General features: G+C 40.3%; 7 protein-coding genes, 1 long non-coding RNA gene and 1 other non-coding gene across 13 annotated transcripts in view; 6 read left to right on the top strand and 3 right to left on the bottom strand.

Moving 5' to 3' along the window:
* Positions 1–3,837, top strand: part of hivep2b (HIVEP zinc finger 2b) — a 13,001-nt gene extending 9,164 nt beyond the window's left edge. The window contains exons 5-6 of one of the 2 annotated variants that reach the window (XM_038729178.1): positions 1–128; positions 1,193–3,837. The exon at positions 1–128 is cut by the window's left edge and continues 624 nt beyond it. In XM_038729178.1, the coding sequence (XP_038585106.1) occupies positions 1–128; positions 1,193–1,612 (548 nt within the window). In that variant the 3' untranslated portion in view covers positions 1,613–3,837. The remainder of the gene's footprint in view (positions 129–1,192) is intronic. The other variant, XM_038729177.1, reaches the window with a different exon arrangement.
* Positions 3,838–4,610: 773 nt separating this feature from the next.
* txlnbb (taxilin beta b) lies at positions 4,611–10,360 on the top strand. The gene is made up of 10 exons (XM_038729179.1): positions 4,611–4,748; positions 6,665–6,914; positions 7,255–7,346; positions 7,450–7,620; positions 8,321–8,515; positions 8,812–8,931; positions 9,040–9,114; positions 9,204–9,296; positions 9,533–9,628; positions 9,778–10,360. Exons 2-10 carry the CDS (start codon positions 6,680–6,682, stop codon positions 10,276–10,278), a joined length of 1,578 nt encoding a protein of 525 aa, XP_038585107.1. The 5' UTR covers positions 4,611–4,748; positions 6,665–6,679; the 3' UTR covers positions 10,279–10,360.
* Positions 10,361–11,061: 701 nt separating this feature from the next.
* Positions 11,062–15,963, top strand: LOC119910525. Its single transcript, XM_038729181.1, has 9 exons — positions 11,062–11,217; positions 12,115–12,208; positions 12,409–12,462; positions 13,023–13,068; positions 13,161–13,288; positions 13,437–13,551; positions 14,972–15,094; positions 15,190–15,327; positions 15,515–15,963. The coding sequence occupies exons 1-9, from the start codon at positions 11,109–11,111 to the stop codon at positions 15,620–15,622; spliced, it is 915 nt and encodes a 304-aa protein (XP_038585109.1). The 5' UTR covers positions 11,062–11,108; the 3' UTR covers positions 15,623–15,963.
* A 6,629-nt stretch (positions 15,964–22,592) lies between these two features.
* On the top strand, positions 22,593–36,709 carry LOC119910799 (afadin-like). The gene is made up of 23 exons (XM_038729605.1): positions 22,593–22,870; positions 25,163–25,355; positions 25,902–26,008; positions 26,108–26,235; positions 26,334–26,416; positions 26,584–26,664; positions 26,794–26,999; positions 27,134–27,279; positions 27,618–27,712; positions 27,850–28,121; positions 28,293–28,436; positions 30,616–30,814; positions 30,953–31,059; positions 31,155–31,241; positions 31,361–31,426; positions 31,553–31,626; positions 32,467–32,585; positions 32,668–32,826; positions 32,954–33,048; positions 33,921–34,046; positions 34,383–35,258; positions 35,987–36,102; positions 36,604–36,709. The coding sequence occupies exons 1-23, from the start codon at positions 22,775–22,777 to the stop codon at positions 36,695–36,697; spliced, it is 3,669 nt and encodes a 1,222-aa protein (XP_038585533.1). The 5' UTR covers positions 22,593–22,774; the 3' UTR covers positions 36,698–36,709.
* On the bottom strand, positions 36,120–42,565 carry dusp23b (dual specificity phosphatase 23b). 2 transcript variants are annotated; one of them, XM_038729184.1, is made up of 3 exons: positions 42,368–42,565; positions 39,770–40,049; positions 36,120–37,254 (listed from the first exon to the last, which is right to left on the bottom strand). In XM_038729184.1, exons 1-3 carry the CDS (start codon positions 42,406–42,408, stop codon positions 37,069–37,071), a joined length of 507 nt encoding a protein of 168 aa, XP_038585112.1. In that variant the 5' UTR covers positions 42,409–42,565; the 3' UTR covers positions 36,120–37,068. The 2 variants fall into 2 exon arrangements, with proteins under 2 accessions (XP_038585112.1, XP_038585114.1); XM_038729186.1 differs by lacking the exon at positions 42,368–42,565 and adding an exon at positions 40,820–40,976.
* Positions 41,266–41,348, top strand: trnal-cag. Its single transcript has one exon. It is a non-coding gene; the product is annotated as a tRNA-Leu (tRNA).
* Positions 42,566–44,329: 1,764 nt separating the features above from the next.
* Positions 44,330–62,154, bottom strand: gng2 (guanine nucleotide binding protein (G protein), gamma 2). 2 transcript variants are annotated; one of them, XM_038729187.1, is made up of 4 exons: positions 61,986–62,154; positions 50,380–50,456; positions 46,572–46,690; positions 44,330–45,312 (listed from the first exon to the last, which is right to left on the bottom strand). In XM_038729187.1, exons 3-4 carry the CDS (start codon positions 46,656–46,658, stop codon positions 45,184–45,186), a joined length of 216 nt encoding a protein of 71 aa, XP_038585115.1. In that variant the 5' UTR covers positions 46,659–46,690; positions 50,380–50,456; positions 61,986–62,154; the 3' UTR covers positions 44,330–45,183. The 2 variants fall into 2 exon arrangements, with proteins under 2 accessions (XP_038585115.1, XP_038585116.1); XM_038729188.1 differs by lacking the exon at positions 61,986–62,154 and having other exon boundaries at positions 50,380–50,603.
* On the top strand, positions 52,335–56,711 carry LOC119910530. The gene is made up of 2 exons (XR_005445638.1): positions 52,335–52,406; positions 54,120–56,711. It is a non-coding gene; the product is annotated as an uncharacterized LOC119910530 (long non-coding RNA).
* An 8,993-nt stretch (positions 62,155–71,147) lies between the features above and the next one.
* On the bottom strand, positions 71,148–137,901 carry frmd6 (FERM domain containing 6). Of its 2 annotated transcripts, none has more exons than XM_038728662.1 (14): positions 101,275–101,470; positions 89,211–89,532; positions 88,157–88,247; positions 85,866–85,945; positions 84,140–84,216; positions 83,809–83,995; positions 82,525–82,680; positions 82,240–82,305; positions 81,619–81,687; positions 77,224–77,398; positions 76,091–76,399; positions 75,386–75,517; positions 75,117–75,208; positions 71,148–74,495 (listed from the first exon to the last, which is right to left on the bottom strand). In XM_038728662.1, the coding sequence occupies exons 2-14, from the start codon at positions 89,307–89,309 to the stop codon at positions 74,202–74,204; spliced, it is 1,827 nt and encodes a 608-aa protein (XP_038584590.1). In that variant the 5' UTR covers positions 89,310–89,532; positions 101,275–101,470; the 3' UTR covers positions 71,148–74,201. The 2 variants fall into 2 exon arrangements, with proteins under 2 accessions (XP_038584590.1, XP_038584591.1); XM_038728663.1 differs by lacking the exon at positions 101,275–101,470 and adding an exon at positions 137,603–137,901 and having other exon boundaries at positions 74,202–74,495.
* Between the last annotated feature and the right edge of the window lie 6,278 nt (positions 137,902–144,179).

The following is a 144,179-nucleotide window of genomic DNA, read 5'->3' as shown; positions in this document are numbered from 1 at the left end:
AGAGAGTTGTGCTGAGGGCGGTTTCACCACGCAGAGGCTCGCATCAACACAAAGGCAGCAGTGATAAAACCAGACACCAGGCAAAGATGGACATGGCTCAACAACAAGGAGCCTTTGGAATGGAAATGGTATGTAGCAAGATGCGTTTTGCACCCACTTCAACTATACCTCTGCCAAATAGGGTTTTAGTAGTGTTTGTCAATTAACAACATATCTTTAAAACATGCTTAGATTTGGATGACATTTGGTGGAAAGTAAAGCATTGGGCAAAGGAACAGGTGATTAGGTTAAGTAAAGGTTCTGAATTTTTAAAGGACTTCTGAACACTTTAAGATCAGTTTGGAACATTTTTCTTGTGAACTCTCACACATATGTTGATGCATGTTTATAAACTTGTGTGTATATATATATAACTAACACATTTTGAAGGATAAGCCTTGTGATATTCTATAATTTACTTATTGTGAACAAAGCCTGTGTAGCTGAAGTCTGATAAAGCTTATACGCCAGCGAACTCCATTGTTGTCCAAAATCTATTAAAACACATCAGTGAGCCACACAATTGCACTGGTTACACCAAATGTGTATTAATCCCGAGCTGTAAGTAGTCCCCAACATATACACTATTCAACATTTTAGTTAAATTAGCTAAAAGCTATGTGCCCTACCTGTTTTACAAAGTTATTGAAAGTATATATTTATGACCCACTCTTTAAGAGTAGTGTCTGAAGTAGGAAACGAATTGGAGCGGAGTAATGCCTTTTTGGTTCTGGTCTTTTCATTGGATTTGTAGACTGTGACAACAAAATAGTCTTTTTGTTCAAAGCTGGGGTAGGCAATTTATTTCAGAAGCATTTTTTGTTATATTTGTTGAGAACATCCCAACAACAATCAATAAATCAAATCTTGTGACACAAAAAAAGTGCCATCTGTGGCTGTCGCAGGACTGTAATAAGCACAACCAATCATTAGCCCACCTGCCTGTCTACCTGTGCACACTCTGCCTGTGCATTCACTATGAAAAAAGGGATGACTTGAAGGGAGGGGGGTGGATTTTTTTTCAGTTGGATACTTCCAAAATCTAGCTGTTTCTCACATTTCTGCATTTTTGCTAACTGGAATATATTTTCACATGAGAAATGATCTTGGAAACGTCGAAACTGCTCCTAATGCTGCCAATATGTCATTTCAGGATCAAAGGAGCAGCTTGGCTTCCACTCTGCCCGGTGCTGCCAGTTCTCATCACCAGAACATCCTCAGCCACCTCCCTCTTCACTCCCAGCAGCAGACCCACAGTTTGCTCCCCGTTGTTCCTGTCGGAGGCCTCCAGATGTTATACTCTCCGCCTTCCTCCAGCACTGATGTCACCTTTTCCTCAGCGCCAAGCCCCCAGAGCAGTGAGGGCCAGCATTGCAGCAGCAGGGAGGGATCTGTCCACGGGCTCGAGACAGAAGGAGAGGACATCAGAGGCCAGAACCAGCTGTCCTCCCATCACACCGCTCAGGAGAAAAGCCTCGACCCCGGAGTCACGGAAAGTAGACAGGAGGAGTACGTCCAGACCTGCTTGAAAGCCATCGCCTCATTGAAGATTACTACAGAGGACCCTCATTGAAACCCGCATTTTCTGTCTTCTTGATTTGATTCAGGAACGATTGCCTCCTTGCCACACCTGCAACTTTGCTGTCCATAGCCCTTTAGGCACATAACCTCCTCTTTATCCCATTAGAGGCAATATAACAACACTTCCTCTGGTCTTGCACATACTCTAGACAACTCCTTTTAAAATCTGAGTGTAGATCAGACCTTCAGAGTGAAGAAGAAACACACCCTGTCTAATGTGCTCTTCTCTTCAGAGACCTGAGAGATCTGAAATGATTGGATGAGCCGCAGGAAATCTTGCAAGGTGGAGAATCATTATTGGGTGCAGGTGCAATATGGAAAGATATTATGCTAATATGCCTTTGTTTGACATAGTAGTTTGCGTACAATTGCACATAAATTATATTTATGGATTCTGTACAAATGTCCTTAACATATACTCCTTCTTAGATGCATACAAACAGTGTATTTTACTGTATGTGTACTTTGAAAATAGACTGTTGTTTAATGTAATCATATCAAGGTGTGATGCAGTAGTGCAGTAAATAAAGACTATTTATAAGGGGAAAAGTGTGTGTATTATGAAACAGTCTGACCAAATTTTAAGTAGACGCTTCTTGTGCAGTTTGGTGCTTCTGATCAAGCGGCAAGGGTCTGTGCCTTTATTTTGCTTTTCATCATTTTGTTTTCTGAAGGTTGTTAATTAAGGAAAAATGTCGAGGTACTCTTTATTCAGAAGTGTCAGCGCTGTCAGAGAGTATGTTCAAAGGAAAGCTTTTTCTTCTGTTTTTCCCGTCAGTTCCTCTGACAGACGGATGCAGCTTGATTTATGTGAAACAATCTTAAAAAATGTTTCTTATGTTGCATTTTTCTTAATGTTGTGGTTTGTATCTTGGTAAAAATGCATGGGATTTGCTATTGCACAAAAATAGAGGAAGTTAATATGTAATTATGAATACTGTAAGATGTATTTATATATTAGAACTTGAGCACTTATTGATACTGGTAAATATTTGACTACTATTTATATGGTATATCTGTACTTATGCAGCAGTGATGCAGTTATGCAGTGAGCCACGCTGGCATTGCTTTTAATCTCATGTCTTTGCTATGATTAAACAGTATTTTTTCTCTCTCTTATACAGATGACCATAAGCATTTTATGAGTTTTGACGATGCACTTTCATCCTTTCATCTTTGATGTTTAACTGACTTGGTCAGTGAAAATGGGGGAGTAAAACATGTTATGTTCTGTTGTGGTTTTGAAACATTCCAGTCGTATTTTCACGTTGCTCATTTTGTGAAACATGTTGCACACAGATTCAAGGGGCTATGATGATCAGTCAATAGTGTGTTTTATTGCATTTCAAGTATAACTGGATAAATCAATATCACTTACTGTAAGTAATACTAAAGTAATGATTAACATCGTGAGTTGGTTGACTATTACTGTGCTTCAGCTCAAAATGTAAGTAATCACTCACCAAATGCATTACTTCTTCTGTATATATACGTGTATTTTTATGATTTAAACTATTTTTGCAGTGTTGAATTCTGAAAACTTTTTATGCGGATTGTTTGCATCTCTTTAAGAGGTAAAATATCTGCAGTTGACGTAACGGAAGTTTAATGAGAGTGAATAGCACAGTGTTGATTGCTAACACCGTGTGTCTCATCTTTAAAAAAGAAAAGTGTATTCATATCTTGAAGTGGTTATGTTACCAGTTTGAGAATGGATTTCAAAATCAGAAAACACTTTGTTCACTCATGTTTACATAAAAGAATTTTTAAAGGTGCACTGCTTTAAGTTTCCCTTTCTGAAGATGTATGTAGCTTTGATTTCATGGTTATGTCATTTTATTTGTCGTGGTAACGGTGCAAAATGCTCATAACATGTGAAGGGAAAGTGAAGCCTTCTATTTGCTTTTGCATAGAGTATGTATTCAGATTGTGTTTGTGTTTTGTTTTTATTGTGTATTCATATTTACTGAACTGCATTGTGCCTCTCATGTCTATGAAATTCCCTGTAAAACACACAGAGGACAAATCATTTTACCTCTCAGCTAAGATTTTTTGAGGAAAAAACCTCAGTAGCCAATCCGTTGTTAAGCTATTTGCATCAAAACTGGTTAGTCAGGACGGAGTGCCTCTTTTATGCTATGGGGACTTTATTGTTTGGTGCTCTACTTTTTCAGATTAAATTCAAAATTGTTTTAAAAGAATATACTTCTAACCCAAGGATGTGTGTTGCAGCTTATTTCATGTTTTTAACTTTATTATTGAAAATGGCTTCCATGACTTTCCACCTGCATAACTCACGATTGTTCAAATTAGAGCACACAAGGACGCGTTTTCAGATGAAGTCATTCACATTTTATCTTGAGGGGGGAGTGAGGAAAAAAATTGGAGAGACTCCTACCAGCGACATCCCCTGGTGAAAAATTATTACTGCAGTCATAACATGGAACAAGAAAAATAAATGCTTCCAAATATAGTTCTCACCTTGTGGATAATATTGAGCCATTTTAACGTTGAGTCAAATTCAACAAATCCCCACTGTGTAACTGCAGAACATACAGTGTACTGCACTGTAAGGAAATACTGCATGTGTTAAGCATATATTAGGCAAGGAAATGACTGTGATCTTAGAGCGCATTATCTACTCTGGGTTGGGGTGGAGGTCTGTTCTAATTCTGGCCAATCAGAGAGACAGTTAAAATTTTTTCCCTCTCCTGCTCAGTGACTAGGTCTGTCAGGCCCATTTGTTAGAATAATTATATGGCTGTTAACAGCAACCCAGCTTAAAATAAAATGAGTACGGCATTTGTTTAAAGCAGCAGAGCCTCACATAAAATGGCTGCTGAAGATCTTAACAGAAAAAAAAATGAAAATGATGAAGCATTTTCATTGTACTCATACAGGCAGCTACTGTATGTCACGCTCTGAGGTAAATCCCTGCTTAGATTACAATCACAGGACCATGGTTTGTTTTTGTAAGTGGGGAGGACAGTACCTCTGTCCTCCCTCTCTCTGCTCAGAGCTGTGCTCCTCTGGTTTATTTTGAGGTGGTCGCAGCTGTTGTGTTTGTGGTAGTAGACTGTCCAAGCCCCTCGACACTCTTCTTTTTCCCACTCTGGCCCTTGGTCCTGGTAAGACCCCGTTTGTTCATTACCCTGCTTCTTCAGGGATATTTACATTAAAATAGCATAGCAATTATCTTAAACTGTGTGCTTGAGATAGTTTCCAAACCTCTTCTTACCCTTAAAGGTACTAATAACTGTTTGTTTGAATTTGATGGCTTTCTGAAGCTTGCCAAGTTTGTTGAAAAACGAGGAGTTAAGTCAGTTGAGACTTGCCTGTGTCACATGTTAACAGAATAGGGAGAGATTAATTTTGTTAAGATAACACTTTTTATGTATTTATGTATTTCTCTGATTGTGCAGGACCACTGTTCCTTGGACAGTGAATAAATCAATAATGCATTTTCCTACAGTAATTTCCATTTGGATATCTGCCACCTATAAAAATGCTGAACAGAAATGGGGTCACTTATGTAATACCAATATTTTTTAGTTACCAATATATTTATAGTTGGAAATGCATCTTTTGTACACACAACCACGGACACTGACATCAATAAGAGTGGATTAGAAATAAATAAATAACTTGCCCATATTAAGAAGTTCCTAAAATAGCCTGTGGGGTCTGGAACAGGTGCCATGTGCTCTGCTTGTGAAAGTACAGGCAGAGTGAAGGGTGCACTAATTTTATGCACGTAAACAGGCTCTGGCTGTGAGCCTGTACAAAACAAGACAGATGAAAACAGGCACTAAATACACTGTATTACTTAATTTCAGTCACTGTGGTACACTAATAAGATTTGTTGCCACCTTAATTGACTGGGGTTGAATCACTTTTTAGTCAAAAAGCGACATTTACCTATATATGCCTGTCTGAAGAGGAAAGCACAATATGTTGTCAAGACCAAGAAAATACTGTAACACATACAATTATTTTTTAAAAAAAGCATCTGTTTGTCACTGAGCTCCTTCTAGCTGTTAAGTGCCTTGCTCCATGGTGGTACCTGCTGAGGGAGGTGGTGATTTAACTTTTCATTATAGATTAATCTGCAGATTATTTTCTCGATTAATCGTTTGGTCTAAAATATGTAATGTGAAATCCTGAAAAATACCCATGATAAAAGTCTTTAAATGTGTTGTTTTGCCAGACCAATAGTCCAAAACCCAAGGATAGTCAGTATGTCACAAATAAAAGCAATAAAAGTGAATCCTCACATCTGAGAAGCTGGACCAGCAAATGTTTTGCATCTTTGCTTGAACATGTCCGTCTTTTGACTGATCGCTGCAGCTCTAATCTTTAATTTATCAGTCTTGCTCTATAGGTTGTTACAGTAGGAAAAGCACAGGTGTAACAAATAAAATTAATGATGGTGGAATTCCATTTAGCTGCTTCAGTTTCAGGGTCCTCGTGTTGTGCATGCTGGCTCACTGTCAAGGCTTACTGGGATACTGAAATAGAACAGAATCATTGTTAATGTTATTAGTAACACCTGGGCTTTCCATTCTAGGACATATGATGCCTGCTGTGGAAACGGTCTATTGTAATGCTTTTTCATGTATCCTGAACTTAGCAAATCTACTTTTAGTAAAACAGAAGTTGATTGAGGTTCAGTACTATCACATTACATTTATTTAGGGTTAGGGTTGTGGACGCTTATGGATTAAATCCAAAAACTAAACAGAAAGCAAGAAGGAAGTAACTAAGACACGTTAGTAACTTCTATGTAGATGACATTGATTTGATACTGATTGGACTCAGGTATATTCATATTAAAATTCAGTCAGGATGATTCTCAGTGGAGATAGGTGATTGTTATTCAGAAATGTTTCCTCCTCTTAATGCTCAGTGAACTCACAAAATGGGATGAACATGTGAAAATGTCAGAGTTTATTATGGGAGACTAATTCTTTGGATAACAATGTCAGGATGAGATGAATGAGACGTTTATTCATCAGGTTCATCACATCAACTATTTCCCTCTCAGTACTAGCTCAGAATAATGGAGGCTTGCCAGGAGAGCAGCCCTGCACCCCTGGGTCCAGAGGCGTCGCCAGCTGAGGGTCAGCACATTGACCTGACAGAGGACCTGGCCCAGCAGCTGGAGGACATCATTAGCACCTACCAGGCGGCAGAGATTCCCGCTGAGCCAGAGGACGCAGAGGAGGTCACAGCCATCAAAGAGGCAGACACCCGCAAGGACCAGAAACTGGAGAAGAAGATGCTGAAAAATCTAGGTGTTTTGTTTTTTTCCCAAAATGTTTTATTGATTTTTAACTGAGGTGGGTTTCATTCAGCTCAGTCTGCAAAAGTCCAAGTACTGAAACTGATAGGTATGTAAGAGGAGCTGTAAAGTGTGTAAGTGCATCCATCTGCAGCAGCAGATGAAATAGTATTTCAACACGCCTTACATAACTCGCAATCCCGGACAGGTTTTCCAAAATAAGTTATTTAATGAATAACTTCCGATTTATATATCAGAGTGCAATATATCTGATTCAACTCGTGCTCTGGGGTAATTAAAAAAATTAAGCCTGACTTGACTGACATGTAATGTTTAACTCTGTGGCTGTTTAGGGAAGGAAGCCATGCTGCTGATGCAAAGTTTGAACAAACTCAACACTCCTGAACAGAAACTGGAAGCCATCATCAAGAAGCATGCTGAGCTGGTGAGTGGATGAATATAAACAAAATTGGAGAGTAAGAACATACCAGTGATAAGCATCTTTCCCCTTATAGGCATGTGGTGGACTTTTCTGTGTATTTTTGCAGTTGGAGGAGCATCGGAGTGATCAGAAGCAGCTGAAGGTTCTGCAGAAGAAGTTGCTCCAAGTGATGAAGGAGAAGGACCAGCTGCAGAGCGAGCACAGCCGGGCCGTGCTGGCTCGTAGTAAACTGGAGGGGCTCTGCCGAGAGCTGCAGCGGCACAACAAGACCTTAAAGGTACTTCAGCTCCTGTCATGTCTGCTCAGTGAAGTTTAGCTGGTATTATTTAAGAATAACTAAACACTTAAAACAGATTCCTTAGAAAGATTGTGTCTAATCTGAGCTACTGAAATTGTAATTTGATGTTAGGTGTTGATTTTTGGTGACGGGTGTTGTAACCATCTGTTGTAGCCTGCTGTGACGTCAGCTGGCATCAAAGATCAACTATTATGTCAAAGCTTCAGGATTTGACCTCTTAAACTGCCACACCCACAACTCATGTTGTGAAGCTTATTCTAACCAGAATATTTCCTTTTTAATTCTAGTGGAGCTCCTACAGTTTACAAATATATCGAATACAGCTCATCATGCTGATTTGTGTGATAACATAAATTAAATAATTAATCTAGAATACATTTACATTGGATGTACAGGAGCAGTCTTGGTGATTTTTAATATTTCTTCAATAACTTGTTGAAAGTGTTAGAACAAACATAATGAAATATTCAGCTATATGTGATACTGCATTTTAATATAAAATAAAATGTAATGGCAAAGTCAAAGGTTTTATGTGGCATTATGCTTTATAGATTGACGTGTGAAGTAACAACAGTATCTGATGCAACAACCTAAAGACACCCCTAACTCTACGTTACAGTGCTAATTGCAAATGTATACAAGCTTGTTTTGAGCTTTAACATCCGTCCCTGAAATGCAGGAAGAGACCCTGCAGAGGTGCAGAGAGGACGACCTAAAGAGGAAAGAGATCACCACCCATTTCCAGGGGACACTAAGTGAGATTCAGGCTCAAATCGAGGAACACAGCGGCCGCAACACCAAGCTGTGCCAGGAGAACAGCGCCCTGGCAGAAAAACTGAAGGGGCTCATTGCACAATACGACCAGCGAGAGGCGGTATTAATCCTGCCACATACTGAGCACACATGGGTTCAAAACACAACTTTGAAAGTGAATTTGTAAACCTCAACCTCAAGTGCAAACTTCCCTGACACTAGCTGAACTTATGTAAAAACCTTCCACATCTGGGCCTCCGTTCCAGTTTAAAACACATGAATTATTTGCACATTTCACCCAGGTCGTACATTTATTAGCTGCACTATTTTAGTTTTATGTAGCCAAGCTCCCTGAACAAGAAATGAAACAGATTTCTGTGTGAAAATGACTCATAAATTCACCTGAATGTCTTCCAGAACCTGGAAAAGGTCTTCAAACACAGAGACCTGAAAGAAAAGCTGCTGGAAACCAAGCTCACGCAGGCAAACATGATACTGAAGGAGGCAGAGGAGAAGCACAAGCTGGAAAAAGAGCGCGTACGTTTTGTGTATTAGATTTATCGAGTGCTACAAGCATTTGAATAACATATTTGCTATTCTAATCCCCTAATGCTCATTTTCATGAAACATTTTAATATTCCACAGCTGATAAAACAGGCAGCAGAGTATAAATTGCAAGTGAAGGTCATGAAGGAGCAAGAAAATGATATGAAGACCCAGGTACAGTAACAGGACATCATGGGCAAAAAAAAGTCTTTTTCAACCACTCTTGAGGCACGTATCATGTTTTTCTCACCATTTGTCCTCAGCTTGATATGTACTCCAGGAAGTTTGATGAATTCCAAGGCACGGTATCAAAGAGTAACACTGTCTACAGCGGCTTCAAACAGGACATGGACAAAGTAAGAAGTGTTTCACACAATATCTGAAGTCAGCTTCATGATATTTGTTATATGATTTAGTTTATCTGTGAATAGAAATATGTTAAAAACAGGAATTAAGAGATAAAAATCCCACGAGATTTATACTAACACTTAAAATCTGACAACCTGAATAATCCTACACTCTGTTGTGGTAGTTATTTTTAGAAGAGGCTTTGATTGTGTACTGTGAAACATGATTGTTCTTTGTGGTGTAGATGGCCAAGAAAATGAAAAAGCTGGATAAAGAGTGCCAATCATGGAAGAGTCGCTTTGATGGCTGCAACAAGAGTCTCATTGACATGGTGGCAGATGTAAGAAACATTTTTCTTCAGTCATTTATAGCCCAATACAAGGATGTGGTTGTTAGCCATAAATGTAACAAAAACACACCAGAAGGCATCTTTATACTAGAAAAGACAAATATTTCTCAATTTTACCAATATTTTTTAATCTTTTACAGAAAGCAATCAAGGAAAAGGAGTTTGAACTTATCACAATCAAGAACCAGAAGCTGGAGAATCTGTGCAGGGCTTTGCAAGAGGAGAGGAAGAGTCTTTATGAGAAGTTGCAAGGAGCTGGAAGCCAACCAGACAGCAACACTACTGAACCAACAGAGAAGGTGGTCCCTGAGGTGCGGGAGACCCCTCAAGTCCCTAAAGATGATCAGCCTGTGCAGAATACTGCAGCCCCTGCCGTTATTCCAACACTCGAATCTCCAATGACCAAGGAACTGGCTAAACTGAAGAGTGAGCAGGCCCGTCTAAAGGAGATCGCCAGTTCTTTCACAATCTCTCACATTATTCCCACAGAAACAGGCACTAGCCAATCACAAGGACTCTCTGAGGGCGTCCAGGAGCCAGAAGAGAGCCACATAGAGGAGAGTAACGGCGAACACCTCCAGGAAGTTGCGGAGGACGGATGCCAAGAACAGAGAGATTTGGAAATGGAGTCAGTTGATTAATGCTGCAACTACTGTGAAAAAGAAATCTGGTTCATGTGAGATTCATAGCAAAAAAATAATAAAAATGCTAGTTTTGTGTTCAGTATCCGATTCTGATTTTAGGTCCTGCCACATACACAGCTACAACTAAGCAGTTTTATGTCTTTTCTAACTCACAGATTAAACAGTAAAGAACATTTTGACACCCTTCCCTTATTTCCTACATACAGACCTTTAGATTTGCAAGGTGGAAACAGCTACAAACTGATGGACAAAACTAATGAAATAGTAATAGTCACTGATGAAATGATTATAATAATGCATAGTTAATTATATATATATATATATATATATATATATATATATATTCCTGGAAGAATTAAAATGAGATTCAAATTAGATTTAAAGTTGTTATCGATTACTTGGCTGATTGGAATTCTAGTCAGGTTGAGCCCAAATATTTCTACTGCTGTCTCCTAAATCCATATTAGATCCTACTTTAAGTTGTTATGAGTTTGAGTTTTGAGTTGACAAAGGACAAAAGACTTACTACATACACATTTTACAGTATATACTAATCATCCTTATTTATTTTATCCACCAATATAGATTCACAGACTTGACAAAGCTCGTTCCAAAATCCCTTAAGACACTATACAACCATTCTTCCAAGCTGAGTACTTACCCTTGTGACTAAACTGATCTTGGCGTGTGAAATCAGTGGAGTGTACCTTTAAACTGAACTTTACCCCCCCCCATTAGCCCGGAGTGGACTTTTACTTTCATGTCGGTGTACTGATAAGAAATTGCATATCTTATCAAACTATTGCAGAACCACACTCAAACAGAAAATGTCTGAAAGAGCAGAACAGACTGCAGTCTCTTGTGTAAAAGCTCTCAAGGCTTTTGTTGAAAATGGAAAAGCTCTGCTGGACCTCGCCGAGAAAGAGAGCAGGGAAGGTAGGCAGCATTTTGTGCAGCCAGACAAGTGGACATAAAAATAGACATGCAGACACAGTGTTCTGCAGTTGGCAGGCGATATATGGTCGCAGCATGAGTGGGGGCAGCAGGAGGCCTGTCAATTATTAGACTTACAGATCCTATATTATGTTCATTTTCAGGTGCATACTTTTATTTTGGGTAACTTCCAATAGAAATTGTTTACATGCTTGAAAGTTCAAAAAACACATTATTTTTTTCATACTGTCCATTGCTTCAGTACCTCTTTTCACCCTCTGTCTGAACACTCTGTTTTAGTGCATGTCTCTTTCAGCCCACCCTCCCTAAAAGCCCACTGATTTGTTAACCAGCTGATGTAGGCCTATGTTATTACTCCAACGTACGTCATACAAAGAGATGGACAGGCATCATTATTTAGTAACATCACTATCCATGAGCAAAATGTATATCTGATCATCAGACTTGATTGGAATTTAATAAAAGAATATATGCTTGACAACTAAAAATAGCTTTTTTGTGTGCGAGTATAATGAAAAGACAGATTCAAGTTCATAACAAATTTAATAACAAATTGGATGAAGCTGTCAAGTTCTTAAAAGAACTCCAGCACAGAGAAAGAAGCAAAACTCCTGTAAAAAAAGAGTTACTGTTTTCTTAATGAAGAAAACAATAACTCTGGAGTTAAGCTAAATACTGGGAGCTTAACTGCCATCAGCTGTTAGCTGAAAACACCCCGCAGCTTCACACTGGCTTTTTTTCCCTCATAGTTTGGGGGTCATCAGACACATTGAGGACAAATATTTAAGTTAAAAAGACATGATGAAGTAGATATGGGACCTTTGAAGAATGACCCCAAACAGACATACACACTAACTTCTTTTACTTTATTCCACACAGGCTCTGTCCAGGAATTCATCAGGCAGAAAATCCGCATAGAGCAAAAACAGTCACTGCTGGGTCTGATTGAAGCTGGTGCAGCTTTGTACAGAAGGTTATGAGCAGTACCCACAGTATATAAACAGCCTATGACTGCAAAGCTTTAAATACTTTTACTGCTATTGTAATATATACATATCCATTTTTTGAAAAAGTAAATAGATACATGAGCTTCATAACACCACAGATACAGCTTTTCACAGTCATGCAGAGATAAGTTGTTTTTTTTTCTCAAATATTTTTCTAATTTCACAGTTTGTCTGTTAAGAGGAAAAAGGAGGCAGAGGATCTCTGGAGAAAAAACAATCAGTAAGTGCTAGAGCTGAAATCATTTTTCTGTTAATCGATTAGTTGAAATATTAGTTGATTTTTTAAAATTTTATTTCCAGCTTCATAATTGTGACTATTTGCTGTTTTTCTGTGATAGTAAAACAATAATTTGGTTTGGGTTTTGGACAGTTGATTAGATATAACAAGCTCATTGGCATTTTTTAAAAATATTCTGCCATTTCAGACCATACCGTATCGGACCATACGATTAATTAATAAAAGCAGATAAATCAATAATGAAAATAATTGTTGCAGAAGAAAATGATTGATCATCTCTGAGCATTTGCACCCAAAACATTTCTTGGTCAGGTGGTCAAAAAATCAAAAATATATAACTTAAACTTTTATTTAATGTCTTTGAAATATATTTTGGTATATTTTGAATTATAATTCACTCAGGCCACTGATGCAACCTGACATCTACTGATTGTGCAATTGCAAACCTACCTGTGCATTTATTGATTTCATTCAGAAAATAACTTACAGTCCTTATAAACACTATAAAGACTAGTAAAAACTTTGTGGCATGACTTCTCCAGCTGTGTTGCTTTACGGGACGCAGTGCAGGACTTTCAGGAACTAGCAGTGAGTTACTGAAATAAAAAATATTTTGGAAAACATTCCAATCATCAATGTCAGATCATTTTGTTTTACTGACTGTGGATGATGTAACACAGGTGCAGTGGGATGCCTTTCTGCTGCGTTTGGATGATGAGTTACAACTGAGTGCTAAAATACTGGATGGGGACCATCAGTCAAATTATATTTCACCAGATACGTCTCTCATCGATGCCAGAACAGGAGAGTAAGTTTGATTTGTTTGTTTTTACGAACCCATACTTGTTAAGAAATCAAACTAAACACTGTGCTAGTTAAACATACATTATCTGTTAAAACCTTTGTGTTGGTTTGGCCTATTTAGCACTTCATTACGGTCTCTATGTGTTTTGCAGAACAGTGACATTAGAGAAATATCTTGGGAAAGGTAAAAAGGTCCTGCTGGTGTTAATCCGTCAGTTCTCCTGTCTGCTCTGCCGTCTCCATCTTAAAGATCTGGAGAAGAGTCAGGTAAACACAAGAAAGTTAATGTTTAGTACAGTACTTGTGTTTTTTTCACAAGATGTCTCTGTCAATGACGCTATATGAAAGGTTTTCATTACACAATATCTTATAATTAATAGATTTTACTTTTGTTCTCAGCACTCAAAAACAGATATTTAATCCTTTAAAATTTTACTATACCAATAACTTTCCATAGGAAGCAGTTTTTTAAACTTAATACAGAATATTCCAGAGGTTCTGGAATAAAGCCATGAAGATATTGAATCATTTTCTACACCTTGGTAAAAATATGTGTACATGGCTTTGGCTACCTACTTTGAATGTAATTCTGAAAAGTCACAGGAAGGGCAGAGACTATGTCTGATGTGTACAATGGTCATGTCTGTAATTATGTTCATATGTAGTTCAAACATTATGATACGCACATGCACATTTAACATGTAGCTAACCTCCTCTTAACTCTGTTTTTATTTGATTTGGTTTCAGTTTTTTTCTTTTTCTCCTAAAAAATATATTTGTGTCATAATGACATAATATGCAGTTTGGAGCATTGTCTTCTGTTACATGCTATAGGTTCATGGATATGTGAATTCTGAGTAAATTATTTTTAAGTTTAAAGTTCAGCATGGGTCAGCGGTTAGCACTGTCACCCCACAGCAAGAACCTTGGTTGTCCCAGGCCTTTCTGTGTGGGGTTTGTCTGCATGGGTTTCTCTGTGTGCTCTGACTCCCTCCCACTGTCCAAAGACATGCAGGTTATAGGTTAATTGTATGACTGACTCTAAAGGGCAGCTAAGGGCAATTAGGTGTGAATGTGAGTGTGTGCCCTGTGATGCACTGGAGACATGTCCGGGGTGTACCCTGCCTCTCGCCCCAATGTCAGCTAGGATTGGCTCCAGCCCTCCGCGACCCTGCATGGATAAGCGGGTATAAATAACAGACGAATGGAGGAGTTCAACATAATCAGAGAGCAGCGTACTCCTTCGGCAGCCAGAAAACTTATCAGAAAATTAGATTACAGACTCATTGAGCTGACGCTTTTATCCAAAGCGACTCACAATTGCTATACATGTCAGAGGTCGCACGCCTCTGGAGCAACTAGGGGTTAAGTGTCTTGCTCAAGGACACAATGGTGGATAGGTCTCTCAAACCAAAGGCATAGTCTTATCCATTGCGCCATCGCCACCCCAAAATAAGCAAATCTTTTCTGCAATAACCATATTCTGCTTGAAATATTTTGCACAGCTACCTTTGGATGTTATAATTCTCCTTTGAAACTGTGCATGTTCTTTTCCAGATATGAGGTTGCCATCACATCTATGAATCTAGACCGGATCTTTTATCATCCTAATTATCATCTTTTATCACAGTTTTTAAAGTCATATATCACATTTAACTTTGTCTCTATATATGACATTGTTTTTCAGAGGTCCCTGGATGCAAACTCAATTGAAGTGGTGGTCGTTTCATTTGGCTGTCAGGAGGGAGCTTCACACTGGCTGCAGGAGACTGGCTGTCAGTACGACATGCTTTTGGATCGTGATAGGAAGGTCAGAGGTCGACAATAGGCGACGATAAATCAAGAGTTCACACTCATACTTTTCCTCATGGTAAGCTTACAGTTGGGTTTTGTTGGGTGTTGCAGATATACGCAGAATTCGGCCTGGGAGCGTCTCTGAAGAAAGTATTAAGCTTCAGTAACATGCTGCTCTATGCTGAATATGTGGTTGACAATATGGAGTTTCCCCGAGGGCTTCCATCGATTGAAGATGACATGTTTCAGGTGAAATGATGCTCGCAGCTGCAAAGACATTTGAGGCGGCAGTAACTTGATCATCTAAAGTCCTTATTCTCCAGTGAAACATGAACGTATCTCTTCCACAAACATTTTAGTTTTATAATATACACAGAAAGATTATTAACTTTCATACATAATTATTTACTGATTTTATTTGCTCTGTATTTTTTAGCTGGGAGGGGACTTTGTTTTGGATGAACATGGGAGGGTGCTGTTCTCTCACTGCTGCCAGAGTCCCATAGACAGACCCTCAGTGGAGGACATTTTATCTGCACAGTAAAGATGCAGCTCCTTCGTGCACTAAACAGGTTAATTAAAGAAGAACTGAAACAGGTGATGTCAGCTGATAAACCTCTTGTATCAGTTTAAAATAGGAGTGATTGCTAGGCCAAGCTGTGAGCTGATACATAACAAATCTGAAGGTTTACGGTTGATATGAGAAATATGAAAATAGAAATGGAACATGTATTTTGTTCTTTTAGTGGATTTAAGTCGAAAATTATAGATATTTACATCCAATAAAATGTTACTGTACAATTATCTGACTCTTACTTTTATAATGAAACGGACAGATTACTTTGTTTTGAATATCTAATTAAAAACATGAATCTCTTAAATAAATATGTATATAGCATTGGTTCCTATCAATAGGCTTATACGTTTGAGTTTTACATTTCCTGTATTTTTTGTTAACCCTTCCTCTTGTGTCTGTTTTCACTTCACTTCCTGTTCTTTTGGTTCTCCCACTTGTGTGATTATTTCCACCTTTGTCTCGTGATAACGTATATTTATGTTGGTGTTCTTCCATTGTTGGTTGTCGTTCATTTTCGTGAGTTTGTTAAAGATCCCTGAACTGAATTTGTTCTGCTGTATTTTAAGCTTATAGGAATAATTCAAAATTATGGAAAATACGCATATTCACTTTGTTTTTAAGAGTTTTGCTCAGATGATCGTCTCATGTCTGTGCTATAGGTGTAGTCCTGGAGCCAAGAGGCAATAAGCTGAGCTCAGCATATAGAGGTGCATCTCAAAAAATTAGAATATCATGAAAAAGTTCATTCTCTTCCGTAATAAAGTGAAACTGTCATATATTCTAGATTTATTACAGATAAAGTGACATATTTCAGGCTTTTTTGTCTTAATCTTGATTATTATAGCTTACAGCTCATGGAAATCAAAAATCCATGTCTCAGAATATAATAATATAGAATGTATATTACAAAAATGTTGACCCGAGAAGAGCCTTCAATCTCTTTCCGGTTCAGTACACACAACCACAATCATGGGGAAGACACTCAATGACCCACCACAAAGAGGATAAGCCACAGAAGGTCATTGCTGAAAGGGTTGGCTGTTCACAGAGTGCTGTATCAAAGCATATTCATGGAAAGTTGACCGGAAGGTTAAAGTGGTAGGAAAAGGTGCACAAGCAACAGGGATGGCCGCAGCCTTGAGAGGATTGTCAAGAAAAGCCGATTCAAGAATTTGGTGGAGCTTCCCAAGGAGTGGACTGAGGCCGGAGTCAGAGCATCAAGAGCCACCAGGCACAGACGTGCCCAGGAAATGAGCTACAAGTGTCCCGGTGCTCGTATCAAGCCACTCTTGAACCAGAGACAGCGTCAGAAGCGTCTTAGCAGCTAAGGACAAAAACTGGACCGTTGCTCAGTGGTCTAATCTTCTTTTCAGATGAAAGTAAATTCTGTATTTCATTTGGAAATCAAGATCCCAGAGTCTGGAGAGGCTCAGAATCAAAGTTGTTTGACATTCAGTGGAGTTTCCACAGTCTGTGATGGTTGGGGGTGCCATGTCATCTGCTGGTGTTGATCCACTGGGTTTTTTCAAGAACAAGAGTTTTTTCAAGAGTCAAAGCAGCGTCTACTAGGAGATTTTAGAGCCCTTCATGCTGACAAGCTTTGGGTATATAGAAAAGCGCTATATAAATTTATTATTATTTTGAGAGATGGACTTTCGATTTTCATGAGCTGTAAGCCGTAATCACCAAGATTAAAACAAAAAAAGGCCTGACATTTAACTTTGTGTGATGAATTTAGGATATATGAAAGTTTCGCTTTTTGAATTAAATTACGGGGAAAAATGAACTTTTCCACAATATTCTAATTTTCTGAGATGCACCAGTAAACTGGAAGTAGGACCAAACAGCTTGCCTGGCTATCATAAAGCTAAACTTGCGGAATCCTCCTCCCCTCGTCCCCGATCGGGAGTCTGTTTCTCGGCTTCTCCCACTCGAGGTATGAGTCCGGAGAGGCTTGCACGATCTGGCTCTGAAGAGCTAGATGTGCTTAGCATCGTGGAGTCATCAGCCCTCGCCAGGATATGAGGAGTTGTTGGAAGTGGTGACGAGGGCTGTGGCCAAGGTGCATATTGATTGGCCACAGGCGGTGCAGCAGCCTTCGGCTGGCAGTAAACTAGACGAGCGGTTTCTGCAACACCGAGCGCCACCCCCGCGTCTGCCCTTACCATTTTTTCCGGATCTACACAACGAGTTGTGTCTACGTCCCCCTGGCTGGACTACGGCAACATGACGGATGTCAGACAGCACGTCTACGGAGCGATACGACGGGTGGAGGAAGCGCTGGCTAGCTACCTCTCTCCCAACCTCGCCTCATCCCTCCGGACGCCGGCGCTCCCCACCAAGCCGTGTCGGATGACATCCTATTTGGTGGGCAAGGCCTACATGGCAGCGGATTGAGCTGGTGCTAGCCTGCACACGATTGCTGTCTTGCAGGCATACCAGGCCGATCTCCCTCGGGACTGTGACTTAGGGGGAGGTCCCTCTGAGGAGGTCCTGACTGAGCTCCGTAGAGCGACTGACTTAGCTCTCCGTGTGACCAAAGAAACGGCCCGTTCCATCGGCCGATCCATGGCGGCTTTGGTGGCTACGGAGCGCCATCTATGGCTCAATCTCTCGGGCATCCAGGGGAAGGAGAAGGCTTTTCTCCTGGATGTGCCCCTCTTGCCAACTGGCTTGTTTGGCGAAGCAGTGGATGCTGTCATCAACAGTTTCCAGCACGCCAAAACTCAGGGAGAGGCGTTTGAGCGATAGGAGTGACGATCTGAGGACCGTCATTCAGTCTCGGCGGGTCCGGGGGGAAGAGGTCCTGAGACTTTGAGTAGGGGGCTGCAGTTCCAGGTTCGCCCCAAAAGATTCTGCGGGATGGTCGGGACTGCAGTACACGCAGAACAGAGCCAGGTGTTGGGACAGGAAGTCCGCTCTCTGCTAGGGAAAGGGGCCAGGTTCTACAGCCGATACTTCCTAGTTCCCAAGATGGACAGAGGGTTGCGTCCGATTTTGGGTCTGCGGTCCCTGACCGAGATTCAGGTTCAGGATGCTCACCATCCCCGCCATCATCAGTCACATCCAATCCGAGGATTGGTTTGTCACGATAGATCTGCAAGACGCTTATTTCCACATCTCCATCCGTCCTTCTCACAGGAAGTTCCTGAGGTTCGCCTTCGGGGGCACGGCTTACCAGTATCGGGTTCTTCCGTTCGGCCTAGCACTCTCTCCCCGCACGTTCACCATATGCATGGATGCAGCTCTGGCCCCGTTGAGGCTCCAGGGCATCCGCATACTGAACTACATCGACGACGGACTCGTCCTGGCCCAGTCTTGAGAGTTAGCGGTTCGGCATCGAGATGTCGTCCTTGCCCACCTTCAGTGTTTGGGGCTGACCGAAGAGCGTGTTGTCGCCCGCCCAACGGACTACGTTCCTAGGGGTGGTATGGAACTCAATGATGATGCGGGCCCACTTGTCTCCCGCACGTGTCGAGTCCATTTTATCCTCAGTGACCAGAGTGCAGTTAGGCCATGCCATCACTGTAAAACACTTTCAGAGGGTGTTGGGTCTCCTGGCAGCAGTGTCCAGTATTATACCTTCCGGACTACTGCACATGAGAGCCCTGCAGTGGTGGCTAAAATCCAAGGGATTCTCCCCAAGGGGAAATCCGCTCCGTCTGATACGGGTTATGAGCAGGTGCCTTCGTTCCCTCACTGTATGGAGGAAATCTTGGTTCCTGTCCCAAGGTCCCGTGTTGGGAGCGATCTGTTGCTGAACAATTATTTCAACAGACGCCTCACTCACAGGATGGGGCGCGGTCATGGACGGCCGCTTTGCGAGAGGCTCCTGGGAGGAGCATCATTTCTCCTGGCACATAAATTGCCTGGAAATGTTGGCGGTATTCAGAGCTCTGAGGAGTTTTTTGCCCGCTCTCCGCGGTCGCCACATCCTCTGTGCTCGTGCCCGTTATGCAAACTGGTACATCAGATCCTCCTGTGGTCCCAGCAGAGACTGCTGTCCCTCAGAGCGATGTACGTCCCTGGGACCCAGAATCAGGGAGTAGACCTGCTGTCGAGACAGGGTCTTGAGGCTCGGGGAATGGAGACTCCACCCCGAGGTGGTGGATTTATAATGCGAAGAGTTCGTCCCCATAGACGTGGACTTGTTTGCGTCCAGAGAGACGGCGCACAGTCCCCTGTGGTTCTCCCTCTCACCCCCAGCCCCGCTAGGGCTGGATGCCATGGTGCAGACGCGGCCGAGGCATTCTGGAGCAGGTCCGTCAGGACGGCGTCAGTCTACTACTAGTAGCCCCATTTTGGCTGGCACGAGTGTGGTTCTCAGATTTAATATCGCTCCTCGAGGGCCCGCCCTGGCAGGTCCCTCTGAGGAGAGACCTGCTGTCCCAGGCGGAGGGCCGGATCTTTCACCCGCACCCCGCCCTGTGGCAGCTATGGGTCTGGTCCCTGAGGGGGCACAGTTCCTAGAGGCGGGCCTGATGACAGGAGCAGTCGAGACGCTGCTCAGCTCCAGAGCCCCGTCCACGAGAAGGATGTACGGCCTAAAGTGGAATGTGTTCACCACCTGGTGCAGAGAACGGGCGGTGGACCCAGTTACCTGCTCGGTTATTGTGATACTGGAGTTCCTCCAGCACCGTTTCTTCGCGGGCCTCTCACCGTCCACACTGTTTATGTGGTAAGTGTATGTGGCTGCCATTGGAGCATTCCACACCCCTCTGAGTGATGGGCCCTTGGGGAGGCTTCCACTGGTCGTGCGCTTCCTCCGCGGAGCCCGGAGGATGAGACCCGTGAATCGTTCCAGGGTTCCCACCTGGGACCTGGCAGTTGTTCTCGAAGCGCTGGCTGAGGCCCCCTTTGAACCCCTGGAGTCGGCTGAGGCCAAGCACCTGGCCCTTAAGATGACCTTTCTCCTCGCTATCACCTCTCTGAGGAGGGTGGGGGATCTACAGGCACTTTCAATTTCTCCCCGATGCCTGGAGTTTGCCCCGGGGAGGGTCAGGGCCATCCTGCACCCTTGTCCAGGTTATGTCCCTAAGGTTCCGGCCAGACTGGCAGGGTCCACGGTGCTGCAGGCGTTTCATCCCCCACCTCATGTGACGGCGAAGGACAGGAGACTTCATTTGCTCTGCCCTGTCAGAGCACTGAGTATTTACACTCTGAGGTCTTCCAGGTGGAGGAAAGCAGACCAGTTGCTGGTGTGTTTCGGGTTCCCCAAGGCTGGGCTCCCCGCTTCTAAACACACCATCAGCAACTGGATCGTTCAGACTATTTCCTTGGCCTATCAGGTGCGCGGTTTGCCTTCACCTATGCCCGTAAGGGCGCACTCTACTCGAGGCATGGCGGCTTCTAGGGCCCTCCTTGCAGGGGCATCACTCCTGGATTTGTATTACGCGGCTGGCTGGGCCACCCCTCACACTTTCATCCGGTTTTACAGTCTGGACCTTCCTTCTGCACCCGGCACCCGTGCGCTCTCCTCCTAGTCGTGCCGTAAGGTTCTGCACGCTGGGGCAGGCGGGGTTTCTGCGTGGCCTTTGTGGGTATCTTGTTCCCATAGTGTCATCACCGACGCAGTAAGAGTTCCCTCGAAGGGGAACGTCTCGGGTTATGTATGTAACCCTTGTTCCCCGAGAAGGGAAACGAGACACTGCGTCAGTCTTCCACACCTCACCCCTCCTGGAATGCCTTGCTTCATAGAAAAGGGCTAGTGTGTCCGGCGTGCTTATATACCCCTCCGGTTACGCTGTCACACCTTACCGTTCTAGCAACACCAATAGGATTGGAGTAGTTTCATTCATAGTCCAGCCCTGCCACGCCCAGAGGTGTTCCCCTAGTGTCGTCACCGACACAGTGTCTCATTCCCCTTCTCGGGGAACAAGGGTTACATACGTAACCCGAGACGTTTCTTCAATAAGATGAACATAGGAACTGTATTCTATTTTCAGTCAAGCCCACAAACTGCCGGAATTACTCACTAGCACACCAAATCTGGGGCTGAAAATAGTCAAACTGTACACTTTGGTAGAATGGCGCTACAGCAACATGCTGAAAATAACGCCATAACTCAGTGGTCCCAGGAAGGATTTAGGGATCCTGCAGAATTCATGGCCAAGACAGTCAGTTTAATGCAGCTGCAGATCCAGATGCAATTTTAAAATTCTGAATTTATTTTATAAAAGAGTGTACATGTTGAACATATATTCTTTGATGGGCCTTTTGCCTGTTTCTCAAATGGATCATTAAGGCAGAAACTATAGATATTTATACTGAAAGGCGTCTTCTCTAGATTTTTCAACATCCAGACAACAATACCCTTGATTGTTCAGTTTTTAAAAAATGCTAAACTGTATATCTAATTGAGGGTTGGTTTTGTTAAAGCTTTTGTTCCATTGTAGGTTTACCCAGAAAGCTTCAGAGCAGCCAACAAAAGCTGCCCTACATACATACTGCTGATTGAATGGGAAGACCATAAATAGTGTTGTAAATCTTTTGGTATGCATGAGAACTGGGATTCCCTCGAGCGTAAATATCCGTGTCGGTGCGAAAAGGAGGATGGAAATCTCTCATGGTAACAGTGAAAATGTCTCTGTGACTCCTGCACAATGTCAGCATCCTATAATGACTTCGGCAGCATGGTTAAAATGTATAGTAAATAGTTGAATACATGTAAGTAGTTGCACCAGCAAATCCTAGTGAGAAATAAAAATCTGCACTATTTGCTCATGGAAATGATTAAAGAGAAAATGACAAATTAAATTTGGTGGTGGACTGTAAAGACTGGGATCATTTTCCTGTGACAGATATATGAGTAGGAAACAGTTTGCCTCACATAACAAAGCTCCACTGACCCGTTAAATGAGGGGAGAGGGGTGTGGGGGCTTGGAGAGGGGACGTGGATGTGGGGAGTAAGTAGGCAATTATGTTAAAGAACTTACTGCGCAGTACAATGAGTTTATAACTAATGGGGAATGGATTGAAGAAGGGCTGGGGTCCTAACAGATACAATACCTAGGACAGATGAGAGCTTTTCTGTCACAGGATATTCCTCTCGTCTTTTTCTGGAGGAAATCTACAGCAGCCAGTCAGATAGAAACAAAGAAAGAGGTTAATTGGTGAAAAATGCCGGAGGAGGAAGAACGAGAGAAATTAGCCGAAGTCATCAGACAGTGGAACAACAACAGATTGGATTTGTTTGAAATAAGCCAACCTGATGAGGTGAGTCGTCTGCAGACATCAGACAGGGTTCATACACCATGCATATGTTTTAATGTTTAGGTTAACCTTTATTCTCTGTACGACTGTCACTGTTTTTCACAGTTTTAGATGTGCCTTATAGGTGTAAAGTTTATTACCACCTACTCACCCAAGTACATTTAAATACTGTTCTATACAGTAGTGTAGTCCTTAAGTGATTTAATATTGCATTTTATTTCTTTTCTGATATACATTTTATAATTGTATAACAATCAAGTGCCTTTTTGATTCATATACTTTTATATTCTGTACTATGAAAAGACACTTTTTTTTACATGCTGTTAAATGTATTGCAGGTGAGCAGCTATCTTGCCTTGTTGATTTCTGTAGGGTTGCAACTAAGCATTATTTTTTTTAGCATTGATTAATCTATATAATAAAAATTCTCAATTCAAGAAATGTTGAAAAATACCAGTTGTAATTTCTCACAGCCAAAGGACAGGTTTTGGACAGTTGTTTAGAACTGTCCAAAACCTAAATATTTTCAGTTAACTACAATGGACAACAAAGCGTCAAAAACTGACATTTGAGTAGCAGAACCAGCAAACATTCAACATTGTTGCTTTAAAAAATGACTTAAAAGATTAATTAACTATTCCGTTAACTGTCTTGTTGCAGCAGCATTAGATTTCTGTATTTTTACATCAGGGGTTTGGTGGGTAAGTGGGCCAATCACAGCCTGCTACACAACACAACAGCCACAGACATTACACAAGAACCCACATTTGCAACTCACAAATACGAACACGCGTCCTGAATGAGCCACCAAACAAACATTCACTGTTCAAAAGTCCTCTGCTACAGTATGGAGTTGTAATTATGCAAAGACATTGACAGACTGGAAATGTGCATCCGAGAGCAGTAATATAACTATACTACTACTCCAAACTAGGGCTGCAACGATTAGTCGACGTAATCGACGACGCCGACTATAAAAATTGGTCGACGTGAGATTTCATTGTTGACGCATCGTTACATAGATGCCGTTTAAGGGAGAGATAGCAAACTTCATATTATGAACATTTCTGGCTGTTTATTTCTAACTGCAAAGCACTACAGGAAGTGCTGGGGGCAGTATGCTTCCACTGTCTACCATGACTGCTTGACTGTGAGACTACTCAAGATGAAGAAGCATTCATGCGAGGAGCGGAAAGAAGCGGAGGCAAACACCAGAGCGGCTTTTGTGTTTAAAAGTTTTGGACACAATTTGTCATACACTTTTCAGTGGCTTTGAGTCGACAAATCAACTGTTTAGAAATTGAATATTGGCAGTTTTACCAAAGTTGATGGCGAATCGAAAATGTGCCCAAACGTTTTCAGGGTTGAGAAGCTCCACAAGTACCCGCGATGTTAGCGGCGCCAGCCGGCTGGTACTAGTCACGCCCACACAGCGCCCTGGTCACAGTTACACAGGCCACTGCAGCAGCAAAAACACAGCAATGGCAGTGTTTCCTATTCGTTCATTTATTTGTGGCGGCCCACCACAATATCAACGCTGACCGCCACATAGGCTGGTGATTTTAGTTTTTTTTTTTTTTTTTTTAAATAGGCCTATTTAAAATCTTATTTGATTGCAGATCAGTGACGTAGTGCATTTCTCGCAGCACATCCTCTCGCTCGTGTCTCTCTCTCTCTCTCAGAAACACCGCAGCACAAATCTGTCCAACACAACGATGGCAAAAATCGTATATACAAATAATCGTGACTAGTCGACTAATCAAATAAATAATTAACAGATTAGTCGACTACGAAAATAGTCATTAGTTTCAGCCCTACTCCAAACACTGATTAAGCTAGTAGTTCACAGCGTTGTCATCTCATTGTTACAGTGTTAGGTGCAATTTATATCTTCCTTACCACTCTGATTGTGTTGTGACCATACATTTTTACAGTGTTTATATGTGTTGCGAGTTGGTGTTGGTACATAAGGCCCTAAAAATATTGAAGCTGCCCCTGGAAATAAAACCTTCATTAAGCTTTGGCTTTTTATGTATTTTGGTCACATCTCTCAGGGACATCTTGAAAGATTTTGCAATTTCTACATCCAAAGCAGAATTTTAGGATATTGACCTTTTCATTCTCAAAGCTGATTCATAAATATAGTTTCAGTACACTTTACGTAAGGTAAATTGAAAGGAAAATTGTCATTTTTTGAGAGAAAAAAAGGAACAGAAAACAATGGACTGGACAATGGAGAAAAGTCTAAAGAAAAGTTTAGAAAATAAACTTGAACAGCTTTCTGTTTTCTGGCAGAACTTGGAGTTTCATGGTGTGATGCGCTTCTACTTTGAGGACCATGTTGGAGGAAATGTGGCCACAAAGTGCCTGCATGTTTGCAGCAACTCTTCAACTCAAGAGGTTATCGAAACTCTTTCCGAGAAATTCAGACCCGATATGAAAATGCTGACCACTAGTTATTCCCTATATGAGATCCATGGCAATAAAGGTAATCACTCAACTCGGATGACTCAAGGTGAAAAAAAGTCTGGTTTCTTTGCTTCTTTGATGGGACATAGGGTTATTAAATTAGGCTAATCACACTCTAAATTGTTAACAAAGACAAGTCATTATTGTATTTCTAGAGCTGAAACAACAAGTCAATTAGTCAACAGAAAATTGATCAATTAATCATTTAAGTTATTTTTTTATCCAAAAATGTGCTGTTTCAGTCTTTTAAATATGAAGATGTCCTGCTTTACCATGACATTTGATATTAAAATTAAGATTTGGGGAATTTTGAACTAGACCAAACAATGAATATTCTGAAGATAAAATGTTAGTTGCATCCCTTGTTTGTTTCTTTAAAACAATGTGTGTAACATAAAGCAGTATAGCCACACATAATTAAGTGTACCTATAACGGTTTATGTGATTTCATTTAGTCCAGCTGTTCTATTTACTATTCAGTGTTCAGAGCTACAATGCATGGTGTTGTAGTTCGGTAGATTTAAGAATATGCTCTGATTTTCCTGTGTTTTGTATGTGGAATAAGAACGTAAACTGGATCTGGATGAGAGACCTGTGGTTGTACAATTAAAGTGGAACACAGACAACAGAGAAGGTCGTTTTGTGCTCAAGAAAGACAAGGAGAGCGTGAAGGTACTATACAAACCAACAATTTAATCTGCAGTTTCACTCTATCTTTGCTCACACATAATCTCATATCTATATTCTTTCTGTGTTTATTGAACAATAAAGGGAAACAGTCACGAGAAAGAAAAAGGAGGTGTGATACAAAGCTTCAAGAGGACACTGTCAAGAAAAGATAAGAAGAAAGAGAATGACCAAACTAAAGCAACGGACAAAGTTTCAGAGAATGAAAATGGGTAAAATGTTTTTTTGTTCACTATCAATTTTCCACACTGTTAGCTTCAGGCCTCCCTAATTGTCAGAATAACATCCACCCTTTTAAACAAATATGCAGGTCAACTGAAAAGCTACTGAACAACAACAGCATTTGTGTGTCTAACCATGAGACAGAAAAACAACAGAGGCAGGCTGCCCCGGGTGAGAAATCTGCACACTGTAGAAAAACAGAGATGATAATGAACAGTCTAGTGAGTAAGCAACACCATCCATGCATTCAGCACAGGTAGATTTAACTTGCAATCAATAAGGACTGTGTTATCTAATATAAAGAGGATGGCTGATGACTTCTCTTTGCTAAAATACAGGAGTAAAACACACAGGAAGTCTGTATCCTGACTTTTCAGATCAACCTGGATTACCAATTGGAATTAAATTCAGTGATAACTGTGAGTATGAATCAAAAAAGGTTTTTGTCTACAGTGTTATTTTGTAGTTTGATACTTGACAGTTTTAAGCTCTGTGCCTTCCTTCTCATGATGTCCTCCTGCCCCCTGTCGGTGGCTTTTACATTTCAGCTGAGGAAGCCCTCCTGTCTGCAGTCATAAATTACACCAACAGCTCCACAGTTCATTTCAAGCTCTCACCTGCATACATCCTCTATGCTGTGGGACGCTTTGCTCTGCAACGCCATTACAGGCGAGGCTCTCCACCCTCGGGGCAGACGCACATTGTAACCTCAATTGCAAACAAAATGGTGGCCATGACAGGGAAGGTCATCCAGGCAAGTCCTACTTTTGTTACATTTACACACATTGAATAAATGACAGTTTATGAGCAAACTGAGAAACCAAAGTCACGTTTGCCAGATGTATTGAGAGTTTACATGACACTGCTGCTGCTATGTTTGCCATGCAGAGGCAGCAGGCCATCGCTGGGGCTCTCGCCTTCTGGATGGCCAACTCCTCTGAGCTGCTAAACTTCCTCAAGCATGACAAAGACCTCAGCTCGCTCACACGGCAAAGTCAGCTGGATCTGTCCCGCCTGGTACACAAAGCTTACAGGTATAGACGTGCCCTTAGAGGTTCAGTGGTTTTGAACGCGAACTGAAACTGCAGTACATATTATTCAAGCCTTTGCCCTCTCAGAGGAACTTTAAATCTCTGGCCACCAAAACAAACCACTCTCATAATAGGTTCGTTCCCACTGCAATGGCAACCCTGAACTCCCACAGATGTTTAAAGGATATATAATGGATCATTATTATAATGTTATTTATGTAAAAATAAAATGAATAGAATTATGTAGCTTATCAGCTAAAGGCATCCAGGCATGAAATACTTGTGCTGATGCATATTATAGATAATAAATCATGGTTTTATGTGTGTTTTATTCCCCAAAGTTGTCTGCTACAGTGTCTACAGAATGAGTTAAGGAAGTACTTGCCAACGTTTCTGATTGATCCGGAGCAACATGGCCCACTGCCCGCTGGTATAGGTAAATGTTTGTTTACTTCTACAAGCGTAATTACCTTACTCATTACACCATATAATTTAAGACTCTTGGATGTACAGTGATGTTGCCCGACATTTGGCTCACTGTTCAAATACAAACTTTTGTCTTGCCTGTCACAGAGATGGTGCTGAACACCTTGATGAACACCATGTCTCTTTTACGCCGCTGTCGGGCCAACCCTGCCTTCACCATCCAGCTCTTCTCCCAACTCTTCCATTTCATCAGTGTCTGGCTCTTCAACCAGCTGATGAGGCCAGAGGCCGACACCCCAGGCCTACGCTCCCACTACTGGGGAGCAGCTCTCCGCCAGAGGCTCACGGCCATGGAAGCCTGGGCGGAGAGGCAGGGCCTGGAGCTGGCTGCTGACTGCCACCTCGGACACATTATCCAGGTCGGTCCCTCCCTGCGCTACATACTTGAATATTGGTATTTATTATATGTTTTTTTGTAAGACAACACGTGAATGTGTTAATGCTTTGCAGTTTTCATTTACATGTCAGAGACAGAGCACATATTTCAGTTGGTACAAGATGTTAAAATAGCATTGCCCGGCTGTTTCTAGGCAACGATGCTTCTGACCATGAATAAATACTCAAAGCAAGACGCGAAGGACATCCAGAAAACGTGTTTCAAGTTGAACTCACTGCAGTTGCAGACGTTGCTAACAGGCTACCTCTATGCAACCAATGAGCCTCACATACCCCCTGTGAGTACTTTTCGTATTTTCTTCCAGTCCTCTCATGCTTCTCTTGTTCTTCCTGTTTGAAACTTCACCACTGATGCAGCTTTTTGGGACAAATCCTTGTCAGAAATGTTTAATATCAAGAGGAATATCCTAGCTTTTTTATGTACAGAGTTGATATTTGGGATATTTAGCATTGATGACACAGAGATATAGGATTAAGGTTTGCAGTGAGTGTGGTTGAATGTAGCCTCAACCACAGAACAGGAGCTCAGCAGTATAGATTTAATAATATAAATAATTAACAATGATGAATATGATGATGAATTATATATGAAGAATAGTAAAGCGAGTTGTCACATAAGCCCATTGCTTTTGAGTGAAATATTTCTCTAATATCTTGCTGAATATGAGGTGTGTGAAAAAAAATATGAATGTGACAATGTCACATTCATACGTCAAGTTTTCCATTAAGCCAATATTAAAGTGGAAATAATTTAGTGAATGTGAAGTCACATACAGTATTGGCCTCTTTTGCAAGTTTTCCATCTGAACAACCAAATCTAGTAGGAGATATTCCACAAACCCAATTTAGCCAACATTTATACTCAAACAAACATCTGAATTTATAGTTCACAACTATGAACATTCACTGAATGAGAGCATTATTGTGCACATGCCAAATTAGCCCCAGTTTGTGCCTCTCAAACTATATATTATATTCATTTTTCTTTCATACACAATAATGGTTTGTATTTTTCTTGAATTATACAAAGCGAACAAGAAGATCTTAGCTGTTTTATTTTCCACTCCCTACTTGTGTTAGGTGTTTGGGAAACAGGTCAAAAAACATGATTCTTTTAAAAGAAATTAAATTATAAAAGTATTTCTATTGCAGATGTGCCAAGAATGAAAAGTGCTGCACGTGTTCCAGCAGCACATACCATTTTCAAATGGTATAATAATGTGACATAAATTAAGTTAAATAATTTTTATGTCTTTATTGACAATGTAGCTCAACATAGCACCGTAAATAATGGAATATCAGAGACTGTATATAAAAAGGGGAATATATACGTTTCTATTCCATTCTGTTGTTGGGATATGTGCGACGCTTCTGAAATGACACTAAAGCAATTTAATATATCCTTGTCTATATACTCAAAATATAATATTATTTTAGCTAGCCTTAGGTGACATGGTTATTGTTAGTCTACCCAACATGACTTCAGTCTGAATAATCCAGCAGAGAAATTTAGAGCAACTAACCAAAGAATAACTTACTATTAAAAAAAACTGTGTAATGCCGCTGGATCAGGAGTGGTATGCCCGTAGAAAACGACTTATGCCACGATGATAGCAATCAGTATTTATTCAAAGTATTTATTGTGTAATTATGTAAGTATTACATTACATTTGCAAATCAGGGGGTGGTAGTGGTGTGACAGTCTGACAGTGGCCAGCCACTTTTAAGCACTTTAGAACACAAGTGGCATAAAGTTAGCGCTCTAGGGATCTTTATATGCCGTAGAACCACTAGTGGCATACCATCAGCCACTTTTTAACCTCTATGTCACTCTATTATATACAGTCAGTTGAAAGAGTTTCAGAGGACTTGAGAAATAAGTAAGTAAGTAAGTAAAAATAAAGATTGCCAGATGCTACGTCTGACTTGCATTGTCAGATCCATGCTTATGTAATGCTAAAGAAACAACCAAACAAACATTAGAACTGTAGATGAAGGAGCCAGCGAAGGTCAAACAGAATGTTTAAATATCATTATTATATTAGGGATCATTTTAGCTAGCAGCCTTATAATGTTAGCTTAGCAAAACAACTGAACATATCATGTTACGTAATGTTTAGTGGTGGAACATTTAACTACATTAAATAATTTTCATAATATGTTTAAATAATTTATATTATATATTAATGTTATGGTCTTTCATAACAATGCATTATATTCCATGAGATGGGTTTGTATGCCCAACGACCCTGTACGCAACATTACTTTAATGTTGTACTTTTCTACCTCTCCAGGGAGATCAGCGGTCAGGGTCACCTGCAGGAAGGTCTTCAGTATTTTGATCAGGATCACAGCAGGCAGATTGGATGTCCACTGAATGATAAATGCTAATCTATAAACTAGAACAACCATTTCCTGAAATATTTCTGCTGCATTATCCACTTGTCACACTCGCAGGATTTGATTGATGCTGTAGTGATGGCTGCGGAGGCCTCGGCAGATAACCTAATTCGGAGTGAAGGACGGGACATCCAGCTGGAGGAGAGCCTTGACCTCCACCTGCCCTTCCTGCTGCCGGAGGGAGGATACTCCTGTGACACTGTGAGAGGAATCCCTCCAGGGTTTAGGGAATTTTTAGAGCCAATTTGCCAAAAAGGTATGAGATTCTGAAGATAGTCAGATTTGCAAAAAGTCAAAAATGTGAAGCTAAAATACTAGGAATGTATTGTATCTAAGATAAAAACACCTAAAATGGTTTTGTTTGATGTTTATATTGTATGACCTTCTCTTCCAGGTCTCTGCTCTTTAACATCCCAGCCGAACTCCAAATGTGACTGGACAGTGTACTTCAGCAAACCTTCCTCTACTTCCTCAGCAGAGCAAGGACCAAACACATATTTGGTAAGCAAAATAAGATGTTGATTAAGAAGATATATAATTTAATTTTGCCATAAAAAAGTATTTATGGTCTGTTTTACTTCCATTCTCTTCAATAGACAGTACACAGAGAGCCAGATATTGTGACGATCACACTGAACAAACCTCTGAACAGCGGGATGGGGGTCAGCATTGTGGCTGCCAAGGTGACTGTCTCTGTTCTGCCAAAATGGTTTTGGCAGAACTAATGATATGAAGCTATAAAAATACCAAAACTATCTGCTAAACTTCACAACTAATTAACTTCCCTCTCATTTTGCCACAGGGAGCAGGGCAAGAAAACCTCGGAATTTATATCAAATCTATTGTTAAGGGTGGGCCGGCTGAAAGGGTGAGATCACACACATTTTGGACACAGCTGAACTTGAGATGTGTAGGGTAAAGAATAATTTTACAGGAATTACACAAGGAAAAAATTTAATAATAAATACATCTTGTGTGCCTCTACTCTATGCAGAATGGCAGGCTAACAGCTGGGGATCAGCTGCTGAGTGTGGATGGTCAAAGCCTGGTCGGCTTCAGCCAAGAAAGGTAGCCACATAACAGCCTGTTATACAACTGGCTAGAGAAATTTTATGTGTTTTTATGTTGTTGTTTTTAAGGTTTAGCAATGGTAGCAGCGGCATTGTCACTTTGTTGGTCAGACTCTCCACCACTTTAGTTCAGCCTGAAATATTTCACAGATAGGTTGCCATGAAAGTTTGTACAGCCGGGGCGGCCGTGGGTCAGGAGGGAGTGCGGGTTGCTTGTTAATTGAAAGCACGGTGGTTCAATCCCCCGGCCTTTGGCAAGATACTGAACCCCGAATTTCCCCTGGTGGCTGATCCACCAGTGTGTGAATGTTAGTTTCTGTTTGAGCACTTAGGCTCAGTGTATGAATGCTATGTGGTGTAAAAACACTTTGAGTGGTCGCAAAGATTAGAAAGGCGCTATACAAATACAAAGCATTTGCATGTGTTCATTGCCCCCTGAGGATGTTGTCTACTGACGTTCATGACTTTTCTTGGTTTCGAAATGTCTTAACTTTTGTATGAATTGTTATGAAATTTGGTACAGACACTCCCTCTCAGGATGACCTGATAAGTAATAACTTTGGTGACCCCTTAACTTTTCATCTTTGTATAGCACTTTGGTTTATGAAAAGATAATGTAATGTATGAATCAACTCTTAAAAGGTTAACAAAGAGACAAAGATTACTCATTCTACATGAAAGACTTATGTGTTTTACTCTCACATCAAGAGGTAGGTAATCTAATAAAAAGTATGAAACATAGACAATCTTCTCACTGTTTCAAAATTAATGACAAGTTAGCTTTAGAGTTTAATGAGGCAATGAAATGGAGAAATAACTGTATTAAATCTTGATTTAGGGCAGCAGCTATCATGATGCAAACTGGCCCCGTTGTGACCTTACAGGTTGCAAAGTTTGGAGCGAGCTACCATGGCCTGGGGGCTCTGCTGAGCGAACCACCCTCAAAAAGGACTGCAGGTGAACACACACAATAAAAGTTAACTCAATTATGTTTCACTTCCTGCACTTCAGGACCTAAGACATTTTCTTGCTTCACAAGGTGATAAAATCCATGCTAAGCCAAACGGTAACGCAGCCATGCTGTACTGCGTTGTGGATCCTGGTCCCTCACAACAGCTCCATGGAAGCAGCAGGAGAAAGAAAGACCAGATAATGCAGAGAAACAGGCAGCTTTATCGCTCCAACCCCAACATGATCAGTAGGTGCACTTATATTTGGATCACTTACAGCTGCTGTGCGCATAGAGTGAATGCCTTATTGTGCAATATGCTTTATGCTTCAGTCATAAGAACATGTCCAGCATATTTATTTTCTTCTTATTTCAGCAGATTTTTCCCCTGAGGATGTGGATGAACCTGTTGACCCTGTTCTGAGAAGGAACAACATCGCGGCTGTCTCAAGTATCAGTCTTTGCGCTGATGTGAGATTTTTCTAAAGGGCTCCATCTAATTCCTTGTCACATTTGTAAAATGTTCAGTCACTACAGGGAATGTGAAGTTGACGTCACATTGTGTTAAAATTATGGGTAACATTTTGTTTACACTGCCATGTTGTGAGGTTCCTGCTGCCTGCTTTTTATGCACACAAGTCCCTATATTATAGCAAATCTTTTTATTAATAATGTGGTCGATCAAACCAACTGCCTATGACTCAATAAAATAGCATAGCTGAATGTTTTTGAAAGGTTTGCCTCGTGTTTAGTTTAATAATTGGGTCAAAAAGAGGAGTGTCACCTTACCTTTGTGAGTATGTCTGTGCTCTCGCAGTTTGCAAATGAGCAGATTTTGCACCCAGCTACTGCAAAACTGTGAGCTTCTAGTGATTTATAACTTTTAAACCCAAGCAAAGTGCACACACTCAGTCAAAAACAAGGTAATTCACAATTACCAAGTATTTGAGTGGAGGCAGAGCATCTGGGTCTGTAAATCAGTCTTGGATCTACATTGTTTATGGTTATTAGTATATCCAAATATAATTTCTAGGCAGTGACATTAAATTCCTCACAGTAAGGTCTTTTTCTTCTCCATTAGATTTTACCAATTTAAACAACTAAACAAAAGGTAATCAGGTAATTGACAGAACAACCGGGAGGCTCACAGGTAAACAGAGCGCGTTCTTCACAAGATTGCGCCCCTTTCCCAATAGGCAACACAGCATGATGTACCTTCACATTCCCTATAAAGAAGAGAATCGCTAAATACCCAAACTGGAAGGAAATGCTATATATTTACACATATGTACAGTTTTTAACTTAATTTATGTCACAATATTTCTTCTTATGTCTGTATTCAGACATTTCATAGGCAATACTTGACACTTCCGACTCCTAAATCCCAGGACAAAAGCCCATCTGAATCTAGTCCACAGCAAACATTCAAAGTGTCTTTGAGGCCTTTAGATGGACAGAGGGCCTTCATGGTAAGTCTTTTTAAAATGCTAGACAATGTTGTCCATCTGGCACAAAAAAAAACTAATTATTTACTATTTAGTAAGCAGTAAACAAAGGACAAGGTGACATATAAGATACTCCGATAAAGATTTTACATTTTTAAAAAAATCATCAAACTACTTAACTGTTGTAGTACTTTTGATACTTTAAGGACATTTTACAGATTGTACTTTTGCTTAATTAAGTTTTTAGGTAGAAGACTTTTGCTTGTAACAGAGTACATTGTTCTGCTTTTATTTTTAGTAAAAGATGTGAGTACTGACAAGTGCAAATGCTACAAAAATCTCTGCATTTCCTCCTTCTAGCGTCAAGCCCTGTCGCAGGAGAATTTGTGTGTGGACAGTGGAGGCCCCCTGCTGGACAAAAGGCAGACTTTGTGGCAGCAGAAGGACCAGCGTGCCAAGCAAACCATGAGCCACTATTCATCTTTCCCAATTCGCTCAAGTGTTTCTACTCATGACATCTTCTCAGATTATTGTTCTCCTACAGACAGACAGCAGGGCAGCTGTACAAGTGGCGCTGGTGTCTGGAGAACTCCTTTTTCACAACATCCAACACCTACGCCTTCCATCCAGCCAATACGTATAGACATCCCTGTAACCAGGGCAGTGAACACACAGACACATGCTCCGCTCACCACCTTCCAGAGCTCCTCTTTGTTGGCAGTGAAAATGAGCCAAACCCTTAAAGTAAATGGAAGTCCTCAAAACCAAGCAAATCAGATTTATGCGTGTCCCATTCCTCCAACCAAGAAGCTACCTCAGCCCTCACTTCTACCACAGCAGCAAAGATCCACCACACACAGGGATCAAGCAGCAAAACCCCAAGTGAGCATCACTCCAACAAAACACGTCTCCTTCCAAGAACCTCCCACTCAGCAGAAGCAGGGTGCAGGTCCTATAAGGGTCCAAAAAGACCCTCAGGAGCTGTCTGATCCGAGGAGGGAGGTGCTGGAGAAGCAGCAGAAGCTTCATGTAGTGGAGCTCCTGGAGCAGGAGGTGCAGGAGCTCCAGGCTAAAGCGAAGCGCACAGCAGAGGAAAACAACCGGCTCCGAAAGCTCAGCCTGGAGTGGCAGTTTCAGAAGAGGCTGCAGGAGATTCAGCAGAGAGGAGAGGATGAGGAGGAAGATGAGGATTTGGACATGATGGTGACGATACAACAGCTAGAGATGAGAACACAGGTGAAGCCCGACACAGGCGTCAGTTAAAAGGAAGATCCACCCTAAAATACTAGAAGTTCTGACGCTATCAAAAGGCAGTCTGGGGAATGTAGGAAGCCACTAATTAAAGTAGATTAAGTGGGTTGAAGGAAAGAGAGTACTGCAAGGTACACCATCACATATTAATGACATATAACAGAATCAAAGTACACAAAAGATGAGAATTTTCTTTTTAACATTTCTACCACTTATTAAATAATGATATGATTATGGGACATTATGACCTTACCTAAAACATACAATAAAACATGTTTATAATGTATTGGGACACTGATAATGGTTCATATCATACGAGTTATACTAAAACAGTTCTTAAATTATCACTCCATGGGTGTATTAGTGTTTTACTAATATATATTTTTACTAGTAAATATATTTAGATTTACTAGCAAAACACAATAATACACACAATGGTAACGTGAAACAGTTACACGGTCGAAGTTTGTCTGCTTAAAATTAAGTGATAAATGAGAAGCTTTCCCCAACCTAAATGAGGTGTACTGTTTTATAAACATATTACACAAGTTTACATTGGATGAAAATACTGAAAATATATCAGAAATATACCCAAATCATGTTTTAATTGTTTAAAGTTTTATCAACAAATGAATTCTTCTGTGTTAAATATAGAGGGATTTGAATAATAAAGCCACAATATCCTCAATCTAATTAATTTTTCCCACCTTAAGAACAAGAGAAGCTCTGCTGGGAACATCACTGATTACACAGAGTTGGAAAAGCAGACAGGTACTCATTCCTCCCAAAAGGAAGTCAAGGCAAACACAGGTAATTGTTTGTTAATACATTAAAGAAAATGCAATGTTTTATGCCAGTTTCATTTATTTAAAAGTCTGTGCTCATCAGACATCTTATTGTATTATACATTTCAACATTTCCATGTTTCTGGCAGATCAAAGACCAAGCGGACAGAGTCGAGACATTAACATGGCATCAAAAGAGTGAGTTTAAACTTTTTGGCTGTTGAATCAAAACAATGAAATTCAACCAGATTTAACAAGCAGCTATTTAAGCAGCAGTTCTACTCATGATGACTTAATGACACAGAAATGTTCATGCGTTGTGTACTATCACAAAAAGCTTTGTTTAGTCAGATTGTACTCATAAAACAGTTATTGCAATTTAATTCTTTCAAAAACTGTTTAAGAGAGATCCCTGAGAAAAATAAATCTGCAGACTACATTCTATAAATACATTTTAAAAATAGCACAGGCTGCTGTTTGTGTCCCCATACAGTAAGTAATAAAATTCAAGTATTCCTACTAATATTGTTGTTGTTTATTCACAGAAACCAAGAGGAAAAAATCAACGGAGTGCGGGCTCCTGAAAAGCTCACATTTAAGGAGCGCCAGCGTCTCTTTTCATTGGCTTCCAGTGCATGAATGAAGGTTGAAACCTCGTAAACAGAGACCTCAGAGAAGGAGCATGTCTATATAAACAAATGTAAAGATGTGCAATAAAAATGACAGTTTACAGTACCATTGAAAAGGCAGTGTGCGTAAGTAACTAAGTATTTACTGTAGAAATGTTTGCCTTAGTGAAATGTCCATGGGCATACTGTGGGTAATGTCAATATTGGGTTTAATGTTGTCATCCAGGACATTCAATCTTTTGATTTTTCACCTCTTTAAACATAAATTGTTGTATTTTTCAATTCCTAGATAATAAAGTATTCATTTAGCAATATAACCAAGGCACTTCTTCCACTTTTTTATGCTTATTAATTAATTAAAAACTGTTCCTCCTATAAAAGCTACTTTGTGCGCTGATAAAACTGTACCACGGCTTTCTCTTGTTCGTGAGTTTCGATAGAGCCTCGCCGCAGTCTGCGAATCTCATTGATGGCGTCGATCCCCGACATCTGCCTCGTCTTCACCAGGTAGCAGGCCAGCATGGTCCCTGTTCTCCCATGACCGTGCATGCAGTGAACTCCCACACCCTGAAGAGGAATAATGCAATCTTTATTTTGTTCAATCGTCCGTAACACAGCACACACCCTGCATTAGTCATTGTATTGAGACAGGAATTGGCAATTAAATGCTAACTATTTTGATTATTAATCACTCTTTGAGGTAGTGTTTGTGGCAAACAATGTCAAACATTCATTTGTTTTAGCTTCTCAATTGTGAGGACTTGCTGCGCTTCTTTCTCTTACGTGATGTTACATATTAGGGATGCACCGAATGTTCGGCCACCGAAATTAATTGGCCAAAAATAGCCAAAAAAAGCACTTTCGGTGTTCAGCCTAATAAGTCAAAAGACCGATTAAATTGTTTTCTACAATGGAAGTCGTTTGCAGACACTGTTCTGTGGCTGACTTCTTAGAAAAGGCAACAAACGGTCTGACCGACTTTGAATGTGATTAAGCTAGCCGCACCTAAATTAGGAGTGACATGTATTCAAGCCTTTATGGTAAATCTATTGAAATGGATCTGTGCGAGCTGACTGGCAGCATTAGCGACTTTATCCTGTCATTTTCTCTCTTTACAAAGACAAGTGCTGCAGTACCTGAACAGAGGCTATCGAATCTTCATGTTGTACGCTATGAGAACCACATACACTGCTCAAAAAAAATAAAGGGAACACTTAAATAAAACAATATCACACCAAGTCAATCACACTCCTGTGAAATCAAACTGTCCACTTAGGAAGCAACACTGATTGACAATCAATTTCACATGCTGTTGTGCAAATGGAAAAGACAACAGGTGGAAATTATAGGCAATTAGCAAGACACCCCCAACAAAGGAGTGGTTCTGCAGGTGGTGACCACAGACCATTTCTCAGTTCCTGTACTTCCTGGCTGATGTTTTGGTCACTTTTGAATGCTGGCGGTGCTTTCACTCTAGTGGTAGCATGAGACGGAGTCTACAACCCACATAAGTGGATCAGGTAGTGCAGCTCACCAAGATAAGATCCTCAGACCCCTTGTGACACCATATGCTGGTGCGGTTGGCCCTGGGTTCCTCCTAACGCAAGACAATGCTAGACCTCATGTGGCTGGAGTGTGTCAGCAGTTCCTGCAAGAGGAAGGCATTGATGCTATGGACTGGCCCGCCCGTTCCCCAGACCTGAATCCAACTGAGCACATCTGGGACATCATGTCTCGCTCCATCCACCAACGCCACGTTGTACCACAGACTGTCCAGGAGTTGGCGGATGCTTTAGTCCAGGTCTGGGAGGAGATCCCTCAGGAGACCATCCGCCACCTCATCAGGAGCATGCCGTGTTGTAGGGAGGTCATACAGGCACGTGGAGGCCACACACACTACTGAGCCTCATTTTTACTTGTTTTAAGGACATTACATCAAAGTTGGATCGGCCTGTAGTGTGGTTTTCCACTTTGATTTTGATTGCGACTCCAAATCCAGACCTCCATGGGTTGATAAATTTGATTTCCATTGATAATTCTTGTGTGATTTTGTTGTCAGCACATTCAACTACGTAGAGAAAGGAGTATTTAATGAGATTATTTCATTCATTCAGATCTAGGATGTGTTATTTCAGTGTTCCCTTCATTTTTTTGAGCAGTGTACAACATTATCAAATTGGTTCAGACTTGATGAATTTAGCGCGAGGATACACATGTGACAATGTCTGGTTGTCAAAATAAGGTGTCTATACAGGATGGAAATAAGATCTGTGAATATAATCCAATTAAAGTATAAAACTATATTACATGTGTCCATTAAAAGTAAATGAACACATGTAATTTATTTACTGGACCCTCTCGGGCCTCAGACCCACCCCCCCATAGTCTCTCCAAATCCTATGGGAAACACTAGTAAAACAAGTAAAAGCACATTTTGCAATGGTAAGCAAAACTGGGAAAATAAATGGAAAAAAATGTAAATTCGGCATTCAGCAAATTGTTTCATTATATTCGGTTTCGACTTTGGCCAATAATTTACATTTCAGTGCATCCCTATTAAAGTTTTGGCTTTCAGACTTTTATGAAATTACGACAAGTGCAATCTTCATTTTATAGAACGATTTAATTGATAAATTTACTGGCAGAGTAATCCATACTGAAAATGATCATTATTTGCATCCCTCTTTGCAAGTGCCGCTGAAGAAAACGAGAATACTGACTCTGTCTGACTACTGGAAGAAGAAAATCAGATCCTCCCAACAACCCACAAAGTTTTAGTAAACACCTTGGTGCTGATAGTCTTTGTGACAGTAAAAATAAATGCATAGTATGCAATCCAATACACTGACAAAGGCTTTCAAAGCTTTCCCCCCCTTTTGCTTTTTGATTCATGCTCTTTGGAGAAGCTGCAAGATTGTCCAAGACAGTTTTTCCTTTTCACTGTTCCAGGAGTAAACGTGATGCCAAATGTATTCGGTTACAGTACTTTGTACTTTGCTTGTGAGCCTGTATGGAGTACTGAAAGTACTTTAAAAGTATAACTATCCATCAAGCGCAGTCTATTAAATATATGAGCTCTTACCTCCCCCTTGGAGTTGGCCTCTTCCACAATAGACAGGAATCTATCAATCTGACTAGGTGAAGGAGGAGTGAAGTCTGCTATCTTGATGTGGTGCAGCTGTAACTCCGGGCACGAATCATAATAAGGTGGTTTTCTCTCACACAGGCAAACCAGGTGTTTGACACCATTGTCCAGCAAGTACTGGTATTCAGATGTCATCCTGGGCAGTGCCAGTCCAGCCACTTTGCCTGGTTCGACCCAGGAGAAATTGTGTGGAGGAGTAGAGGCCATGCTTTTGAAACTGAGAAGAGGAGACAATGACAGAGTCAACTCAAGCCAGTTTATTTACATACACCACTTTATTACTTGCTACGCTTTACCATGAAAATCTGTACTAAAAATATTCTCTATCTGGCTAAAAATCACTCTTTGACACATGGATATAAAAACAAGGGACAGGGGTATAAAAAAACAAACAAAAGAGCATACCATAAAGTTAATAATACAGCTGTAGCTAGGGAAGACTGTTAATTATTTAACCTGTGGCATTATGTAGCAGGCATTTCAGTGAGTATTGCCTTCCCAACAACTTGACTGTGAGAATTGACTGTGAGAACTGACTGTGAAAGTGCAAAAAGTAAATACTCAATACAGGAGAGAAATAGGTGTTTGACAGCGCCAGACTACTTGTCTAGCCAACGTCAGCAAACTGGCTAGGCTAGATAGTGCAGTGTCTGAGAGGAGGATTACTGTTTCACAATGGTACAAATTTCAACATAATAAGCCAAAGACCTGATGTGAAAACAACCAGTGTATGCCTCACCAGACTCCACCTAGCTTTACCGACAGATTAATAAAATAAGAACAGTGTCCCATTTAGTTTAACGCTAGCTGATCAGCTAACTTATGTTAGCTGTATCAAGAAACTTGGAGCAGAATATTCACCAGCTACCTACCTCGCTGTGTGTAATCGTGCGGCCCATCCTAACATTAGCTATAGTGAACCCATTCATTACCCGTGAACACATCCATATCCCTTCCCACCAGCGAACTACCTGGACAAGTACTTACAGTTTTCCTTTGAGACGTTTCAGACGAATGAACGGTCCGCTTCTTGTCAAGCTGATGCTAACTAGCTAACCGTTGAGCTAATTGCGACGTTGATTGAGACCAACCGTGTTTACTGCTGCACGCCAACTAATACAGTAGCTGAAGAGTACAAAAAACGTTATATAACCAACGATAGATGTTGCAATGCTAGGGGGGGCAGTGCAGCTGTCATTATAAGTCACTTCTGAAAAGTAAATCTCTGAAAAGATTTATAAGAATTATGAGATCGTTTTGACCTGACAACAGCAGCGTCATGAGGAGGAATCCTTGTTTTAGCAGCACTTTGACTGTTCTAATTTTAGACATTTTACAACCATTACACGAACATATAGCAATCACTTCATTGTGAGAACAAAGTATCAGTATATTCAACATTATAAAGAGGGCCTAGCTTATACGCTTTATAAGTCAGGATGGCCGAGCGGTCTAAGGCGCTGCGTTCAGGTCGCAGTCTCCTCTGGAGGCGTGGGTTCGAATCCCACTTCTGACAACAATCTTTTTTTTCTTCGTTCGTACGCACACCTTTATAAGCTGTTACCTTTATGATCCTGTTGTAATTAAACCAGTCAGATGTTAAAATGTTTAGCGCTTTAAGGGCATGTGTGCTGTATTGAAACTTTATCTACCTCTAATACTTTTTAGAATATTAATGTTTCTTTTTTCACAAATGTTTTCCTATAGAAATGAATGGGAGCGCATGTTATAAGTCCTTAATGAAGCGTTTAACGTTATTATGCGCCCGTGCAAAATATTTAAGTTAGTGTCCTGGCCTCTTAACTTTCGTGTCTGCCTGCGCTAAGAGCCCTGCCTTACAAGTTCAGTGTACAAATACACTAAATGGCCTTCACTTATTTTAGCCATCTAATTAAGTTAGCTTAAACCATGCTACCAACATTTACATGTCTAAAGCTGCACCTAGACATCTTCTGCACAACACAGAAACAACACTGAACATATAACGTTATAGCAACATATTTTAAGTTCCATAAATGTCTCTTGCTCAGATAACAAATTCAAAACATCACATTACAGACTAAACTCTATTTACAGGATAACCTAGCCCTAGTTAACCCTGTCATAAGTTAACTGTACAGCAAACCTAGATTTCTAGCTTGTGTTTCTACGGGCTAGCAGGTCGGACTTAAGTTAGCTGGCTAACTGCCTGTTTTCTAGCAATATTCTTACTTTAAAACGCTGAACAGATAGCTTAATCGAAAAACATAGTAAAATGGTATTAACAATACTTAAAAAGTACTGTGACAAGTTTAAATTATCTAAACATTTCAAGGACTTTACTAAATCAAAATGGCCGCTAGGTGTGCCTATGCTAATCGCTAATGCTAATAGTAGCCGGCGAGTTGCTAATGCTAATCGCTAGCGCAATTCGATTTTTACTTGAGCACAAACCCACATTACGGCCCCACCTGTAATGTTCATTGTACCCGACCCCAAACCAATGCCCATAAAACTTAGGAAATTATTGCGTTTTTCCACAATAGCAGTTCTTACCTGTACAAATCATGGAGGTCAGCAATAAAGTCTTCTGCCATTAAACAGCTCTGGCCTCTGAACTTCCCTGCCGCTAACGATGCTGACCATGATGTAAATTATAAACTCAGAGCGCCCTCTGTTGCCCTTTTAATATCCTAGACATATAGGCCTACATATAGTCATATATAATAGCCTAATAGCCTTTGGGTTTTCCGGTGGCACAAATAACTAAAACTCACTTTAAAAATGAGAGTCGGGGGAAAGTGTTTAAACAATCCCTTGTGGCCCACACGCACACGACCCCAGGGTTGGGGGTTCGAGTCCGGACTACGGCTACTAATACTGAGAATACTGCGGCTAGTAGTTTTTTTTTTTTTTTTTTTACAACAATCACTACAGCCTTTAATAATACCACCACTACTACGACAGCCTTTACAAGAATGGGCTAGTATGTGTTCAGTGGCGCAGACTAACTTTAGTAGAGCAGATGCATTTCAAATTATCAGCTAACATTGATTTGATTGATTGTACCTGCAGCATTTTCTAATTAGTGTATCAATGTGAAGATCTATTTAACAGGTATGGCGCTTTTTCGTTTTTGTCTTCTAATAATTGCAGCCTGTAATACTGCTCATCAGCTGAGTAGTTTTTGTAAGCATATTTCCCTACACCTTGTTTGGACTGCGAGGTCGGCGGTTCGAGTCCTGACTGTTCAGCAGTGCAACACATTTGTGCATTCAGCTATTTATTTCACTATTGTGATTGATTACACCTGCAGCAGTTTCTAACTGGTGCATCTATTACAATATCAATTCAACAGTAACAATGAATGCTTTGCTGCTCAGTGGCATAGTACATAGTACATGTCCACACCATAGACTGTATATAAAAACACCTTGTTAGACTGTTCTGCAGTGCAAGGCAATTCATTTCTGCATTTCTGTTGTCAACATTCACACTGCATTTTCTACAGGAAATGCATTTTCTACTTATGCTTATGATTGTTATAGTGTAATTGTATGTTTATGCTGTCAATCAACAATAATTGTCCACCAGCTAATGCACCAATTTTGCTTTCAGTAACCTTATTTTACCCTAGGATATAGCTATGATACAGACAAACACACACCTCCCTTTGCAAATCTGTAACTTTAATCTGTCTAAAATCTCTTCTTATATGTTTACACTTACAGATAAACATGTATCATACATGCAATTTCACTTGTAATACCTGTAGAGGGCGTATCCTCTCCTGCAGCAAAATGGTTACGCTCTCCAGACCCACTGTTGGGTCCATTTTTGCAGACTTGTATTGTGCAACCAAGCACTAATCAAAGCTAGAGAACTTTACTTTTTACTTTAATTCTAAATGAGAGTGCAACCTTTTCAAGGCCAAAGACTGTATGTCAGGTTGAATAACAAAGAAGTTATATTTCTATTTGAGGTACGGTTGCAATGTTGCAACCATAAAACATTGTATCTTGGTGTACGTATAATAAAGCTCCAATTAAGAGTTGGAACGTGCATTTAGAGACTATGTATGTGATACTGTCATACAATTTCAATAACAAATTTATTTTTCCCAAATGAAAAGAAACCGAAGGGAATATTTATTTAGAGGATAAACTGTTGTTTTTTGGTTTGCATAAAAATATATCTGAAATATATAAACCAATCTGAACCAAATCAACCCCAAAAATCTGATGCCTTTGCAGTTAATTATCTAATTAGTATCTGAAGATTGTGAAAATGCTGCTTCAAGTTATTTTTCAGCCTGCAATGCAATGTTCCAAATTATCACCGGTTTTATTTATATGTGAGAGATGTCCTTGTTGAGTCCGTATTGAATCATTCTGGTTTTAATATGTTTTGGCACTTCCAGATGGAGGCTGCCCCCGCTTCATACAATCTCCACACGAAAGGAAATAGAGAAGACTGTTTGTCCATTTCATGCAATAGTTAATGATACAAACACAAACATTCAGAACTCACAGCACAGCACAGTTTACTTGCTAGTCATTTTATACAAATAGTACAAAGAGGGTTTGTATCTGAAGGAGACAAACTGCATCACATTTGCCAGATAGATGTTGATACACAGAGACTGATTTTCAGACAGCTATTTATATGGAGAATCACAGAATTGAATGTTTCAAACATCCCATTAAAAAAGCCTTCACTAACCTGTTGGTGTAAGAAAAAAAGTTAACAGAGCAGTTTCAGTAATCACATACAGTTATAGAAAGATATCTAGGTGATAAGTAAAGTTGAAATAAATGTAAAATAAACAATAACTTTAAAAAAAATCCCATTCCAATAATCAGGTGGCGTCTAGTGGTAGGAGTATATTTGTTTGCCGTCCTACGGTGCCTGACCCACCCACAAATCATTTAACAAAACATTTGGAAGTTCCAAAAGAACCACAAAAAATTTTATTCACATATTATCTTTTTTTTTGTTTTGTTTTGTACACATCACAACCTGAAGACTTGGTAGGTTGACTGTTTGTCCGTCACCTCTCTGGGTTATCCCCATACTCATCCTCATCCCCATCATTATCATCATCATCATCATCATCATCATCATCATCCCTTTTGTGTCATCTAAACGCACAGAACCCTTCAACATGCTGCAACACCCCACAAAAAAAGCAATCACAACCCTTTTAATGGTTACACGTAAACTCTGTGGGTTTTAATTTTTGCACTCTTTAGGTGCCGTTCAAGAAAAGGGGCAATAATCACTGTGCCCTCCTACTAGAAGATTTCTATGTATTTTGAACGTCCACGTTCAAAGTCCCACACTGAGCAGATTGCTGAAGGGCCATGCCAAGTTTACAGGATGGCACAGAAGAACTTCTTCTCCCTGAACGGGTTCTCTGATGCTGGCACTGGTGATAACAGAGGGTCCTCTTTGGCATGGGCTTCGCAGTATGACATTAAATCTGCCGCTGCTTTTGACACCTGGAATTAAACACACACATGCATATAGACAGGTCAGTATACGCTGACATACATCATACAGAGATACAGTTAAAGACATATTTGACGTACAGAAACAAGAGTGGTCTCAATCTTGTCACCTACCTCTTTCTTAACCAAGAAAGTGTGTAAATTAACATTCGCAATATGTCAACCTGGAGCTAGAGCTGGAGGGTGATAAGTCTAGCTTTTAGCATAAAGACTGGAAGCAAGGGGAAACAGATATAGCAGGTAATTTCCCCTATACAGAAACCTGTTTACATTTGCATGTGTTGCTTGTTTACTGAACAAACAAAGATACAACATGTTGATTAGTGTGTAGGTGTATTTCTGTATTTTGGACACAGCCAAGTTCCCCCCCGCTTCCAGTTTTTAAGCTATTCCCCTTCTGGCTGTAGCTTTACACTTAAAGGAATACATATGTCAGTGGATAGTTGGTTCTGCACTTTTTTTTTTGTACAGCTTAAAAAAACAAGATATAACATGTTAATTAGTGATATACTGATAGGCCGATTTTTGTAATCATCGGACAGAGTCAGGCTATAGTTGTTTCCCTCTGTTTCCAGTCTTTGTGCAAAGCTAGGGCTACCAATGAACATTAAGGTAATCAACTCTTTAGTTAGCGTTAAGTCCTCACTAAAAAAATGGCTGAGTGGCCATCTTCTGCTCATAAATTAGCAGCATGAACTGTGGTCAATATGCTGTTGTTTTAGTTTTACCTGCATTGTATAATTTAATAAAATGTAGTGAACTTTGTTATATATTGTAAAGTAATGTTGTGACTGAAATAGTTGAATTGTATATAGGAATGTTTATGGATTAATATTATTATATATTGTTTTGTCACTGAACTTCATTTCTAAAAGAAATGATGTATGCTTGGATGCCGCTAGTAACCTACTAGCTGCCTTTTCATGTTGCCCCTACCTTCCCAAAAAGAACCACAATGGAAATAAGCTGTTTGGCTTTATTGTGTTTTATCCTTTTGAAGGTTTTTGTAATTGCTGGTGGCACCACTTTTATATTTACCATAAATTTAGAAGTACTAACTACGTCAACCAGCTGCTGGCTCCAGCTACACATGTGAGACTTAATTTTCTCTTCTGACACTGGGAAAGAAAGCCACTAAAATATTTCAAAAGTGTCAAACTGTTCCTTTAACTCAAATCAGTTTTAAAACCTAAACCTACAAAAGCACCAGAAGTTTCCTTAAAGTAAATTATCATTGTGGACATGCTCACCTTTATCCTGTCGATGTTGGCTTCCATCTTCAGCTGTTCCACCAGCTTCCTGGCTTGTGCGATGCTGGCCGTATTATTGCTCGCCATGGGCACGATCAGTCAGGTCTCGTGTGCACTGCCTACGTAGAAGAGAACGAGATTCAAACACCCCAACATTGCAGTTCACCCACAGTGTGCCGCTGATGAAGATAGGCACTATAATATAGCAGGCATGCAAAGAGGAGCACTAGTAACAGATACCCTGTTTATTATCACATGCCTATGAACACACACACACACACATACCACATCCACAGGCATATTATTTATGGTGTCTGTTGCTAGGCAGCCCATGACAGTGAGGGGTAGGAGGGGAAGGTGGGAGGAGAGAGAGGGGGCAGTGGTTTGTCCAGCACTATATTTAAAATAGATAAACAGATAACTGGTTTATGAAAATATCTAATTTTGCACAGATAATAGCGGTTTTCTTCACGCCATCAACACTTCTTAGGCCCAGTGTCACACAGGGGCACGGTATTCACCCTCTGCTTTGTGTGAAGGAGAAAAAATCAATACATTTATGTCCTTTGTCTATGCAAACAGGTAATACGGGTTGCCTAGCAGACAGCAGATTTTACAAAGCTCCAGCAACGCTTTATTTGCATGTCTGGCACTGTAAAACTGCTGTATAGCTTTTACAATTACTAATATTTCTGAAACCAAGCTTATTCATCATCATACTGAGTGAGCATTCACTTTGGTGTTCCAGACTCATTTGTGGAGAGTAGCTTACTCATTATTTAAAAAAAAAGCAACATAAGCCAACTTTTTAATTCTAAAGGTTTGAATGTAACCATTAATTAATCAATATCTATGCTTACGCAGTTAGTGGATCATAATCTGTAGTTACACATTTTAAATGTTTGTGGAAGATGTTGAGACAACTCCAGGAACCTCTTGGAAAACAAATAAAAAATACTGCATCTTTAAGCTTCTCTTCCTAAATTTGAAACCGACAAGGTTGCGGTAGTATGATTCATGATGGCTGCATGTCTTTGTCTGACATAGTATGTACATTAAGTAACTGTACACTAACTGCCAAAACAGTATATTATGCAGATAAAAGCACTGTGTATATGTCATACCGAAATAATGAAGCATTTAGAAGAGCTTCAGTGCCCCTTGGTGTTGATTCTACAAATCTCTGGAGGCATGAACAACCATTTTCCAAAAGATATTCCCTTACTTGGCGTTTTGACCATGATCTGTTAAATGTAAAGGCCAAATGATTCCTGTTGTCTGTACTGTTGCACAGTTGCTCCTCTGTCTTTTATAACCCCTTTGATTAAACGGATAAAGCTGCAGGTGCTTCAAAACAGTATCATCCCTGGTGTATGATCAGTCTTCCCTGCCCCCACCCCCTCGTCATCTGACTGTATACACTGTGGTACAACTCGGTGTGGGGTTCAGACTGATCTCAGTGAGGTGCTGGAGCTGAGCATGAATATTGATGGTGGCACACCTGCTCACCAGGCCAGGATACTGCTGCATAGATCTCCGCTGTCACACCGACCAAAACCCCAATGACCCCATTAATTAAAACCTGTACAGGGTCAACAGTTCCAGCTCTTATGTTTCACATGATAATTAGATTTATTAGTGTTTAACACCCTACCACAGTAGTTGTAAACAAATGTACCAGCTACATCTGACACATTTTGATCATATACCAGGTTTTCAATCTTTGTTTCCTTTGCTTTCTTTACTAGTATCCTTACTTTCAGATGCAGTGATGCAATCCGTTCATTTCCTACTACATTGATGCATATAACAGTTGATTAAATGTTATTAATATTTTGAAAGTGACTCCATTTACAATTAATGATTATGTCAGTAATTTTATGTTATTCCCATTAGTTAATTAATTGTGTTATTATTTTTTTTAAAGGCCAAGGTGACATGTTCAAATTATTTATTTTTTTCTAACCAAAGGTCTTAATTTTAATTTAAGAGAGAAAAGCAGGAAATTAATCACATTTTAGAAGCTAGAACACAATCATTTTTGTAATTTTTACTTGATAAATGACTAATTTAGACTAATTTAATTTAATCTTAAAGATCAATCATCAATACAGTTTTTGGACTGACACATTTCCTCTAAACCAGGCTGGAAAATCTTGAACCACTGTCAGTGCAAACCAAGTGACAGTCTGAAGAGGATTTATGAGCACAACCTGCAGCAGACTACCTAGTATTAACAGAGTCACATAAACATGATGTTTCATAGTCACTGCAGCTGAGGGATCCTGGATGTTCTCACTCTCTGTTCTCGACAAGTGCTTCACCTTTTAGGGTCATAGTGTTTTAATTTAAACTTAGGTGAGTGTCAAAAACAAAAACCCCCTTAGGTTGTTTTTTAAAATATTTATTATATACATAGCTTAGCTTTAGCTGTTCTTTTTGCAGAAATTCAGCATTTTGGTATTTTTGTGGGGTTAAAATACTAAAATCTGGTGTCCCTCTGTGGAAGGACAGTTGTCCACTGTGTTCTGTATTATACATCAGGTAATTTAAGTGAGAATTATGTAAACACCAACCTCAGTTTTGTCCCTTGCTAAATAAAGAGGCCAGAGAATTACTACAAAGGTGCGATTGACAGCAAAAATTAGCCTTTGGTTTCTTTCGTATTGAGGCCATAATATTGTTTCAACACACAGGGGAGATGTCAAAATAGGCCAGCGTATCAGCAGACTATTGATAGTGAGAGATGTCACTCCTTAAGTTTCTGGGATGTCTATGGGAAAGTATAGCCCTGTTCTTTACAGAAAATAATCAGACGCTGTGACACAATAGCCTAGTTTGAGTGGAATTGACAGGGAGAGATGAATTTTTAAATAAATACCACAAAAGCAAATGGAAAACTGTGTCAGGAAGACAAAGGAAAGAGCCTCTTGTGCCGTTGGAGCTTTTGCCAAATACTTGGGGACGCAAGACAATTCCAGCTCCATGGAAATTAAAGACTTGTGAGGCTGTACTTTGACACAGCGTTGCTTTGAGCTAAATGCTAATGTCAACATGCTAACATAACACGATGATGGAGACATGTTGATGTTTAGCAGGTTTGATGTTTACCCTGTTCACCATCTGCGTTTATAATGTTAGCATGCTAACCGACTGACATTGCCTCCCCCAGAGTTGCTAGCCACTGTGTATACAAAGTCATTTTCCTGCTTATTGTCGGTGGAGCGTGCAAAAATGCCACCCTGACATTTTCATATCCAGAGAGGGTGGGGTGAGGAGATGGTGGCATGTAGAGGATGCCCATTTATGTGTCGACTCCAGAAATAGCTGGCACCCTGAAGGTAACTAAAAGGGTTTCATGAACATTAAACAGAGTTGTTTCCTGTCTTGTTTTTTTTAGCTTTAGCAGATGCTTTTCTGATTGTCTTGTGTTCTTTTACAATATAATATCACTGCTTCTACTGTACTTTGCTCATCTGTTTATCATGAAACCTCCTGTCCTTCCTTCCTATCTGTCAGCTGACCAAAATACCACCCTGAGATGTCGCCCATGGTGTCAACATGCTGATAACTATGACACCACACTTATCAGGAGCTGATTAATAACGCATTCAACTGGACACAGGCCTCAACTGTGTCAGCTGTCGACAACTTTGTGGACGCTGTAATACAAAAACTCTTTGCACACCAGTTTCCAAGCGGACTGAGGGCTTTGACATTACTGACCACTCGTACTATAATATTATGAACCTGGCTGCTTCCCTTTCCTGAACATGCTGCAGTACCTTCTCCTCTTTTCTCAACTTACCTTGTCTTCTTACTCCTCCTCACTCTGCCCCGGTGTCTGCCTGCAGTTCAGTCAGCAGTTTGTGTCCGTCCCAATCTCTGCAAATCGGGGAAAACAGATAAAGAGAGTGAGAATCAGGGGGTGATCAGAGACAGAAGCTCTGCACATTCCAGATAAATTATGCTGAGGCTTGTGTGTGCAGCCGCTGTCCTCTGATCACTGTGTGTCAGAATGTCACAGCACGCTCTTACAAACTCCACTGAGGGGGTTTGGAGGAGAAACACCACAACAAACTACAGGGGGAGGAGATGTAAGCAAAACATAACTGAGGGGACAAATGAATTTATGATTTTAAAGGACTAATTCCAACATTTTGGGAATTTTCTTTTCTTTGCAGAGAGTGAGATGATAATATTGATACCACTCTCATATCTGTCCACTTAAAATGAAGCTACAGTCAGCAGCTGGTTAGCTTAGCTTAGCATATAGACTGGAAACAGGAAAATATCTGGTCTGGCTCTATCTGAAGGTTACGAAGTCCACCTACCAGCACCTCTAAAGCTCACTACTTAACATGTTGTATCCTTGAAATGTTACGATCAGTTATTCTTGTGTTATTATATTGTACTATCTTTGTCAGGCTAGGCTGTTTCCAGTCTTTATACTAACTGGTTGCTGGTTTTATCTTCATATTGAACTGACATGAGAGAGTTGTCAATGCTTAAAATAGCACACAAGTATATTTCCCAACTACTGGATGTTGAGCTATTGCTTTGAGTTGAGCTTCTGTTTGTGCTGACCCATTCACCTCTCGCCCTCATCCTCTCTTTCTCCGGTTCAACTGATTCATTCTTAATGCATCTGTGACTCTGCAGCTCGGTTTTCTGCTGCTTCTGATAAATGGGCCAATTACCCTGCATGAGCAGATCTGCAGAAGAAGGGAATTCCACCCCATTATAAATCATGGCAGCATGCAATGTTAAAGTAACGACACCCATTAACAAAAACCTCGCCAACGGCGGCCGAACCCCTGAGCCAGACTATTCTAGCAATGTTGAAACTGCTTAGAGTTTAAAAACCAAACAAAAAAAGAGCAGGAGATTTCACTGTACTGCATTGTCACCTCTCCTGATTCGCTGGAGCCATTTATCAACACTGTTACTCTGAGTTATGCAAGCAGTATAATCAGTTTTATCAGTGCATTGACTCCTAAACTATTATCTGCGGTGCTTCAGTGTGTAGCAGGGGGTCTTTACAAGTTCTTCAAATCCTGGAAAGGGAAATTAAATTAAGTTTTGGTACTAACACTAAACAATAATATTTTACTTTGAGAAACTTGTTAATTGCTAATGCTAATTTTTTTTTAAATATTCTCAAATGTTATGTGTCTAAAAATAAGCAGCCATAGAAGCATTTTGCCTGCATTAAATAAAATCACAATATTTTGATTTAAATCAGTAACTACCTGATCAAAAAAATAAGTAAAGAAGATTTGGAATCTGTCCAGATGTTTGATGCGCCTGACAATTTTCAATAAATGGTGCTTAGGGCACAATTTGATCAATACTAAAAATGCATTGAGGCTAGATACCCCGCATTTGGTACCAGAATGAAAAGGCTGACAAACACTTTTGTCAGAGAAACTATAAAAGAATACAATGAATTGATCAGTCATGTTGTTAGAAAATAATATATTATGTTTCCAAATGGAAAAGAAATGAAAGGCTCCACTTTTATCATTTACATATTTGTAATCAACTCACATATTCCTGCATGACTTTGTTAAGCTTTTAGCAGAATGTCAGGAGTCTTATAGTAAATGAATATGTAGAACACAGTATGACCCAGTTGTGACTAATCACCTTTATTGACATTAGCTTTGCTGCTGAAACGTGGGCTCAGTTGACCTGTAACTTGTGACCATGACATGATGAGTTTTATTTGCTCAAAGCACGTGTTCGCATGGCTCGTCACTCAACAAACTCACATTTACATTTACATTACACATCAGTCTCATGGATGTTGTTGTGTGTGCTGCTCGTTTGGAGGTACTTGAGATATTAAAGTAAAGGCAAATGTTTTATACTATTGGATTGTTTGGGTTTCTGCTGAATTATCTGTTAATGAACTGATTGTCTTATCAATTTTTTAACTATTACGCCTGTTTTTTATGTTTAAGCTATTTACTGAAAATCACTTATACCTATATTTACAATTTTGCAAACAATGCTGCTGTGTTTTAGAAGCTTCAGTGTATGTTGTCTACCCTATCCGCCAATCACTGGTTTCTAATTATTTCTATACAATATAAAATTCTATTAGTACACTTTTGAAACTTGTTTGAATCGTGTTATCCACCATTTTGGACATCAAGTCGGCATTCCTTTTTGTCACAGTAAAATTATTAAGAGGTAATTCACTTTCAAGAATCTGCTAACTGCCTGTAACAGCAGGAATAATATGTCAGATAATCTAAAAAAAAGTAAATAATGTTTAGTAAACATGATTTGTATTTACAGCTGCGATAATCTATTTTTCTATTAACAGTGGGTTAAATGACTACATGTATGTGAAAAGTGTCACTTGTAGTTTTGACCCCCCAGAGAATTATCACCCAACTCTCCAGTTCCCCTCAGCTAGACGGGGTATTTTAGCATCTTTCAGCTCATTGATTTACTTTACTCTTTCGGTTCAGTCCATACACCTATATAAGAATTGGACGTAGCCACCGTGATGTCACCCACTGGTTTGTGGACTACCGTTTTGAAGTATTGAGTTTGGCATTTTGGCCTTCGCCATCTTGGTTTTTTGGAATGTGAAGTGACAATATTCAGACAAGAGGGCGGAGCTTGTCAGCATGGTTAGTCAGGTGCATCCGTAACTCACATTAACTGCAATATTAATGTGGATGCTAATTTGGCTAGCAAAAAACCGAACAGCTCGCTGAACATTGAAACATTTTAAGGCAACTAAATTAATGTTCATGAAATGAAAACACACTGAAAGCATTAAAGTTCTTAGATGAAAACACAGACAGCACTCAGAAACCGGTTCACGGCTAGTTGAGCATAACCTGCTTTATTGTCTATTTTACTCTAAATGGGGAAAGTGTTAACAGAGGTAATAAATCAAGTGAGAAGTCATTTTCTCATAGACTCCAAAGCAATCATACTTCTTTTCGAGTTGACCCCTGCTGGCCATTAGAAAGAATGCAAGTTTAAGGCACATCCGCATTGGCTTTACTTGTCAGACCCGGTCCCTTAAGGATTTGTAAGAATGTCCTTATATTTAATGTATTATGATAGATCTTTTCTTTTGATTGATCTGAGATCAAGATAGTATTGTGATATTTCAAAAAGTGTATACTAAAGCATTGCCAAAGTGTCAGTGTACTTTCGAATTCACGTCCTGACTGCACTTACATCTTACACTTTCACTTTAAATTTTTTCTCCACTCTTTGATCAGTTTACTGTATGCTGCAAAACAGGCAAGAAAGCAGACTGTTCTTAAAAAAGGAAAAAGCTGAATTAGATTTTCCTGTGAACTGTTCGTGTCATCATATTTAAGTTGCAGAGCAGCAGCAAGATCAGAGGATGAGAGACAGAGGGTTTTATTAGTTTTTTATTTTAATACTGTGGCAATGTTGTTCTCTACTTTTACGCCAGTAAAGCATCTTGAACTGAACTGTACTGAAGGAGAAAAAAAACAGAAAATGTATTATGGGACGTGACTGCTGACCCATTTCTCTCCTGTGTTCTAGCCTTCTGCTTCCCATCCCTCCCTCTGTGGCAGACAGGTGTTCAGTGATGGGATTGAAACACCCCCAGCACGCTCCATCCTGCTGCTAACACCACTGAATCAATCAGACACCCTCCGCCATCCTTCCCCTGCCATTTGGAGCTGTTTTGAACCTCATCTTCCTGGTTTTCAGGGGGGTCTGTGTTCATGACGAGGCCCTCCACAGATGTGATTATAGCTGCTGCTTGACTCTGGGTGTCGCTGACTTAAAGGGTGATTTAGCACCACAGGAAACATCCTGGTGAGGAAAATATAATTCCTGGCCTGTCGAGAGTGATGATCTCTCACACACTCCCACACACACTGACTCTCAGCTCGGTTCTCCCTCCACCTTTCTCTTTCTGAAGTGCACACCTTATTATGCTGCCTTTTTTTCTTTTTTACACCATCCAAAGAGTGAAATTAAGGCGGTCAGGCAGGGAGTGTTCTGTCCTCTGTGATGCCCAGGGTGTGAAATCAGAGCGTGGTAATTAAAAATCTGTCCCTAGTCCAGCCATCTGGACCCTGGAGAGCCCGTGATTAACCTGCGAGAGTCTGTAGGGAGGCAAGGAGGCAGGATGGGACCCCTGCTTAGAGATAACCGAAGCTAAGTTTTGAGGGCCACTAAGTCACTCCCCCCTTTGTTACTGTTGCTATGAATGTCTATGGCTATAAAGTTTTATGTTCTCACACAACACATGTGTAGTTTTCAGTGACAGCAGTGGACGATTTTCCTCTCCAAAATGTTATTAGTGGTAGTTATCTTCAGACGGCGGTGGACAAAAGCAGGGTTTTCATCTCTAGCCAGCGACCGTTGATTTTAACAAAAGTAATTGGCGGATTTTATAGGCTGTCGCTAGCTCATTTAGCTTATGTTCCAAGCTAAAAATCTACTAAAGGGCAGCTAGTGTTAGCCTAAACTCTGATAGCATCTAGGACTGAATTCCACAGAGCAAGGAAATACTACACAGTGGGTGTGCTGAACAGTGATTTTTTAACATAACCTGATCTCCCACTAACAATGCCGATAATAATACACTTCTTGGCCATGGCGCATTATTACTATCGTCAGTTGTTCGCTAATTAGCCATACAAGCAAGATGGAACAGATAAACACACTGTTTAAACCTTTCCTCACATTTTTGGGCCTGTGTTCTTACTTTTTGAAAGGTTAAAATCTGGCCCCACCCCCAAAAAAATCTAATCCAAATGATTGGATATTCGCTGCTAGGGGGGAGGAGTTTAGCGAACATTGAATTACGTCTCAACAATCAGTTATAGGAGTTAGATCAAACCAAGAACTTTGACTTTATCTCAGTTCTTCTAATCAAGTGCTGGTTATATATGCAAGGCTAGTAAGTAAGCTGATATTTGGGTGAACTGACCCTTTAAATAAGGCTGATGCATGTCATGCTTAAGGAAAAACTAGGATCCTACTTTGTTTATCACACAAAAAAATCCTCCTGACTTCAATTTTGTTACTGTAAAAGCTGACACGAGACCTTTTCTGGGTTGACTGAGTCATTTCCTTTTTGTGTTTTACTACAAAACCCACTAAATTAATCCAAAACCCCACTGCGGATTTTCAAAAATGCAAGCCTGTTTTTTATTATTTCTTAAAAGAGAAAACAGCAATGGTGCATGAGCAGGCAAAAGCCCTCACGCATGCAGAAAGCCCTCACAGTGTGACTGCATGACTGTATCATCCTCAGCGTGTCATAGGACAATGAGATACAGGCTGCGATGTCACCGTGAAACAAGTTGCATTGAAGGGCACACTCAGCAAACAAAGATTTGCAGAGTTGTAAATAGATAGGTGAGGTTGCACACAAGGAGAGAAAATAAATAAATAAAAGCTGGAAATAGGAATGGAGTTTATCAGGAAGATAAAAAAGGCTGAGATGTGATGGTAATATCTTCTTCTAGGGTGGCTTTTTAAGCGACCGCAAGCAAGGAGAAGTAACATAAAACTGACATCCGGAGTTATTAATGAACACAATCAAGAGGATATTGACTAGTGAATGTAATATGGCACGGATCTCTGCCCTTGAATGGGAGAAAGGACAGCCCTACCTGTGCACACAAACTCTCAGAGAAAGTGATGGGATACAGATAGCAGAGATGTCAGGCAATGATTGTTAAGGGATATGAACACTTTTTTTGTCTTATTTGCACCTTTAAGTATACTTTTTACCGTATGCATTTCTACAAGAATGTGACTACTACTTTTACTGTTACTCTACTAACAACTAGAGCTGAAAAACTGACATTGTTTCATGCTGTAAAATATTGTGACAAATTATGTATATTATTAAAAGTATGCTAGCAAGTACATTGTTTCTCAAGGCATCCTTGTCTATTAAAGTTGTATTTTTTTAAGTTGGGTTTTTGATATCTGTACTCTATTGTCTTTTTTTGTTATTTTAATTCATGCTGTGCACTAAAACAAATTATTTGTCTTGTTTCAATATCCTTCTATGTCAGAAACTCTTTCTACTAAAGCTATTTGCATTTCTTCTTGAGATAGATATATTACTATCCTATCCCTGGAATAAACTAAACCTGTGTGTACGAATATCTGAAGAAAATCTTTTCATTTCATCACTTTACATTTATTATTTATGGTATGTGAATATAAGTATGGTGCTTCTACCTTTTTTTCCTTTGCTAGGCTTGTGGTAAATGCTAAGAATTTTTACAGAATATCATATGAATAAATTTAGTGGCCATTTTAAAGCTCATGAAACTTGATGTCAAATCTCAAATTATAATATTGCATATTTGTGACAATGTTTCAATAAATTTGATTGATAGGGATGTCTCTGTGGCAATTTAAGAAAACATGCTATCAACTGTCCTCAGATTGTGATTATTGGAAAGTCTAGCCCAAACCGATGCATACATTTCTAGTCTGCTTCAACTTTACAATTAGATCTGTGCTCCTTGATGAAATAGTCAACCAATCAGTTTATATTATCTTCATGCACAGCTAGCTAGCTAGCGACATTCATGATAAAAAAAACCCCACAAAATTGCCAGGCATCAGGTGTGGATGAGCTGAGCTTGATGCAGCTGTACAAGTTGTTTTATCTTATTTAATAGTCATGAAAAATGTTAACTGCTCCCAGCAACCGCTACTACAATTTCTGTGTCAACTGAACATAACATCAGTGGGACAGATTTGTCACTTGCTACTGACTGGTCAGAGCAAAACAAACCAAAATAAGACAGTCTCCGTACGAGAAATAGGCAAACAATGTGAGACTGAATGAAGTGAAGCGGAATGGCAGTTCAGTCCAATTATTAGGCTAGTTTTGTTTTTTCCAACAGACCCCACCCACTTCAAGCCAGTGATGAGAGGACAGAAAATACAAAAAGACGGAAATGTCTCATGGAAATTACCCAGTATCTTTCTAATTTTGGACCACAGTGCTTATAGTAAGACATTTTCAGGGACATTATTTTAAACATAATACAAATATAGATCTCATTCATATGCTTGTTTCATAATTATAGAGCAATGACCATCAGGTAATGTTCCTAAAGTAGATTTGACATTTGATGTATTATCCTTTTTCAAATCGTAAATTAATCCTAACTTTCTCTTTCCTTCCTCTCGGTCAGATCACCACCACCCGTGAATATTCGATTAGCTTGGACATCTGTGCCACCACCAGCATGCCCTGCCCATCCTGCCATCTTAGAGATTGTGATACGTGCGTATGCAAGTATATGTGTGTGTGTTGGGGGTTAATCTAGGTCCCAGGGGGGAGGGGGGAGGGGAGAAGGCACTGGCCCAGGAAATGATGCATCCCTTGGGAGTCAAGAGGCAGCAGGGAGGAGGCTTATTGCTACAGGGATCACAAATATGGTCTATTATGTTTATTAAATCAGACGATGAAGGCCTGGCACGTTTCTTTTTTGTTAGATTAAAGCAATGACCAAGTGTTTTTTTTGCCTCAAACGTTTAAGGAGTTGTGTCAAAAACCTTTTATATGCGTGTTATGTAACAGCAGTGAAATTAGTGGGGCAGAAACAATGCATGATACTGATGTCACATACTTTAGAAGCATGCAAGAGAAAACCACACGTTTTTGTGTGACGGAAAATTAACACCAGGCACCAAACAAACAATGCTGGTAAATTTTGGTTTTGAGTGAGAGGGTTGTTTTGAATTCCCCGAGCCACTTTGATGGGAAACCAGCCATCGAGTGGAGCTTCTTTTCCTCTCTGGAAATCATATTTGGAAGTGGCCGTTGTGGTCACCAAATTTAAAAGGATAACTTCCTGCCCAATGTGTCACAAACGAGTTTTACCGGTTTTTGTTTAAATTAAGATCTCTTCCGTGAGGAATGAGCAGGATTTTTTGCTTTTGCCTTGAGTGAGGAGGCCTAAACACACTTTTCCTCTGGAATCAATCAGCATGCCAAGAATAACACAACCAGACTCCTGGGCTGTTAACAATATTACAAACATCCGGACTTGTTTAGATTCTGCTGAGAGTGTGAGTGAGCTGCTCGGAACGTTTCAGACCCTGACTTGCTCCAACTTTATGTTTTGCTGAAAAGTAATGGAAGTGTATCAGCTTTGGGAGGATTGTGCTTGTCATAAATCATCTAAGCTGATGCTTCCATAGGTGAAGACTCGAGTCAGACATAGACATGACTACTGGGAGACTTGACTTCCTAAAGACTTCAGACTATAGATTTGAGAATTGCACTTGAGTAACAGATCCCCTCCACTCAGATATGTGTTTGTCCACTAAAATGTCCGACATTGACTTTACTGACTTGTATCTGTCCCAAGTTTATCAGAGGACTTTCACATTCTTCTACTGAAGGGAAAGATGTCTGTACACTTTCCTAAAATCTGAGATTCAAACGTACCCCTGGGCAAGATTGATTTGGTATGTATCAAATTTGAAAGCCAATCGCTGTCTAGCAAATGCCACCGGCAAAGAAACCTGAAACTTCCAGGGCAGAGCAGACTTGTCAGTACAGAGAGCTAGAGTTTGCACTGAAAGTTTTGACAGCAAACAAGATTGTGAGTGTGCATAGTGTGCAGTTTTTGGATAAAAACCGGACCCTGGAGCTTCCTTCCACTATCTACTATGACGTAATGTGACAATGTGATACTGTAACATAATTGCAGATATTGTATGTTTCCCTACCACTAATACTGTGTCACAAGCTAACAAACAACATAAACAGATAAAAAACGCTAACATCAATTACCATTCTGATACATCTGCTAGTCGCCAATTTTGGTTTCACAACAGACTCCTCATCTGAGTCTGCCTGTGACTGAGGCTCAAACATGTAGGCTATGGCTGAATCACTCCAATGTTTCCTCTAATGCCACCTTGATGGGTGGAGCATTCATAGATTCAGAATTTGTTAACGAGGGAGAAAGAGTACATGTACTTCCAGGCCCTTTTCATAGTTTTTTTCTTCTTTTTAAAATCAAGTTAAATAAAATATTTATCATAGCAGATGTTTTTGCATACATTAAAATGTGTAAAAAAAATAAGGACTTGACTGGGACTTGACTGGAACTTGAGTCCAACTTAAGTGAGACTTGTCTTACTTGAGACTGGACTCAAGACTTGATTTGAGCCTTAAACACAAAAACAACAACAACAACAACTCACGCTCTACCCTCAAGGGCTTGAGACTTATTAGGACAGGACAAACAATAAACCTCTGGCAGACTTGAGACGTCAACTCAAATCAGAATAAAATCACAAAAATTTGGGACTTGGGACTTGGAAGACTTGACACCCAAAACACTTAACTTGACTTGAAAGGTAGGAAAAACCATTCAAATCAAAATTTTTGCCTCCAGAGACTTGAAACCTGACCTTGAGACTTGGTTGAACAAGACTTGAGACTTGACTCAAACGTCCCATAAAAACAGCTCTGGAGACTTGGACTTATGTCAGACTTATGTAAGTCATACACAAAATTAGATCTTGGAACGTCTCTTGCATATAACAGCTGTGAGACTTGACTCCCTAAAGACATGGCCTTCAGTGACACTTTAGGTGAGACTTGGTTGGACAAGAGTTAAGGGTTGACTTGTACTTTCCCCGAAAGATCTGAAAACAGCTCTCATAGGCTTGACACTCAAGTCACAAAAATTTGAGCTTAAGACTTGACTTGGATGTGACTGCCAAGAGATGTAACTTAGTTGAGTCTTGACTGCCTAAAGACGTATATTCAAGGCTCATGTTTTGACCTGGCAGACTGAAGACTTTTGACTTCAGTTGGACTTTCTTTCAAGGACATCAGTCTTAGTTGGACAAGATATGAGACTTGACTTGGGCTTTCCCAAAAAAAAGACTCCTTTCTACTTTAAGTAGGGGTGGCAGTGGCGCAATGGATAAGACCATGTGTTTGGTGTGAGAGACCTGGGTTCAATCCCCCACTGTGACCCGTCCACCAATGTGTCTCTGAGCAAGACGCTTAATCCCTTGTTGCTCCAGAGGCGTGCAACCTCTGACATGTATAGCAATTGTGAGTTGCTTTGGGTAAAAGCGTCAACTAAATGAATAAGTGTAAGTTACCTTTCCTGTGAAGCCTTGTACATTGGAAGTTGGTCAGTTTTAAAGTATGAAAAGGCAGGTTCACATAGAGGTGACTTCAACAAGAATGATGCTTTTAGGAAGCTTAGCCCTGGGTTTGGATAACTAAAACCCTGTCTTTGAAGGATTTCTTCGGTTAAAGGTAGTGATGGGAAAGGACAGGTCAAAATGGTCAATAAAGGCATGGATGGCTGCTCACTTTTCCTTGTTCTTACATAATTCCTCCCTTATGCCCTCTCTGCTTTCTATCTGTAACACTCAAAACTGTCAAGGTTTTTGATGCTTCTTGTTTATCGTTGGATACATTTATGATCTTCTCTTCTAGTCTCAACATCGACATGTGTGAAACAAACCATGGCCTTGGAGCAGCTCGTCTTTGAGATACAGTATGAGCCGCGTGGACGTGAGCTCTTGCGTAATTCTGACACGTTGTGTGCGTTTGTAACAGGCTTGGATATGTAACGCACACAATCACACACGCATGAAGGATGGATGATTCAATGTGTGTTGTATATGACGATGCCTTAGTGTGACGAGCCAAGAGTGGGGAAAACAGCATGCCTGTGTTCGTTTTCTCGGTTTTCCTGCAAATGCATGCTGTTGTCAGCGACTGTATCTGTCTATAAGCAACATAAAAACACCAACCCCCCACCTCCTCTTCTTCCTCCTCCTCCTCCTCTCCCGGCCATCTGCCTGATACAACCACTCCATGGACCTTGTGTGTGGTCGACTGATTTCTCCTCGCGGCATGGAGGGCAAGAGTTCAGAATGGCAAAAAAACCTCAAAGGAGGCTTTTGGGATTCTCGGCTGCCTCTGTTTCCCCTTTTTCATCCCCTCTGCTCATGCAAATATCCCCTGAAACAGATGCCCTTAATTCCTCTGGCTCTACATTATAAGATCTGCTCAATCCTGAGGGAAGAAGAAGGAGGGACGAAGAACAGAAGGGAGGAAGGGAGTCTATTCTCTTAGCCCTCTCGTATACATATGCACATGTATGAAAGGAGGTACGAGATGGGGGGAAATAAATCATCAGCTCACCTGGCAGTGAGGAGGTTTTTAGAGATTTTAGAGGGAGGAGGGGATTCCATGATGTAAACCAGCCAGCGGCATCAATCTCACCCCTCCAGCGCTGACAAAACAACAGCGTGGATATGAACCATCCCACCTCCCGGAACACACCCTGTTTTGAATGCAATTATCCCAGATGGCACCAAAAAATAAAATAAATAATACCTGCCCCCCAGAAAATAAATAAAAAAGCCAACCTTTTTGTGTGTGTGGTCTCCTTTTGTGACGCCAAACACTTCCAGTCCTGTGGAGTAGTATCCACGCGTCTTTCTCTCGTCTTTTTGTCACACACACACAGTCAGTCAGTTCGTTAGCGAGGCAGGCGAGTACATCCAAACACACACACTCCTCTCTCTGTATGCCTCTCCCCCTCTCTCTCTCTCTCTCTCTGCTCCAGCTGAGATCCTCCCTCCTCACTGCTGCTCTGAGTCTCCACCCTTCAGCCAAACGCTCAGGCTGCAAGAAACTACCCTCTTCCTCTTCCCTGCCTCCCTCTTTCTGTCTTCTCTTTCTTGCTATCTGGACACCCTCCCTCTGTCTCCCAGAGGTCCACAGGAAAAGCCTTGACTGTCTCTCTAAACCCCTACAGTAAACAAATGCATACCAGGAAAGCTGACAGTCTGGACTGGCTGGATTTCCGTCTTGATAAATATTCATACTGGTCCCTGCAAATGTTTCAGCTGCTCATTTTCCCTCTGATTAACTGACATTTAAGATATATTTGCCTTCCCAGTGAAGGTTACTGTGTATGATCTATCCAGGCACTGCATGAGAAAAATTCATTCAACAACAACAACAACAGCAACATCCTGCATTGCACACGTGACATATTCCCTGCCAGAGTTGAGGCTTTTAATTTTTAGACCGCTTGTATATTACAGTGAAGCCATCAAAGCAACAAAAAAAAAAGAGAAAGAGAGACTGTCCCGGCAACTATACACCAAAGTTGGAACAACACGTATGAACAAAGCGCTGAGTGTTTATGAACTAGATTTTGTGCATATACAGGATACACTCAAGGCAAGATCAACAAGACTAAGTGTGTATGCATGCAGTTGGTGTGTACATGAGAAGGGGTGTTATTACTTTAACCAAGGAGGTTGTTTTTGGTCACAAATGTTTTTCTACATATATTTAAGTGTCTGTTTGTTAGTAGTGTATAACAAAAAGTAATTTCAGTAAATATCTGGTGGAACGTTATTATTGTTGGTGTCACTCGTGTCATCTTGACACACTTAACATTTCTGCTCATAACTAGTAAGCCAATGAAAATTTTGTTTTCTGGATTCCTTGGTACAAGATGAATCCGTTGAAACAGGCCATACCAACTCATCTCTGAAAAGACTATCTACCATTTTGAATGTGTTAAGCCATGCGTGCTGTGTGCCTCTAGAACTGGCAATGTTGGTCAGTCAGTCCACTTTGGTCAAGATTGTCATATCTCTACAGACCCTGGTGATCCCCTCACTTCTAGCGCCACCACAAGGTTGAAACGTCAGTTGTTTTTAGTGTAATATTTCAAAAACTGTTGGATGGATTATTAGGAAATTTGGTACAGACATTCACAGCCACCTCAGGATGGACTCCAACAACTTTAACAATCCATTAACTTTTCATCTAGCCCCATCATCAGGCCAATCCTTTGGTTAATGACCAAGTATTTGTAAATCGAATGACATTTCATTTCATCCGCAGCTGTGTTGTTAAGTTCTAATAAGCAGTTGTTTGCATGCTAACACGCTACACTAAAATGGTTAACAAGGTCAACACTATACTTGGTAAACATCAGCATATTAGCATTATTGACCAAATTGGCATGATGAAGTTAGCATTTAGCTTTAATCACTGGTATGACTAAATACAGCTTCACAGAACTGCTGGTATTGCTGCAGACTCTTGTTTTAACACTCCTCCAAATTTCACCCGAACTTCACCAAATGTGGTGCACGAGCCTTAAAAAATTATTTTTAATTGGCATACAGTTTACTATTGTCTATGGTCACATTTTCAAAAAACTGCCCTAACACATTGTGAAAAAATTCAATGACAGAAGTGGCGCTACAGCCACATGGTAAATCTGAAGGTCTTTACAAAACTCTAGCAGTCCTGGATAGGATTTGGTTTCTCCAAAACATGTCAGCTATCAGCCACTCAGCATGCTTTCAGGTCTCCATGTGTATTTTTTTTAAAAATTTTTTTACATTTTGGATAAATTAAGGACATTGCGCATTGAAGCGCATCCTAGCTTTTATGACTGTGTACATGTCATTAAATGTATGCACACATCTATGCATTTGTTGTATGAGTATACTGTACATCTATCTGCTTTCACGCATGCTTTGCCTGCAGGTAAACTCAGCTAACGTTACTCATCTTTGCCCTACTGTCTGAACTGAATGTCATGTCTTCTGTGAATCACATTTTCTTCAGCTCCATTCATGCAGAAGTTATTTTCTGTGAAACTTACAGTACAGAGATGGAGAGAGCGGAGGAGGAGAAAGATGGAGAATTACTGAGTCATGGTTCCTGTGGAGGCAAACACAGGAAGCCTCTTTTACCAGGATACCACAATGATCTGTTAAAGCCCTTCCTGGGTCTCTTATACCAGTGCTTTCCAACCTTTTTAGCCTGACGCCCCCACATAGCCCAGATCAGATGAACTCATTGGCACCATCAGTCATGTTCCAAATTTGTTCTTATGAATGGGTTATGAACAGGATTTTATTCACTATTGTTAATTATATAAAAGTGGTTATTGTTTCAGTAATTATTTAATACAGTTGAATCATCAGTGTTTGTTCAGATTGCTATGGTCAAGCTTGCATTCAAACTACTTGGAGTGGCAAAAGCTGGATGTTTCAACCATTTATCCATTGCTTTAGCTATTTAAACAGTTTATCATTAGGCTACTTTTAGATAACTAAAAAATAAAATATAATTCAATTGCTTATAGCTAACTATTTCAACATGTTATCCCTTACTTCTAGCCTTCTTTTTCAACACTTTATCCATTAATTTGAGTTAACTATTTTAACCATTTATCCATTGCTTTAGCTATTTAAACAGTTTATCATTAGGCTACCTTTAGATAAATAAAAAATAAAAAATAATTAAATTGCTTATAGCTAACTATTTCAACATGTTATCCCTTACTTCTAGCCTTCTTTTTAAACAGTTTATCCATTAATTTGAGATAACTATTTAACCATTTATCCATTGCTTCTAGCTAACTATTTAAACAGTAGGTTCAATAGCCCACTCTTAGCTAACAATTTCAACTGTCGTTTACCCATTAGTTTTAATATTTTAACAGTTTATTCATCACATTAAGCTAAATAATTACACTGTTCATCTATTAGCCCACTTTAAGCTAACTATTTAAACCATTCATCCATTACGTTTAGCCATTTTAACAGTTTATCATTACTTTTAGATAACTATTTTAATTATTTAGCCCTTATTTTGGTTACTATTTGCACTGTTTATCTATTAATTTGAGTTAATTATGTCATCTGTTTATCCTTAAAGCTAAATATTTTGACAATTTATCCCTTACGTTAGCTCACTAACGTTAATGACAACAGTTGGTGTATTAGGCCACTTTTAGCTAACTCTTTCAACTGCTCACCCATTAATTTTAATATTTCAAAGGTTTATTCATGAATTGTAGCTAAATATTTACACTGTTCCTTTATTAGCATACTTTTAGCTAACTATTTCAACAGTTTGTTCATTAGCCTACTTTTAGCTATTTCAACTGTTTATCCATTAGCCTAGGCTTCGTTAACAATTTCAACCGCTATCCTTAACATTTAGCTATTTCAACTTCTCTGCTCACTTGTTAAATAGTTTTCAGAAGAGACAGAGAAAAGAGACAGTGGGACCCCTTCCTCTCTCCATCACTGGAGAAGAGCTAGAACTAGAGATCTATTTATGTATAATCTGATTACTATGTTTTATTATCGGCTCTGGGGATCATCTCTGAAGCTTGTAGTGTCAGTGCAGCTGTTTTGGTTAATAGGCCGGTTTATTACGTTCTGTTAATCCATCCATTTTAAGTCTGCAAGTCACTACATCTGCCCATTTCGATGTGGTGACTTGCAGACTTAATATGCCATTTCTACTGCAATAAATACTATAAGTACTGTTTTACAAAAGGGTGAAGCTGAATTACATTATTTATTTCAGTAACTAGGAGAACCTGCCTTGGATTCATATTGACTGCAATTTATGTGTTGTATGAGCCCAATTGTATTGTAAAATTTTCTTAACCTAAAAGGCTGATTGTAATTTAGGTAAAAAAATTACCACATTAAACAAGATTTTGGGTGAGAGGGAGGACAGCGAAGAATGCATGAATGATCCTGTGCGAGCAGTGTTTATATTAGTGTGTGTGTGTGTGTGTGTGAGTGCGAGCACGAGAGGTGGGGTTATCACGACTGGCGGGGGGAGGGGCCTGGATTTCAATTCTGATTTGCGACCATCTGGCTCCTCCAGGCAGCTGCTGGCCCTAGCCGAGCAGAGCTGCCCAGCCTGTTCTGTCCCAATGCCCCATGGGATTTACGGAGAGGTCAGCACTGCTGCTGAGACACACTGTCATCTAATACTCTCAAACAATCGGCTAAAATGATTGTCAACACAAACACACACACAGAGGAGGCGATAAGACGTGTGTAAATGGGAGAAACCTCTAGAAAGAACACTGTAAGATGGGGAATCAATCAAATCACCCCACCCCACCCCCCCATTCATCAATCAAACACAAGGAGCATGATCAAGGTCAGCAAATGATGACCTCGCCTGTATTTAATTTAAAAAAACAATGCATGAACATGGTGTGAACAGAGCTACACCTAATAATTCAACAAGACAAAAGAAAGGAGATGCGAGGGTGCAGGGGGAGGCGGTGGCGGTGACAGAGAATGGATTTCCCCCTCTGTGTTGCCATGGCGACAGCAGTGGATGGTGGATGACTGATTTCCTGTACAGCTGTGGAGCTTGGAGGGGAGAGAGAGAGGGGGACACGGCGTTATCTGTGTGGTGGAGGAAGGAGGTGGAGCTCAGTGAGGAAAGCATCCATTTTTTCTCTTAAACTATGAGGCTATCTGTGGTGATTAGGTTTCTTTTCTGCCTGGATGTTGCACGAGTGGCTTTTTGTCTTGTGTCGTTGGATTTTTTTTGAAATAGTAAAAAGATCAGAGTGTGACTTTGAATAATTTTCACAGAATGCAAAGGGAAATGCAAAATATACCAATACACTGTTTTCTTTCGGCCTTCTTTTCCATTTAAACAAGTTTGTTAGAGAAAATAAATGTTATTTGACTATAATTTGTACTTTGCTGATCTGTCACTCTCCTATATTAATATTAACACTGACATAAATAAAAGATCAATCTACAATTGAATGCATTTATATTGATTAAATGTATTAAATTGTAGATTATTTTAATTAATTAATTTAATGGCAGCTTTGCCACCAGATCATATATATATTCCACTTGAGTCAAAAGCTGAGATCACAGTTACTCTGCTAGCGTTAAGCTAGTTAGCTTTAGCAGGAGTTTAACGCTATGTTTTTTTCCCCACGATCATGATTGGACTTTGCTACTGCTTCATTTAGTTATATTGAATAATAAGTAAAATGCAATAAAATGCATTGTTAAATAACAGATTACAGCTAAGGGAAACCCAATAAGTATATATTATTATTTTAGCTAGCTGTGGCTATATCATCAGCTAGCTAACTTTAACTTCATATAGCTCTCTTGCTTTAACTGTCCTGGTTACACAATGGTTTCTCTCTCTGTTTTGTAGTTTTTACAAATTTCCCATAATATTTTCACTGATTTATACACTTCTATGGCTACTTGTTTTGGTAAATGACCCCAAATAGTAAATCTTAACATAAGCTTAACATTTATGTTACCATTTGTTTCCCTAATATTTAAATGGCACAGGAGTTTTATTGTCTTTCTCTTACGATCAATTGTTCACAGATCGGTATAAATAGTTGGGATCCATCCTAGATGATAAGCCTAGTTTATTTCGATTTTGATTTTGAAGAACCAGCTTTATTGGCCAAGTATATCTACACATACAAGGAATTCGGAAATAGACTCATAGCCAAAAAACAAAAACAAGTATAGGACATAAAATACAAACAATTCTACATGCAAGTATGTGAAAAATAGGTGTATACATATAAACATATATATATAAAGCAACAATGACCAACAACACTAAAATGTATCTGTCTGTACAAGTATTTCTGTAATTAAACAAGTACAAATACTGCAAAGAAATATTTGTTGTCATAAGTTACATACAGTATGTAAACATGTTTATACAGAGGTGTGGATGATTTATATTTGACAGGGATGATGGTACATGTTAATGCACATTGTGTATTTTAAACTGTATATAAATAATTTATTATATGTTTGCAAGTGGATGTTTTAATGTTACAGGGTTTGTTTTGACACTATATGACTTATTCAGCTGTTTATCATAGTGTTGGCCTGTTGAAAGAAACTGCTCTTGTGTTGTAAAGAAAGATCAGTGTCTTATTAGACCTATGAGCTTGCTATAGCCGGTCATAAACTGTAGGGGCAGGATGAAATAAAAGCACAAAATAATCATCTCCATCTCAGTTTGAGACACAATGAGTCTGAGTTTGTCCCTCTGCTGAGCTTCACATGCTGTTCAAGAGTCAAGTGCCAAATTGGATTTATGAAGTAGATTTAACAGATGATGAGGAGGATGGATGAAGGCTTTTAGTTCAGCTCAGGGCAAGGTCCAGCTAGGAAACAGATAACTTCTGTCAGTTTACCAGTATTAAGTTATAAGAATTGCCTGTGGCCATCAAGCTCTATAGCTCCTCCCTCTAAGTCTCTGACAAACGCATTAGTTACTGGACATTATTATCTATTTTTGTGCGGTATTATCTGTCTAAAAATGTATGTGCAATATTCTCTGCTGCTATTCTGCTGCTATTTATTCACTGTTACTGTTCTCCATTACAATTCTTTACAAGGCTTAAAGCAAGAAATATTTCTGTACCTGAAATGTGTTCGGGGTTTACGAAAGATGGAGGGTGGGGGGCAAGAGCATAACTTTGTGTTGAAAACTGAAGGGGACAGAGGGACTCAGATTAGGGTTCTGATATACACTTGGCTCAGGAAACACGAAGAAACACAATTCTGGGTTTACAAGAAAAAGCCAAAAAGATAATTGTACACTGGTTTGATAAAACGTTCAATGTGGAAAAATATTGAGCATTAAACAGTTCATTTCCTGCATTCTGGTAACATTTTCTGCCACCACCTATAATCAGTGCTTGAAGTGGAAAATATAGGTGCTGGGCAATATGGCTGAAAATGTTGATAAAACATTTCACATCATTCAAAATCGATTATTCTTATGATTAATGTCAAATCATTATAGGGCAGATTTTTGCTCCTGAGTGAAAGTTGAAGAAACCAGATGGATTAGGCCTAATTGTGGTTTTAAACTATTTTTTGCCAAACAGTGGATCCAGTGTTTCCCATACTTTAATTTATTTGTGGCGGCCGCCACAATATCAATGTTGACGCTACATATTGATTTTCATTGTTTTTTTTACTGTGCCTATTTAAAATGGTATTTGATTGTTGCCCAGCCCTGCTGGTACTCCCCATTCACATGGGAGCACAGGGCTGCATGAAAGGCACCGAGCTTCTACCTGTGGTTACCAGGGGAAGCCCGGAAGAGAGAGAAGTATCACTGCAAAACCGCATTATAAGAGAAGAAGAAAACAGTAAACAAACAAGAATCGACCCCTACGCTGATGTTAATATTGTTGAAAGTTTTCTTAACTTAAGATGGTGCATAGAACACATGAAGTCAGAGGAATGCAATCACCTTATTACACATTTAGTTTATTCAACAATTTATTTTAGTTTTTGCTTAATGATGCTATTTGACCAACAATAGTGTGTTGATTAATTACAAATATATATTGACATTTAGACTACCTCTCCTCCACTCTGTAGGGCGAGAGCCTGCAGGACTTAAAAATAAGGCAAAAACATAAAATAAAAAGTGTGCAACGTGTTTCAGCGTCCTCAAGGTAACGTGATAAAGTGGCAAAGGGCTGTCCCATTCCTGTTTACTGCATTTTTAGCCCTTGTAGCCTCTTAAACTCAATCACTTTCCAAGTGATGTCAGTAAAATCTGTGAGGGTTCAGGGTTTAGGGCTTAGGGGGGACATTAGGATTGGGCCCGAGCCACCAATTGAGCAGAGGAAGACTGTCTCGCACTCGCACACCTAACACGCGACAGAAAAAATACGCAAAAATATTTTCCACTGACATATTTATATATTGTCGAATACAAAAACGCCTCGCGCCGGAATTCCGGCACAGCGCGGGAGAACTTTAAGCCCTGTTTTTAATAATGTAACTATTGTACATATTCACACTTATATTTTTCTTTATATTTTATATTTATGTCTTTATATTTATATATTTCTTTATCTACCTTCTTTCTATTAATATTTATATTCCTTATGCCTTGATGTCCAATGTGTGCAACTGTAACACAAGAATTTCACCTCGGGGATCAATAAAGTATTTTTGATTTCTGAAAGCTGTTATAACTGTTATAACATTTTAAAACAGTTATTCTGTGTTAAAAAAAATGCTCCCACAGCGCAGACGTGTCCTTTGTTGTTATTATGTTTATGGTTACAAAGAGTATGGTCGAGACCTGCTCTATGAAAATTGCAATGAGATAACTTCTGTAATGAATTGCTGCTTTATAAATAACAATGAAATGGATTATTTATTATACCACATTGTTTCCAATGTCCTAGTAGTTAAAACACGTGTATTCATATAACTAATGTTCTGCTTTTTGACAAAGTGTATGTGGCTGAGCTGATACATGAATTTTAGAGGGCACAGAGTCTAGGAGAAAAGAGAACAACGGACAGGCCTTCTGGTGTCTCATGTGTCAGACAATACCGCCACCTGCAGGAGGCCACACCGATAATTACATGAAAGTGTGTTAACACCAGAGGGCAGCACAAACTAACATTTTGGGTAGAGTACCTACTCTTGGACCCACATATAAATATTATCTGAAACCCACATTACCATATTTTACGGTAGTTTTAATATGAATTAATTGATATCAATTTATATTTGTTGTTGGTGAGAAAACAGCTTCCTCAGTAGAGGCCAATAAACTGAACCTTTTGTTTTCTCTATAACTCACAGTACTTTCTATATATTCTATTGTTATATCGCCTTTTTGCAAACTTAAAAAGATGATAAACTGAAACTTAGCACCACTTTGAAATCACCATAAAACAGCAAAACTTTGGCAAATAAATGTACCTTTTTATTGGATATTGAGGGCATTAGTACCAAGAAGGCACAGACCAGACTTCATAACATACAACATAATTTTTTTTTAATTACAGGGTGACAAAAAAAAAAAGAAATCTTTCATTTTTGGAGATCCTTTCACAGAAAGGACTATAGACACAGACATACAGACTCTTACGTGTAAGTATGACCATATATTGAAGTCAGAAAAGGAAGAACAAACTAATTAAAGGGCTTAAGGACATGGATTATGACTGTATGGCTATGTACCTTAACACATACTGTTTTAATATAAGAAACATCATTGTCCATCAAAATACGACTTTAGACATTTTCCATTAATGAGAAGAAATACTTATGAGCTTAAAACAGTGAAAGAAAAAAAACTGTAAGAAATACAGACATTGTTTTTAATTACATAGCAGTATCATATTCATGTATTTGTTATGTATTACATAAATGTATTTGATAAAAACCTTGTTCAGATGCTGTATTGCCAGTATGTGAAAACTGTGGGTTTGAAGTGGGATCACAAAAAACAAAATCTAACGGGGATCTAAAATGACTGTAACTAAGTCTTGTATGAGTTTGGAAATGATTACAGCCACACAGACACACAATTAGACATCATACAGCTCAGCTACGTATAAACAAAAGTAGCTGGAGTTTTGACTGTTATCACGTGATTTGTTGTTAATTTTTGATGATTGACCACCAGCAGCCGGTTAGCTTAGCATGGCAGAAAACAGCTAGTCTGGCTCTGTCCAATGAAATCAAAATCCACCTGCCAGCAACTTTTAAATTTCACTTATTAACACGTTACGTCTTGTTTGTCTGTACAAACACCAAAGTGAGGAAACGACATGTGTTTTTACGATGGGAAATACTTGTCAGGGCCAATAAATAGCCCATAATTTTCTACACCTTGGTTTTTATACAGATAACAGTTAACAAGGTATCAGGTGGCAATTAGTGACTTTTAGATGTGCTAGTAGGCTCATTTTGTTACCTTCGGTTTGAGCCAGGCGAGCTGTTTTCCCATTTCTTTATGGTAAGCTAAGATAATCGTTTTTCGGCTGTAGCCTCATATTTAGAGTAAATACATACTTCATCATCTAACTCTTGGCAACAAATAGTATTTGGCATATTTCTTTTCTTTTCTGTCTTTTTCATTGGTGCTTTTCAATAGCTTAAAGGATCATTTCAACCACTTGGAAAGTTTAATGTAAATTTCATAATCTTAAGAGTTTACTCTTGAACCAAAATGTAATTCTGTGGTCATGATAAAGTTTATGAGGCAGTTTTTTCCACCTAATTCAAACATGAGTACGTGAGTAGTGTTTTCACCACAGTGAAGCTAAAAATATTATGGTCGTATCTTTAAAAAAGCATTACAGTACTATTTTAATTCAGACAAAGCTGTAACTGTGGCCCTTTGAATTTTAGCTGCATGATTTACAAGTAAAAACACCTTATTTGTGGTTATAACTTAAAACAACCTTGTGTCCTCATTCACACCAGCTGAAATTTGAGATGTGATTTATGAGAAATAACAGCATATAACACATCATGTCAGCTACCACAGGCTTCAGTCCTTTGAATCTTACCACAAGATTCTAATGATGATAAAAACCAGTCTTTCTTGATCCGAGCTACAAACATCACACGTCCTTAATACTGTCACATACATTTGCTTGTAATACTGAATTAAATCAACCACACGCAGAATAAATTGTCCAACATACACACATATGGACAGTTCATACAAAAATACACAAGTGATTTTAGGCAAAACGAGAAGATGAAAAATAAAAAAATGTAACAAATTCCAGTTTAAAACGATAGATGAAACGAAACAGGAAAAAACAAGAATGAAATAAAACTGAGCAGAAAGGGAGATGTACATGTATGCATCAAAATGTACTGTTTGTTTTGGCCAACTGCCAACGGGGCTCCATTTTGGGTTTAGATTACTGGAAAGCTTTTGTGGCCACAAACTCAACGCAAGTCAGGACATGTAGTAACCTACTTGACTTCATTCCTTCCAGGAAACATGATCGGATTTCACAGGAAATGAAAACAGTTTGAAATCGAGTCTTTTTAACGTTTAAGATGCTGAAAAACCGGCCTGGTCTGATAAAGAAGTGGGTGTACAATGTTTAAAAATAATGTAGAGCTTTGAATTCTGAGGGTTTTAAAAATGACTAAAGTGAGAGTGTGTGATTGTCAAGGCGAGGGTTTGACTCCTGCATAGTGTGATGAAGGCACATTGGGTGTGTGTTCACATGATTAAGAATCCAGTCTGGGTAGGGGGCGGGTTGGCACACTGCACTTGTTGAGGTAAAATGAAGTGGCATAGAAAAAGACAGAGGGAAAAAACAAGGCTGCTTTCTCTCAAAGGATTATGGGTTAATCTCCCACCATGACTTTAATGTTTTTGTCAGGGCTGCACACTGAGAATAAGTTGGACATGTCATTTCAGTTTATTTCCATTTCTTGTCTTTGGTTCGTAGCTCAGAGTGATTTTATCCACTGTGTCCTCCAGAGAAAAATTTTGATATGCTCTTCATGTCTGCATGAGTCTCTGTCTGCTGTAAGCCTACGTGCATGCACACAGTCTTTTTATGACTTTATAAAGCAGGCAAACGCAACATGTGGTTCTTGAAACCAGTTTGAAGGGGACAGATTTGAATAAAAATGTTTTTTAAAAGAAGACACGATCCCTTTTGTTTCCTTTCACACAGGGGGAGCAGCTCGGGTTATCTTTGAAAGACACAGGTTCTCTTGAACAAAGTGTTTGTCTTGATGTTCCCTTTTCAGCCACATCCCCCTGTGTTTGTTCGTTTATTATGTGTAATTCATCTGAAGTGGTAAGTGAAGGGACAGTCAACTTGCTGCCAGTTTACTCAACACTGCTGTTCGCTGCCAAGAATAGAATCCACCTCCAATCCATCTCTTGTCTCATTCCCTGAGGGCTGAAACATCTCCACATCTGACACGGTGGAGCGAAACGGTCACCCTGAGGTTGCCTTGTTTGCGTGTCCATCACACCACAAACTCGGGGACCTCATCGCTGGTCAGATCCAGGGAAAAGTACTTGTTGGTTCTCTTGATGGGAAACGGGTGCTGCTCGGTGAGCACGCTGGTGCGCTGATCGGCGAGGCCCTGATAGCCTCCGCTGCCATCACTCAGCTCCTGAGCACAGCCGAATGTGTAGCTGTGGGCGGTGTCCTGGCAGAGCTCCGCCCACTGCAGGCAGTCCTTCTGGTAGAGCCGGATGTCGTCAAGAGACTGGCTGTGCCGGTCAGTCGAAGACTGAGGCTTCCTGCATGCTGATGTCTGTAGGTGGAAAGCAACAAATCTAATATTATGGAAAAAAAAGCTATGAGCGAACAAAAACGCAAACGACTTAAAAGGAAAAGTCAGCTGTGAAAATATTTTACTAAGTTAATTATCATTAGTCGCTGATGGAATATTGTCCAGGAGTCCCTTTTAAGTCATACTGTCCTCTATTGTAGTTGTGCTTTAAGATGGATTTATAGCTCTGCATTAACATGTTACAGCTCAGCTGACACATGCCTCATCCACTGTAACTATATAGCAGGAGTCAAGTATAAATCCTGCGTTACTTTGTGACTCCCCAATCCTTTCTTTTATGTATGCAAAGCAGTAACGACAGTGTGGAAGTTTTTTTTTTAACTTCCAGTTGAGAAAAATATATAAAAGATGTAAGCCATGGCTCCAATACATTTCCTAAGAAGCATCTCTCAAACAACTGTTTAACATCACTACAAATTAGATTATCTGATCCCAATTTTTTTTTCTTTTTACCACAGTGCATTTTCTTAAATGGATTTCTCTAAGCATTACTTGGTGCCTTTGGATGTTGTCATGTATTGTGTATTGTGCTAATGCAAGTGCACATAGTGCTGTGAAACCCATGAATTAAATCTGAATTACCTGTGGCAGAGACTCGATGCTCTGTCCTCTCATCTTGACGACGGTCTCAGAGGAGCTGGACGTGGAGGAGCTGACGTCTTTTACTATCAGTCCTGGAGAGAACGAATGATAAAATTTAGCTACAGTATGAAACAACTCTTCATCAGCCTCTGCGGCTCAATGTGAGGACTTGTTTGGTGGTAAAAATGATTTCACAGATAAAGAAATAATTCACCCTGGGTTTACATGTTTCTGTAAAATGAGCAAAAACAGTGAGACAGCATCTGTACCTGAGTATCCGTTGGTCTGATCAGGTGACATGGTCAACATGTCCTCAGTGATGTGGATACACAGCTCCTGGTCCAGAGCCATCTCATGAAGCTCCTCATAGTCTTTAGGGTCGTCCACCAGCATCTCAATCTCTGAAGGAACAAATGTTGCCTAGATTTATTACAACTCATAACTAAATCTCTAAGATACAAGCAACTTTTAACTCTTAATCTAGTCCCAGAACTCACTTGGCAAGCTGTGAGTGTAAGTTTCTTACTGTAACTTTCTTTGATTAGCTTTTGTGGTTATTGTTTACAGACGCTAATCAGCCACTTCTTATTGTGTTTATTTGAATAAACTACTGAAGATGCAGACACAAATGTCAAATACATCATTTCATGTAGATTTTTTTAGACATGCAAATGAAATAATATCATGAAATGGATGCAAGTTGTATCATTGATGTGGGAAATGTTATTAAACACTAAGTACAATGAATTGATGTAAATGTAATGCTCCGTACTTGTATAGCGCCTTTCTAGTCTTTTTGAGAACAACATAGTATCACTATCATATTTATACTATTACTCATAAGAAATGTTGATGTCCTTAATATCTATTTTAAAATCAGTTAAAACACCCTGATGTCTTATTTTTTACTATTCTATTATTCTTCTCAATGTGTATGTCTATTGTTTTGGATATAACAAATTCTCCACTTTTACCATCATCATCTAGTATGCGCTCCTTGCCGCTGCTCTCGATGCCAGAAGTGTGTGAGCTCCCATGGCTGGTTGTGGATGAGCTGCAGGTTCGTAGGGCCCGGTGTGGGGCCTGACCGGGGGCCCTGAAGCTGTCCGTCTCGATCCCAGAGGTGTGTGAGCTGCCGTGGCTGGTCGTGGAGTGGCGGGACAGACGTTTGTGATGAGACATGCTCCCTGCGCTGCTGCCGCTGGCTCGGGAACGTTTGTCCAGCTGCTCCATGTCCAGTTCGAGAGCATCGCTGATGTACGACTCCCTGTACTGCTTCTTCTCTGGAATCAGCCAAACATAGACGGATTTAGTTATGTTATTTGTATGTGCAAAAACTTGAAATCCTTAAAATCCTTAAAATAAAATTATAACTTTTATAACCCTCTAAGCAAAAGTATTGGCATATAGTTGGATGAGAAGATGGATACCACTTTCATATCCGTCTATAATATATGAAGCTACAGCCAGGAGCTGCCAGGTTAGCTTAGCTTAGCACAAAGACTGGAAAAAGACTGGTTTCTGTCCAAAGTAGGGCCAAATATTTTATAATGATAATTATCAAGATAAATTCCAAATCATTATTTCTTTCAAGTTTAAAGGCTGATTCTTGCTCCTGGGTGAAATTTGAAGAAACCAGATGGTAAATTAAACTATTCTTTATGGTCATGACAAACACTTGATGCCAGCAGTGGATGACTTAACAAATCTGCGGCAGAACATTAAAAAAAAAAGTATTATAAAATATGCATTAGTAAAATTAAGTAAAATCTTTTTCAGTCCCTTTTCCTCTACAAAAGAAACAATAATAGAAAAATGAAGTGCTAATTCATTCGTGATTCAAATGAATTAAATCAAACTATTTTTGAACATTTATTGAATTTTTGTTTTGTTATATAAATAAATAAATATAAGTAAAGTATATATAAATTTATATAAGTAAATCTGCAGAGATGCCAGAAAGTTAATGGTCCCTCTGTTGCATTTCTGACAAAGTAGCTGCTCAAGCTCAACCATCACTGAAAGGGTTAAGGTTTACAAATCCCATGTTATTGCGTTTTTGCACACAAAAGAAGTGAAAGAACAATACACAATTGTTGGAAAATACCTTCATTTTCCTCCAACCGACGGACTTGTTTAAGAACAGGTTGCAGGTTCATGTAGAGCCTGTGGCTGTTGCTGAGCAGCTGCAGGAGGTGGCGAGAGCGCACGGGACAACCTGTGTAGTAGATGAGTTTACGGGCCGAGGGCAGACCGTCAGGAAGGATTTCAAACTTCTTACCCTGAGAGAGCGGAAGGAGAAGGACAAAAGAAGACAGCACATGAACATTGATTACAGGACAGTGTGATTTATGGCAGTTAATAATATAAAATAATGAAGTAGGAATGTAGATTTGGAATTATGATGCCAGAAAGCCCTGAAGGCAAACCGCAGAGGAGGAATGAAGCCTGTTCTTGTTCTTATTTTTTTAGCTAAACACAATGCAACAATCAGTTCATGTATCTGTTCTTCATTTCTTCATTCAGACACTGAAACAAAGCATTCTAGAGCATTTTTGATGATTTTCCAGGAAGGGGACATGTTGGCTGAATGCACGGAAAAACTAAAATGGTGGGTTTGTGCTTTCTCCTGCGCCTTCTGGCGAAGGCTTGACCCAATAACAGCTGTCGTTAGTGTCAGCGGGGTTGTTTTCAATACAGACCTATAAACATTTCTGCAAGGGTTAGGTTTCAAAGACGACGGGCGGATTTAAAGCCTTGGAAAAAGAGACGCACATTTCTGACCACAGGCTTTCACTTTTATTTTTCCAGATTTTTTAAAAAAAGAAACCAGCTTAATCTAAGTATGCTTAAAGGTGGGAAGTACATTACTGTAGGGATATGAATTCATAAATACCATGACAGTTCACTGACAGTGGCTTTCCTATAAAAGATCATTTTCTCTGTGCAGAGGTATCCTTAAGGCTGAAAGACTTTCTGTTCAAATCCTTGGACCTGCAGGAAAACTCTGGATGGGAAAATGAAGGAGAAATTCTCTTCCATTCTTCAAGTTGAATATTTGTCTTTAACCTCAAACTGCCCTTCTGCAGCTCCCAGTGGCCACCAGTAAAACACTGAAATCGTACTGGGCAACGAGTAAGTGTGAATGAGCCAAACTGTGTGAGGCAAAGCAGGTTACTGTTGCATGAAATCTCCCTGGTGATCTTAACTGTTTGTACCCTGTGCTGTTATTGCTTGGCTTTCGTTTCTTTTATTTAAAGGCTTATTTACAACATGTCTTAGTCAGGCATGCTGTAGATGTTGCTGTTACTTTCAGGAGGAGTTCAGACATACTATATTTGACCTTATAAGTGGTACTACTCTACTCATAAAGAATAAAGTAGAGTGTCTGTGTTCCAGGGATATAAGACCGATGTTGAGGAGCCTTAGTACTGTTAAAACAACATATTTTTGATATTACAAAATGAAAAGAGAAGATACTCTGTTTCTTATTTCCATATAGGATCAGATGTTCTGAGTTTTTGCACTACAGTTAATCATTTAAGCTAATTACACCTAGGGTTGGACGATATGGCCAAAAAGTTTATCACAATAAAAAGTTTCTTCTTTCGATATCGATAATTATCACAATAAGTATCAAATAGTTATTTCTTTTGAGTTTAAAGGCTGATTTTTGCTCCTGAGTGAAAGTTGAAGAAACCTGATGATTAATTGTGGTTTAAACTATTATTGATGCCAAACACTGGATCACTTCACAAATCTGAGGCAAAACATTCAAAACAATTATGATAAAATCTTTGTCAACAAATATGCACAAGCCAAATTAAGTTTAATGCTTTTGTCTGTTTTTTTCATCAACAAAATAAACATCTTAATAACATAATGTCCTAATTCATGTAATAAAATCAAACATTTATTGAATATTTATTGAACATTTGTTATATTGTTATTGAAAAAAATTATATTGCTATATTTATTGTTTCATTGTTTCATTGTCCAGACCTAATTACACCCACATTGTATGGATATAGTGCTATATTCAAAGCACAGTATTTGTAACCTTCACACAACTGATTCTGCAGTCATACAACCGTCTTGAGTTGTACAGACATCGTAAACATTTGTAAGTCGTAAACATGGAAACCTTTCCTATCTCTCCCATCCATCCCACATGACATGAATGTTACAATTACCTCAATCTCTTTTTTTGTCTAAAGTCGTTGGAAAACCATGCTGCATTAGTTACTAGAACAGGGTAGGGAATTACGAGGCAGCTTCCTCCGTCAAATTTTGTCTCACCCTCAGTCTTGACAAAACTCTGACATCATGGTAAACACTAATTTCTAGAAAGCAATGCACTTTGTGGATTTCTGTCAGTGTTTGAAAATGCTGCTGTATGCATCTCTACATGTGTGACTGAATGAAGAAGAAGAAGATATACTTTATTTAATCCTGCAAGGGGAAACTCAATGTTTTCACTCTGTTATTATGTTAGTATTTTTACACACCGGCCCGTAAGACACAAACAGGACCCATAGCAACACACGGAGAGATGTCAGAGTGAGGGGGCTGCCACTCAGTGCGGTGCAGCTGGGGATTCAGGGGCTTGCTTCGGCAGTGCCCAGGAGGTGAACTGGCAGCTCTCCAGCTACCAGTCCATGCTCCGCAACTCTGGTCCGAACTAGCCTAATCCTTACGGACTGAGCTACTGCCGTCCTGTACAGCGATTACAAAGCCAGCGGTTGTTTACACAGCTGAAATGTAAGGAAATAATGTTGTTTTTTAATTTTTTAATGAACTTTTTTCCCACCTTATCAAAAGGTTCAATTAGACACCTGTAAAACATGATATTAGTTCATTGCAATACCTACATCTAAGAACCTGACTGCTACATATACTGAGAAAAGCAATCAAGAGTGTGAGAGGGGATTACTTAAAATAGACAATGCAAAATCCAAACCTATTGAATCAATGGCTTCCCTGCTGGTGGTAACTCTATTCCAGACCTAAACACAGCAGCAGCCTGGTGTCAAGTTTTTAAAGGTATTCAGACTCCACTTAGAAAAGTTTCTTGTTTCATGCCGTACACATGGTCAGTCCATCTACACTCTCTGCTTAGGGCAGCTTTCTCCCCCTTCCAACAATTCCTCCCAATCAGGCCACACACATCGAAAACTCCCAATCCCTCGGCCCGACCAGCATCAACCAGAGTGCTGGGAGGTCGAACAGAGCCTCAGAACCCACATTGCAGCACACGATGTGAAAACTTCTTTTCAGCTTTGAGGGGGAGTAGATCAAACTCTCATAGGCTCAGGAGAAGCATTAATGCGTCAGAAACATTGAATTACACTATTTTTTAACAATGAACAGAAACACGCTCGTCCTTCCTTTAAACCTTGATAAAAAGACGAGCTAAAGTCATCCTTGCCAATATCCTGAACAGAAAATACCCCCGAAACCATTGCAACATCTGGTGTTTATTGACCCACACGTCCCTCCGCCCTGCTCCGCACTCTGGCTCGTTTGGCCTTAGCTGCAGCCGTGGTGGCAGCAGTGTTGGATGACGTGACTCGTGGGTGGGGTGGAGGAGAAAGCCTGTTATTCTGGAGAAGGGTGGGACAGGGCCACAAGAGGCACTTCACGTCCACAGTGAAACCACAGCCACGCCACTCTCACGACGTTGCAGACAGGACTGAGGAAAACAGGATGTCTTGACGGTGAACAGACGCATATGCAGCGAATGTTTGCACCAAAATTAGGCCAAAGCAAAAACTCACTACTCTTGGAACAAAACCATCAACTTTTTGGGACAACAAAGCAAGTTTCTCAGGGGCCTTACAGTCATGAAACCTGCATATAAAGTCCCTTCAATTGTATAAAAATAAAGAAGTAGCCAGAATTAGAGTTGTCGTTTTCGTTTTTGTGCAACAGCAGTCTGAATTGTGAGTAATAGCCGACTGGCAGGAAACGTGAAGCTGTCACAGTCAAACAGATATATAGTAAGCTTCTTGGCCTTCCTGCGATAACAGAAACCCTATGGAAGCAAATTAACCGACAACTGTGATCAGCTTAACGACAGGCTGACTCAGAGCACAGATGAGAAGCACAGGGACACTAGTGATAATTAATAAAATGAATCATGTATATCATATAAGAGAAAATGCTGCTGCTGATGATGAAAATATGTATACAGTATACTTTGTCTATGTGTGTGCACTGCACACTGCAAGAAAAGTCTAAATCCCTGATTAGTTCCAGGACTTGCAGGGCTAAGATAAAACAGCAGTGTGGAGAAAAGAAGCCTTGCGTAAAAATTTCCACGACCCCGAGCTGGAGCTGGGCTTTCAAAAACATTGCAATAAGCCAGGGGATGCTTGGGTTTCGTCATCGCTGGAATGAGTGGGAAAAAAAACAAATAACAAAATACGGTACCTTTGAAAAATATTTCTCTGGGCTATGCACCATCATAGCTAAAAAAGCTGTGATGGTGCATCTGACTCACCACAAATACAAGTTTTCCCACGTTGGTCCAGGGGAAGTCGTACAACAGTTGCCTCACGGACCCGACATTCTGCAACACAGAAGCACAGACACATGAAGTCAATAATTACAGGTACGATGATACATCTCAGCTGATTAAAATTCAACAAAGAAACAGTAGCTGCTGCACCACACTGAAAAAAATCTCCATCTTTAGAAGTAACTTTGATATATTATTCAGCTCTTAAAGTCAATCGATTGATTGTGTACAATCTGCCAATGCGGTAAGATTTTTTTTACTTGTTTATGTCAACTATCTACTTATTTTAGGTATTATCCAGGGACTATGTTGACATCTTAAATATGTAAATTTTTAGATATATGAAGATATTACAATAAAATAAAACAGAGACTAGAAGATTCTTAAAAGAGGTTAAAATAATTTGACAATGGCAGATTTTTTTCACATAAAAAAAAACTTTTAAGACTCAAATACAACAGATGAAATATTGTAGTATTTTCAGAAATTTGGAATACATCAATCAGGAAACAAACAGCAAAACAGCAACATCTAATCAGCAATCAATTTCAATGTGAAAATCTTAAACATTAGACGCAACCTTCAATCAGAAATGTGGAATACCTGAAATATTTGGATACCACGTAAAGTCAGTCCCAACGTAAGAGATGCCTCTACTTCCTTCTTGTCCTGTTGAAAAAGATCAAATATATATATATGATGAAGTCCAAGTCACATCTGGTTTCATATCAAATGCTTCCTTAGTCAAACCCAAAACCAGCAAAGCAACAGAATTTGTACTGGTATCCGCACAAAGAGATTTATCAGCATAACACCATGCGTTTTGGAAAAGACATCTACTGTAGCATCTGTACGATCCTGTGTCCTGGAAATAGTCCCATGTCTCACCTTGTAGAGTCTGTAGTAGTGGACAGTGACATCATCAAGCTGGGCACACTCCTTAATGTATTTGAGGTGCGCCTCTGAAGCAGTGAGAGCAAACTGGTCTTTGTGCATGTTCGGGATATGCCTCAGGATGTACTCACGGCCACGCTTGGTTATCACCTGAGCGGGGAGAGAAAGAGGGAAATGTCAGGCTTGGCCGCCCTGAAGTTGTACAGACTCATTACAGCAGACTGGCAGCACAGGTTGCCAGTGAGGGTAATGAAGCTCCCTGCTGCAGGGCAAACAGATGTCAGAGGCACCGGAAAACACACTCGCTAAACTTTGCATGTGGCTTCTGAAGATTTTGTAAGTAAGCTTTCTAAGCACCTAAATCTGTGGGAGATTTACTGTGTTGCTAACGCTCATCATCAAACAATTTCCTGTCACTGCTGGTTTCGAGTGGCGATAAGGAAGCAGGAGGCTAATTACAGGAAGTGAAGGGCAATCAGACAGGGTGTGGCTGTCATAGCCAGTGAGGTGGAGGATGGTGGTGATGGGTGCCAGTGTGGCTAGGACAGCCATGTCAGCCGGACCATTTCTCAAGATAAAAAAAAACAAAACAAAAATACAGTGTGTGTGCTACTTCCAGGGACAAAAATAAACGTAGTGTCCCAGTTCTCATTATCCCTCGTGCTCAGAAGTGTTTGGTCAGCGTGATTAATGAAAGGTGGCTACAGACCCACAAACTGTACACACAGCAGGCCACGACACTGAAACACACCTTCCTTCAGCTTCTCAGTCAGTGATACAGCAATTTCTTTTTGGTCTTTTTCTGCTGAGACCTATTTCAGTCACTAATGTTTCACATTCACTGTGACTCACTAGAATATCAGACAGACTTACCACAGAGGGATTTACCAGTCTAATACAGTAATGTGTTTACTGTATTACTAACATTTAACATCACGTTTAAGCTTCTTGTGCATGCCGCAGCCTTGCACCAGAAGGCAATTAAAATATAGTAAACAAAAATACCATAAATTTCATTGTATCAGCTAATCAAGAAAATAATCGGCTGATTAATCAATGATGAAAACAACTGTTCTACACATTAAACTAAAAAAACAAAAGCGAGGAGGTGTTATTTGTGATATTAATACAAGATGTGATCAGGTGCAGTTGCAGAAGGACAGGAGAGCCAGATGTGATTTGGTGTGAACAGGATGGTAAAGGAATGTGCAGTCAGTCAACTTAAATCATCTCTTCTTCCCTGATACGTTTACATGCGAGCCCACATACAGTACTCACCCATGGAGGGAAGTAGGCTTCAGGTTCAAAGTACTTCCCAAAGTGCTTGTTACGTTTAAAGTTGCCGAGGTCAGCCTGTAGGGCGAAGGCTGCCAGGAGGAAGTAGGCCTCCTCCCTTTGGATACACTGTGAGAGCAGCACCTGTTTCCTCAAGTGCCAGTAGTAGTAGTACCTGGCTGCCCGGTCACTGCAGGGCAGACAAAAACAGCAAAATTAACCGGATTATAGGTTAACTGTTGTTAAACTGAGTGATGTTAGAGCAGTTTGTAGAGGTATTTAATGTTACTTGTAGCTCTAAGTTGTGTACAGTCAGTTGAGGGGATTTACTTGCCTGATCAATCTCCCATTCTCAACGTAATACTGAGCCCTGAAGTGAATGATCATTGGAGGCCCAAACTGGTCGATGCCCTGAAAAAGAAACAAGTTGAAAACCTACACAAATAAAAGTTAGGTGAAGTGTATAGAGGCTCAAAAGTAGGGCAAAAGTCTTTAGGCTTATAACTTATAAGCCTCAATAGTGCAGCTAAGAAACTCTGTATGATGGTGTTACATAACATGACATAAGCAAACACAGCACACAAGAGTTCACCAACTATGCTGATCTGGCATCAATATATATCTATGTGATCCCGACATTAAAAGGAGCAAAAAAATCTCATGCTGGTGAGTTCAGTTTACTTGATTTTCATCTGCTGTTCCAAAGTAAGTAAAGTACATTTTGATTACAGGTACAATCAGTAAACAATCTGTAAACAAAAAGGTTGTCTCACTATACTGTATATACAAATGACATAATTGGAACTGGCTATGACTTTTCGTTACACAGAATAATACAAGACAACAGCTGAGTCAATATCAATATGAATTTGTGTTTTCTGATTCTAGATGAGCTTTATTTACATCAGTTTGGTTACATAATGTAACCAAACTAGTTAGAAACAAAATAAAACAGGCCAATTATCGAAAATTATGGGATGGTAAACTAATAGTTTAACATTTTGGGAAATACTCTTGTTTGCTTCCTGAAAAGATACAGCTCCTGTGTCTGTACATTAAGTATGGAGCTGGAGTCCTGAGGCAATTAGCCTATCTTAGCAACAAGAATGGAAACAGATGGAAACAGCTAGCCTGGCTACTTCAAAAATATGTCTTCCAACACTTCTAAAGCTGAGTTGTTAACATATTATCTAACACATAAACTATCTTTATCTAACACATAAACAAAAACGTAAAATTAACAATTTGTGGTTTGAAGGGGGGTTATAGACTGTTTCTCTGTGACTTCCTGGAGGTCCCAGCTCTGATACTATCATGACTGTAGAGACTAAAACATGTGCTCACCAACTGAAGCCTGTGCTACAGAAGTACTGGAAAGATCTATTAACTGTGGTTAGTCTGTTGCATCTCTTGTGAATAGGCTTTTCTTTAATGAGTCATATATCGCAGTTACATATACAAATACACCTGCAATTTATATGTTTTTTTCCCACATCACAATAGCATTGTCAGCAAATAGCCTATACTTTTGAAAGGTCAGATATTCAGGTGGATGATGGTGATAAGGTGAGGGATGAAATAGAGGATGAGGACAGCACACAGACAGAAAGGGACAGAGACAGTGTGGAGACAGCTCAGCCCCTTTAGGTAGCCACGGTGCCAAATACAAGACCAGGCAGAGAGGTGACAGCCTCGGGATGAAAGTGAAGGAGCAGGAGACAGAAAGACAGCAGCGTGAGGAGCTGCAGGAGCATCAGACAGATGAGGTATCCACAAAATCATCCTCAGTCACTGCTTGTGTCTCGTATTGTATATTTTCTCATAATAATAATTAAACGCATCAGACTCAGCGTGCAAGGTTTCTGTGATTTTTATCAGATGATGAATTTTAAAAAGTGCATCTGAAAAATACAGACTTGGTGTGCAAAGGCCTTTAGGCTGGTAAATATTGTGAATTTTTACAAACTTGCCTACTGCAGCCTTAAAATGGAGACTTAACGTTCTCTGCTCACTGTTAAACTTTTGAATGAAAATCAATCATCCAGCACATCATTTTATACCTTGCTGGCTTCTCTCTTCCATTCTTTGGGGCAGTATTTGGATAGCTTCTGATCCAGCTCCATATAGATGTGTTCATTATCTGTGGGAGGAGGAGAGGTACAGGTTTAGCTCAGACACTCTCTGTGTCATTGGTGTGTGTACATGAGGATGTATAGGTGCCTTCATGTTTGTGTATGCATAGAGAAATCCTCCCTGAATGGCCCTGTTCAAAGACTGCCTACGAGCCATCACATCAGACAACCTCTGCACTTCCCTTTTGTACTCAGAGCCTTTGGTGTTCCTTCTCATTTCTTCCCCTCACTCTGTCCCATCTTTATCTGCTTCTGAAGTGATTCCTTTCATGAGCTGCAGTCCTGCTGATCTGACAACTCTGAGTTTCTATACTATAAAAACCCGTTTAAAAGCAAATAAAAAAAAGAGCAGGAGCAGAAACTCTCTGGCAGAACTTCAATGCATTTTTAAAAATCAAATTTGAATTATGACTCATGCTTAAACTCTAACGAGGAACACATTATGATGTTCTGAATATTCTCATCAATGTAAAGACATTTGACAGCGTTGACAAAAAGAAATAAATGGTGGTATCTTCCAATGAAGCTAGATTTGGTCATATATGTGGACAATTTAAGATCTCCACCGCGTTGACTTCTGCTGCCATCGCGATACAATTGAGGTCAATAACATTTTGTTCGTGGTGCTTTAAGAATCAAAATATTTCATTTGAAAAAACAACAATGTCCAGCATGCAGGCTCAGGCTAATCCACAGATCTCACTGTTGAAAGTTTTCATTGAGAAATATTTGTGGCAGTTTTGATTTATGTTTTTAACATTTGAGGGAACTGAACCTTGAACTTAACTTTTGTGATTTGTGAATAGCATATTTTGCCAATTAACGTAGACGTAGGAAAATAATTTCTGACAGTTTGAATAAAGATTTAAAACAGCTTACTCTAAACCATTTTATTCATAATCAATGTAGTTGCTAATATGTATGTACAACAAAGGAGAATGTAAAAATGTGGAGCAATGGCTGGGTAGAGACGGAGAAACAGGGCTACAGCTAACGATTATTTTCATTATCGGTTAATAAAAAAGTTCCATGAGTCCAAGATGACGTCTGCTTTTTTTGTGTGACCAACAGAGCAAACCCCAAATATATTCATTTTACTCTCACAGAGGGCTAAAAATACAGCAAACATTCACATGTTGTCACTTTTGCTTCAAGAATTACTTTAACGATTAACTTGTTTTCAAAATTGTTGCATTACTTTTCTATTGCCTGACTAATTGACAAATATTTTCAGATCCATGGTGCTTCCACTAGCCATTTAAAACAGCCAGGGCATTAGCAGCTCCTTGTGATTTCATAATATTCAGACAGAAAAACATTCTTGCGCTCATCAATGCTGGACATATTGTTTTCATGTGAAATAAATAAACAGCGAGCAAACAAAGACATAATTGAACCCGTGTCTGGTGTGGCAGATCCGCTGTGGACGTTCTTGTCAGGGGGGACAGAGGGTGACACACAGGGAGTGGGTGGCCTCTGTTTGCCGTGGGGATTTCACGCTGTTCAGACAAGAACTTCAGGAATGTCCCACAATCAGACCCATTGGCTCCTGCTCAATTGACCTGCTGGGCCGTCATTGGCTCATCTGGAGGCCAGCTGTCTGAAAACACAGCCTTAGCAATTTACTCTCCTTTTGCAGCTGCCTACAACTGTCACCCGCTGTCTCCCTCGCCACAGTCCAGACACGGTGACTCATTCCAGAGGTACGACCCTCGCTGTACCGTCACCGTAAAAAACAACTTTAGCCTCACTGCACAAAGGGAGCCAGTCAGGACGAGGAGGCCCTGGTTCCTGGGAGACCACCATGACATACAGGTGAGAGATGCTATGTTTAGGGCAGATTCCTGTTTCTCAGCCAAGTTATTGGTCTGAGGAAAGAAACTTCCTGGTTTCACTGTTTTCATCTGGCTCAGGTACTCTTTGTGAATGCATTCATCATGCATGATGTAAACTTGTAAATCAAATATTTTTCAATAAAAACAAGGTTTTGTCCACACAACTGAATAGTCACTCTCCAGTGGTTTACAAATGTGAGGAGATGTAAAGTGGACAGAAAGTTTACAGAAATCAAAGGCTGTTTGCTTCAGCTGACGGGAAAAAAAATTAAAAGATAGATTAACCGTGTATCCCACACAACAAAACAACATATGGAACTTCACAGACATAGGCAGGGAGCATTTGGTTACTTCCACCAAATTAATTCCTGAAACAAGTCTTACTCTGAATGACGCTGAGTCCAAATAAGTGACAGTCCTTCAGTCTCAGGAGGTCACACACCTGGACCAACAGTTCCTGGCACAGGGTCTTCACCTGAGGAGGAGAGAAGAGAAGGAGGATGCTCACTTTCAGCTTTGTAAGATCATGTGTTAGCCATTATATAAACAACACAAACATAAAGAACACTACTCCACTGCTAATATCTGGTTTATATCATGTTGTTATGAACCAGCACAAGCAGTTAGCTTATGTGATTATGTAATCTGGCGTGTGCAGCACAGTGCATGCTTCACAGTGTTTCCCAATAATTAATGAGACCATGGTGGCCTGCCATAGTCTAATTTGCTCTGCCATAGTCTCAAAATGAACCAAAAATAGTTTTACATATCTCATAATAATGTTTCAGACCTCTAATGTTGTGCTTTGTGCTGTTGCTCTGCGCTGCTGTAAGCTCGCTCGTTCATAAACTTTGGCATCCGACTTGAGAAAACCACTACTGTAATGTTAACGGTCTGCTTCTGTCACTCGTTTGTGAGAAGGCGATTAATCTAGGCACGCATAAATTCGGAGTGCACACATATTCCAGCCTTTATGGTAAATCCACTGAAACGGACTGAGCTCACAGGCAGGTGACTTTATCCTGTCAGTTTCTCTTTACAAAGACAAGAGTTGCAGTGTTAGAGTCCTACCTGAAGAGACGCTGTGAAGTCTTCATGTTATGCGACACGAGAACCACATACAACATAGATTGGGTCGGACTTAATGAATTTAGCGCGAGGAGGATGCAAATGTGACAATGTCAGGTTTTCAAAATAAGGTGTCTATACAATATGGAAATAAGATTGGATTATATCAAGCTCACAGAAATGTGTCCATAAAAAAAAAAAAAAAACAACAATAAAATGTTAGGGAAATTTCTTATTCTATTTACAGGTCAATAGTGTATGCTATTATAGGACTAGTTTGACAAGCTTGCCATGTCTGGAAACAAAGGGAAAACAGCTAGCCTGGCTCGGTCCAAAGGAAACAAAAAATACTGTTTAAATTTGTACTCACATTGACTATGACATTGAGCGTGTCATCATTGGGCAAAAAGACACAGACGCAGCGGCGGTCCTGCATGGTTTTGTTGTTGTGGAAGTTCAGTTTGTTCATCTTCGTGTGGCTGGGACAGGACAGGCCCCTCCGCCTGCTACCGGGCCTCTGGGCCCTCTGACGACCCGCCTCCACCACCACTGCAGGAATCGAGCACACCACCACCAGTCACAGTATTCCTACTTCAGCTGCAGCCCAGTACAGACACACCAGCACCTACGGGCTCAGCAGGCCAGGCAGCACTCACAAGGCAGAGCATGGGGACCCAAGCTGCAATCAGCCACTGTGGAGACACATCAGAGTAGATAAATGATTTGATGCAAACTCTAAATGAATGAAATGAATGAAATTTTTCTGTCTGAATTATTGTAGATCTGTGCTGAACTATGAGAAAGAGGTAAATGGCTGCGTGGTTGACATAGAAAACGATTAATTTGTTTGAAGAGCTAAATTAGCATTTAAAAATAGCAAATCTACAGAAGAATATGTTCCCCACTAAAATAGGACGGGAGAAATAAAAGACAGGCCGACAAAAAGGATGTCAGTGTTCCTGTTTGTTTCCATGATTATGTGACATCATTGCAGGGGAATGTCAGTGACTCCTGAGGAACATATGAACATCTGTCTGGAGAGGAACTGATGATATGTAATGATGGCATGAACAAAATACAAAGACTGTGTGACTCACGCCCAAAAACCAACTGATTTCACTTTATCACTTAAATTACAACAAACTCAGTTGTAAACTTTAACTTCAAGGCATTTTAACAAACCAGATCCACAACACTGCCACAAAAAAGCAATAATGTATTACCATGCTTGACTTGAACAGCTGTTAGGAAAGTTATGCATGGGGCTTAGATGTCGACAGGGTGTCTGACTTTGTTGGCTCTGGAAGCCAAACAGCTCCACATATTCCTCCTGGCATCAGTTTTGTCAACTCATTCAGTTCTGTTGACATGCTTTTGGCTGTTTGACTTGGTTGAATTTTGCACTATTTGCTACAATCCACATAAAAGAGTCAGAGAGTAGCTTTGTCTTTGGGAAATACAAAAACTATATAAAACATGGACGTAGTCTCCGTAATGTCGCCCATAGGTTTCTGAAGAGCCGCTGTGAGGGTCAATGTGGGAGGTGTCACGAGACACTGGCAGCCGCCATCTTGGCAGTGCTTGGCTCAGGCTAATCAAGAAATTGGGTGAAGAGGTGAAGCTGAGGCAGGATGAACAACCTGGTTGCTGAAACCACCTACCACCACCGCGTTGGCTTCATGTTCAGCCCTGGAGGTTGGCTGCCGTATTGTTTTGCACCAAATGCTTACTTTTATACTAAATAGGGAAACGGATGAAAGGGCAACGGAAAAGTGTAACAGGAATGTGAAAGAATATCTACTGGCTGAATTAAGTTATAGTGTTTTGACAATGTGTTTGGGAATTTTGACTTAATCCTACACCTGTGTCCGAGTCAAGTTAGATCTTATCAATCTTTGTACAACACCAAGACGTTCCCTTGTCTTCTTCCAACTATACACCTCTCTCTCACACACACACACACACACACACACACTGGAGAGAGAGAGAGAGAGAGAGAGAGAGAGTGTATCCACACACCTCCAACATTAACAGTTGTCCTGTGAGCTGCTCACAGCATGAACTGTCCCTGAGGACGCGTGAGACCGTCAGAGGGTGTGAAAAGTCTCAGACCAGACAAAAGAATGTTAAAGAACAATCAATCCAGATTATCACTCCATCCTGTTGAAAGTCACTCGCATTGAAGCCATGTTGTCATTAAAAACAGATAGGACGGATACTGGGTAGGATCACATTCCAGAGTGAAAAACAATTTGCATTTAAAAAGATGCAATCAGAGAATTTAAGGTTTATTCACCACATAGAAAATTAAAGGAGTCAGTTTTTGTAAACTATCATCCCTGCATACAAATACTAAAATTCAGGTTTCAATGCAGTCGGCCTCCTCCAGCTATTCAAAGACATTAAAAGTTCTGGATTTAAGCCAGTACTGCCTTTATAAGCTGGGGCAGTGAATATAAAAGTGAAAACCCTGCCTTAAAACCAGTAAATTCTTACTTCAACAAAGCAAGCAGCGGTAGAAACAACACCAGAATGAATAAGTAGAATGATACCAATAAACAACAATTTTAACTGCAGGCTTGGACTTCTGCTGCAAAGTCAAAAAGTGCTTGTCGGACTAAGTACTCATTCAGTACGCCTGCTGTCAACATATAACACTGCTTTGTTGTAGCGGAGACCAGTAGCATTGTGGGTAGAGTGTCCATAAATACACATACAGTTGACATACAGCATCAGTTCTCATTAACGCTGGTCATTGGATGTGCAGTGTGGCGAGCAAGCAGCCACTCAGCAAAGTCTGCTGATGAGCTATGGCTGGGGCGGCTCCCTGCGCTGCTGCTGATACTGACTAAACACATCACTACTGCGCGCACACACACACACATACGTACATGCAGACAAAAATAGAGACACATGTACATCAGATGCACACGCAAATGTAACACACACAATGGGTATGTTCCTGCTCTCATGCCACGACCATATGTCAGGTGCTACTACAGAACAACTGAGCTTTGTGACAGCAGCGGGGTTAATTAGAAGTGAGATCCATCTAATTGGATCACTTCCCGCCACCACTCGCTTCCCCTCCAGAGATCGTGAGTGGTGCCAAGAGAAGTGTATTTTTCAACCTGAACCTTACTTGCCCTCGTTTGCTGAATGCAGCGCTCCATCAATACTGGGCCAATTTCATAAAATCTTGTCCTAATTAGTCACATAGACACAAAAACATGGGAAAACATTGTCCAGGTTGAAAAATACAAAAAGTACCCTTTAAAGGAATGAAAACAGAATTTTTGATTGGTTGAACAAAAACTTTATTATAATAAAATATATCAAAATATTATGTCCTGAGGGACTTGATATAAACTTGATTTTTTTTACAACACTAATGTGGCAAAATTCCTTACCGTAGATAATGTACCTTGAAACGGGTATACTGCTGCACCCCCTAGTCAGACACAGAAAAAGTGGAAAACTTTGACCATATCAGCTGAAACTGGATTTGTACTTGATGCAGGGGGTTAACAGCAGCTCTGCCTTAGGATAAGGTGTAAGGTTTTGTTTTACAGTATAGCTTAGCATTGGATTTCACCTGTTGATAGCACCGCTGCAACACTAGGCGTCTGTATTGTATGTGTTTAGGTCATATCATGCTTTAATTATACAATATATTCCCCATAGTAAGAGTGCATTTACATTCGTTCACTCACTTTGTGACACATGTCTCATTACTAAAGCTTGATTTACATCTACTTCTAACATTTGAAAAGTCTATAAGAGCCACACATATATCATTTAACCCCCATTCAAGTTAGCCGAGGGCTAAACAGGAAGTTAGCTTCTTCGGCCGGCAAAACTCAACACAGTGGACGCTATAACGCTACAGCCAACTAGCGTTCGCCATAGGCTATGGTGTAGACCCGACACAGAATTATAAATCTGGCTTAAGTAGGAGACTACTGCCAGTCCGAAAATAGTCTACTTTTTCTGCTAAGAAATAGTCCCACACATGAAAAATCACAGTTCACCATGTGATATCTTCCTGATGTAGGCAGCTTGGTTTGGACATCTTAGAATATCATAAAATGTTGCTTGCTTTTCTTTCCTAGAAACATTCAGCTGGTGCTACTGTATCTGACTTTAAGTAGTTAAATGCCATTCAACTACAACTCCAAATCCTTTTTAAAAACTTAAAGAAGCATTTTAAAAACGATTTGTCCTAGGGTTTTGTTTTTTGCCAGGGTTTAAAATCTGTGTACAAGGAGGAAACATTCACACATCCAGTTAGTCTCCAAGTAGAAAAGTTAATGGCCCATGAAGTGGGTTCTGTCGAAGTCATATCATATCACATTTTCATCCAGAAATATGACTCCTGATTCCACAACCACATCCTAGTTTCAACTCGTTTATTACACTGTTGAACGGTGAAAGTGGATGCGTATGTTGGTATCTTGGAGAGACAGGGCATAACCGAGTATAGTCATTATTTATGGGTTTAATGGTGTATTGTGTCATGTCTGGTCTACACATGACACATCACCACAAAGGGGATTGTCCACTGTGAAACTAAAGGGTGGATTTGCTTACACACTGTGTACCGGGAGCACTGTGTGAGGGAAGAGAGTGCTGGATAATGAAATTACTGCTGCTTTCCATCCCCCTTTCACTGGCAGGCAAAGTGTGATGCAATACGAAAGTCCAGCTAAAGCAGCACACGCACAAAGAGCAGCCAACTGGGCTTCCTCCTGCCTTTCAGCTTCAAACAGGGATTCTGTCAACGTGGCAAACCTCAGAGTCAGGCATGACACCAAACCCCACAGTGAGATGTAGAGAAAGGGCCTCTGTCCCAACTATACCTTTCTCTATCTCTGTCTTTCTCTCCTCCATTGACATCAGAGGGGTGGAGAGTCTCTGTGTCCAACTGTGGGATGGTGGAGCCAAAGAAAAACTAGGGAACAGGCCACCTGAAGGAGGCTGTCACCACGCTGATTTAAGAATAGCTTCAGGAACAGTATGTGTCAAAGCTAAAAAAGAAAGAGAGAGAATGCAGGGTGGATATATACAGCAGAGAGAGAGAGAAAGAGAGAGCAGAAGGGAGGGAGTGCTCAAAGCCTAGGCATGAAAAAAGAAAAAACTGCTGCAGTCAGGAGAATTCCTCACAAACATCTGCTTCTCATTCCAACAATGGCGGCCTTTGATTCCTGATGTACGCGGCGGGCAGCAACGACAACGTCTCCATGTGCCCGCAAACATCATCCTGCAACAGCAGGTTTTAGGATGTGCTTGTTCTGAAAATCTGTGTGCGGACTTTTCATAGCTTCAACAGTTTGTTGCATCCTCTGTCAGGAAAAGTGGTCCATCTTTGATGCACATGAACCCACTTGACTGTCACCCTTCTTTTATACTGCCTGTCACTTCAAGAAACCGCCTACTCCACACACACACACACACACACACACACACACCCACCCATCCCTGAGCAGTCACTTGATCTGTAACATTACCCTTAATTGGTTACCTGTAAGGAACAAAACTCTTTCACAGTAGATGAAAAGCCATGCATCATCAACACACAACCACACAGGAGAATCATTCTTTCGTGCCAGTGTAAAAGAGTTGGTGTACAAGATTAAAGGGGCTATTTGTAGTTTTTTAGTGAAATCACTTTCACTTTTTTATTGCCTGCTTCTGAACAGGTTGTACTTTCACTGCAAAGCATGTGAAATATATTGTGATTTTGTGCATTAGTTGAGTCAAATTAAACAATTTTAGGTTGTCAGCTATGCCAAAGTCCTTATGGGCAAGTCATGTCACTCAGCTGCCATCTTGGCAACGCCTCCGGGCCGCTATTTCAGACTAACAAGACTGGGGAGAGAGCCAGAACTGCGCATTTACTTGTCACTTGGACATGAAAACTGAAGATGAATAGAATCAGCAGGAAAATCTAATAAATATCGGCAAAAAAATTTGACGACTTTGCCCCAAAATAAGGTTTCAAAAGCGTTTTTCCCCACCATTTATACATAAGTAAAACAGACCCTTATGTCAGTGGAACCACACGACTGGCTAAAATATGATTCCCGCTTTGGCTGTTAAAAGCAGACGATTGGCTTTCTAGCGGGAGGGGCGGGATAACAGCCATCTTTGCCTTTACAGAATTTTTTTTTCTATTCTTCTCTGCACTATAAAGCACTTTGAATCACCTGTGCTGAAACCATTTCTGTAAATCTGCAACTATTTTGATAATGGATAATAATTTGTTAATAACGAAAATACCGGTAATCAGCAGATTACAAAATAATGAAAATAATTGTTGAAAGAGACGCACTGAATTGGGATATAAACATGGAACTGCACACTAAACAAATTATGTTTAGATCATTAAAAGAACACAAAATAATACCTGTAATCATTTAAAACTTCCATCTGACAGACACCACATGGTCAGACCAAGTTATGCTACTATTATACTACATTCCCACAATGAATCCAATATTGTGGACATTTCTTGAACTTATATAAGAGCAAATCAAAAGAAAGACTTTACAATAGGTTGGGTGTATGCAACAAAAAGCAAATCCTAGTTTTATGCAACCAATCATAGGGGAGGAAGCATGTTTCATTGGCTGCAGATGTTGACACAAACTGCCCTTGCTGAAATATTTAAAGAGCTCGCTTTCCAAGGACACGACTTTTATAAATATTGCCCACGGCTGGATCTGAGTGGGAACTGGTCATTTTTTCCCTCGGTTTCCTGCCAAGAGATGTGTTTATTCAGCTGATGAGAAACGTTGCTGAGCTGACGAGTAGCTCTAAATCACATTGGTCAGAAGACGGCATTAGCCTTAATTGAGTGACATCCCTGCTCCGCTTCTCTGTTTAACCTACTGATACACTAAAAGAGGAGGAGCTGAGTGTTAAAAAATAAACAGGAAGAAGCACGCTAGTGGGCGACACGCATGACCACCCAAACCACTAATTCTGGATCGTCCAAACATCTATTTTGGATTCTGGCTGGCATGTCATGATGTCGGGAAGCGCCTGTCCTTATGTGCCGGAAACATGCTCTTATGTGTATTATAGTTGGCAAATAACGCTATTCTGACTCTGATAAAGTTGTCTTATATTTGACTTTCTCTGCTCTCAGCAGACTATGGGCGGTGTAAACAAATAACTGTGACACTGATATTAATAGAGCCTGGAGACATGTTTAGCTGCTCCCATCTAAATACCTGGATGCTCTCTGTGTGTGTTTTTAGCCTTTAAGCCTAATCTCACAGGCAGAGAGACAACACACTGCACAATTTAAGACCTTGATTCCCATGATCCCTTGCCCATAAGGTCATCTAGCAGACATCTGCATGTCTAGTTCCACTGAGCTTGCAGTGAGGACAAACAATCTGTCCCAGAGTCAAACTGAAAGTCTGAGAACCTAAACCTTATTTTAGCAATAAAAGTAGGATCAAATATGGTAATTTATACACAACACAGACAGACTCAGTAAAAACAATTTTCTTTCATGGTAAGTAAAATATCTATATGTTTGCTCATACAAATCCAGCATCTGAGAAGCCTGGGTGTCCTCCGTCATCAAATGTCACGCTCATTAACCACTGAAGGACAAGGCCTGTACACAGCATGGTATTGTAAAGCTGTTATATAATTCACAAAGAAAAGCCAAGGAATTTGATGGTGACCTCAGCCTAAACCACAACTGACACTGAAACTACAGCTCCACTATTTACCATACATGATCTGAATTCAGTGGGAAAGACTCATTTGGCTTTTGATTTTTCTATCATCCTTGCATCATTTGTTCAGGAAATACTGCAGATTAAGAAGCTGGAGCACCTCCCTGCCTGGTGACTCATTCTCCTTCTTGATGGAGATATAATTATGAAAGTGACAGCGAATGTCTTTCTCAGTGGCTGCATTCAGTCACAACCTTCAAAATGGCAACACACCAGCTTGTCAAGTGCCCCAGTTGTTGGTTTACAGTGTAAGACTTGTGGCACCAGCTATCAGTGCCATGAGATGTGATGTGGAAAGAAATATCACTGCTCCTTCTTAGCAAAGTCTTTATGGTCAGATAAAGGTTCAAATCAGGGATGGGAAACTTTTTGATACATCTATTTTCAGGCTCTTACCCCATTGCAAAATCACTCACTCATGTTTTTAATCTGATGTATTGCAATATGAACCATAACGGGCAGTTAGACTAACAACTCTTGATAAGTTCACCATCTGACAAACAAGAAAAGGCAGAGAAAAGTGTGGGAGTATGCAGCTTTTTTACTAAAGAAAGCTTAAATTATTTGGAAGCAAGTCACAGTCTCCAGTGTGTATGGGAATACTGATTGAGCAAGTTGTTCTGGAGTAATGGCTGCTGTGTTGCTACTAATGTTTCTGCTGCAGAGTTAGTAACAGGGAAATCCATGGGTCTCCACAACACTGTACAGCTAGAGGTCTTTGGAAATGAAACAGAGTTTGGAACCGTTTATTTTCTACACCTGATCAGAATTGGCCGAAAGTTTTATATTGTGATATACTGTGATATGTGCGTTGGCTGGAGTTCATATGAAGCATTCATGAAATAATCAAGCTAATTATTAGGACAGTAATTGTCTTTTTTGAAGATGAACCACCAAATGACTCTTGTATGCTCTTGTGATGTTCTGCCCTTTTCACTCTGTCAACAAACCACCATTAACAAAAAATATTTTTGAAATCTGTGAACTAATAAAGAATCGTAGAATTACAATTTTAATGGGATTCAGCATTTTCCCTAACCCCTTTTACACCCTTTAACATGTCAGTTCTTTGTCAACAATGACAAAGAAGAGCTCAAGCAGAAAAGTTCAAAACTCAGTTAGTTCTCAGTGAAGTACAACGCAAGTTACCTATATGGAAAAAATTATTTCAACATTCATAACATCTGGCTTCCATGTGGCTCTAAGCAAGGAGTGAGAGCACACACACACACACACACACACACATCTCAAACCGCCGGCACTGCCAGACATGTTAGAACAGAGTCAGCAGTCGCTCCCTCCCCGCCCAGCATTCAGGCTTGGACAGTGCATGACTAACCCCTCCAAACTAGCAATCGCAGTGCAACACACCGCGGAGATGTCAACCCGACCATTACGTTACTCAAAATAGGGCAAGCAGCCTTAAAGGAGAGGGTTAAAAAATGAGCTGCAATTATAACAAACCAAACCCTGTTGTTTTGTTTCATGCGTCTTTCGTTTTGACAGAATGAAAAGGGTTGTTTCATTGGCATCCTGTGTGCAACAGGATTGTTTACAATTACTTACACTGTCACACCTGAGGAGAATCGCAAGACTTAAACGTGGCACGTCTTTTTCTTCGGGAAAAATATTGTGTGTAATATTTGAAACTTGAAACAGCTGCATGAATTCACTTTTCACAGTCACTTGGTAAACAAATAGTTTATTAACAAACTATTTTTATAAACATATGCATGACGACCTTCTACTATTCCTACCCAAATCAACAAAATTTACTACAGGAAACAGTGAATGCTGTAGTGAGAAGCGTGTGAGATAAGCTGGTAATATCCTCAGGGGATGCTGGCAGGTTAACTCTCTCTGGTCCACTTCCTTGAAAAGACTCTATCTCCACTAAGAAGGCCAAGTAAGCAAAGGAGCAACAAAAACACAATCCATGGAAAAGGGGAGAAATGGAGACAAATGCAGGAAGAACTGATCTATTTTTTTCTTCTGTCCCCTTTGGTGCACTTGAGACATGGATGTGAGGACTCATGCAACATCCTTGCAGTTGCAGAAAAGGTATGCAACGCTGACATTGGGGTTTGTGCGGTCTGCTGTTGAGCATTTTCTGGACACACAAGAACACAAATCCAGTCAAAAAAAAAATAATACGACAAGGTTAATCTTTAAAAACACATGTCCACTCCTCTGGAAATCTGGCTGTTTTTATCAACTCTTTAAACGTTGATGTTCCTGAGATACAAGGATTGCACCCAAGATCAGCAACATGGACGAGATAGTGTAAAGTGATATGAGTGGAGAGCTCAGGGCACCTGTATAACTAACACCAATAACATTTGAATGCATACAAACCCACATACTCTAGAAGCAGGGGAGATAACACATGCAGTCAGACAGTAACAGATAAGGTTTCTCCTTCTTTATGGCAATAACAGTAATCTCATCCTTTCTCATGGACCTGTGGCACTCTCAGTCCTCAGTTACATTGTCCCAACACTCAAAATGTGGTTCCTCTTACGTCTTATCTTCCAGCAACAAGGCCGAAGGCAGATTGAGTGATAAATTCAGGAGAGAGCATTTTATAAACTAGCATCTGGAACAATATGAAAATCCCCTCCAAGCATGTTACAGACTTCCCTGGGAAAATTTGCATTGTTCGTAGACAATTATGTAAAAAGCGTGTAACAGGTTATCTCCAGTTACCTATATATAGCACCACAGATACTTTCTTCTTCAGTTCAGGTGCTGTATCTAACAGTTTTTGTATTCAAGGCAGGTTTTAGCTTCAGAGGAAGCCAGCCCCGAGGCTGAGGATCTAGCTGAGCTTTTGATCCGGACTTTAAAACTGAGAAAATCACTGATAAAGTCACAAAAACAATAGATCCAGCATTTACTGAAGCGTGTGTATAACAACTAACAATGTCATATGGTTTCATGAAAGCACAAGCACAGTAAAATAAAGACGAAAAGCTCCAAAATGAGAGAGCAAAACATATCCGTTACGTGGGTGGGGGGATTGCCTTGTGCAATTATGGGCCATCCCATCACACATTCCAACAAGAATTCATCAGAATGAGTCACTGGTACGCACACCAACCATCTTTGTACACACATTTCCTTTTTGTTTCCTACTCAAGCAGAGCTCTTCCTGTCCAGACAGCACCTGCACCGTGTCTCTCTACCATTCACTTTGCTCGGTTACAACATTGAGCCAAGAGTGTCATGGTCACAAAAACACAGGATGTTTTTCTTCTGTCTTCCCCCTTAGCTAAAGGAGAGACCTGGGCATGTCACAAACTGTATGCTTGGGGATTAACCTATCAGGTGTGCTGGATGAGTTTCAACAGGGGATCCCGCTGGCTGACCATGCTGGTGTCTGCAGAGCAAGCCAGTAGTTTTTATATCATTTGAAAATTGCTGAAAAAAGTTTCAGAAATGCAACAAACACCATTGTGCAACATTGTATGCAACAACTGTTTATTACACTACATTACTAACCTCATTATGACTTGCAATGGGTATATGAGTGACAGGGTAGTTAAAACAACCACCAACAGGACACAAGTTCAGATGGCAAAGCATCCTCTCTGCTGAAGGGCCCATAAGCAGGCCATTGAGTCCCCAATAGCTCCAGGGAGAACTCAACATCTGATTATGACATCTCTGCAAACAGGGTAATTTGCCTTGACAGTAAAACCATTAAGATAATCCACAGCATGGCGAACTATTATTATTAAATTTAAATTTATTTATTTAAAAACGGTGCACACAAACAATGCTTACACTTTGTAGGACAACGTGACGATTCCCATTACCTTTTTTTCTGATTGCCCTCTGGTCTAATATTAAACAGGGGGGACTTTTGACATTCCTAAGAAGGTACTAGGAAAACAACCTTGCAGTTTGGTCAGAAGAAATGAAGGAGATGTCTGCAGCTCCAAACAGGACTGATAAGCATGGATTAACCATTATTTTGTGCCGTTCAACACACTAACTTTGCAGTGTTGTTGGAGGTGACGTCGGTGGATGTGTGAGGAATTACTGGCATGGTAATGGCACGACAAGGAAGGAATTTTAACTACTCTTTAAAAAAGGGACTTTAACGTTACCATACAATGGAGAAATAGACTAATTTTACACCATATCTTCGCTTTGGTTGGATTTCAGGCAAAGTTTGTACAAGATGAGTAACGTAACGTTACGTGATGAAGTTGGCAACTTGCACGATTAAATAAGTGAGCAAACATTTATTAGTTCTAATTCACTATGAACCAAGTGTCGTGCTTTAACCGGTTGAAAGAGTCGGCATCAAATTAAGTAAATTGCCTCAACTAACAGTAAAAAAAAACTCGACTCGGTTTTATTTCGTGGCAAAATTTTCTGTAAAATAACATTAACGTCCCCCTGGCAGCATCACTGATAGCGAAGCAACAACCAACACAACTTCAGCTGCCCCGACTTGTAACAGCTTCAAACACATCAAAAACACCCCCAGAAACTGATACGCATGTTCAAATAAATAAAAAGACTGGGTTAGAGTTGCTGAAATGACTTTGAAGTTAACGTTAATTGCAAGCTTAAGCAGTAACGTTAACCGTTAAGATTCCCACTCTTAACGTATTAAAACGGTTAACGTTAAAGGCATTCAAATCGTCCAGCCAGCACAGCAAAACTCACCTTTCGCTGAGAAAACAAAGGTATTCCTTTGATAAAATTATTAATCCGAACGGTTTAATCTGCGTTCTTACAAAAAACAAACAAAAAACAAAAAACAGAAGGAAAAGAAAATCCACAGTTTGGGGACGACTTGAATAAGTTTCGGAGAAAAGTCCTCGTTCTGCCGCCCTCGACTGGAACCACATTCTGCCCCCGCTGGAGCTCTCACAAGTACATAGGAGACATGTGCGGTGGGTGTTCGCGTAAAAGAGGGGGAGGACCGGGATGAAGATGAAGAGTGTGTCGTTACACAAATAGTCATAGGCAAAACATATAATTTAATGAATAAAATATGTACTCAGTAATATACTTCACCTCATTAGTGTGTGTGTTTACGCCTTTTAATCTCGAGAGTTGCCGTGACTCTTTCAGTGCACCCCCTTATGGAAGCCAGATTTGGTATCGCCCACGGCTGCCTCTCATTCCATTCCTCTCCACTGTGCAGGACTGGAGCTCTGCCGCATTCATTTTATTTTGGAAGTCGGCGCGGGGATAAATAGTAACGGCGTCGCCGCACGTATGTATTAAAAGCGCTTCCAGAAAAACTTTTGTGATATATCTTCTTTTTTTCTTTTTTTTATGTCCGGATCAACGACGCTCTGCAGCTGGTTATCTTTTATGTCCCTTTTCTGACCAGTAGTAACCATGTAATAAATCTTTTAACAAGGATAAAGGAAGGATGCCAAGGGCCAGCTATAAAATATTTTTGTGATATCATAGGGCATACAATCATCATAATGCAGCCTATATGACTTATTTTAATTATTATAGCAGAGTAGTTGACTTTTGTTGGGAGAGTCAAGTTGTCAAAGTCAAACAGACTTTAAACCAAAAGTCATGTTTTAAATAGTTGAACATTCACAGTAATTTGCATCATATTTACAATTACTAATTGGCATAGCCTATTACAACATCAAGGCTTTTGAATAATTGATGGCCTAAAATAAACAAGCAATAAAGGAGACCTCTCTTGCAGACTGTCATGTTTTTGTGCTTCTAACTTATCATTAAAACTGGAGCCAAAGAGTAGTAATTAGTAGTAGCAGTTGGAAGGGAAAAAGGAATGTTGGGAGCCAAGAAAATGCTATGATATTAAAGCATCACCAGCCTAACATAAGTAGGAAAAATGCAAATCTCTGAGTGTACACAGGCTGTGTCATGATTATAAATCACATGCTTCATCTCCATGTTTATTAAGATAAATTCCTTGTATACAGGATCCTCCCCTCCAAGACGTCAGCCGTAGGTTTAAAAGTGGGGAGAGCCCCTGTTAGTTGACATGGTGACCTGTAATTAGTGTTCGGGGGGCCCACACTCTACTGCTACTACTTGTCAGAGAGAGAGAAATGGAGTGCCAAACATGAAAAGGGGCGCGGAAGTGTGCCTGGTCAAGCCAGGCTAAACCCCCGCGGCCCACATTGCACACGGCTTTGAAGTGAGATCAGAAAGGGACCTGTGAACAACAAAGCTACCCAGACACCATTATCTTGAAAAAAACCCTGCAGACCACAAATCCTCAATCCCTGGATCAGACACAGAACTGATCAGGTTACTGTCATGTTTGAAGCTAAGAAAATGTATATCTTAATATCATTTGATGGTTTGATGATTGATGATTTGGAGTGGTGTGTGATTCCCCAATAACACCTCTTAACTCTGGCAGCACCTTTTACCGCCAATTGAGTTACGCAACAGTTTATACCCAAGCAGTTTTCTCTGCCCTCTCTTATTCTCCCCACCAGTTCCTTGTGGACTACTCATATAAAGACTCTTTGTCTGCTCAAACAAAAAAAAAACTTTACTGAACACAAACCAAAACCACAGTAACGAATGCACTGCAAATATAACACCTGAAATTTTGTAAAGCTTATATCCCCCCATCTTTCTCCCTCCTTAAACTGCAGAGTGCTTCCAGTCTTTGTCTGTATCCTCCCTGTCTTCATTTGATTAGCTGACTCTGGCTGGAGCGAAGATGCAGCGGGGAGCAGGTTGGGCTTTTTGTCTTGGCAGTATCTGACTAATTGAAGTAACCCTCTGTGTGTTTCTGTCTTCCCAAGGGAAGATGAGTACACCCCCTCACCCCCCACCCCCCTTGACTTCATTCATCATAGAGAGTCCTTGCCATTAGCCTTTCCCTTGGCCTAATGTGACACATGCAGCTACTCCAACCCCCAAACAAGGTAAAAGCTACAAATCGTTGCAAACCTTTTTCTGTTTTGCAGATTGATGAAGCACAGAAGTGGTTAAACCTTTAGCCATCTACTGTAACCATTTACAAAAGCTGTAAAGCAAAATAAAACATATGCTATAATACACAACAGCAAGAATTTTATGGATCACCACTTTAGAAATGTTACGTATAATTCAAAGCTACTTACAGATGACAAAGCACATAGGGGTTCAGTGTGTGGTCCGGTCCAGGTGACTAAAACATAAAAACTACATGGCCAAAAGTAAGTGAACACCCAAACATTACACTCATGCATTGTTGTTGTCAAAAATTTCAGTCACAGGAGTAATGTCGGACGCTGATGTTGGGCGATGCAGCCTGGCTCTCAGTTCATTCTAAAGGTTTTGGATGGGATTGAGGTCAGGAATCTGTGCCAGTCAAGTTCTTCAACACCAAACTCAGATGTCCAAAAGGCACAGCGGGGATTGTCATGTTCAAACAGGAAATGGCCTTCACCAAAATGTTTCCACTGTCTTTAGCCCGTTCACACACATTCATTCACTGATGGCAGAGGATACCACAGAAGGTGCCAACTCCTCAGCAGAAATAGAAATTAATATATTCACACACACTCACAGCACAGCCATCAGGAGCAATTTGGGGCTCTGTGTCTAGCCCAAGGACACTTCAACTAGTGGAGGAGCTAGGGATCAAACCACTGACTTTCTGGTTAGTGGATGATCCGCTCTACTTCCTGAGCCACAGCCTACATTGGAACTAAGGGTTGGGTTATGCTTGAACAGAACTAGTTTATACAAAGTTTCAAACATGTTTATAGTTGTTACGAAGGTCCACCCTTGAACAAAAAAGCCAGCCATCATAGAGAGGGAGGAGTTTGGATATTGTTTAAATGTGTGACTGAAAACACATTTTCAGTCACTCTTGGTAGACATTCATAGTGTTGCACTCGGTTGTTCACATGAAAAGTAAAATATGAGAAGTTGAAACACAGGCTCCTTTCTCAGTGGTTGTAAATGTTGGATAGTCGGTTTCGGAAAATTACAGAAGTGGTCGAACGCAGCCTCCTCCTAATCTGACGTTGGAAAGGTGTGGAGAGGAGGTCACTGGTTGTTCCTGAATCGACTGTCTGACAAGTAGTTCAAGGAGCACAAGGAGTATACTGGCAACTTAAAAAAAAACAAAAACATAAAAAGCTATCCAAACGTTGATAGTTTGTGAACAGGGTTGTCCTGTCACCTTTTGGTTACAGGTTGGAGAGAATTTGTTCAAGCATAATTGTAGTGTGGTCACATTTATTGCAGTTATCATTATTTATTACATTTATTCCAAAAATTTACAGAAACTTTGTTTTATCTGCACACTACAACAATCGAGCATGCTTGATAATTTAACTTGCCTTCAAAAGAATGCATGTAAATTGCTGCAGTTTAAATCTGACAACAAGCATGTGTTTTTGAATCTCATTGGAGCTCAGACATGAAATCTAAGAAGCCGTGCATTCAATCAAAGCGCAGCAGATGTGGTTTAATTGCGGTCATCTGGTGGTCTGTTACGTAAGGATACATACCAATCTAACTGAACAATGTTGGGTCAAGAGAGGTGGAAGCTTTCTGGTTTTGAGTGCTACATAAAACAATACTATCTGTATGATATTGCTGGTCAAGTTTATTTTTATGTATTTTTTTTTTATGTGCAGGCAATAAGGCAGTTAGCTGGTCAGTTGCATGAGATCCTTGATTCAATATTCTAACCCCTCAGGGAAATAAGGGAGGGGTGTCTGCTTAGAATATAAATTACAAAGTGTTATGGTGAAAGCAAGACTACAAGGTACACTCCAGAGTGCAGTAATTCTATTGGAGAGCAATATTGTAACAGACCACTTTTTGAGAATGAACTTCCTCATCTTGCAATATTGTAAGGAAAGTGCAGCTGTAATTCTGAAGCCCTGGTGCGCTATGAAGTTAGTTGAAGAACAGTATGGTAGAAACCAGCTGGGATCCCTGCAGGCAGGCAGATAAATGAGGGCATTGATCTAAGTTATTGTGCCAAAGCCCTCTTCAGATGCTGTCTGAGAATCCATTAATTTCTCTGTGGCACCGGTAATGGCATTCTAAGTAGAAATAATGGAGCAGAGATTAGACAGCAAGACAGTTATATTGTCAACTTAATGTACACACAAAACTGCTGTGGTGCATCTTTTCATAGCAAATGCAAGTCATTTTCCCCATTTCCCTCTAGATTTGAACATTATTTCTGTTCCTTGTTAATAAAATGTGATTCACCAACAGCATGTTTTCATTGTTTGGCAAAGACAATTGATGCTGTGTTGCTGACACAAAAGGGCCAAGCATTTGCCGCTAAAACATTCAAGTCATTCTCACATCTGCACGGTCACCGGCTCGTGTCTCACTGCGCTTCTCGCTGGAGAACGGTGCAGCACAGAGTGACAGAGGGAAATATAAACAAAGAAAGAAAGATAGAGTAATGGAGAGGGGATGGAGGAGTGTGAGTCACCAGATGGTACAGTGAAAAGAATACACAATGGTAACATCACACTGGCTTCATTCAGTGTGCTTATGTTAGCCTATACTGCAGTAGTATACACAGGTCATATGCAGAATGTATATGTTATGTGGGATATTGTCGGGAAAGCCATCCTTTGCTGTTTATTTATATATATAGATACACAAATGCAGTATATTGACATACTTTTAGTTGGGGGTAAAAAACCAAATGTATATAAACAGTGAGTTTTCTCTTAGTGGGTATCTTTTTTAGGCCTTTCTAAAATGCAGAAACATCACACCGGGGTTTCTGTCCATATTCTGAGTTCAAAGGGCATCTACCACTTTACTGGATGATAAAATCTAAATACATCAGCGAAAAACACTAATACTAGACAGAACCATTTCATTGTAGCTCCATGTTGGTCCCTGATTTTAATGAGTCTTTGTTATATCAGAGTCAGAAATATGAGCCTGGATACAGTATACATTATGTCTATCTGAGTGTTTTGGATGCAGAGGGACGTTGTTTTGTTTTGATATGGCATCCACATGGCTAATATAGCAACATGGGGTCATGCTAGTAGCTGTGGCTCAATACGGCCAGCGCTAAGCACCAGCTGTCATACCTGGCCTTGTCCCCGTGCATTCACACGGCCACCTGGCAGCTCTCCAAAGGCTCAGCAAGCGCTGCATTATTCTTACACATATGCTACCAGTACTTCCTCTAGGAAAAATAATTATCAACTTGGAAGACATCTTTCTTGACAAGCATTAATTGCTGTGGTGTTTCTGCACTGCATTCCCCGGAGACAAATTACAAATTGAGCAACATAACTTTCTTTTTGATGAATCTATGTCAATTTTGTATTTTCTCTACCACTTCTTGTGTTTAAGGGAAAATGTGTGTGTAAAGTAATTTAAATGGTTTTGATAAATTAATTAAAGTACCCTGTGGATTTTTTTTTATATCTCTAGTAGTACTATGGACTATTTTTGGGTCCATGTTTAGTTTGTCTTGTGCATGCGCACGACAACGCACACAGGTCACATAACACATTACTACCAGTGGTTTCCCCCATTCCAATAATCTACAGGTTACAGTAATGCAACAAGAAATGCAGCAATGCGACAACAAAGGCAGTGAGGAACAAGACTGCAAGCTAGTAAACATGGATGTTAACAACGCAGGATAAATACTATGCAAGTCTTTTATGAGGAATACATTCAACATGTTTGTTAGACCTCAAGGATATATAATGCGTTCTGGTGAATAGCGCTGAATGTAAACAAATATGTATATGGTACATTCAGCGTTTGGCATTGTGTGTGTCCTTGTCCTCATTATCCTATCCTCATGAAGCATTCAAAAATACTTTCTTTAAATATTTTATATATATATATACACACACACACACACACACACACAGCATTCATGTTACACTCGTCTTTTCAAGCTAGTAGTCTTCTTTCTTCACTACCTTCACAGGCACATTGCTAAGTATTTGACCACCACCAATTGTTGATCGTTGAAACTGGTAACAGAAAGGTGTATGGTGACACAATAGCACAATTGCTAGTTTTCATAGATTATTTATATGATGTTGCTGAAGTCCAGATCCAGTCTGTAGTTGGAAGAAGGATTTTGTCAACGAAAGGTCTTATGTTGCTCACATAAACATTTAGTACATTTGACAGCATTTTGTTGCATTTGCCTTTATTGTGTCCACAGTTCATTTTGTTAGACAGGGTGTCATGTTCTCAAATGGTTTATATCTCACTTTGAAGCTCTCAAACATTCATTGTAACTACCCTTAGCCCTGGGCATCACTTTCATAAAGATCACTGATGGGCTATATATGTGCTAAATTATTCATTGCAGGTACTGAATGCGATTCGGAGAGATTGCGTGATACAAAATGTATGTGTCCATGTGTGGCCTCTCTGACCAATAAAAGATCTGTTCAGACGAATTTTGAACATGCTGTTGAGATAGATGGCTAATGGACCTTTTTATAACAATCGTAAACAATTATAGATTTTCTCTGCCTGTCGGTGCTTTTTTAACTTTGCTGTGATAGGCCAGAGCCAGAGATCAAGGGTTCAGTGTGACTTGGTCAGTCACAGCTGGCTTTAGTGCCTTTGAGCAAGGTTAGTAAGAAGGAATGCATAGATGGTTGTCTGCCAAATTCAAGTCAAGTTCATCAGAGACTTTGTCCTTTAAGGTCACAACCAGATTTGTCTTCTGCTTGGGTTGACAATAATTTTCTTTTATATCAATATGACTTGTTTTTGTAAATATGTATACAGCGTAATAAAACTAGCATACAACTGAACTATGAGATCTCACCACCTGGGGCTGGTGTATATGTCATGACTTGTGCTATTTATAACTACCATATATTAATATTATGTGTTGTCTGGCAGTCAAGGTTATGGTGTGTCAGTGAAAAGCTCCTGAGTAAGCAGTTTCCCTGTGACTGATGTTGTGTGCACAAACACAGGACACCTTGAAACACCCCCTCCCCCTAAAAAAGTCCATCAGCTACCGTTACCCAAGTTACGAGTGATTAGCTGCACATTGAAAGACCAGGGTTTATTGTTACTTCCCAAGCACATCCAAAGTCCATTAACATGAATTAAGATGTTTACCTTTTGGTGAAATCTCAACAGCAGCTGTCAGTCAGCGTGTTATTGTCTGTTCCATCACAGGTCACTGGTTGTTCCTGAGTCATAAATCACTGGGGCTAACCTTGTCCAACAATTCACATCAGGTTTATGGAGGACTGTCACAACGGGGATTAGAAAATCTGTTGTTAGTGTGTCTCAGGGATTAGTGTTGATTGCAATCACTGATTCTTCCTGGCAGTAGAGGTTACAGAGCCGGAGGTCGTGAAAAGGCTGCAACAACAAAACAAACACCCCACCTCCTTCAGCTCCTCCCCACCCCCACTGGAATGTGCATATAAGTTTGCGCTGATCCCCATTGTCTACTCTTAGTAACTGCATCACAAATGTTGTACTAACTAATGTATCATCCCAAAGTAAAAATGTCAACGCATGCAGGTTAATGTTCCGAAAAACAGGTAGGTCAGCGTGGCACTTTGTTTTTTGCAGGATATTGAAGCTCACCCTCCTGTTACGACTGCCTCCTCCTTTACCGCAATAAAAACATTCTCTGAGTGGGGGTTGAGTGCCAAGTAAGAGTGGGGAGGGTGATCAGGACAAAACTTTTTACAGGTGACAGGTTTATCCAAAGCCCCAAACTAAATGCAAGCACTGTGGCAATAACTTTGTGCACCAAGTCTGCATTTCTTGTATGCGTTCTTTAAAAACCCTCATACAATGACAAAGCAAAGAAATCTTGCACACTGAGTCCGATGCATTTTTATTATTCTGCTCATTGCGAAAATTCACAACATGAGACAAAATGAAGTTGTCAAGCAGTAATAGAGTGAACACTTGGGGGAAACTTGACTTGTAATATTGAAGCTATCGCTGACGTTTGCTTTAGTGATTGTTTCAAAGCTTGTCATGACTTTTCCTGGTCATCTCCTGGAGTTAAGATGACAGTGATCTGAAGCAAATGTGGTCGGATCAAAGATGAAAAGAACACACTGTGTGCTTTTTCAGTTCACATTGCACCCAAACCATCAGATTAGATCTGAACCTTCCAGCTCTGGTGTGAATCTGTCTCTTTCCGTTTCCTTTCGCTTCCATCTGGCCTGTCACTTTCCACAGTAAACCATCTAGAAAAGCTGACATGATGTACAACATCAAAAGAGAAGCTTATTTCTGGCATGTTGTCTTCATATCATAACTCATTTACAGCAAGCAGGGAGTGCAGATCATGGCTGAGGGTACAACTATCAAGAAGATGCCAAGTGTCTCACAGCATTTTTAAGCAACCTTACTTTTATTATCTGTGCTGAGTCTAAATCAGAGCTGTAAACTTAAACCTTTAGTATAACAACACAATCTACGCTACAAAAAAAAACAGGATAAAATAGAGGACATGTAGCTCTGGTAAAGAGGACAAAGGGGCTATAGGGAGAATACTGTGTTGTAGAAAGGAAAAGGAAAGGGACAAAAGCAAATATTTAACCTCACTGGAGAGGTGTTTGGGTTTCGGGCACCTTGTGCAAAGTCCAGAAACTTAAACTGTCCCTAAAAAGCTGTTCATTTCACTTCCCCAAACTCTGCATGCCAGTCGAAACCAAAACAGGCAATACCAGCGAATGCAAACATAAATCCCATTTCAGGAGCCTGACCCCGCAGGTGTTGTTTGACCTTGGATTTCTACATGCATGGTATTTTTGTTGCTAGAACGAAGAAAGATATGATGCTCTGAGTGTCTGCACGGAGGATTATAAATCCTGTTGACGCATGTTGTCAAGGCTGGGAAAGCTTCCCCACATCACCCTGTCAGAAATACTACACACACCGATATAGAGGTACTCACTGTCCTCCCACATGTTTGACTCCCTGTGTGTTGTGTCTCCACAGGCAGAGATAGCGCTGGTGCCAGCGATGGGAGGGGAATGAGGAGGACGCTGGATTAAGTTTACTGAGACGGGATGGTGGATGTGTGAAGTTGGATTAGACAATGTTAACAACTGCAGCTTAGGGAAGAGAAGATAAACATACTGTTTCATCCATTTCTAGAGTTTTACTCGTGTGTTCTTGGTTTTGGAAAGGTAAAAAAAAAAAGACACCACCCTCCGAACACTCTGAACGCCATGTATTGCTCTTACACGACCCCCTTGCTAAGCTAAGAGTGGATAATCGCTGTTCATGGAGGGATTTAGCAATGGTCAGCTGTCTTATTTGTTTTTTATTATTTATTGTTTATGTACCTTGCTGCAAAGGGAATTTCATCTGGTGGGACAATAGAAATCTGAACTGATCGTTGCATACATCTGGAGTACTTGACAAGCGGTCATGCACTTTATATGATTATGTAGTGACCAATGTGCATGGTCTCTGTTTTAAATATTGACAGGCAAAGAATGAGTACACCTCTCTCATGGAACAAGAACATAGTGTGCTTGTTCTCTATCGAGACATTGATTTAGCGCTGGGGCGACAGGAGCAGAAAGGTCAGGCTCTTTAAGTCTACGAGGGACATATTGAGTGAAGTCCTGTTCTGTGGAGTGCAGAGCATCATGTGCACATACAAAGGCTCAATGTTTGCATCTTATGCATCCCTCTAAATGCGTCCCACACTGTCAAGAGAGAAGCTAAAAATAGCAGCTGAGATGAAATGTTTCAAGGCCCTTGGGGTTGTGTGAGAGAGGCACACAAGAGAGAGGTCCTGCTGTGCGCTCACTGTTAAAGGTTTAAAGGTTTGATTCCCCCCCACCCCCCCCCCCTGGAAGGATCCTTCCAGACAGGCATTCTTTTCTATTAATGTAAGTTTAGCATGAAATTACATTTGAAAATGTATCAAGTGAGGTAATTTATTAAAGTAAACATTATTCTGCTTTACTAATTATGTGTTACAGTAATGCAGCTGTGAGCAGGGACTGTTCTGGATAACCCTCCCTTTTAGTGTGTTCAGGGGGAGCTCTGATATGTCAGACTTAAGACAGACATTTTTTTAAAAATAACTAACCAAAAAATGTAAAGATAAGTAAATCCTTGCTATATATATCTCAAAGAAATTAAAAGTCTCTACAAGTTTATTTTCATTCTGTGTTGAATAGCTGAATGGTTGGCAGTGATATAAAGTACATTGTGATTTCAAGTTAATGCAAAGCTAACAGTGTGGTACTTTAATTTATCATTTGTTTTAGTAAGGGATGATATTGGTGAATGATATATTCACCAATGCCAAGTACATGGGACAAGGTAGAAGGTTGATTTATTTGTCACAATACAACAGGTACAACAGGGAGTTTGTTACTCCCTTCTGCTACATAGCAGACAATATACATCAATATGAAAACAATTATATTGTATTGTAAACAGAATAAACTACAATTGATAGAGCAATGCTGAGGATGAATTAGAGTTTAAGAGCCTGATAGCTTGGGGGGAAAAGCTGCTCTGCAGTCTGGTGGTGTGGCAGCTGGAACTTCTATATCTCTTCCCAGAAGGCAGCAGGGTGAACAGGCTGTGGCTGGGTGGGTACTGTCCTTTAGTATCCTTACGGCTCTGCATAGGCACCTCACCTCACCAATATCACTGGTGCTTGGGAGATGGGTAACAACGATCTTCTGAGCAGTTTTAATCACCTGGTGCAGAGCCCTCCGATCCTGGGCCGTGCTCATCCCATGCTAGATTGTGATGATTGCTCCTCTGTGGCATCTGGAATTTGGCCTTTTTAAGCTTCCTCAAGAAATACAGTCGTTTTTGAGCTTTCTTCACCAGCGTGAAGATGTGAGATGACCATATCAGGTCCTCTGTGATGCTGATTCCCAGGAACTGGGAACAGGTTTATCCTTTTATACAAATACATACACAAAACAAGTAAATATAGAAAATAGCAGAAAATGCCATCGGTGATACATAAAACACAATGACAAGCACAGAATCATCCATGACTAAATAATGGTCTCAAACTCATAGGCTAGGCTGAGTCTTACGCTTACTCAGTACACTAAAGAAACAGTGAGGTAAAGATGTAAAGACTTGATGGTTTATTACAGTCAGTAATTGTGGGGCGAGCTGACATTGACAGAGTGCAGGGTCATATCTGACACGAGGGAGTGGTGGTGGGGTTTACGTCTACACTGTGGGTCCCCTCTGCTACCCGTCAATTACATCACCATCTGATTACATCATCTCTCACTGGGACTGGTGAGACAACCCAGCGTCTCCTCATGATTGCCCCTCTGCAGCGACGTACTGCACCTATGACAGCCCAAGATGCTGTTAGCTGAACTGTAGAGCTATTGTGAAAAGGCAAAGACCTCACCCTCAGCTGCCATCTCTCTCTCTCTCTGCCCTTCTGTGTCTCTTTCTCTCTCCGTTATAATTCAGCATAACTAAAAAGAGAGTTCACTCAAAGTAAACAGCTTCTCTTGCTCCGTGGCTGCCTGCCCCGCCCTGAGAGCAGGCAGTAATCACAAGATTGACTAAGGCCATAAAACACAAGTGTGGCCAAAGTAGCTCAGCTTTGATCGTGTTGCTCACATAATCTTAAGCCTGTTTATACCCTTCAGGTAAGGTTTCACTTACACAAGCTAAAATCATTCCCTATAGTGTTTCTCAGCGGCAGCGCACAGGTCATCTGAGGTCAACTTCTTCTTCTGCATAACCTTTTCATTTTCTACCACAATGATTCTCTGTTCCTCGGCTTGACATTTTTGAGTAGGAGCCTTTAAAAATAACCATTGTTTTTTTCGTTCAATTTGTTTTATACGGTTCAGTGTAGACAGATAATTCTGTTCAGATGCAGTAAATGTCATCAGGCAATGAAATTACTAGGATCAGGAAATCCTATTTTGTATTAATCATAGTCAGCTTTCAGAAGCTTCTTTAGCCTATTAGAAAAGCAAAATGGAGAAGACATTTAGGAGACACAGGAAGAGAAACAGCAACACGGATTGTGTTTCTACGTGGGATGATGTAATTTCACCTGTCATTACCCTCACAAATAGAAATTCCTGTTAAATCTGCATTTTCCATCACCGGGTGTGTCTATTAATAAATAGAGCTAATGATTGGAAAAGATTGGCTTTTCATTCATTTAGACCTCACCCACACACTCTGGGTCTTCATACTTAAAAGTTCATGATGTGCCTGTTCTGTCTTGTGGATTTATCGCTGGTTTTGATCTTAATTTGCAGCCTTTGTTCTTTGTAAAACACTTTTTGATGTTTGTTTAAAGTGCCTCAGAAATAAATCCGGCTTCAACTAGACTTCATTTTCCATGGCATTGCATGAGATCTTACCCTCATTTTTACCACGCTTACTCAAATTTCCCAAACGGCCTGTTTGAAAGAAAGTCAATGTCGCGTTACATCTGAAGACCTTTGCGTTGATCGACTTGATCTAAGACATTTTGTGCTTCATACAAATGAGCAACAGGCTTCAGAAGAAGAGAGAAATTCATTACAACAGAGCGCATTAACAAACTCATGAGTGGAAGTTTCCTGGCTGCTAGTCAGACGTAATGAGCAAAGTGAAGAATTATGATTCTTCAAGTGAATGAAACGAGCGTTGTGTGATTCATGCTGTGCTCTACCTCCCTCAGTGGAGCCAGCAGGAGGCTCGCCCCGCACAACAGCTGCTTGTCTCTGACTAAACAACATCCATAAGAGAGTGTATGTCAACCACAAACTGCTTATGTTTCTAAATCTGTCAGGAGGACATATTGTCATCCCGCAGATTAGCTCCAACTTTCATGGAGTAGGAAATTGCCTTGCAGTCTTTTCACAGCATAATTTACATATTCATATTACAAATATTTTGGGAAACCTCCTGCAATTCACAGTCAAGCCTACTCTAGAGTCAGAGAGTTATTTTCTCTTTAAAAAAAACAGCAGCCTCCTGATATTGAAATCATGCAAATCATGGTCAAAATGTCAAATTTCCCAGTAACTTTAAACCTACATGAATTGTTTTTTGGGCAAAAACAACTTTGATACCTATTAAGTTGATACAGCGAACTAGCAAACAGTTGCCTATTGACACATCCAGCAGACACGTGGCAACATAATTCCAATATTTACTCTCATTTTGCCTTTGTTTTGCTCTCCAACAACTCCTATGGGAAATATCTGGCTTTTAATGCAGTTAAATGCAGTACTATTTACAGCACAAGCTCTAACTTTTCTAACCATTTTTCTGCTGATGCTGGGCAGTTAGAATAGTGTTTCGTTTTTTTTGTTTGTTTTTTAACTGAAAACCGCTGTCTGCTGCATGTGATGAGAGCAGTGGGACTAACCTAATCTGTGTAGACAGCAAAAACAAAACAATGAGTTAAAAGACACCTCAAAGGACAGAGGGGAACTGCAGAGTTGTTTGATATGCTACATTCCAGGCAACTCGGAACTGGGAAATTTTCTACCACCAACTACAAAAAGTACTGTGGAACTTGAAGTCAGATTTCCTTCTTGTGAAGCTTGTTTTGCATGTAAATTGATATAGAAATACTTTTTCAGTTTTTAGTCATCTTCTCTTCCCAAAAGTGATTCAGGAAATTTTAAAATTGCCCCGAAATGTGAAAACATTTGGAAATATAGCCTACAACTTTTGCTGATTTTTGAGGATTACCAACAGATGTAGCTAGAATTAAATTTTGAACATTAAAACTATATTTCCTGCATTCTAGAGACATTTTCTGCACCATTTTATGAATATAATGTTGTAATCAGTACCTTGTTTTTGTAGCTAAAGTAATTGGTTTTTTTTTTTTTAAAGGCAGATCTGTTTCTTCTGTATTTACACTATTGCAAATTTTCTTATTGTGCAAATAAACGTTTCTCATAGCATTTTCATTTGTTATTTAACATTTCTGGTTGCTATTTTTCAGAACACTTTTAACAAATGCTTTCAAAAAGTGATGGGGACAACATCTGCCATTTCAAAAAGGGGTGGGGACCCGGTGTCCCCGGTGTAAATGACACCTATGGTCTGTCACTCTAGTGGTACAGTAAGTAAGTAAGTAAAGTTTATTTGTATAGCACCTTTCACAGATAAAAATCACAAAGTGATTCACAATAACATGTAATACAATGCAACAAAGTAAAATACAATGCATAAGAAAATATAAAAGCAAATGGAAAACAGAACAAAAACCATAAAACTGTCTCGTCTAACTAAAAGCCTGCTTGAATAGCAGAGTCTTCAGTTGCTTTTTAAAAGAATCGACAGAATTCATACAACGTAGAAAGGAAGGCAAAGCATTCCACAGCCTAGGGGCCACGGCTTGGAATGAACGATCCCCTCTGGTTTTAAAATGAGTGTAGGGAACCACTAACAACCTCTGACCTGATGACCTCAAACTACAGGTCGGAGTATGAAGCTGTATCAACTCAGAGATGTAGGGACGAACTTTACCATGCAGGGCTCTAAAAGTAAGGACCAGGATTTTAAATTTAATTCTATACTGGACTGGTAACCAGTGAAGTGCTGCTAAAACAAGTGTGATGTGGGCTCTTTTGTTAATGTGAGTTAAAAGCCTTTCAGCAGAGTTCTGAACAGCCTGGAGACGGTAAAGCTCCTTCTTGCTCAAACAACTAAAAAGACTTATAGTTCTCTAAATGAGAGGGGAAAAAGCATGAATGATCATCTCCCTTTGACACCAGTGTTCTTAATTTGGAAATATTCCTTAGTTGGAAGAAACAGTTTCTGACTAGTTGTTTAGAGTGGTACTCTAAGGACATCGCTGAATCAAAAACAACACCTAAGCTCCTGAGGCTCGGCTGCACTATAAAGTATATTCTCTACATGTTCTTACTGTGATTTATTAAAAGTATATCAACCTAATATGTAGGAAACTATTTGGATTTTCTGTAGCTGCAGCAGTAGGGCAAATGAGCAAATAGTAAATGCCTTCAGAAGAATTTAGTTTTTCCTGTGATTCAGTCTGACATATTTGGTCACTTCACAGAAAAATCTAACTTGACTAGAATTTAAAATAAAGTGTTCTGAACAAAGCTTGGCCACACAAAGCAGGAGTGCAGAGTTTGAAACACAGTCTTGAAACTGTTTGAATCTGATCTTCCAAAGAGTCCCAAAAATGGAGTTAAATACAGTTATAAATCCCCGTCTTTCCTATTATGACAAGTCTAAAACTTTGGATAACCCAGACACACGACTGACTTACGATGAAGCAAAACACAGGAGGAAGGTTCCTGTTTCAAAATAGAAAAACACACCTGAAGGTACATTCCCCGTGCATGATTAAACAGCATCCTGGCGTTGAGTCAGCCCTGCAGGCTCATCAGGTGCTCAGTGCCAAGCTGGAGTTCCTGGCTTTTGATTGGCTCTCCATGTTTTTTGTTCCGGTGACGCAGCTTTGAGTGTCCTTCCTCTGATTTAAATCAGCATGAAAAGACGTGAGGAGACGGCAAGTTCTTGTTTCTCCTCAACTTGACTCAGTTACTCCTGCGTAGTAGTTTATGATTAAGCAGTTCATGGTTCGCTTGTTTACATGCCTTGTGCATGTTTGTGCTTGTCAGCTAAACAATTAAATTTCATATTATGTTTAGGTGTTATATGAAATATGCTGTACAGACCTCAGTATAAGCCTGTGACAGGCTGTAATTACAATCCTGGTAACTGCTTATTTTCTTTTAAAGGCTTTTTTCTTTTTTTTTTTACAACTTTGCCTCCATTGTAAATGTGCTTTACGATATCTGGCAGGATGGTTGTTGGTGGGACACAAACATCAACAAAGGGAATTTTGTGAGCTATTAATCCCCTGCAGGTCAGACTGTTTCTCTGTCATCTAGTAATGGGCTACTTAAGAAGAACAGTAAATCGTGGGAGTGCCACCCACCTTGTGTGCCCTGTGCTGTGAACCATACCTGTTGACTATATTAGGATGTCTGGTTCAAAGACGTTTTTTTTTTTCTTTTTCTTTATGTCAATGACATGGACAAAAACTGCCTGGCCAGGTTTCCAATCTTGCTTCATAACAAACTAATAGGAAAACATGCTCTTGGTGTAATTGGGTTCATTAGTGTTCATTTGGAGCAGCTGCAGCAAGAATGTCACTGCAATCTTGTTTCATACTATATGAGCAGACATATTAACTTTTATTTTTGAAGTACCTACTGTCCATTATGTTTAATTTATGTTAATTGACATTTGAAGTTTTGACTGAATTGTCTCAACACATATCAGATGCCATGACTTTTGGACATTCATGTTCCCCTAATCTAGCTCCATCATAAGGTCGAAAGTTTGGTTTATGGCAAATTATGACATTCCCATCAGCCTGAGCTGCACTTAGTGTTCAGGGATAATGAGCTAGATGAACAGGACTACTGTAAGGTGGTGAACATGTTGGGTATAGTCTCTGTGAGCATGTTACCACCCGGACATTAGCACAGCCCTGCACCTCAGTACAGCATCACAGAGCAGTGAGCATTACTGTAAACTCTTGTATCGTCATCCAGTAGCTCTAACTAACTAGTAGCTTCTGAGATGAGTTTGAGATGAGATGTTTGCACTCTTTACATAGGATAATTTATTCATTTCACAAACAGGTTGAAATTAAATCCATTTTAACTGAGAATTTTCAGAAACCTACTGCTATTAAACAGTCCACAATAACAACAGTATAAAGAGACATTTTCAAGCCAGAGGTTTTGTCTCTGAAGAAACAGCAGCAGCTCCCTGATTTTAAAATGATGCAAGTCGTGACTGAAACGTCTTAAACTCCGCTTTCCCTCTTAAACACCCCAGTAAGTAATGTTAGTTGGTAAAAACATCTCTGTTTAAATGGGTTAATTAATGACAATTAGCAGCAGCTGTATCATCACTGTCATCTCTCACTGGGAGAAATTAGGTAAAACCTTATTTATTTTGCAGTTATTTGTGTGACAGTGTTTAATTTTATTAACAGAATCTCTCTTTGTATTTGCCATTTACCCATAGATTTTACTTTTTTTTTACTCTTTATTCCTGTCCAAAATGGCATTTTAAAAAAAACATTTTTTCAACTTTTCCATGTTAAATTTAACCAGAAGGAACACAATGAATCTAAACACCTGAATTAACTTACAAAGCACCCTGTGATTAGATGGGAGGATGCCACCATATTGACTTGTGATTCATCACTCTTATTACCGGTCCCTTATTTATGGAAACCTCAAACACACACACACACACACACACACACACACACACACACACACACACACACACACACTAAAAAAGAAATCCAAGGGCCTGTTGTAGTTTTCTCCTCTTTAAACACGTTAGGCAATGATTAACTGGTGCCTTGTTTCCTCTCTGAGAGCCACCTAACCTCCGGCTCTCACTGCTCTCACTGTGTGATCTCGTGCTGTGCCCTTAGCCCAGCCTCTCCCACCCCACATCAATATAATACTTCAGTAATCAAACCCTGAACCCCCTCCCCCAACAGCCAGCCATTCGCCTTCAAAGCACCTGTAGACCAACTCCTCCCTCCACGACCACATTAGTCTGTCTGTCCTGACTGAAAAACTGATTCTTACTGGCTGCCAGGCTTTTTTTTCCTACAGTGTGCAGGATGTGTATTAATGAATGCCTTTGATGTCTGAAAAAAACAACCCAAATGATGAGCTTCTAGGAGAGATTACTATAGTATACTAACACCTCATTGCTGAACACCAGCTAATATTTTCCTAAAGTCTGTTTTTCTTCAGTTCTATTTAACCTTTTCCAAAGTATTCCATTACAAATAGAAGTCAGTCAAATTAGAACTTAAAAATAAACATCTTTAAGCAGTAGTATAAAAGTATTGTTAAGAGACATTTAGGTTCTATGAAAACTTAGTATCTACAGTTGGGAGATTTTTATGCTTTCAGATCACTTAAAGAAGGAACAGAAAGGAGGAGGATGAAAAGAAAGGTCAGAAGGAAGGAAAGATATAAATCAAAATGAAAGGTAATGTTTGTTCGTATTTTATGGATTCATAATTTTGATTTGATACTCCATTTCTTGAAGAATTTCCTTAAAATAACATTTAACTAAATATTAATTTGTTACTCATTTAATACTGATATATTATTGATTTGAGTGCTTGCCTGTAGAAAGATATTTAGATTTTTTGTTTGTTTAGCTGATTGGCTCTTTCGGTTATGCTAGCAGTTAATTGGAATTGATTACTTGTAAGTTTACCAATTAAACACTGTATCTCTTTTCCCTAAAAGTAGGGTACCAAATTACACTGTTCTGTCCCGGAAACGTACCTGGAAAATTTATGAAATATTACACACCCATAAAATTGTTATGATATTTAAAGCAATTTTCTTTCTTGCCGAAATTAGAAAGTCAATACCACTTTCATCATCTGTATGGTAAATCTGAAGCTGCCATCAGCAGCCGGATAGCTTAGTTTAAGCACAAGGTCAGTGTATCATAAGGCTTAAAACTACTAGAGTCTGCAAAAAAACTGGCCAAGAAATAGTTCGGCATGTACGCTGCGACTTCATATTTACTGTACAGACATTACAGTGGCATCGGTCTTCTTCTCTGATACTTGACAAGAAAGCCAATAAGTGTTATTCCAAATGTGTCGAACTAGAAAAGCACAATATTTCCCTTTGAAAATACAAAGTCTCTCAAAGTCCAACACAGAAATACTTAGGTAAAATACCAGTACTTCAAACCTTTACAGTACAGGCACTTAAGTGCTTTCCACCTTTGCTCATGACACTGGCCTCGATGTGAACGGTGCCTAACTTGATCCAAAACTACATTAACCATTCAAACTGCTACAAGAGGGACTGGTATGTTTGAGATAATTAGGGTTTACTTCATGTGTTACTTCAGATCATCACAGTTGTAAGAAGGAGGAAAAATACATTTCAATGAGACCTTACTGTTAAACAGTTCCTAATGTTACAGTGTGCATAAAAACTACGCAAGTAGAATAGTTAGTTCAGCTGTGAATCATACAACAATATGTTTAAAAACTGTGTGACCCAGCTACTGTTGCCTGTAATTGATCTATTCAGTCACTACAACTCAATATATGGTGAAGAGAGTTGTTTGGTTACATCAGTCAACACACTAGTCTAAGTCTGCTTGTTTATTCCTTCAGCTAGTCTGGCACCTAATCTGGAGGCCACATGGTTCTATAAACAATCCTCGCCTGTAGATATGTTTACAGCTTTTCCTCTAAAAACATGCTTCATTGTATCCCTGCTGCTCCTGATAATCAGCCCACAGGTCACAATGCCTGATCTGAAGCTTGCTGAGGTCATCCACATCCTGCTAATTGTCAGGGAGATCAGCGTGGTAGTCGTGATAAACTGTGAAAGGAAACTGGTAGACTGGGAGTGCTGAGTGGAGCAAGAGGCAAAGGGGACTGGGATTATGGTTCAGCCTGGAGGTTGGAGTTGGAAATGATCATGGCAGTGGAGATGCTGGTTATAGCATTGGGAATGTGAGCAAGAATGGGAATGTTGCTGGTTTCTCTACCCACATTTCAGTCACAACACTTAAAAATAAAATGTACAGATTTGGGCTCTGTTTGGCTGTGTAACTTTATTAGTTTTTTTTGGAGCAACACAAAATAGCCTTTGCGCAACGGAAATGAGTATTTGTTATGCTCTCCGCTTTCTATTTCAGGGCGTTAACGTTGCAATTTTCTTCTCCTAAAACAAAAGCCTGCGTTTAAATGGTAATGTTATCCGTTAGTGGTCCATTGCTTGGCTGAATGAGGAAATTCCCTGTCTAAACGCAGAACAAAACCACCTGCCTTTATGATAAACACTGCCACAAGACAATAAGAAGAAACTGCAGACTGAGGGTAAGAGGGACAAGATTGTATCCGCCGATCAAGGACAAGATTAAATCCATTTCAACACAGGCTCAGGGACAATCCTGAAGATGAGGGGGAGTATTAACTTTGCTATCTCATGGCTGAACTCCTTTCTTTGGGACCTCGCCGACTCTACAGACACAGGAACGCATTACAAACCCCTGGAACGATGCGTGGAATAAACACTGTGCCTAAACAGAACCAGATGTTCCTCCAGCTATGGACTGGAGAGTGCTGTGATCGTGTGCTGGGTTGGGCTGATCACCAGCGTCACTGAGGCAAACCAACTCCAGCTTTAGGCCTTAGCAAAACAGGTCTCTTCCTGTGCCTCACAGGAGCAACTATTCCTATATTGAGGCCCTTTATTCTGCAATGTGTGCTTTTCATTTAGAAAATATTAATGCAATGAGGGACTGAAGTGGTGTCTTTGAAGTGATCAAGTGACTATGAGATCTGTTACTTAAGTAAAGGTGCGTAACAAGGCTTGCTTTAGCCTTTACATAGCATGAGTCAGAAGGGTCAATATTATTTTGATGCAGACCTTTGCAGATATTTGCTGGGTGACAAACTCAGATTACAACCTGCGTCCAAAGTGAAAGCACAAATAAAAGAAACAAGAGGGTCTACAGTCATGTTAGTGGCTCTGTGAGGCACAACTGAGACACAGCAGTACATTGAGCTAAATGAGATCATGCTAATGTTATGCTAATGTCAGCATACTGACGTGCTAACATGCTGATGTTAAGCAGGTATTCACAACATTCACCAACATAAAGTATATTACATCTGAGGCTGATCATTAGTTTTACAGGTTGTTGGTCATGGCTATTCATGGCTTGGCTCCTGATTATATTTTAGATATTTTAACTCCGTATGAGCCCTCCCGTGGCCTAAGATCTTCTGGCAAGGGCCTCCTGTCTGTTCCTGGAGCCAGAGGAAATGTGTGATTTGTTGTGAAGCACTTTGTACTTTGTTTGAAAAGTGCTATATAAATAAAGCTTATTATTATTATTATTATTATTATTATTATTATAAATCAAAGTATTGGACATATTAAAGATGTGACCTGCAGGTGGCGCAAGAGAAAGCATTGAGAGATCATCGTAGATCATCCTCAGGGGGACATGAATGTTTTTACCCAATTTCATGGCAAACCATTTAGTAGTTGTTGAGACAGTTCACTCAAAACCACAAATTTTAACCTCAAGTTGGCGCTAGAGTAAAGTGAGATGATCACCAAAGTCAGAAGAATTCATCCTCTGGGGACCATGAATGTCTGCACAAAATTTCATGACAATCCATCGAAATAGTTGTTGAGATATTTCAGTCTAGACCAAAGTGGCGACTGACTGACTGACATTGCCACAGAGAGCCACACCTCTATCACGGCTGGAAGAGAGAGAGGCCATGGTTGCCCTTTTGCTGTCCTTTACAATAGAGCAGAAGCTGAAGAATGGGCACAGTAGAAGCCACCCCGTCTCTTAAAAAATGCATTTATATCTCCCTAATAAAACAAAAGCTTGCTTTTAAATAGTAGTTTTACCGCTTATTGGTCTTGATTGCTAGGCTGAATGAGGAAATTCCCTGTCTAAATGCAGAGCTAAACCACCTGCCTTAAACATTAAATTTGCTATCTCATGGCTGAACTACATTACCACTTCCCTATAAGTTATGTGTGGTAGATGAATACACTTTCTGGATTTGCTCATGAAAAAAACCCAGGCAGTTAAAGTTTCCTCCACAACATACTTGGTAAAACTATTTAGTAGTATATAAATGTAATTTCTGGGGTTGGTAGAAGTTTGAAGTTTTGCTTGTCAAAAGGACACAACAAGGCTCTTAATATTTCATAACAGGCAGTAATGACAGTCCATACATTTTCAGATGAAAACCTTAATGGCTGTCTTGGCAGGGGAAACATGCTTTTGTTGTAACTCAAAACTTGGGCTGGGGAAGTTTGGAGAGGCAACAACTTTGTGGGATTAGTCTCCATGGCTCATGTATATTTTCACTGAAAACAACAGATTTTCACATTCCGCAGCATCATTTATTCATCTGACAAGCATTATGGTCTCAGGCTTGCCTTATTAAATGATGCAGATATTTTCCTCTTGGGTGGAATCTGGCTTTTTTTTCCACTCCCAAGAAGAAGTTTCGAAATAAAGCGAGCATCCAATTTGTAGGGACTTGACTGGATCCACCCTAGTTCTTTGGAAGGAAACCGCTTCCATTTCCCCCAAATGGAGAATTAGAGCCGCAGCTTCGAGCATGCTGTTATACAACTGGTGGGTTGGACAGTGGCATTCCCACATGCTGATGTTAACTACATGCGCAGCACTTTCCGCAGGTCAAACCCCAGCCTCCAAACCCACAGACTATCTATTAGACTCAAAATGAAGCTGTTCATTTGTGCTTGTGGTATGGAATTCCATTTGTGTTACAGTAAAAAAAAACTTTAGCTTTGTCATGGTACAGTAGATGATGAAGAATCAGAAGAGGTCAAACCTTGTGACTCACAAGTAAAGCTGATAGGCTACTTATTATACACACTAACAGATGTACATGTGGCTGTGCAGCAATCACATACACAAGCTGTCTGCTTTCTTGAAGTCTGTGATGAGTTTGTGTATGTTTTCTGTTTTGTGTATTTATGCCATGCTCACATCCACATCCAGATTTGAATGCCATGGTGGAAGAAGTATTCAGATCCTTTACTTAAGTAAAAGTAGAAATACCATGGTCTAAAAATACTACAAGTAGTTTACGAGTAAAACTGACAAGCAGAAGTCCTGAATTCAAAATGTTACTTAAGTACATAAGTTTTATCAGCAAAATGTACTCAAAGTCATCATATAAGTATATCATGCGCTTTTTATGTAAAAAGTAACTTGTGTCAAATAAATGTAGTGGTGTAAAAACGTACATTTCCCTCTGTAATATAGTGGAAGAAGTAAAAAGTAACTTGTGTCAAATAAATGTAGTGGTGTAAAAACGTACAATATTTCCCTCTGTAATATAGTGGAAGAAGTAAAAAGTAGAGTGTAAAGTATAAGTATATATTTAAGTATAGCATTAAATAAAAATTCTCAAGTATTAGTACAAGTACCTCAAAAAGTTACTTCGTTTCCTTGTTTGCTTTAATACATATCGACTATATTACAGTTTAAGTTAAATCTCCTACTCTTAATAACAAATGGCTATGTTTTTTTATGTTTTTTCACTGGAGTGCTTGTATTTAGGTTTTTAAAAAAAAATTATATCAGTAAAGTGACTGAGAATAACAAGGGAAAATTCAAGTTGCAGTAATCCAATAAGTACCATTTATAGTCACATTGGCTGCTGTTCAGCAAAGTTACCAAGGCTTGTTTTCACAAAACAGAATATTAAACTTCTGACTTCACTGAACTTGTGTATATTGTACAGATATTTCCATAAGTAGCGATGACATCTGGATGACATATGACAATTCAGCAGCTTTTAAAGTTTCCAAGAAGTGTGAAATCTGTTAGAAGTTTGACACCGTATAAAGGAAAAAGTTTGGTGATGGTTACTGTGGGAAATAAGCTTTTGATGGTGTATCTTGTGTCAAACAGAGAGTCCCATAAGCTGAGTTGGAAGTGCAGTTAAGGAACACGAGCCTCCCTCGGTTTCCTGCCTGTCCTCCATTTGTCCTCGTCATGTTCTCCCCTCATCGTTAGAGACAGACCACCAGTAACAACCCTCAAGTTAATTCATATAGCTGCGGCAGGGCTGACACTGTTCATTGTCCCACATCAAGAGGGGTCACAAGTTTGTTTGCCCACCACAGCCACTATGTCTGTCAACAGCCATGAGCTAAATGGCCAAAATGCAATGTGATGCCAAATAATTAGCCTTGTACAAATCGAAACTCTGATAAAGCTCTGCCTTCTGCCAAAGCCCAGACTGTTTGGCGTAAAAATCTTCAAATAACCCTCTATTATCATTCCACTGCACTGGCACGGACCACAGAACAACAAAAATAACACGAGTCATTTGGCGTACAAACATGTCATGCATCTGTTGTGCATGCTGAGGCTTTGATAGTTTCTGGGTCGCCCACAGAGAGAACCAGACTTCTTTTTCTGAAAATAGCTGCCTGTTAAAGCAAACGACAAACTTTGTACTCTTTTGAGGAGACGCAGAAGTGGGAATTTCCCACTTGTCGTTTAATGTGGGAATGTAGGGAAATTGCACATACACATATGAGATTGTTCAAAACAAATCAGTCAGTATGTAAGTAAGTAAGATTTCTCTTTTATTTTTAGTACATGTGCATTATTCTGAAGGGATGTTTTACAAAACTGGAATTGGAATTTTTACTTATTTTGAGATTATCTGCTGAATTGATGCCCAAATTATTAAAATACGAGCATGGCTATTAGTGATGCATAATGTACACTCCTCCTAAAACAAAACAGCTTCTCAACATTTTCGGTCTTTCCAATTAACACTGGAAGAACATGCTTGCGGTATGAATAGAAGCAACATGTAAATGCCTATACAAAGACCTGAGAGATTCAAATAGAAGAAAAGGCCAGGGACACACATGCAATATGACTGATATTTGTCATACTCTACCATTGTCAAAGTGCATCTTTCAAATGCAGCTCTGTTTAACCTGTATATTGGCTCGACATGTCTGGACCTGCAGATGACTTTTAGAGGAGAAGTGAACGCCTCCACAAGCACAGGCGCTCTGGCAAACCCACAAAGTAGTCTGATGTTTTGTTTCTGTGTTGTTTATCTGCTTTGTAAGCTACTGAGTTTGGGATTTGTCCAAGTAAAGCTCCTGTAAATACTTTTGGTGCTTCTTTACAAGCATTAAAAAACTGGTATGCAGAAGAGCTAGTCAAAATAAAAGAAAACAGGTTAAAGCTCAAAAGAAGAATGAATGCACACCATAATTGTTTGGTTTTTTTCTGTGTGGAACAAGGCCAGTTTAGTGTGACCAGTAAAAAAAGAGCATAGGTGAGTGATTGGGTTACCCTGCTGTGAGGGAGGGAACAGGATGTCAGGGGAGCTGTGAACACGTTAAGGCCTGCCCTGCACTTACAGGGCTGGATCTAAGCTGACACGCAGGAATGTGTCTCCATATAGAGCGTGAAATCTGTGCAACGTAATCTGCTCTGTATGCTCAAAAATGAAAAAAAAGTCCAGATTTTTGTTGCGTGAAGAGCTCAAATTTAAGTTTTAAGTAATAATATTGGAACGAGAGAACAATAAGCAAACGGCAGTGTGAGAATTTGAACAGATGTTTCTCAAAGATTCAATTTGACAGTTGTCTTGACATTATGTTCTTTGAGAGTTTAATTTATTCATTTGATGCTTTCACTTGGATTACATTTGTTTTAATTTAGATGCAATAAAAACATAAAGCATATCAAAGATTCTGCTGAAGCTTTCGCATCTTAAAACTCAAACATTTTCTGCGAGCAGAAAGGCAAGCATAATTTTTTACATATGCTTCATCAAAGATCACATTTTCACTTAATTAGAAACCTAAGTAGAGAGGAGGCTACCACATTAAGATTACAATAAATACATAATTACAAAAGAAACATAATCTGAAGTAGAACTCAACAAAAGTTATATGTAGTAAGGGTCACTCAAAGAATGAAAATACTGTAATACATTCCACAAAATCTTAGATCTCAAATTAAACTAGGTCAGGAGAAACCCCTTAACATCCAAGATAGAGCACAAAAAACAAAAAAGGTTCAGCAAACTAAATACACATATATATATAATTTATAGTTTATTTTTCTTCTCATATTGCCTGCGCTAGACCAGCATCTGACTGATTTATACTAGTATGCAGAGGACTTGTGATTTTCTCATTGATCATAAAAAGAAAATGTGTTGTCTTGAAATGTAAATTTGTATTGTTTAATACAGTGGTTCCTAACCTTTTTGGTGTAAGGTACCCCCACAGCCCTGTCAAGTAAACTTGCGTACCCCTTCGTCGATCACACCTATTATGTACCAAATGTATGACACCATTGATTATATAAAAGTTGATGTTGTTATTTTTTGGTTTTTTTACAATTTAAGTGTCAGTATAAAGGTTGGTTTGGTCACCTACACTAGGCTACTGCCATAGAAGCTGATGTTTCAACCATGATAACCATTTGTTTTTAAATTATAGTTTTTTCTTATTGGTTGGGCTTATTTGCAATATTTTCCTGTACCCCCTGACAACTGCAGAAGTGCCCCCTGGGGTACAAGTACCCCTGGTTGGGAATCACTGGTTTATGGGGATAACGTCAAAGACACGATCAGATTGTTTTTTCTTTTCAATTTTGGAAGTATCCTTCCTATCCTGGAGAGCTTTCAAGCCCCAAACCAAATGTACTGGATTTTTTGCCACTTTAAAATGCTATTAAAACTGTATCTATATCTTAAAATATAGGATAACATACTTATCAACTTAGAAGTATAACACTTACATACATATTTAAGTTTAGGTCTACAAGATCATTTCCACTTTTGCAGGACTTCTGCAGTTGGAGACTCTTTTGTCTTTTGTCAGACTTTTCTTTACATTTGCCATGTTTAATGTCTAAATTGGCTATCTTATTGCTGTTTTTTCTGTATCTTCATTCTATATTTAGCTTACTTTAGGAAATATAGGTCTGCAGTATGTTTAGTTTTACAATTAATGAATATAAATGAACCTTTTACAGCCTCAAAATTTGTATGAAGCATAATCTTTCACATACTTTCAGTAGCTGCTTCAATACATAAGACAATATTTATATTTCAGGATGATGAGAAATATTTAATAAATACACAGATTCTGGTTTTCCAGTCCAAACACACACAGATGATCAGAAGTGTAGAAGATATTGAGGTTCTCTTTCCATCAGACAGGAAGGGAATTCTTCAAGGAGACGAACCACAATCATCGTGGTGTGAGCCCTCTCGACCTCAGCTGCCTGAGACTCGCCCTTTCACCTTCTGACTGACCCTTCCCCGCTGCTGCGGAGTTGATTGTGCTATGAGAGGGCTGGAGGCGAGCCCTTTAGTCAGGAGAAATGAATCTTCCACATGCTGCTGGAGGAATGTCATGGTCCAGACAGTCTGGAGTTCCCCCCTGGGAGTTCAGGAATTCGGACACCTGTGAAATTCCCTTTAGTCTTTTAGGGAGAAACAGGGTCAATCCACCTTAAGTGCATCTGCAGGCACGTTGACTAGAGAATGGGAAGATGCTACGTTTGTCTTTCATGCCAGTGAGAGTCCATCTCTTATACTGATCACCTGCAATAAGGTTTTTCACATTTGTTGGGTGTTTCCTCTGCCATCTTTGTGTAGTTTTCTCTTTCACTTCAAAATGGATATGAATTACCTAATACATAAAATAATTGTTGAGATTTTTCAGTCTGGCGCAAAATGGTTAACGGACTGACCGACATTGCCATCCCTAGAGCCATGCCAGGATAGCATGACTAAAAACCACTAAAACAATCTTTAAGCTGCTGTGAAATAATAAGGGAAGAAATTGAACTTTAAAAGAAAACAGTAAGTCAATGAGTGAAGATTTAAGACAACAGTATTAATAAAAGGCACAGGATTTACAAAACACTAAGTCCACTTATAAATGACCTCAGACATCATTCTTACCAGGGACTGGTTGGTTTTCACTGAAACAGTGGCTGGAATTTTAAGAGGAGAGTCTGTGAACTTCACAGGATGACAGAACTGGACCCTTTTGATGAACTGCACAGTTGAATAAGTGTCAACTGTGCCTGCAGCCCAGACAACGTGTTGGTGTCAAATTTCATAATCTGTGTGTAAAAAACCTTTGACGCAGCATGGCTGCAGCTTATGAGTAACAACGGAGAAAGAAAAAGTCTCTGCAGAATCTTCTCATAGCACTCAAACATTCTGAATCTTGTGTTAAAGTGAAATCTGTTCATCAACACCTTCACCATCAGGTAACATAAAGTACAAAGTAAAAAGTCTCCAAAAGTCAAATTTCTTTATGTCTTTGACTGCTGCAATAAACATAGGAGCTACAAATAATAAAGTAAAAAAGAGAAGAGAGAATTGTCATCATTCATTTCCCCTCAGCTTTGTTGTTTAAATTTAGTGAAAAATGTGCACCAAAAAGCTTTTACTGAAACTGAGAGATGAAAACAGCCAAGGGAGTGTGTGCATTTAGAAGCTATTTAACTTCACATCCAATGTGTCTTTATATCCAAATTAAGCTTAACCTAATATGCTTGCCCAAATCCTAATCATTCCATAGACTGTATAGAAAAATCATTCATACTCCTCTTGCCTAAACCTAACCAACCAAACCAATGAAGGCAACGAGTACTAGCAAATCAGATGCAGAATAGGGCAAGTCATGCCTTTGCCAACCTAGGAAAAAGACTTTCACGTCTCTTTACATGACGTCACCTAACTTCAAATTCTCTCATCATACTTACTACGGCCACTTAACAATAAATCTTAATGTGGGTCATAAGAAGCTGCTTGAACAATTGACCTATACCTCATCATATTTTTGGTCAAGGACTTGACCAAACTCTAATTTCATCCAGAATATATTATATATTTAGTTAGTTATAAAACTTTTTTTTGTCTTTTTCTACTCTAGGAACACACGTGTCCTTCCTCAGACAGCACATTCTTTACAGTACCTTACAGTGTAATACACTTCACAATGCATGGCTTAAGTATCTTCCAGCTTGTCATAACTTTGGGATTATCATTGAAGAGCTTGGTAACTGCCACCTGAATCCTTCAGAAGAAGACACTGGGCTGTGTATCACCATTTAGTTTGATACATGTACTGACTTATTAGCTGGGAGACACGGCATCCTTCAGGGGACAAACACCACTTGAAAGATTTAAAGACGTCAGTGTGATATATTCTTGTGTCCGTACAGGGTTCAATCCATACTCGGGTGGACGGATGGAAAGTAATGAACATGTCAAAAGACAGAATGAGTTCATTTTAATATTCATCAGCTGACCACGAACTGCTTGCAGCAGAGGAGGAGTTCAGACAACATGAAACATGAGCTTAGCCTCTAGTCAGTTCATTACTGGGGTGAGTTAAGGCCCGTGTTTGTCCTCTGAATTCTAATTAGCAGGTCATAAAATCTGTCCTCCCTCATGGTCAGGCACAGGATGAGTGATTCCTGTTTTCATTTTCTTCTTCTGTGGACTCCAACCTCCATGCAAAGTCAGACAGTCTCAGCTTGTCGACATTTTATTCTAATATTATTCTACTCGCGATCATATTTCATCCTGTGTAGTCTAACCACCTCATTGCTCAGACTCACCATGACTTCTGTGCAGCTGATACATCAGATATTATTATTATTATATTACGTGTGTAATTTAGTTTAGTGTTCATTTTGACCTTGGGAGCAGTAGTTTGACAAAATAATGTTGACTCATGATCTGATTACCCACCAGCAGAGATGCTCACAAGTCTCTGAGCAAGAGTCCAAGTCTCAAGTCTCACGTGGTTATAACGAATGTTGTATCACCAACTGTGTTCAATCCAGGCTGCTTATAAAACTGCATAGCTATAAAGGAATTCTGTAACTGTAACCTGTTTCTTACTTACAGAGCACAACCATGTAATGTGCAATGCAATTAATGACAGCTTATTAACTACTGTAAGTCAACACATGTCCCAGACTCTCAAAACAATACACTGTAACCTGTTTTTCACAGAGCACACCCATGTAATTTGCAGCGCAATCAATAACAGCTTAAACTCCTGAAAGTCAAAACACAACCAGACTCTCAAACCAGTGTAATGTTAACTAAATAAAACTGTAAGGTTCCATGATCAACAGTGAACCTGTAGCTTGTTTTTCACTTACAGAGCACAACCATGTAATGCGCAATGCAATCAATGACAGCTTATTAACTACTGTAAGTCAACACACTACCAGACTACCACCAGTGTAGGCCTAATGTTAACTAAATAAAGCTGTAACGTTACATGATTAACAATGAATCTGTAACCTGTTTGCAGCCAACGGTAATAATTAACTTGATGGCAGCCAGCGGGGGCGTAAAGGATTACGTTAAACGCTCATTCATCTTTTCATAACTTACAGACTTAACCTACTGTAGGTCGCGGCTAAAGCAAGAAACAAGCTAATGTTAGATGGCCAATGCTGAGCTAAACATGATTATTAACCTCAGGTTATTATTAACCTCAGGTTATTAATCAGCGCTTCTTTGTTTGGGCCTTGTTGTATGAAGTTTTACAGCCAAAGTTTATGATGAATGGCACAGCAGCTGCCGCTGTTTGTTGTCCTCTGGCACGTGTGGCCGCGCGCGTGCAGCTGATACTACCTGTTCGGTATGCAGGTTATAAGTAATGGAGGGAGAGGAGCAAGGTCATCAGACGTTTCCTAAAAATAAACATTGTTCACGTCCCACACCTCGAGTCCGAAGTCTTTTGAGGACGAGTCTCAAGTGGAGTCTGAAGTCACTGTGTATGCGACTTAAGTCGGACTCAAGTCCGAGTCTTAAACTTGAGTCCCCATCTCTGCTCACCAGCTTTTCCCAGATACATCAACTCGTCTTCATCAACATTAGGATTTTGCTCAAGCATCCAGAATGAGATTGACTTTACACAAACATACAGGTGTTCATGTATAGGCCTATCCATGAAGAATCATGTCATGAAACATTACATGGGTAGGCGAGAGAGAAAAAGTGGGTCTTAAGAAACCTTTTAAATTAGTCATGATACTGCTGTTCTTATATTTTGAGGGAGAGTATTCAAGAGTCTTTGTGCAGCCACTGAGAAGGCCCTGTCACCAAAATGTTTGTGTATGTAAATGTCCAACAGACATCCAATTATCATATTGGAAACACATCAGTGAGCCACATTGTTGCACTGGGTCATATCTTCCTTCATTATGATGACATGTTTTCTTTTGAATCCATTCTACATACACCATCCTGCTGCTGTAAATACAATAGAGCACGTGTGTATTAATCCGCAAATGAAGATAGTCCCTGACAAATGCACTATTTTCTCCTGTTACTCCTGAGAAATGTTTGCTCGCCTGCATCATCCTATAAAATATATACCTATGCATATGCTAGAAAAGTGCAGCAAAGACAGAAGTCCATAATATACTGAAATAAGTCACAATAAGTGATTGTGTGTAGTGTGTGTTACGCTATAAATTATTCAGATTGACTTGTGGACCAGTCAGGCAACAGAATGTGGAAATACAGGGATAACAGCGACAGCTGTGAAAGTCCATAATATACTGAAATAAGTCACACCAACCATAAGCAGCAATGTGTGTTGCTGTCAAGTGACCCAATGTCAAGTGTCTCTAGTCCACATGCAGTGAAGGACTCTTTATACATGAGCGCCTCATCGGTTAATTAAATTATCTGACCTCAGTTCTGCTTCATCATCACTGTAAAGACTGTTACGAACCCCTGTTGTCTAGGGGTGTGGGGGCCATAAACATATGGGCATAAAAACTGGTGTTTGTCTTAAAAGGTAACTTTTATTGGTAACCAGAGGAGCAGACAGGTAACAAACACAAGCAAAAGGAGGGTGGATGAGGGTACTGTCAAAAGGAGGACTGTGCCTGACTATATTTAAACAAGTCAGATTCCCACTACACCTAATGAAACTAACATAAAAATACTAAGTGTGGTGGTCAGTGTGGTCTCTAGCCCTATTTCCACCCTTTTGCCAGCCACACACACTGGTAAATACACATAAAAATCAAACACTCAAAAGGTACTGTGACACTGGCTACTAAACATAACCACAAACTGGCTAAGACAAACTCAAGTGAATCGCACCACTAAACACAACTGCAGAGGCTAACTAACAAAGTACTTACTTCACTAATATGGCACACAATCAACACACAAGGCACACAAGTCAACTGGCTGTGACCCCTAAAGTGACCCCTAAAGCCCCCCTCCAGTGTATTTTGACATTTCTATGATATTTTACATTTTTCAGAGTCACTTCCTTACAATGTCGATTACCCACATAGCTTGGCAAATATTTTTTGACAAATAGCTTCATTTTGTGCTGAAAGTTGCAAAAGTTGCTTAGTAGTTAAAACGGGGAGGTGACGTATCACTATAGCAATTCCATAAGTCATACGTCATTCTCCAAGCTTGCGCAGTCACACTGTCATGCCTCGTTAAAAAAACTGTCACGCCGCCACGGCTCGTTTAGTCAGAGCATCAAACCGATAAACATAGTTGTGAGCTAGCTAACCAATTTATCATGTCATTCACTTAGAACTACAGTAGGGATGTTCATAACAACTCAGCTTTACATGCAGAAGATCAAGTATATGGTTGTATTGTAAGTTTAGACAAAATAGCACAGTTCAAAAGAGTAAAAGACCCCCCCGTGGTAAAGTAAGCGCACCATATAACGTAGTGGGAGTTATCATGTCCAGTGCGTGACAGGACCGTCGACTGTGTGATTGAACAGCAGCTGATACTCGGACATTATTTTCTATCGTGGGTAAGTAATACTCCTGCCAGTGCAGTAAAGTGTACTAAACATTACAGTGTAGTGATGTTAACACAGCATATCATTAGCGAACACTCCGGACAGTCAGTTTTATGTTGTCATGGTAATTGATTACGTCCAACTATTAACCACACCCCCATTCTCTGTTTGAGAAAGAACATTCACCAAAAACAGCAGTTAAAACTGGCGGGAGGGGGGCTTTAAGAGCAGGAGATAATGCTGAAGTGGTGACGAGCCACTGGTCGAGCTGGAACAGAGTGGACCAATAGGTGGGACTGAAGTCAGTCTGACAGAGCTCCACAGAAACCAGGAAGTAGGCAGGTCTTCACTGCACAGGTAGACCTTTCCTCACCACAGGGTCATACAGCCTACTTGGTATAGGCGAGACAGAATGTGGAAATACAGGGATAACAGCGACAGCCGTGACCCCCCCCCCATAAACAAACTGGGAATTTAACAGTCTAGACCCAACCACATTTCTGCTCTATTATATGTGCAGTCTAGATAAGGCATCTGCAATAATGTTCTCTGAACCATTCTTATGCCGTATCTCCAGATTGTATTCTTGGTACAATCAAGGCCCACCTCATGAGTCTCTGGTTATGGTTATACATACAAGCCAAGAACACGAATGGGTTGTGGTCTGTGTAAACTACCACAGGCAAAGAGCTGGAACCAACATAGACCTCAAAATGCTGGAAGGCTAACAACAAAGCAGGGGTCTCTTTTTCGATGGTCGAATAGTTAAACTGATGGCGGTTATACTTCTTAGAGAAGTAACATACAGGATGGTCTATACATTCTACATCTTCCTGCAAATGCACAACACCAGCTCCCACGGCACTGGCGTCCACTTCCGGCTTAAATGACTTGGAAAAGTCTGGGGCAGCCAGGACGGGAGCGTGGCAGAGGAGAGACTTTCGCGACTTGACATTCTGGGGTCCACACAAAGTTAACTTTAGGGCTAAGCAACCTAGTTAACGGTTCGACCACAGACAAGAAGTTCCTACAAAAAGCTCTATAGTAACCAGCCAGACCGAGAAATGAGCGCAACGCCTTACGGGTGGTTGGAACTGGACTTGAAGCAATAGCTTCCACTTTCGCTTCTACTGGACGAACTTGACCTTGACCAACTTGACGGCCTAGATAGGTCAAATTGGCCTTCCCAAACTCTCATTTAGCAAGGTTTATGGTAAGGTCGGCTTGAGCAAGGCGGGAAAACACTTCAGAGAGGGTGAGCATGTGACTCTCCCATGTATCTGAGTAGATAATAAGATCATCTAGGTAGACATTACAATTTCTAATACTGTTAATTAATCTCTGGAAGGAAGCCGGAGTGGTACACATCCCAAAGGCCATTACAGTGTACTGCAAAAAGTCATCTGGAGTCACAAAAGCTGAGATCTTCAATGCACGCTCAGTAAGAGGGACTTGCCAGTACCCTTTTAAGAGTTCTACTTTGCTCACAAACACGGCTGTACCGAGAGTATCAACGCAATCTTCCCTCCGAGGCAAGGGATACGAATCACGCACAGTGAGAGCATTAACTTTTCTAAAGTCTGAGATAAATCTCGGTGAACCGTAAGGCTTGTTTTCCACAAGACATGGTGAATTCCATGGACTAGAGCTCGCTTGGCGAGGCCATGCTGAAGGAGGTACTCTACTTCTCCTTTCTTTACATCACGCTTCATTACATTTGTGCGATATGGGTGCTGCTTATTGGGTCGCGGGTTTGTTAGTTCAACATCATGTTTTAATACTTTAGTTCTACCTGGAACATCACTGAACAAACTCGGAAACTGAGTAACTAACTATCACAGCCTGCCTTTGAGCTGGGGAGAGATGTGGTAAGCAGGTAGGTAATGCCTCAATCGCCTCCAAGTTAGGGAGACGAGAACCTGGGTAGATGGGACAACGCGGCCGCAGATAGTCAACGTCTGGTAAAGGCGTAGGGTCAGTCGCTACTAAAGCTACCACTCCAGGCCGAGGTTTCGCGAGAGCTGAGTCTGGTTTGAACCCCCTAGCAGTAGCAGTCTGAGCCCTTCTTCCTGACATGATAGTTTTAGCATATTAATGTGACACACAATGGTTTTCCTACGCCGATCAGGAGTGCTTATCACATAGTCAGTGTCACTGAGTCTTTTGTGAACCTCATATGAAAATTTGGCTGACAATGCGGTACCGGAAGTAACGGCAAGACTTTGTCTCCAACACTGAAGTCATGTTCTACAGCGGAACGATCGTAATTTCGTTTCATAACGGTTTGTGCGGTAGTCAACATGTGCTTAGTGAGGGCATTAGCTCTGTGCAGTCGCTCACGGAACTGACTTACATAATCGAGCACGTTTTGTGCAGGAATGGACTGCAACGACAGAAACTGGTCATGCAATGTTTGCTGAGGTCCGAACACAAGCTGGGCAGGGCTGAATCCTAGTGATTCCTGTACAGCGTCGCGTGCAGCGAACAAAAAGAATGGGATGCTCTCATCCCAGTCAGTGCCACTGTCATTGCAATGTTTCTTAAGCATAGACTTTAACGTCTGGTGGCACCGTTCTAGCGTACCCTGTGATTCAGGATGGTAAGCAGACAAAACAACATGGCATACATTTAGTGTCCCTAGTATCTGTTTAAATAGCCTGGACTGGAAATTAGACCCTTGGTCCCACTACACGAGGTAAACCGAAAGTTGAAAAGAATTTAGTTAGAGCCCTAACTATGCTCTTTGCAGTGATGTTTCGGCGTAGGACAGCCTCAGGGAAATCAGTAGCGGCACACATAATCGTACACAAATATTGGTTATGTAACCCTTCGTTGACACCAGTAGAGCTGATCAAACAAGACCTAAGGTGTACCTTATTATCACACCGGGCTACTATATTAAAAGTGTGTTAAACAGGACCCTAATATTCGGCACAGTGACTTCAGGCAGGAGAAGTAAGTATAGACAACAAATAAACAATGTGTGTAAGAACAATAATAGCGCGGTTCCTCCACTGTGGAACTTCTAAGCTCACCTTAAGAACTGTACTGAAGTTCCCCAGAATAATGGTAAGTATTTATAAGTAACTCAAATATGAACAACAATATATAGTATGAAAAAAGGAAAAAACATTTATTTATACTTTCCTGGTACTTTCAAAACCAAGGGTTTCCTTTACAACACCAAATTTTTTGTATCAAACCCAAACCACTAAAGTTTTAAGTTCAAAGTTTAAACCTTACAATGAACCCTTAATAAACTGACAAATAGCCAGAAGATGATTTATCAAACCACTCTGGTACTCTTCAAAATAACACTTCCATGTTTTGTTTCTCTTAGGATGGAATAGAAAAAATATTAAACTGTGTGTGTGTGTGTGTGTGTGTGTGTGTGTGTGTGTGTGTGTGTGAACTGAATGAAAATAAATGTAACCTGTACAGGTATCAATAACAAAAGGTACCACTTAAGTATAATAAAGTCCCAAGTACACACATCTGAACCATCACAGTTCAACTTTAAAATGTTCAAATTATTATCAAGCGCTTGGATTTGTAAACGTTTGGGCCCATACGTGGTGCACATATGAAAGAGTAATCCTTTAACTCCCTGGTAGTACAGTTCAATGTTGAATGAAAAGTCTCCCCTTAAAGTTACTCACGTGGCTCCGTCACTCCGACAGTTCAAAAGAATCCACCGGCTGGTAGACGATGCAGCAGAATGGCGAGGTGCAGTAGGTAGATGTCCACGTGGCGATGCAATTCCCGGGGGCGGGGTCCCTCCTCACAGAGGTGCTACTCAGCAGGCTACCTCCCACAGCTCCACTTTCTCTCTAGTTCTCCGGTAAAAAAAAAAACTGCGCTCGTTGTCTAAGCTGGTTGTCTCTCAGGACAGTTCAAGCCAATTACCCTCTAGTTTAAAAGTCCGACACTTTTACACTTTTCTCTGTTAATTGCAAACACGAGCGGGGACTGACCGAGCTACACTTATCACTTTCACTGGAAAAAAAAAAAACGACTGAGCCTGCTACAACAAATAAATTAAGTGCAAGGTAATATTTGTGCCCATACATGTGTACTTAAGTCTACAAATATTAATTCTCTCCACACATTGACACACTGCCGCTTCTCTCTGGCAACTGCGTCTTCTCTCGTTCTTCTCTTCCAACTATCTTTTTCTACCCTCCCCTCAAGTGATCTCCAATTGGCTCAGTTTACATCAATCAAAACAAAGTTATCATGACACTGGAATTCACAAAGAGCAAAGCATCATGGAAGGTGTAGTTTTCCCATTAAGATCCCACATGTAAAGAAACAGTCTATATTTAGTAGGCCTCTACAGTTACTGTTCTTAGTGCATGACAACGGACCCACGCAGTCGATAATCACTCAGCCAAAAGGTGCTTCAATCATAGGTAGGGGATGTAGAGGGACAAAATGTAGCTGTATCTGTCTTCAACCCAGGCCAGAAGAAATGTCTTAACACTGACTGATAAGTCTTAGTGACTCCTAAGTGGGCTGACCATTTACTGTCATGTGCGATAGATAAGACATGCTGTCTGTAGACTGAAGGCACTACAATCTGATACACACTTTGCCAATCCACATCAGAAGCTCGACCTGAAGACCATCTCCGCATTAACACACCATTGTCTAGATAATACACTACTTTTTCACCACATGCTGCATTGCTGTCACACACCACATTCTCTCTGAGCCACAGCCAAGCGTTCTCTCATAGCTGGCAGTGGTGGGGAGGAAGAGGACGGTTCCGTCTCGCTCTCCACTGACGCTAGTTCCTTCACGGGAGTTGAATCAGCTATCTGAAAAGGCTTACAAAACACTGTATCAGCTAGCGAAATATCTGACTCATCGTCACGCGTCATCTGGCGTGCCCGCGCATGAGTGATGATGCAGGCTGGAAATACTTTGGGTGACTCTGTGCTGCAGTCAGAGTCCCTTGGTGCATCCAATACCTCGAAAGTTGGAGTAACTTTAACCCCAGCTATGTAATTTCCCATGAGCAACACAACACCCTGTATGGGAAGCTCATCACACACTGCTACTGGGAAAAAAACACTGACTAGATCCAACTGAATGTGCACCTTATGCACAGGCTGAGGCACATATCCCATTTCAATGCCCCTTAAGACGGACCCGAATCCACAGGCAGATTCAACTGAAAAAGGTAATACGGAAGCTAACACAACCGATTGGGAACAGGCGGTGTCTCGTAACACTTTAACAGATTGCTGGTCTGCTGGCAATCCCGTAAGTGAAATAAGTACTTTGAGTACGAATGGACGAAAACAGGCATCAACCTCACTTTGGTTGTCACAGTTTAACTGAGGGCTGAGCGTTTAAGCTCCTCTACTAGACAAAGTTCCCTAAGTGAACTGAACTCAGCTACACTAGTTGACGCAAGCCATCGATGAATGGCTTTCTCTCTAGCAAATTCTGTGTAACTTTGCGTTGCTGGCTTCGGGCACAAGCTCATAAATTCGCAAGATTGCTGTCTTAACTGTCTAGTAGTTTGCACTGTCCTCTATAGAAAGGGCAGCTATAGCCTCCTGAGCTTTGCCTTGTAGCTTGCACTGCAACAATAATGACCAGACCTCAGGTGGCCATTTTAATGCTTAGGCTATTTGCTCGAAAACTTGAAAGTAAAAGTCCACTTCAGCCTCTCGGAATAAAGGTACTAAGGCAATATTTTTGCCAACATCAAATCCTGGACTTACCGAGTCCAGTTTGGATGAGTAAGGGAGAGAAGTTGTACCGCCGGAACCTGCGGCCCCACCAGCCATAGCTGCATTGGCGCTTTCTAGCTCTAACTTCCGTAGTCTCACCACTTGGTCAGCCTCAATCTCCATTCTCCTTACTTCGAGTTGGAGTTGCATCTGACATTCTCTGTCTTGTGCTTCATACTGGAGACGGGCAGGGCGTACCTTTAGCAGCGCTTTCCTATCGAACGAACACTGCTAACCGAGGATCAAATCTGGGCAGCGTGAATGGAGTCGCAGGCCTTTCACCTGCTTTGTCTGAGTCCGCTACATCCGTAGCAGGGTCAGGGGTAGGCCTGACCTCCCCTTTGGCAGCTGAACCAGCAACTGGGAGCATGAGCTCTTTCTCTGGCGGTTCTGGCACTACCAATATCCCTCTCACAACTAATGCTAACAATAGCATAGGTTTCAACACCTTCTTAAGAATTGTTTTGGGAACCAAGATGCCAAAGTGGGCTGCTAACTGTAGCAAATCGTCTTTCCGGCACACATTAAATTGCTCTACTGAGGGCTGTTTTAGAAAGGCCTCTAACTCAAACCGTGCAGTGGCCATGATTCCCTGAATCAGGCAAGCCGTAACTGGTTACCGTCAAGCTAGTCACACAAATATGTTACAAAGATCAATTTATGCCAATTGGGATTCTTCTAGAAAGAGATCCCAGACGAGCCCCCATATATGTTACGACCCGGAGGTAATGCTGAGGTGGTGACGAGCCATTGGTCGAGCTGGAACAGAGTGGACCAATGGGTAGAACTGAAGTCAGTCTGACAGAGCTCCACAGAAACCAGGAAGTAGGCGGGTCTTCACTCCACAGGTAGACCTTTCCTCACCACAGGGTCACACAGCCTGGTATAGGTGAGACAGAATGTGGAAATACAGGGATAACAGCGACAGCTGTGAAAGTCCATAATATACTGAAATAAGTCACACCAACCATGAGCAGCAATGTGTGTTGCTGTCAAGTGACCCAATGTCAAGTGTCTCTAGTCCACATGCAGTGAAAGACTCTTTATGCATGAGCGCCTCATCGGTTAATTAAATTATCTGACCTCAGTTCTGATTCATCATCACTGTAAAGACACAAGTGACACAAGAGGACACAAACAGTGTCTTCTGACGCATTGGAGGAACAACAAGTTATGGATTTTAGACATACTATAAACTCATATGTACCCTTCTTTTATTCCAGAGTCTTCCCCTAAAAATACATGTTGACAAACACCAGAGCTCTGCAATTAAAAGCCTGCTGCCTCTGAGACACAGTGATTGCTGCTGATGAAGTTCAGTAATTGTTCCCCTGATATATAAACCTTGTAATTACCTCATGGAGATCAAGGCATCTTCTCTCTGTGAGACTGTCAGGACTGTACAGAAATAGTCTGTCTCTCTGCTGCCTCCTCCTCCTCCTCCTCCTCCTCCTCCTCCTCTTCCTGACACTTTGTTTCAAATACAAACAGGAAGTAGGAGCTTTATGGCAGAAATTGTGCCAGGAAGCGTGTTGGAAAGGGTCAGAGAAATGTCGAGGCCACCTTGAAGTGGTTTGGATCAGAGGACTGGCTGTTCGACATGGTGGATAAGTGGGTAATAGAGATATTGTTATGCTCTCTCATTCTTTGAACATCAGTTATCATCTAAAGAGACATGGATTGTTAGAAAAAGCAAACCGAAAGTGCAGAATGGTCTCTGCATCTGCCTGATTGATATTTGGTGCAGCAGCATGTTACAGAGGACGTTTTATGCCTGGACGGTTGCCAGTTTGAACATACTGAGCAAGTTGAAAGATCTTGGCAGCGAAGGGTTTTTACATTGATGAAAATACATCAAATTGTTTAACAATGTCTATGCTACTATATGAAAGAGCTTTTAACTTAAATTAGTGTACCAAATACTTTCACATTTAATCTCTTTTACATGTCACATCTACAGTGTACCAGATCCATCTGTAACTGCTAAAGCAAAAGCTTCATGCTAACCAAAGGTGTGTTCTGACCCTCTTCTAACTAAAGCCCAGTACTAAAGACAGTTCATTAAATTTAAACTTCACAAGAAAGGTTTAAAAAGTTGTCAGACTTCAGGGTTGTGTTCACGTCTCCAGTGGACATAAACTGTTGCCCTCAGACACAGATGTAAATCTAATGCTATGGGCTGAAGGCCAAAACAACCTGTTACTACTGGTTAGAGGAAACACTTTGACGCCACATCTGACTGTGCAACCGTAATACCGTGCATGCTGATTACACAAAGCGCTTTGGGGCATCGCCATCAACTGGTTATGTAACCACAGTATAAAGTGTGAACGTGGACCGCTACTGAAAGGTATGAAAGGTGCTTTACCAGTCAATAAAGATTTTCCGAGGTCCCTCTGGTGCTCATAAATAACAAAAATCCATACTCATTTTGTTTCTGCTACAGTGAATTAAACTAATTTTGTTTTGATTTCCATTTAATAACTGTAGATCTGTTTTACACATGCATACATACATGATGCATGCAAACTCAACATAAAGGGAAACACATTAACATTGACCCTGACCTGCACGCCAGGCTTGTTACTCTAGCCCCCTAGAGTCAAGAGCCTCAGATATGAGCCTTTATGGGTCAGACATGCAGCTTCTGTCAGAGTGCTCGGGGGTTCTGGAGCGGGTCCGCCAGGACAATGTCGGCCTACTGCTCGTAGCCCCGTTCTGGCCAACCCGGGTGTGGTTCTTGGACATCATGTCGCTCCTGGACGTCCCGCCGTGGCAGGTCCCTCTGAGGAGAGACCTGCTGTCCCAGGCGCAGGGCCGGGTTCTTCACCCTTGCCCCGCCGTATGGCGGCTGTGGGTCTGGCCCCTGAGGGGGCACAGTACCTAGAGGCGGGTCTAACAGCCGGAGCAGTCGAGACCCTCCTCAGCTCCAGGGCCCCGTCCACACGGATCCTCCGTGGTGCCCAGAGGATGAGACCTGCGACTCGGTCCAAGGTTCCCACTTGGGATTGGGCGGTGGTTCTTGGGGCGTTGGCTGAGGCCCCCTTTGAACCCCTGGAGTCAGCTGAGGCTAAGCACTTGACCCTCAAGATGGCCTTTCTCCTTACTATCACCTCTCTGAAGAGGGTGGGGGATCTCCAAGCGCTTTCGGTTTCCTGCAAGCCCGGAGTTTGCCCCGGGGAATATTAGGGCTATCCTGCACCCTCGTCCAGGATACATCCCTAAAGTGTCTTCTTGTGCGGTCCACAGTGCTGCAGGCATTTCATCCTCCACCTCATGTGATGGCGGAGGATGGGAGACTTCATCTGCTCTGCCCTGTCAGAGCACTGAGTATTTACACTCTGATGTCCTCCCGTTGGAGGAAGGCTGACCAGCTGCTAGTGTGTTTTGGGTCCCCCAGGGCTGGGCTCCCTGCAACCAAACATACTATTAGCAACTGGATTGTTCAGACTATTTCCCTGGCCTATCAGGTGCGCGGTTTGCCTTCACCTGTGGCTGTGATTCATTCTACCAGAGGCATGGCGGCCTCTCAAGCCCTCTTTTCCGGGGCCTCTTTGCAGGATGTTTGTGTAGCGGCTGGCTGTGCCACTCCGCACACATTCATTCGGTTTTACAGTCTTGACCTTCCTTCGGCACCTGGCACTCGTGCGCTCTCCTCTTAGTCGTGCCACTTTATTGCACACTGGGGCAGGCGGGGTTTTCGGCACGGTTTAGTGGGTATCTTGTTCCCATAGTGTCGTAACCGACGCAGTTCGAGTTCCCTCGAAGGGGAACGTCTCGGGTTACGTATGTAACCCTGGTTCCCCGAGAAGGGGAACGAGACACTGCGTCGGCCCGCCGCACCTCTCTCCCCGCCTGAAGCGCCTGCTTCATAGTTTAAGCTAATGATGAGTGTGTACAGGTGTGTTTTATACTCCTCCGGTTATTCCGTCACACCTTACCGTTCTAACAACAAACCAATAGGATTGGAGTGATTTCATTCACGTTCAGACCTGCTACGCCTAGAGGCGTTCCCATAGTGTCGTAACTGACGCAGTGTCTCGTTCCCCTTCTCGGGGAACCAGGGTTACATATGTAACCCGAGACGATAGTTTCATTTAAATAACTGTTTGAGTCCCAAAGAGGTCATAGTATGCAATATTCCACAACAAAAGCAAAGAGAAATCCTAAAATTAAAATAAATATGCATCACAGAACTTTGTTTTTAATCTATCCTATCCCAATGGTCATCTCACAAACCTCTCTCATTTAACATGTGACCTTGGTCAGAAACCACTGGACTAAACTACCAAACTGTATTAAAAGTAGTTAAGCAATAGCTCCACCTCAGTGTTCAGTATCAATATATGCATCAGTATTAACAATCTAATAATGTCCAATACAATACTTTATCAGTCAGGGTTCATTTTTTCTGAAGAAAGAGTACTTTTACTTTTGATACTTTAAAGACATTCTGCTGAACGTAGTTCTAGTCTACTTGCAGTGGAGTATT

The sequence above is a fragment of the Micropterus salmoides genome, unplaced genomic scaffold, assembly GCF_014851395.1.
Source record: "Micropterus salmoides isolate LMB-PRFRI ecotype aquatic unplaced genomic scaffold, ASM1485139v1 Ms_hic_scaffold_19, whole genome shotgun sequence".
NCBI classification, from domain to species: Eukaryota; Metazoa; Chordata; class Actinopteri; order Centrarchiformes; family Centrarchidae; genus Micropterus; species Micropterus salmoides.
Note: the sequence above shows the minus strand (reverse complement) of the source record. Positions and strands in the feature narration are given on the sequence as shown.

Coding starts and splice junctions, on each gene's coding strand:
- txlnbb (XM_038729179.1), top strand. CDS start 6,680: ATGGAGGCTTGCCAGGAGAGCAGCCCTGCACCCCTGGGTCCAGAGGCG. Junction 8,516..8,811: donor AATACGACCAGCGAGAGGCG/GTATTAATCCTG, acceptor AATGTCTTCCAG/AACCTGGAAAAGGTCTTCAA. Junction 8,932..9,039: donor ACAAGCTGGAAAAAGAGCGC/GTACGTTTTGTG, acceptor AATATTCCACAG/CTGATAAAACAGGCAGCAGA.
- LOC119910525 (XM_038729181.1), top strand. CDS start 11,109: ATGTCTGAAAGAGCAGAACAGACTGCAGTCTCTTGTGTAAAAGCTCTC. Junction 12,209..12,408: donor GGTGCAGCTTTGTACAGAAG/GTTATGAGCAGT, acceptor CTAATTTCACAG/TTTGTCTGTTAAGAGGAAAA. Junction 12,463..13,022: donor CTCTGGAGAAAAAACAATCA/GTAAGTGCTAGA, acceptor TGACTTCTCCAG/CTGTGTTGCTTTACGGGACG.
- LOC119910799 (XM_038729605.1), top strand. CDS start 22,775: ATGCCGGAGGAGGAAGAACGAGAGAAATTAGCCGAAGTCATCAGACAG. Junction 32,586..32,667: donor ACCCTCAAAAAGGACTGCAG/GTGAACACACAC, acceptor TTGCTTCACAAG/GTGATAAAATCCATGCTAAG. Junction 32,827..32,953: donor CTCCAACCCCAACATGATCA/GTAGGTGCACTT, acceptor TTCTTATTTCAG/CAGATTTTTCCCCTGAGGAT.
- dusp23b (XM_038729184.1), bottom strand. CDS start 42,408: ATGGCAGAAGACTTTATTGCTGACCTCCATGATTTGTACAG. Junction 40,050..42,367: donor GACCTCCATGATTTGTACAG/GTAAGAACTGCT, acceptor TCCTCTTCTCAG/TTTCAAAAGCATGGCCTCTA. Junction 37,255..39,769: donor AGGCCAACTCCAAGGGGGAG/GTAAGAGCTCAT, acceptor ATTCCTCTTCAG/GGTGTGGGAGTTCACTGCAT.
- gng2 (XM_038729187.1), bottom strand. CDS start 46,658: ATGGCGAGCAATAATACGGCCAGCATCGCACAAGCCAGGAAGCTGGTG. Junction 45,313..46,571: donor CCAACATCGACAGGATAAAG/GTGAGCATGTCC, acceptor GTTTAATTCCAG/GTGTCAAAAGCAGCGGCAGA.
- frmd6 (XM_038728663.1), bottom strand. CDS start 89,309: ATGAACAAACTGAACTTCCACAACAACAAAACCATGCAGGACCGCCGC. Junction 88,248..89,210: donor CGCTCAATGTCATAGTCAAT/GTGAGTACAAAT, acceptor TCTCCTCCTCAG/GTGAAGACCCTGTGCCAGGA. Junction 74,496..75,116: donor GCATCGAGTCTCTGCCACAG/GTAATTCAGATT, acceptor TTCCACCTACAG/ACATCAGCATGCAGGAAGCC.